Source organism: Meriones unguiculatus, chromosome 1 (assembly GCF_030254825.1).
Source record: "Meriones unguiculatus strain TT.TT164.6M chromosome 1, Bangor_MerUng_6.1, whole genome shotgun sequence".
Classification (NCBI taxonomy): domain Eukaryota; kingdom Metazoa; phylum Chordata; class Mammalia; order Rodentia; family Muridae; genus Meriones; species Meriones unguiculatus.
This window is the reverse complement of record NC_083349.1, coordinates 109,557,989-109,666,833: the sequence shown is the minus strand read 5'-3', so window position 1 is coordinate 109,666,833 and position 108,845 is coordinate 109,557,989. Positions and strand designations below refer to the sequence as shown.

Below are 108,845 nucleotides of genomic sequence, written 5' to 3'. Positions count from 1 at the left end.
TCTCCAGTTCAATGAGCAAGGGCCAATGAAACCCGCTGATGACGCAGGGCACCCAGGTAGGCTCTCCAGGTCCTGACTGGTGCAGCTGTCTTTAGATGGTGGCTGTCCTACCTGAAAACAAAAATTTCAGTCTCAATAACCATGACTTGGCCTTGCATGGGTACTGGTAAAAGCAGCACTTAAGCCCGTGGTCAAGCCTGGTCAGTAAAGAGTACAACGGCTCATTTCTGCTAAAGAATGATGCAGGGCTGTTTCATATGCAGTTTCCAGGAACCGTCTGCTTTCAGCGTTTTCAGTGTTGCCCTGGCCTTTTCTCCCGGACTCCAACATAACTCCTGTTAATGTCTAGGGTGGGCAGCTTACTGGTGGTCCCTTTGAAACTGTTAAAAAGGATATGATCTCTTCATACACTCACTATCTCAGGAAGCAATATAGGTACCACTTGGAAGGTGTAGGCATAAAGATCAGGAAGTCCTCTTTTCTCCCTTTTTAAGAACATTTAATGTGTGAGTGCTGTGTTTGCATTGCATATGTGCCTACCTGCTGGCAGAGGAGGGTATCAGATTCCAGTATAGATGGTTGTGAGCCGCCATGAGGTTGCTGGGGATTGAACTCTGAGTTCAATTCCATTTACTTATCTGCTGAGCCATCTCTCCAGCCCCTAGCCTCATCTTTCTAGGAAGTTTAGGGTAGCCTGGGCTACATAAGACCCAGTGTCAAAAAGTAATTGCTGGATATTGACTCATGCCTTTAATCCTAGCAAGGCAGAGGCTGTTGGGTCTCTGAATTTGAGGTCAACCTGTTCTATGTAGCAAGTTTCAAGCTTACATGTGAGACCCTGCCCCAATTTCTTTTTTTTTTTTTTTTTTTTTTTTTTAATTTGTTTGTTTAAGGTGCTGAATTAATAGAAAGGCAAGTACAATGGGAGACAGTTCTGGATAGGTTGTCTCAGGAAGTATGTATATTGAGTCTTAACATATTGACCTGCTGGTGCACAGAGGTGGACGTTGTGAAAGAACATGGTCTTGGCTTTTATGAGAAGTCTAACCAGATGGAGTGATAGGCAGTGGGGAATTACAGTGGTGAGAGCAGTCTGAGAGATGTCCAGGCCTGTCATGGTGGCTCACGTCCTGGCAGCTGGGATGCTGAGGTAGGAGGATCTTTTAAGTTAGAGGTCAGCCTGGGGTGCATAGCAAGACTCTTACGAAATAACCATCCACTCCACCCCACAACAACCAGAAAACCTACCTGGTTTGGATAAGGAATGTGGATTGCGATTGTGCAGGTCAGAGGCAGTCAAATGGAACCAGTCAAATGATGGCAGAGGTTCCTGGATTGGTGAGGCTGAAGAGGGTCTTGTGGCCCTGCTTAGTGTGGGAGCCTCCGGGCTGTCATCCAGTGTTATTGTTTGCTATGGTTTTTGTCTAAGTCCTGTTGTGGCAGAAAGTGAAGCTGTGAGTTTTGTTTGTTGTTGTTTTGTTTTGTTTTAATGGGTCTCTGAAGCCAACCACAGAAACGTGGCAGTGGCTCAGACAGTAGTACTAGTAACGGATCCAAAAGGTAAAGGGGTGTGGCTTATGCCAGGTTCTTAGGTGGACTCAGGGCATTTGTAACTGACTAGTGGTCCAGCATGACGGGTAGGGGAGTGAGGGGAGCAAGCAAAAGCATACTTTGCCGGGGATAATGTGAGGGGTGAGGTTTCTAGCCAAGGCCCAAAGGGAGGCCATGTGTTCTGTTGGATGCAATTTCAGTTAACTCTAGAAGGGAAGTAGTGTAGATTCAGGAGCTCTCACCACGAAGATCTTGGGGACCATTGAGCAACCATGTGCTAATGTCCTCATTGCTTTATATCATTCATTGATACCTGTGAGCCATGGATGAGTATAGCAGTCAGTGACATTTCCTTGGCTTTATGAGACAGGTTTTCTCTGTGTAGCCTTGGCTGTCCTGGACTTGCTCTGTAGACCAGGCTGGCCTTGAACTCAAAGAGATCCACCTTCCTCTGCCTCCGGAAGTGTTGACATTACAGGTGTGTGCCACTATGCCCGACTCAGTGAAATTTCTACAAGGCCCTGAAATGGTGACATTTGTAGGGTTTTGATGATCTGACTTGCTATATATAGAATTTTTCCTTCGTGCAATTGCCGTTCTCGTTAGATCTGAAAATAGAGTAGTCAATTTGATTAAACGCTCCAGTGAGGTCTTGGACTCACGAGGTAGCCACGTATGATCTTCAGTTCTTCTGCCTCCTGGGTACAGTGATTACAGGCGTGCAACTCCTGGTCTATTTCTGCAGTGTTGGAGATACACCAGAGCCGCATGCGTGCATGCAAGACAGTCCCCCAACAGCTGAGCTGCATCACAGCCCTCTTCTGACCCTTGTTGTTCAGTGCTAAATGAAGAGTGCATTCGCATTAGACATAGACATGCAGGTGGCAAAGTTAAGGTCGCTTTGAGAGGTGACAGGACTCGGAGGAGTGGGCCTGAAGTGTCACTGAAGCCTCATGAAGCCACGGTGTGATTTGTGACCCACAAATAATCTGGGACTTGGAGATTTTTTTATTTATTTTGAGATTTTTTTGTTTATGTGTATGGGTGTTTTGTTTTTGTGTATGTCTGTGCACCATATATGTGCAGTGCCTGAGGAAGCCGGAGGAGGCATTGGAACCTCTGGGACTGGAGTTTTCAGGTAGTGATTCCCCACTATGTGGGTGCTGGGAATTGAACCCAGGTCCTCCAGAAGAGCAGCCAGTGCTTTTAACTACTGAGCCAGCTCCCTTCCTTTTTTTTTTTTTTTTTTTTTTTTTTTTTTTAACAGCCTCACAGTTTAGTTCTGGCTGGCTTGAAATCTGCAGAGAGCTGCCTGCCTTGCCTCTGCCTCCTGGAGGCTAGGATTGAAGGCACGTGTCATCACACCTGCCTGGGCTGGGAAGATGGTAGGCAGCTTGGACTGGAACTGTGTTGTGGTAGCCAAATAGAGAATGTGTCCTGCAGGAGAGTACTGGGGTGGGTGGGGGAGCGGGGACGGACAGACATTCACTCACCTAAGTGCAGTCAGCCATGTTTCCCTCTCAGGGGTGTCTAAAGGAACACTCAGGAAATGAACATTCTGTGAGAGCTGCTTTCAGGAAAACCTTAGGAATCACTTCCAATGTAAACCATCATATGTTCACGTAGAATAGTATGTAGGTGTTTTTTTTTTTTTTTTATTTAGAGACAGTGTTTCAGGCCTGGAAACCCCATGTGGCTCAGGCTGGCCTTGAACTTGCAGCCTTCTGCCTCTGCTTCCCGAGTAAGCTGCCAGGCTTACAAGTGTATGCCACCATGCCTGACTGCTCATGTGTGATCACTCAGCTTTGAGCTTCCGTACATTAACGCAGAGCTCTCTCCACCTGTCTCATTCACTGTTCTGTTGCTGTGAGGAAACACTATGACCAAGGCAGCTTAGAGAAAACATGCAATTGGGGGTTTGCGTACAGTTCAGAGAGTTTGACCATTATCCTCACGGTAGGGAGCGTGGTGAGAGGCAGGCAGGTGTGGCGCTTGAGCGATGACAGAGCTCACACCCTGATCTGCAAGCGGGGCCTGGCAAGGACTTTTGAAATTAAAAGCCCACCCACCTCCTCCGACAAGGCCACACCTCCTAATCCCTCCCAAACAGTTCCATTAACTGCAGCCCAGGCAGGCAAACATATGAGCCTACAGGGACCATCTCACTCAAACCACCACGCCTCCCATTCCCACACTCGACTTGTAACACCTAACCCGAGCTCAAAACATGAAGAGACCTTGAGATAATTCAGTGGTAGAATGTACTTAAAGCCCTGGGTTCAATCTCCAGCATTTGCAAAACGGAGACACGGTTTCACCCCAGGAAACAAAACAGCGCCCGCAACCACAGTCGCAAGCCCTATGCTACAGTGGCGGCAGAGGCATTTGACAACTGTTGGGCAAGGTGGCTGGGAAAGCGAGGGTATCGGCTGCCAAGCCTGAGGACCTGGAGCGCCTACAGTGGGACGAGGGAACTGACTCCTGCAGGCTGTGCCCTGACCTCCACTTGGGTGTTGTGACACATTTGCACACACATAATTGAAGTAAATGTAACTTTAAAAATTGATCTTCAAAAAACCCGAGGTTGGCAAAGTTCCCACAAAGTCCCAAACACAAGCCGAGCCAAACCGCTGTCTGAGAGCTGCAAGTGTGCAGGAGAAAGCGGGGCCTTCCTCCCCCACCGCCGGATCTAGGAGTTTCACAGCTGCCTGAGGGCCCCCGGGCTCCCCAGCTGAGGGGAGGGCAGAGGCCGCAACGGGGCCTTGGCACAGCCTAACGAGACACACTAAATGAAACGAGCGGAGACCACCTCTATCTCCAATTGGATTTTTGTCCGCCCTTCTTCCAAGAACGGATTGGTCAGACAGCAAAGGGGAAATAGGAGAACGGGTACGCCAGAAGATCTTCAGGGGCAGGAGGATGCCACGGGAGAGATGCTTCCCCCTAAGTCCCCAGCAGGCTTTGGGGTACCTGAGAAGCTGCAGGTGTCACAGCCCTCTCTTCTCTCACACACTTGTACCAGTCAAGAGGATGGTTCTGGCTTAAAGGCTCTCAGCAGGGGTGGGAGTGGGGCTGAGACAGGCGCTTGCAGAGCGAGACCGCAGACCTAGGGGCTGGAATGTCACACCCCTCTGCCTGCAGCTACTAAGGCCATCTGTGGAGGCCCCTGGAGGGAGCTCCCAGTCAGGACATAGCCCCAGGCGTGGGCGCCTACAACGGTCTCCCAGGAACTCCCTGCCAGTAACCTGGGGTTTCTCACTGCGTTTTGCTGGAAGCCCGTGGAGAGGGTCGAGTTCATTGAGACCAGCTGGCTTCTGATTGGTTCAATGTGGGCACACAGCTAAGGTGAGACTCGTCAGTATGGGCAAACGCTGTCAAAAGCGGGAGGTGCAACAGCAGAGGTCGGGGGTCAGGGTGGGAGGGTTAGAGGGCGCGCTGCTTGCCCTACCCTGGGATTATGCGCGGGGACCACACCTGTTTTTGTGTTTCCCTTTTATTAATGTATGTGAATCTCTGCGTGCGCATCGCACGTGCACGCCTGCAGAGCCGATGAGAGAGCGTCAGGTTACAGGAGAGAGCTGCAGCTACAGGAGGGCTATGCGCCACTGTGTGGGTGCCGGGAACCGAGCTCCGGTCCTCCGCAGAGCAACAAGCGCTCCTAACTCCCAAGCCATCTCTTCGGCCCTCGCCTTGTTCTTGTAATGCAATACTGGTGTCGAGCCCACGGTTTTCATTCGAGGAAGGCAAGCAGTTTCCCGACTGAACTACGCCCCCTGCACATACACATAAATGCTTCTTAAAAAAAATTGTTACTACATTTGTGTTTATGAATGCTAATAAATACTTTTAAAGAAACCTGTTGTTACATTTATTTGTGTGTGTGTTCTCTCACGATGCGGGGGTCAGAGGATGACTTGCAGGAGTCAGTTCTGTCTTTCCACCTTGTGGGTCCTCAGTCTGGGTGGAAACGCTCCCTTATCACTGATCCAGCTCACCAGCCCAGCAGTGAGCCAACCCCCGGAGAGCACAGGTGTGGTCTGGTTCCAGATGCCACCCTGCGGGAGATCTGAGGATACAGGGACAGACTGAATTACAGCAATCCCAATCCAGGCTGGCGGGCTTCCGGGGACTTTTGACACAGCCTCTCCAACGACTGCGTTGCACGGAGGAGAGAAAGGAAAGGTGAGCAAATGAAATCGTAATGCGTTTAGAAAAGGAAATGATTATCCCAGAAGTGAGGGTGGGGCTGTTAGCAGAGACTCGCAAGTGGTCGTGGGTCCCTGGCGCAGCCGGTTCTGTCTGGCAAAAATGCTCCTCCCAGGGTGTCTGCCTTGCCACCGTGTATTTTCTATATTTACGTCTTAATTTTTTTGGAGACAGGGTCTTGATAAGTATCCCTGGCTAGCTCAATCTCTCCAGAGTTGGAATTACAGACACGTGTTACCATGGCTTACACATGTAATCATGTAGTCATATCTAGAAATGGTGGCCCATGAGGCAGGAGGATGAACACAAGCTGGAGGCCAACTCGGTCCACAGTGAGTTCCTGTCGAGCCAGGGCTACAGAGACCCTGTTTCAAACAAAAGGAAACTACCCGAAGTAAAAGGTGTGTGGGTGTGTGTGTGTGCGTGCATGCACGCTCGAGTGGTGTGTTTGTGTGTGTGGTCACACTGGGAAACTCTAGGAACATAGAAATTGGTCTGTTTTGGTGCATCGTCACTGTTGATAGCCCCAGATACCAGGCCTCAAGGATGGCTGCTGCCCCTCAGAGCTGTGCTAGAGGTGGGCCCTATGTAGCCTACACTTTTTCTTGCTGTGGGTTCTGGTTCACAGTCCCGTGGTTATGTTGGTTAATGAAATCCAAATTATGTGCCTGGGTCCAGGAAAGCAGGGAGGGTGTGTGTCTTGACTTCCAGGTAATAGAACAGGAACTGTAACCCTAAGAGGGATGATTTGAGGGACACAGTGACAACGCTCCTCAGACCTGATTGTATATCAGTCTGCTGGATGATGTCTTAAAAACCCAGCCCTGGGGGACAGGCGTAATGGCGGAGCGGGTTTCACAAGCCTGGTGACTTGTTTGGTCCTTTGAAGCCATGGTGGAAGAGCAGTTGGCTCCTGAAAGCTGTCCTCTGACCTCTGCACACACTGGCAGGAGTGTGTGTCATGCCCCTTGTGGTGGTTTGCGCGAGGATGACCCTATAGGATCATATATTTGAATATTTGGTCCCCAGCTGGCAGGGCTTTGGGGAGAGGCCTGGGAGAAGGAGGCGTGTAACTGGGACATCCTTTGAGGTTTCAAAAGCCTATACTATTCCAGTCAGCTTTCTACGTCATGCTTGTGGATCAAAATGGGAGCTCCCAGCTGCTGCTCTGAAGCCACGCCTGCTTGTCTGCTCTGCGCTTTCCTCCCTGCCCCGCCCCCATGATTCATGGACTCTAACCCTCTGAGAATGTAATTCCCAGATGATCATGACCTTGGTCATGATGTTTTAGTGCAGCCACAGAGGAGTAACTAAGACACTCCCTTATAAATTAAGGTCACTGTAAAGCCCATCCCTGACGGGATTCGGCTTGGTAGAGGGCTTGGCTAGCATGCTCAGTGCCCTGCACTCAGTCCCCGGACCCCAGAAGCCGAGGGTGAAGGCGAATGCCTGCACTCCCTGCTCAAGACCATCCTTGGCTACAGAACCAGTTCAAGGACAGCCTGGGCTAGGTGAGACCCCGTCTCAGGACCAGCCACACAGCAATGCGCACACAGTCAAACCAAGGTTATACCCAGCCCATCGGAAGCCGAATGCTGGCTTGAGCTCAAGGGCCAGGAGTTTGTTATTGTGATTCTTCCTTTGTGATTCCCCTAGGCAGCCAAGTTCTTGAGTTGGCAGCTGTAACCTTGCTAAGTGTGTCCTTCAAATTACCTGCCTTGGCCCTCCTGGGAGCTTGTCAGAAATGTACTTTTGCAGACTGGAGAAATGGCTCGGAGGTTAAGAGCACTGCCTGCTCTTCCAGGGTTCCTGAGTTCAATTCCCAGCAACCACATGTGGCTCCCAATCATCCATCATGGGATCTGGCGCCCTCTTCTGTCATGAAGGTACACATGCAGGCAGAACATATTTACTAGATTGATAGATCTAAAAAAAAAAAAAAAAGGAAATGTGCTCTTGCCTTTGAGTCTCTGCCCTGTCCCAGCTCTCTGGAGCCTATTCCCATTCTGGAGAATGCCATTTCTTCTTCAATAAACTTTTTATCTCTATCTCAGAAGGAGAAAAGAAAGAAAGGAAAAGAAAGAGAGAAAAAAGCACAACCTTAGGGCTAGGGCTATGGTGGAATGATTGCTCTTAGCATCCCCCCCTTCCTTCCTAAAAGGGGGGTGGGGTGGCAAAATACAGAGGCTCAGTACAACTAGAACCCATGTTTAAACTACAGCCCAAGTGAACACAGCCTGTCCTGTGGTTTGGGAAGGGCTGGCCCGAGCTGTTTCTCCATAGCACCCCACCATCAGAGAACAGGGAGCCTGGCACTCCCTTCTACCTCTCACTGAGGAAAGCATGTTTGGCCCTCATGTCATAGTCCTGCGTACTTCCTCGGTTTCAGTCAACTGTCCTTTGTAAGATTTGTGTCCTTCCTGGGTTCAGCTCCCAGCACCCACATGGCAGCTCACAACCATCTATTATGAGTTCTGGTGCCCTCTTCTGGCATGCAGGCAGAAAACTGTATAAATAATAAATAAATCTTGGACTGGAGTGATGGCTCAGAGGTTAAGAACACTCACTGTTCTTCCAAAGGTCCTGAGTTCAATTCCCAGCAACCACATGGTGGCTCATAACCATCTACAGTAAGATCTGGTGTGCAGGCAGAATGTTGTATAAATAATAAATAAATCTTTAAAAAAATAAATCTTTAAAAAAAAGACAATCTTTCCCCATAACTTTGCGAGTTGTGTCAAGTTGACAATAAAATCTAGCACAGCTCATATAGCCGAGGGCGACCTTGAATGCCTTTATCCCTCCTCCTCCGACACGTGCCTGGTGAAATCCCAGGCACACCACCTTGCCTGGCTTAATTTATTTTATTTCATTTTTTCACGACAGGGTTTCTCTGTGTAGCCTTGGCTGTCCTGGACTTGTTTTGTAGACCAGGCTGGCCTCGAACTCACAGAGATCCGCCTGCCTCTGACTCCCTGAGGGCTGGGATCAACACCACTCCTGGCTTTCTGGCTTTATTTTTAACGTTTTGCTTTGAGATAAAGTCTTTCTGTGCTGCCCAGCTTGGCCTTAGACGCTTAAGCTCCAATAATCCTCTCACCTCAGCCTCCCAAACAGCCAGGACTGTAAGCATGAATCACTGCACCCAGCTTGTATCTTTTTTTAATGGTAACTCAACTATAACTCTGAAAGAACTATAAAATCCAAGCCCATGTCTGCCGGTCACTGGATAATTTAGCTGACTCCTGTAGATCTTCAGTTTCTTGTATCTAATGGAGCCAGTGAGATGGCTTGGTGTGTCGGGACACTTGCTGAGCCTTGTGAGCTGAGCTTGTTTCCTGGGATCACAGGTTAGAGGGAATTAACTGACTCCTGAAATTTGTCCTCTGACTTTGGCATTCATGTGTTTGTATGTATACATACACTCAAGATAGATGTAAAATAAAGCTAGAAAGTCCACCCAGACTCAGTCTAATAGAAATATTCTTCAATTCTTAGGAATTCCTAATACCCCTCTCATAACACTCCAACTTTTCTCAATTAGCAGGTGCCTGTCAGTGTGTTTTGGGGGGCAGGGGCTGGACGGGGACTACAAAATTAACTATAGAGCCACTATGCCACCTGGCGACCATTTTGGGAACTGCATTCCCAATTGCCTTAAACTCGGTTGAGGACTTCCGGCCCTTGTGCCAAGTTGAGCACGCAATTCTACCAACTGAGCCAGACCCCCTTCCGCCCCCCAAATGCTGGGACTTCAGGCATGCCCCACGACCCCCACCCCAGTCAGTTATTCATGATAGCACAGAAGAGTAAGAATAACTAACAGAGGAAGAGAACGTAAGGGCGCGAGTAGTGGTGAAGTCCTAGAAAAGCAGGCGGGATGGTACCCAGGTGAAGTGGATAAAGACGCCTGCACCACGCCCGACAACCTGAATTCCATCCCTGAGACTCACGTGGTGGAAGGAGAGGCCCTCTACACGCAAGCCATAGCATGCGTGTTCACGCATGGAGACACAATAAACAGATGTAACTTTAAAAGAGAAAGACGAAGCAAAGATGAATTCAGAGGTTAAATGTTGAGTAGCTAGGGCGGGGCCTGGCGGGGGACGCATTCAGTGCCACCACGCCAGAGGCAGAGGCAGGTGGAGCTCTGAGTTCTGGGAACATGGCTCAGGTGGCAAAGTGCTTGTTATTCAAGCACAAGGACCTGAGTTTGGTCTCTAGCAGCCCTGTGGAAGTCATGTGCGGTGGTCAGCTTCTGCCAGAGGGCCTGTCTCAAAAAAGAAGATGGGACCTATTTCTTAGCCAAGGCTAGGGCTCAGTGGTAGAGTGTCTGTCTAGCATGCTCTTGGCTCTGTAGTCAACGCCCAGTCTTGAAATTTTAAAAAGTCACTAAGATACAACAATTTTAAAATAAGGCCTCCAGAGAGCAATCAAAGAAGACACGTCGCTGACCTCTGACTTTCGGGCGTGAGTGTACTGCCCACGAGTACAGGCGCACAATGTCCGCACAAGACGCTGAAGCAAGGAAGGCATGCTGGGTAGCTGTGACCTTGACACACATCGGTGTCAGCTGGAAAGAGGGACCCTCCATCAGAATGGCCGGTGGGGCATTTTCTCGATTAACGATTAACAGCAGAGGCTCCAGGAAGGTGGCGCTACCCCTGGGCAGAGGTCTTGGGCTCCGTAAGGAAACTGAACGATTCAGGGGAAGCAATCAAGTGAGCCGCGTTCTCGAGGTTCCCGCTTCAGTCACGGCCTAGACTCCCATCAGTGACCGGAACTTGTAAACGAAATAAGCCCTTCCCTCTCCGGGTTGTTTTTGGTCAGTGTTCTATCCCTGCTACAGAGAGCAAACTAGAATGAAAGGCAAGCCTGGGGAATCTACCTTGACGCACACATCTGTTTCACACGGGGAACACATTCACAACCTCCCACTCTTCCCGACCCCATCATCATCGCTGCTATTTCCTTACTGTAAGCGCATCATCTAAGTTCTCCCTGTCTGGTAACCTGGTAACGGCTGGCTGCCGGTAGCTTGCCTCTCCGCTGGGAATGGCTTCGGGAGCCCCTCTTCCAACCACACGGGAAGGTACCGTCGGCAGCGGCCGAGCGGCTGCTGTGAGTTCATGGTACAGTAGCCATGCCATGCACAGAAGACGGTATTTTGAGGCACTCCTCTCTTCCTCTGGCTCGAACGCTCTGTCCCATCTCTTGTGACAGTCCCTGAGCTTTGTGGGGAGTGAGTGACCGGCTGGTGCAGATGTCCCATTTGTGGCTGAACACGCAACAGTCACTTATTTTCCTGTCCTAAGTCCCTGTGCTGTAGTCTTCTGCAAAGAAAAGAGCTTCTCCAATCAAGACTGAGAATAGCACTAAACTTCGGGTATAGACACGAGTATTTTGAAGGCAGCTGACAACATGTCCAGTTAGCAAAACAACAGTTAGGTCCCTCTGGTCTATCATCTCCCCAGCTATAGGCTTCTGACCAGGTTTGCAGCCGTTTTTTGTTTGTTTGAAACAAGGTTTCAGTGTAGCCCAGGCTATCCTTGACCTCTTGACTTTCTTGCCTCTGCTGCCTCTGGCATTACATGTGTGTGCCACCGTGCCCTGTCCAAATGGAGGAAGACAAACACAAAGATCTTCTCACTTTCTTCTTCCTTTTCCTCTTTTCTCTTCTTCTTCTGTTTTTTGTTTGTTTGTTTGTTTGTTTGTTCGTTTGTTTTTGTTTTTGTTTTTCAAGACAGGGATTCTCTGTGTAGTCCTTGGCTTTCTTGGAACTTGCTCTGTGGACCAGACTGGCCTCAAATTTGCCTCTGCCTCTGGAGTGCCGGGATTAAAGGCGTGCACCCTAACCGCCAGGTTTACAAAAATATTCTTATGTCAGGCAATAGCCAGCAGTTTCACAGTGGTCCTGAGCTACGTTTTGGTGTACACACGAGGCTAGAACTGTGACACAAAAGGCAAGGCCAATGTGTGACGAAGGCATTCCCACCAGCTGGTTGGTCAGTACGAAGCTGAGTAGGAAGGAAAGCTCCTCCAGTTCCGGAAGCTTCTAGGCTAGATTAGAGCAGGGTATTCAGGGTTGGTAGCTGCTGTTTCCTTGCTGCCCTTGCTGCCGGGTCCTCCTGCTTGGTGGTTGAAGACACTGTGACAACTGCAGAGTAGGCAGAGAGAATGAATTTGTGGCTGATCCGTACGTGCTGTGGGTTTTGTTTTGTTTACATGGAGAACAAGTCCATACCCCCTTCCTACTTCCGCTCCTGAGTTAAAGGACTCACCAGGGCGTCAGCACTTTGAGTTCATTGCCGTCTTTACCCCGTCAAGTCAGGAAAGTGAGCTGCCATGTGGGTGCTGGGAACCAAACTGGGGTCCTCTGAAAGAGTAGCGATATATTGATACTTTTCCTTGCTGGGCCCTAGTGTATGGATAGTTTTAAGTTTAATCCTTTTTTTTTTTTTTAAACATGGAGTCTCGCGTATCCCAAGCTTCTCTCTCATTTTCTGTGTACTCCAAGGCCTTGAACTTGTGATTCTCTGCCTCTGACGCCCAGCTGCTGGCTTTACAGGTCTGTGTCAGCACACACAGAGTTACGAGGTGCTAGGGACCGAACTCAGAGCCTCCTGTGTGCTAGGTAGGCGTTCTGTCAACTGCTACATCCCTAGCTCCTGTTTTATCTATTTCTTTACATTTTGGTTTCAAATGAGTGTTTCTTAGGTGTGTAGCGAGAAAAAGCAAAAGAACAAATAGCAAGTAGTGGTCAGAGAGAAGCACAACAAGATGACAAAACACTATTACTAGCACACTTTTCTGTGTTAAAAAGGGCAACTCTGGGGTGATGCATGACTTTAATCCCAGCACCAGGAAGGCAGAAGCAGGCAGATCTCTGAGTTCAAGGCCAGCCTGGCATACAGAGTGAGTTCTGGGACAGCCAAGGCTACAGAGAAAACCTCTTGTCTCAAAAAACAAAACAACGAAGTTCAACTCTGCAATTACTCTGTATCTATCATATACATATAATATATATATATATATATATATATATATATATATATAATATGTACATGGGGGTTTTGCCTTCAGTTATCTGTGCACCACATCTGTGCCTGATGCCGCCACGGCCAGAAGAGGGCATTAGATCCCCTGGAGCCGGAGTTACAGACAGTTGTGAGCCGCCATGTGGGTGCCAGGAATAGAACCCAGGTCCTCTGGAAGAGCAGCCAGTGCTCTTAACAAGGTGCCATCTCTTTAGCCCCCTAACTTCACTTTTTTTTTCTTTTCTGAATTCAGCTTTTGGTATCACATTATCTCAAGGAGTCATCACCCAGCACAAAGCCAGTTAGATCCTCACTCATGTGTTCTAGCCGTTTGATATTTTACATGGTGGTGGCAAGTGGTCCGTTTTATCAGCTTCCGAGGTGGTGTCCGTTGCGCATCCAGGTGTGTTTATTTTGATATACGTGTCTCCAGCACTGCCTGTCTTGCTGTAGAATCCTCTTGCTGTAGAACGCCCTGTCTCTACCGAGTTGCCTCTGCTCCTTTGTCAAAGATCCGTTACCTTGTTGGCGTCTGTCAAGACCAACAAAGGCAATCTGTTGGGCCCTTCACCAATTCATTGGCTTGATTCATGTAAGATAAGCAAGGACCTCGGTGTTTTTTTTAGGGAGATTTGCTGTTAGGGAGGCCCGAAGGACCCCAAGCCCACCTGAAGGATCTGTGCAGGCAAGCGTCCTTCTGAAATGCTGGGGAAGAACAACCACTAGCGTGCAGTATTTCACTGGGAAATAACTGAGAAATTGTTAAGATCATGAAACTTCTGACAAGAGCAAAGCATTTGTGAGAAAGATGTTTGCAGGTGTCTCGGGAGCCAGGAAGAGGTCAAGCACTGACACACAAGCCTGATGATGTGGCTTCCATCTGTTAAGCTGTCCCAAGATGGAGTCACCTAAGACACTGAGATGAATGACCTGTGTGGGACCTTGCTCCTTCAGGGAGGGGGAAACTGAATGTTCTGTACTCCCAGAAAACTTGCCAGCTCCTCATTTCAGCACAACAGCTAGGACACAAGCCTACTGCTATTCTAACTGCCAGCGGCCCCTCCCCCTGTAAACTTTTGCTCACTGCAGTCCTTAACACCCTCCTGTCACTATTCTGCCCAACTAAAGTTACCCGATAAAGCCCCACACTCCCCCCTTTGGTGCTGTTCTCTCTTCTTGGAGACTGCGAGTTCCTGCTTTAAGTAAAAGCTTTATCTGTGTGCAGCACTGGGCTCTGGTGGGCTCATTCTCTCGTTAACCCTTGAGCTACCTCTGAAAACTTGGAAGGAGAGAACCAGCCCCTAAAAGTCGTCCTCTGATCCTCACGTGTGTGCTGTGGCATGCAAGCACACACACACGGATAGAATCTGGGCGTGATAATACATGCTTGTAATTCTGGCCGTTGAGAATCTGAGGCTGCACTTTTTTTGAGTGTGAGCTATGCAGGGAGGTAATGCCTTTAAACAGAGAGTGACTTCAGGACTCAGTTAAAGTATCCCTTAAAGGCCCAGTTCCAGCACTCAGGGAGGCAGAGGCAGGTGGATTCGCTGAGTTTGAGGCCAGCCTGGTCTACATCCAGGATAGCCAAGGCTGCAGGGAGCAGAGAAACCCTGTCTTGACAAACCAAAACCAACCAAACAAAAACAAACAAGTAAAAAACGTTTAGTCAACTATGGTCTTACTACATATTTCTGGCTGTCCTTGAACTTGATGTGTAGACCAGGCTGGCCTCAGACACACAGATCTGACTGCCTCTGTCTCCTGAGTGCTGGGATCAAGGGCGTGCATTGTGCGGCCACACCAGTTTACAGTTCCTTTCTTACTCCCCCCCCCCCCCGACAGTTTTCTGTGTAGCCTTGGCTGTCCTGCACTTTGTACACCAGGCTGGTCTTGAACTCACAGCGATCTGCCTGCCTCTGCCTCCCTGAGTGCTGGGATTGCAGGCGTGAGCTACCTTTCCTTTTTTGAAGCCTGACTTTAGGGCTGAAGATTGTGCTTAGATAGTAGGATGGTTGCTTAGAAACTGCGAAGACCTGGGTTTAATGCCCAGCACCACAAAAAAAAATGGGCATGATGTTGCATACTTAGAATCCTTTCTAAGGAGATGGAGGTAGAAGGATCAGGATTCTGAGACAATTCTTGCTACATCCTGGGCTATGTGAGACCCTTTCTCAATAATTCAAGGCAATCCTCAGCTACCTGACAAGCTCCTGGTCAGCCTGGGCTACATAGTGTCACGCTGAGTGGTATATTACTGATCTAGCATAGGCAAGGCCTTGCAGTTAAACCACACACACACATACACACACACCACTCCTATGTCCTTGGCTCTGCTCACTGAAAAGGCCTAGGAATGGCAAGGAATGGCAAGCCCCAAGTGATGAGCCTCTTAGAACCCAGGGTGTGGATTCAAAATGACTCTTCCTACTTCAAAGGACTAAGTGTCACCATAGCAATGGCTGATGCCAGACTCCAGGCGGGAAAATATAAGGTGTAGTTAGAATTTCTGAGAACTCTGCGCTCTGAGGAATGCATTTACGAGAATGCCACCACAGATATGATACCTGATTGCCAAACATCCAGCGTTTGCCGCTCAGGAGACCGTACGGCCCTCCACACCTGCTGTCCGGGGTCTGGGTTGTGCTTGTTGGCCTGGCCTTTATAAACTGTCATATGGTGTTGTGTGACAAAACTTTTGTGGGGAGACAAACACACACACACACACACACACACACACACACACACACACACTACTCACTTCAGGGAGCCCATGACAGACCAAACTACAGATGCCCCAAAATTCTAGTGTGGTGAAAACTGAGTTTTACTGAGGTCACTTACAGGAGCAGAAATGATTTGAAGACAGCTGCATCACCAAAGCCCACCGCAGCACAGGTGACAGCTCACAAGGCTGGGAACATGGCTGCACACTGCACAGCCAGAAGGCAGCTCAGCAGGTGGGAGCAGGTCCTCCCTGGGTGACTCAGGCTAAACCTCTCCGAGGCGGCTCAGCTGGTCTCTGCTTCTTCTGGGGCAGTTGATCTGCTTGGAGAGTCAGTCTTCTTTGCAGCTGGGCTTTGGGGAGGAGCCTAGCGAATCTGGTCAGTTTCAGGAACTTCCTGAAGCTATTTTAGTTGTTCACATTCTTGTTTAAGCAGCTTCCCTGCAGGACAGAATGTTTCGATCTGGAGGAAACTGTTACACAACATACAGTCACACTATTCAAGAGAGACCTTTTTTAAATATTTATATATTTACTATCTATACAATAGTCTGTCTGCACGCCAGCAGAGGGCGCCAGATCTCATTATAGATGGTTGGGAGCCACCGTGTGGTTGCTGGAAATTGAACTCAGACCTCTGAAAGATCAACCAGTGCTCTTAACCACTGAGCCATCTCTCCAGACCAAGAGAGACCTTTTTAATTTACTTTTTAATTCACTGATCACTTTCATTGCTCCATCCTTCATCTGCTCCCCCCCCAAATTTTTTTAGTAAAGAATTTAACAAATTTTAGTTTTAAAAATTACATTAATTGGCTCTGGAAGCATTCCCAGCACACATTTGGTGTTTCTATTTGGTGTTTCCTGGGAAGTGGGGTTGGGAGGGTGCTTTCAACTGCCTTAACAGGCATTCCGAAGGATTAAGGGATAAGGTGGTGACTGGGTCCAGGCGGTTAAGGGCACCAGGCAGCTGGGCACAGGAAGTTGTGGAGAGGCTTTGCTTCCTTACAGTGTGATCCCATGAGCCCTAGATCCCAGCTGCTTGGGGAACTGAGGCAGAAGGACTGGAAGTTCAAGGCCAGCCTGAGCCTTGTCCGAAGACCAGAAGTGAAAGAAGGGCTGGGGATACACCCCAGTGGTGGAACACTTGCTTGGCGCGTGGCAGGTCCTACTTATAGAAAAGGAAAGGGGGGCGGGAGTGTTTCTGCGCCTGACACTGCGGCTCAGGGCTGTATTGCCCTTCACACTCTTGGAGGTTAAGGCAGGAGGCAATGAGGCCAATCTAGACTACACCCACACACACAGACCCTGGTCCCAAACAAACAAAAAACAGAAAAGGGACTATCAGCTGCCATTTCCTTTGGGTTTCAGACCAAAGGTCAGGCGCCTCAGACAAAAGGGTTTGTGTCCACCTACAGAGGTCTCTTGAGGGCACAAAGGCCAAGACTAAATAGAGTCCATGGAGTGTCTTAAGGACCAAGGAAGGTCCTTCTGGCAGGGCCCTCCGCCACGACCGGCCTGCACCTGCAGGGGGCGCCGCAGACTCACCAAGGCGAAGCGAGCCTCAGGCCGGGTGCGAGGCTCACGCCGGGCGCAGCATCTGGGAAAGGCTCCTCTAAAGGAACTCGTGAGCAGCAGCCAGGAGGGGATGAAAGTTGATGGCGAGAGCAGAAAAAAGGGGTGGGGAGAATTTAAAAAACGAGTCCTGCCACTGACCCCATCGCTCGGGTTCTTGAATCTGTTTCCCCATCTACCGAGGGGACGGTGGGGGTCGGAGGGGCGCGGTGCGGGCGTTCGCAAAGCGCTCTTGCCAAGGTTTCGGGACAGCCTAGGCTCAAACCCCAAGTGCCACCCGCCCTCTCTGCTCCTCCCCGGCCTGAGCGTCTCCGCCTCCAGGCAGCCGTCAGCTCGGCGCAGCCGAGGTGGGTACCCGGCGGTCCTGGAGGCGGACTCCGCGAGGCCTTGGCACGAGGGGACGCCTGGGGCACAGGGCCGGAGCCCCATCCGCCCCCGTCCTCCTCCCCGCCCCCGCCCCCGCCCCGAGGTCGCCGGCCGTCACCTGGGCGCTCCGTGGGGCCCGGGGCGGGCGGGAGGGGCGCGGGGCGGGGACGGGGGCGGGGGCCGGCGCCCCGTGGGAGGAGGCCGGCCACGTGACTCCCGCGGCCCGGCGGGGCTGGCCTGGCGGGGAGCGTCGCCGCGGAGCCCCAGCCGCGCGGGCACTGGCCGTCGGGGTCCCGGGACGGCGGGCCCCCGCCGAGCGCCCATGCCATGGAGAAGCTGGCGGCCGGGCTGGCGGGGCTGCGCTGGAGCATGGGCGCTTTCCCGCTCGACCTCATCGTCAGCCGCTGCCGCCTGCCCACGCTCGCCTGCCTCGGGCCAGGTAGCGGGGGTCCGGGGAGGGGGCGCGGGGCGGGGGCCGCGGACGGCTGGAGCTGGCGGGGCTGCGGGGCGCGCTCGGTCGCCGCCCTCCCCGCCCCCGGGGATGGGGAGCTTTGCTGGGGTGCCCGGAGCGCGGGGACCGCTCTCGGCCCCCCCACCCCCACAACCCCAGACCCACGCAGGGTTAGGAACTGGCGGCCAGGCCGGGACAAAGTTTCCAGTCCCCTCCGGAGCCCCGAGCGCTGCTGAGTCTGTGGGCCGCTCCGCCGGCGCACCCCACTTTTCCCGGCGTCGGCGGGCGCTTGCCCCGGCCGCACCTCCTTGATCCCTTTGTCTGCAGCTTCTCCCCTTCATCCCCCTGCAGCTCTCGGACCTCAGTGGGTCTTTTCCCTCTCACCACCAGCTAGTCCCTGTTTTGGGGGACTTCTCCTGAACTGTCTTTTCTCTCTCTCTCTCTTTTTTGGCACCCTGAGGTCCTCTGGCAGTGGACAGGCTACTCTCCGGAGAGGCCTGGGTGAGCGAGCCCTGCCACCCGCCGCCACCACCCCCACCAGGCCCCAGGCCCTCTTCCACCTCTGGTCCCTTTTCCCCACCAGGCCCTCGGGGCTCCAGTGATGGGACCGTACATGGGAAGCCCGAGGGCTGCACAGGGCGAGCGGACTGTGGTGCTGGGGAAGGGAGAGCGGTTTGGCTGGGGGAGGGGCGCGAGCCGGGGCTGGCAGCCAGGCCGGGGGTTTTGTGTGTGAGAAGAATAGGGGTTTGGCCCGCGTTGGCACACTCGCTTCCCTGAATGCTAATGGCACTCCTGGGCTCTCTTCTGGGACTGGCAGCTCCTCTCTGACCCGCAACAGCAGGAACGGGGCGCAGTGAGCCCCAGGCGGGCCGAGGCAGGCCCTGTGGGACGTGGGTGTTCATCCGGGCCCGTTAGGCAGGAATCCCCCGCGGTCCCGCTCTTGTGGCACCTCACCCGCCCCTCGGCGTGTGATCCCGAGACTGTGTGTGCAGCTGGACTGTGTCTGCTTGTGAATAGGAAATTCTGCCCTAGGTTCTTCCTGCTCACTTCCCACGCAGCTCTTTGACACCCTTTCTTTGAGTTCTTTTCTGTGCTCTTCTGTGTGGCTGGGCCTCCTCTGCGGTCCCTGACACCTGGGCGTCCCATTATCATCCTTAGTTTCCTGTCTTCCACTGGGCTGCTGCTGGCTTTTGGGGGAGGGCCAAACAAAGATTACGGACTTGTGAGCTGAATGAATGAGCATTCAGCGGTGTGGGATGGCCTGGCTGTCCGTGACAGTGTGGCTGCGCCTGGGTCACCGGTAGCGTATGGACGTGCGCTTGAAACTGCGTCCCTGGAGGTCCCCTCGCGATATGCCATTCAGGAGGGGTCCCTCAATGGGATCTCGAGACTGCGTCGTGCTGTCTGGGTGACAGGCGTTTGTCCTGGCGACCCCCCCCCCCCCGTTGGTGTGTCTACCTGTGTGGCTTTGGGCTGTGTGGGTGGGGCTCGTTAGCTTAGCTCTAGAGAGAGCTTGTCCTCTCCTCCAGGAGCTTGGAGGAGGAAGGTTCAGGCAAACCTCTCCCGTGCACACTCATACTCATGCCCAGAATGGGAGATCCTCCCAGAAGGCCCTGGATAACCCCACCCGTTCATACACACCACACGACTGAAGTGCTTTCTGAACACCCCCCCGCCCCCCCCCGTCCCCCGCGCTGTTAAGAAAACCATTTCCAATTTGTTTGGCTGGTAGAAAAATTGGAAGGTGTGTGTGTGTTGTATGTGGTGGTGTGTGTATGAGTGTGTGGGGTGTATATAGTGGTGTGTAGTGGGGGGGTATGTGTGAGGGGGCTGGGAAGGAGACGTCCCCACCCCCACTGCGCCCACCAGCTGCATCCAGGATACGCCCCAGCAGTCTCCTGGAAGCTGGGCTGCCCCTCCTGCTCCCCTGGAAACCGTTGCTGGGGATGGAGCCTCTTGGGCTCAGACCCCTCCCGGCTCTGCACCTCTGCCCCACTGCTGCTCTCCTCAGCCCAGGCTCCCTCCCCCTCCCCCGGTCCACTTTGCTAAATCCAGTGCATGTCCTACCCCAACTTTAAGAAATGGCTTCTCTGAGGTGGGGTTCGGGTGTGTGTGGGGGGTCCCCTCCCCCATCCTTTGAGGTCCCATGAATGTGAGACTATGGCAGTGGGTGGAGAGGAAAGGCGTCTCCCAGAGTTCCAGGAGTAGGCTCTGTAAGCCCTGCCACTCTGAGCTGACAGTGACTGTGGGAACTCTCAGAGCCGGGGACCCACAGGGACAGATCCCTTCTAGTTCCTTCCTTGCCTGGCCTGGACACTGACTTGGCAGGATCCCCCTGTGCGAATGTGCCTGGTCCTGAGGCCCAACTCTTGTCAAGAGCAAAGTCTCTCTTACTCCACGCCAGCCTGATCCCTCCTCCATGGTCCTCTGTGCCCTCAGCTCAGGGCCTCCAACTTGCTTCCTCCAGGTCTCCCGAGGCCTGAGCGTGCCTGGAGGGCAGAGGCTGGCTGGCCCTCATCCGCTGGGAGTCCCCCGCCCCAGCCTGAGCCCCAGGACAGCACTCCAGCGGAATGATGAATGTGAGGCTGCGGTGCTCCGGTTGCTGTGTCCCCACAGGGAGTCAGAGCTCTGCTGCTCAGGCCTGACTCACAACCCATCAGGCCACAGCTGACAGCCCGCTGGCCCTTCTGGTGCTGCTGGCCAGTACAGGGATCACAGGGCACGAGGCAGGGACTTGCTGAGGAAGGGGTTGGGTCACCCAGTCTCTTCTTTCTTCTGACTCTCTCTCCCCTTTCTTTCCTCCCCTCACAGGAGAGTATGCGGAGGGTGTCAGTGAGCGCGATATCCTGCTGATCCACTCTTGCCGCCAGTGGACGACAGTGACAGCCCACACCCTGGAGGAGGGCCACTATGTCATTGGGCCCAAGATTGACATCCCTCTGCAGTACCCAGGTGTGCCCAGCTGGAGCCAGGGGCTCAGGATCTCTGAGTGTGGGGAAGCAGGAGGGCTGTAGGGGCAATGTTTATGGAAAGCCGCTGACGATCACTTTCCCTTGGAGCTTTAGGGATGAGCTAGGCCAGGCAAGACTAGTCCGGAGATAGCTAGAGGTCGTGATTAATGTTAGGGCTTAGGACTCTCAGTATTGTGTGTGGAGACCTGTTTCTGAAGAAGTAGCAACTCAGGTTTACAGAGTTTTGATTCTTATTTTATATTTTGGAGACAGGTTCTTGCCATGTAGCTCATGCTGGCTTTGAACTCATGTTTAGCCTCCTGCCTCAGGCTCCTAAGTACTCTGATTATAAGCATGAGCCATTATGCTAGGTCATATTTTATTTAAAAATTTAAAGTCATGATTAAAAATGTCCCCCCCCCCCCCTTAAGACAGGTCGTGGTAGTTCATGCCTTTAATCACAGCACTTGGGAGGCAGAGGCAGGCAGACCTCTGTGAGTTCGAGGCCAGCCTGGTCTATAGAGTGAGTTCCAGGACAGCCAAGGCTACAAAGAGAAACCCTATCTCAAAAAACCCAAACCAAGCAGGGTGGTGCACGCCTGTGATCCCAGCACTCAGGGAAGCACAGTCAGGTAAATCTCTGTGTGTTCAAGGCCAGCCTGGGCTACAAAGCAAGTCCAGGACAACTAAGGCTTCACAGAGAAACCCTGTCTCAAAAAACAAAACCAACCAACCAAACAAACAAAAAGATAGGGTCTCACTGTATAGATCAGGCTGGACTTGAACTCAGAGATCTGTCTGCCTCTGCCTCTCAAGTGCTAGCACTACAGGTGGGCCCCCATAACAGCTGGCAAAATATACACATGCCGTTAAGCAACTAGAAGTCAGACTTCATCCCTAACTGGAGAGTTTCAAAGCTGCACCCTGAGCTGCCTTTGACTCTACTCCCAAAGAGAAGGCCTGCTAGGATCTGCTCAGTACCAGACAGTCCAGGCCAAGGAGTGCTCAGGCCAACTGTGGCTGCCTGTCAGCTTGGACACTTTCTCCCCAGTTCAATGCTGAACTCACTGTCTTCACTGATGGGCATTATAAAAAATGCTGACATATTAGAGTTCTAAAGACTTGGCTGATTATGTGTTATTATTTGCTCTTATGTGTTCTGTATTATTTATGTTTTATTTGTTGGCAGTACTGGCCTCGTTCATGCTAGGTGAATGCTCTAAACCCCGGCCCCTCCCTCTCTTTTTATTTTTTTAATTGGATTTTTATACAGTCATTGTGTGTGTGAGTGTGTGTGACCTAAACACAGCTCTTCTGCTCGGCTGCGAGCACCTTTGACAAGGAGCCTTCTCAGCCATCCTCATTATTTTGAAGCATGGTCTTGCCTAGGTTTACTCTGTTGTCCAGGCAGATCTTTAACTTGGGCTCCTTCTACCTCAGCCTCCTGAGTGGCTGGGGTTACAGGCCTGCACCATGCCACCCAGAGGCCCCCAACTCTTTGTGTTTAATGTAAGGTTTTGTTTGAAGAAAGGATCCACTACCAAAAGAAAGTATAGGGCTTTGATTTTGCAGGTAGGGAGACCAAGGGCCCCAGGAGGGCAGAGACCTGTTGTGGGCCACAGGGCCACTCAGTGAACCTGGGCATCCTAAGCACTGGGCTCTGTACTGCATTATGCCAGCACTACAGGGCTCTTGTCCCCAAAGGACGAGCCCGGTGCCATCCCCAGAAACGTCTCCATGCAAGCCCAGGGCAATGATAGCTAGTACATTCCAGATCCTGGGCCTGTCCTCATTTTGTCCGCACAGTTGCCTCCTTTTAAGAGCTAGAGAGCAAGGCTCCAGCCCTGCTTTTCATTGCTGTGCAGTTCTGTCCCTGCTCCCAGCCCGGAGCCAGGAATGCTCACACTCCTTCCCTGGCCTTACCACTGCTCTGTCTTAGCCTGGGCCCCCTTGAGTCTGTGCATCAAGGCTTAAAACCTTGTTCCAGGTTTGAGCTCCTTCGAACACACTTGCAGGGCTGGCTTGTCTTCCCACACTCCAGGGAGCAGCGGGCCCCAATGTCTCGCTGACTTGGGTTTCTATCCTGGCCGCAGGCTTTTGGTGTCTGCTCAAGCTAGAAATCCCCCCGTACCTGAGAATCTAGCATTGGCGCAGTTAGAGATCTCAACCTTCTTCAGCTAAAAAGAAAGAAATAAAAATTTAAAAATAGCGGTTTGGGAAAGCCTTCACACTGGCACCCTTTTAGTTTGTATCTTTACAACTAAAGTCACAGAGTCCCCAGAAAACTATGAATGGAGGCAGGAGAGCCCTCAAGCCTTTACCCCCTCCATTCACCCCTTCCTCAGTGAGCCTGAGAGGTGGGGACAGGACGGCGGGGTAACAGCTGGCCGGCAGGGCCTGCGGCCCCAGCTCCCTCTTCCGCTGGGGGCCTCGCTCCCTTCGCGGGAGTGGAGGTGGGGGCTGGGCCTCCGAGGAGGCTCGGAGCGCAGGCTCCACGCTGAGCCCTCCCAATGAATTAATAATGGCACTGGCCGGGCCGGCTGCGGCCAGCGGGGGAGGGGCGGGGCTGGGGGTGCTGCCGCTGCTCCTCCCGGTCTCCAGGCTGCGGGAGTCAGGGTGACTTGGTGTCTTGAGACATCTGGGCCAGGGCTGCCTTAGGGTCCGGACACCCTCCCCAGCCCCCGGCTCTTTCCAGAGCCGTGGCCTGGGTCCTCGGAGCCCTTGTCAGGTGCGCCTCGCGGTATGCATCCATATTACATATGAAACGCCAAAGTCCAGATAGTGAGGGATTTCACGTGCCGGTTGGTGGCAGAGCTGAAACCCAGCCACGTCCTACTAGGAGGTCTGCTCGCTCCCACCTAACAGCCCCGGGGACGCGCCGGGCCCTGCGCGGAGGAGGCGGGAGCCACCGAGTCCCCACTGAGTGCTCGCTACGGGTCGGGTTTTGAGAGGCAGCTGCAGGGTTCTTCTGGCTGGAAAGGACGATCACTCCAGTGCCGGGGTGCGACAGTGCCAGTCCCCAGATCCTGTAGTAGACCCTGCCACTAACGCCGACGTTGGGGGAAGCAGGAGAGGAAGCTGCAGGGCGGAGAAGGCTTCTAGAGGCCAAAGCTCCACTCCCGGGAGGTCTCCCTTCCTTCCTCCCCGGCTGAAATGACCCGGCTGGGCGGCCGAGAGGGGCGGGGCTGGATACCATGGTTACATCGATCTTTCCTGCCACATCCTCCCAGGATCCAACCCTGATGGGGCTCCAAATCTCGCCACGGGGGGCAGCAGGCTTTTCTCCACGTCTGGCTGCTCGTGGCTGAGGGCTGGGGGTTCGTGTGTGAGCATGGAGGAGGAGACTGAAGGGGGTTGGAGGGTGTCTTGCTCCTTGCCTCTGGCCCCCTCTTCATTTTATCCCTGATGCCTTGGGCTGTGGTCCTTCTCTCTAGTGTCTGGGAGGTTGGGGCTGGACCAGGACCCTCATCCCAGTTTGCTGTAGGGCACCTCCCCTATCCTCCCTTCTCTTCCTTAGTTCCCGGTCTCTCCGTGGTGCCCGGATGTTGGTGGTTCAGTCCCTGCCCTTGGCCAGGGTCTCTTCAGGTCAGGCACCAGGGGTCTCGTAGTCTTTCTCTGCCCCTGGATGGACTTTGGGAGGGCCCTTCACTGTGTTTATACTAGTGTGGGCTTCTGGGCGTGAGGTCATGGGTCCCCAAAGGGTTAAGACCCTCTTTTCCACTTAGGCGCTTCAGTCTGTTGCTCTGTTGTCCCCACACATACAAGTGGCGCTACGCTATGGAGCCCCACCTGAGGCCCCTTTGGTGGTCTTTGAGGATCTGCCTCCATCATGCTCCATCACCCTCCTCTTGGTTCCCAGTGTGGAACAGGCAGCCACCCCTCAGTCCTTTCCTTCCTCACTAACCTCGAGTCACTGGGCTCTGAGGAGCCATCCTTCCAAGTATCCCAAGGGTCTGCTCCTCCAGAGGGCTTCGTTCATTCTCTTTCCTGTTTGTGTGTGTGTGTGTGAATGTGTGTCTGTGTGTACAGACATGCATGTATATGTGATACTCGTGCAAACGTATATGTCAGAATGTGTGTGTATGCACACTTGTGCAGAGGCCAAGATTGGCGTCAGGTGTCTTCCTTGGTTGCTCTTCGCTTTATACACAGAGGCGGCAGGGTCTCTTCCTGAACCGGGGGTCCCTCCCTTCTGCTGGTCAGGCTCCTCGGCTTGCTCTGAGGATTGCCTATCCCACTTCCCTTGAGCTGGGGTTACAGACATTCTCCCATGCCCACCTAGCTTTCCATGTGGGTGCTGGGGACCCAAACTCCGATCCTCATGTTTGCACAACAGACACTTTACCTGCTGGGTCAAGTCCCCAGTAGGCACCCCCCCCCCCCGATTTCTTACAGAAAAAAACATCCATTCTGTAAAGCCCCTTTCATTTGAGAGGTGCATTTTGGCAATCCTCCCCCCCCCCCACTCGCCACCACACACACACACACACACACACACACACACACTGTGCTGGGCAGGTCTCTCTCTCTCTCTCTCTCTCACACACACACACACTGAGCTGGGCAGGTCTCTCTTGTGCCTCAGGACTTGTCACATGCTGTCATCGCTGGGTCCTCACTGTCTCTACTCTGCCTGAATTTCTTGATAGCAGACTGTTTACAGACCTGTCCGTTCTGAGTGTGGTAGTGACTGACGCAACGCTGGGGGCGCCATGAATGTGAGAGAACTGTGGTGAGGGATGCGGCAGAACTGGGGAAACTGTCCTCTCTCCATCGTCTTCTCTCACAGTCCTCACCTCTTCGGGGTCTCCTGTGTGAAGGCAGGGTGGCTCTCAGCCTACGTTTAAGCTCAGGCAGGTAGGCACAGAAGTGGGTGTGGCTTCTGCCCGCCTGGATCCCAGAGGGACTGGATGGTTTAGGATAGCAGATAGGCAGGGGGCTGGGTGTTCCGAGGACTCGGACTGGGCCCCCAGCACGCAGCTTCCCCCAGCAGCCTGTGTGCCCTGTGCAGGCAAATTCAAGCTCCTGGAGCAGGCTCGGGATGTGCGGGAGCCCGTGAGATACTTCAGCAGCGTGGAGGAGGTGGCCAGTGTCTTTCCTGACCGAATCTTTGTGATGGAAGCCATCACCTTCAGTGTCAAGGTCAGTCCTCCTGGCACAGGGTAGGACCTTCCCAAGCACCCCTTCCCCTAGGTTAGAGTGCTGCTCATTGCGTCCAGGAGGGAGAGTGGCTTCCGAACGTTCTTTGATACAGTCAGGCCACGCCAGAAAAGCCAGCTGTGGACCAAAGGACTTCCTAGGAAAGGTGGTGAAGAAGGGAGGGTGTGTGGAGAGGTCGCGCGACCGGGTGAGAATATGCAGGGTGGCCTTCTCATCCACCAGTTACTTTCTCTTCACAGTAGTCGTGGGTGGGTGAGGCATTGTTGCCACGCAGATAAATGGTCAAGACTGCTTAATGAAATCCGCCACGATTGAGCACTGTCAAAGTACATCTCCAAGCTCATAGTATCGTATGAGGTAACTGAGGACCTAAGGACAACCTTAAAGTCCCTTAGATTCTCTCCAGCCCCAGTCCAGTGCTCTTGCCCTGACGTCAGCGGCAGCCGGGAAGGCAAAGACAGGAGGCCCAACGGAGCTTGGAGCTGGTGTGTGACTTTCCTTGGGACCCTGGCTCCGTTCTCACCTTGTCTCTGGGACTCCCCAGGTGGTGTCGGGCGAGTTCAGCGAGGACAGCGAGGTGTACAACTTCACGCTGCACGCGGGCGACGAGCTCACGCTCATGGGCCAGGCCGAGATTCTGTGCGCCAAGACCACCAAGGAGCGCTCGCGCTTCACCACGCTCCTGCGCAAGCTGGGCCGCGCGGGGGCCCTGGCGGGAATGGGCGGCCCCGGGAGCGTGGGGACCGCGGCGGGCGGCAGCGGGGCCGCCAGGCCGGTCAAAGGCAAGATGCCCTGCCTCATCTGCATGAACCACCGCACCAACGAGAGCCTGAGCCTGCCCTTCCAGTGCCAGGGCCGCTTCAGCACGCGCAGCCCGCTGGAGCTGCAGATGCAGGAGGGCGAGCACACGGTGCGCGCCATCATCGAGCGCGTGCGGCTGCCGGTGAACGTGCTCGTGCCCAGCCGGCCGCCACGCAACCCCTACGACCTGCACCCGGTGCGGGAGGGCCACTGCTACAAGCTGGTCAGCATCATCTCCAAGACGGTGGTGCTAGGGCTGGCACTGCGCCGCGAGGGCCCGGCGCCGCTGCACTTCCTGCTGCTCACCGACACGCCGCGCTTCGCCCTGCCGCAGGGCCTGCTGGCCGGGGACCCGCGCGTCGAGCGCCTGGTGCGCGACAGCGCCTCCTACTGCCGCGAGCGCTTCGACCCTGACGAGTACTCCACCGCCGTGCGCGAGGCGCCCGCCGAGTTGGCCGACGACTGCGCCAGCCCGCGCCGCGCGCGCCTCTGCCTGCCCGCGCCGCGCGCCCTCGCGCCCGGCCGCGCGCCCGGCCCGGCGGCTCGCCTGGGGCCGGCCCTGCCCGCGCTGGGCGACGGCGACCAGGAGTACGTGAGCCCGGACTGGGCGGGCGCGTCCGAGCCCGCGGCCCCGTGCGCCGAGATCCCCTATGAGGAGCTGTGGCTGCACCAGGCCCCCGACGGCCACCCCGACGCCCGCGCGCGGCCGCTCCCGGGCCCGGACCTCATCTCCTTCGGGACCGTGGGCCCCCCACGTCATGAGCCGGAGGCGCCGCCGCCTCCTGTGCCCCCCAAGTCCGAGGCGGTGAGTGGACTCTGCTTGGTCCTTGCGAGAACTCGGGACAGCTTTTAGAGGGCCGCAGAGGCCTCGTGCCCCGGGGGTGTGGCAGGATGGCCAGAGCCAAGGGGGAAGGAGAGACGGGAAAAAGCCCAGAACACACACAGGCTCTAGAGAGTGAGGGTGAACTGCAAACAGGGTAACCCAGCAGCTCCACAGAGCCCTCCATGACGGGGAAAGTGCGGAGGTGCGGTAAATGTAGGAAATGGCGAGCGATTTCCAGCAACCCCTGGGCTCCTTGGGAGTTAGGACCATATTAGAGGCTCTGGGATGGGCTGCACTGGGACCAGTTCCCCGCGTGTTTTGTCCACAGGACATTTCCTTATCAATCGCACTCGTTCCTAACACACTCTTCGGGGAATTTTGTAAGGAAGGGATCCCGGTTAGCAGCACATTCACTTGCAGTGAATTTAGGACGGAATACGGGGTGGTGGGGGCAAGCGTGAGGGCAAAGTCGGTTGGGAATGGACGAGGGGTATCTAGACAGGGCAGATACGCCATTCTGGGTGGGTCAAGGTGTCAGGCCCAGGCCCACCCGCGCGGGAAGTGAGGTGGGGAGGCCCAGCTGCCGGTGAGGCAGTCACGGCCTCCTGTCCGCAGGTGAAGGAAGAGTGCCGCCTGCTTCACGCCCCTCCCGTGCCTCCGCGGGGTGGTGGCAGCTGCAGCAGGCTCGGGGGCAGCCCCCCAGTGCCGCCCCGCTTCCCCAAGCTGCAGTCTGTCCCCTCGCCCAGCTCCAGTCTCTCCTACTATTCCTCTGGCCTGCAGGACGGGTGAGTCGCTACTTCGGCCCCTGGCTTTGCTCAGATGCGTGGGGTTAGGGAGCGGGTGGTCACCCCTTGCACTGCGGTTCTGCTGTAGGAGAGCAACGTTTTCCTTTTCTTTTCCTTTCCTCTCTCCTCCACCTCCTCCTTCCTTCCTTTTCCTCCTCCTCATCTTCCTCCTCCTCCCCCCTCTCTTCTGATTTACTGATGTTATTGTATGGGTGTTTTGCCTGCACGTTTCCATAAAGGTCAGAAGAGGGCACCAGAGCCCCTGGACCTGGAGTTACGGATGGTTGTGAGTCACCAAGTGGATGTTGGGAACTGAACCTAAGGCCTCAGCAAAAGCAATTAAGTGCTCTTAACCACTGAGACCTGTCTTTAGCCACGAGATCTCTCTTTTCCAGTTGTGCTTTCTCAGTTTAATTTCTCCTGCGTGTTCTGGCGTGACTTGGGGACTTAGGGATGGCTTCCTGCTGAGGGCTGTGGGGTCCTGTGACTCGCTTTCCTCGCTCCCTGCTTTTTGCGGACATCCTGAGTGTCTGTCTCTGCTTACAGGGCAGGATCCCGAAGTGGCAGCGGCTCCCCATCACCGGATGCTTACTCCCTCTATTGCTACCCGTGCACCTGGGGAGACTGCAAAGCCATGGAATCCTCTCCCCGCCCACCCCCGGGACCCTTGCCTTCTACCACCACCCAGCCCAGTCAGGCCTCCAGAGCCCTAGCAGAGCCCCTGAGCGGTCGAACCACCTCCCTCCTGGGGACCGACACCCCAGTGGTTAAGAATTACCATAGCTGCCCGCCTCTGTTCAAGCCCCCCCAGCCCCAGAAGCGCTTTGCTCCCTTTGGTGCCCTTAACCCCTTCTCTGGGCCTGCCCACCCTTCAGGTGCTCCAGCGACCTCGTCCTCCGGGTCCACGTCCACCTCGGGTGCCCTGGCTACCTCCAGCCCCACTCACTCCCCAAGCTCAGGCCCACAGGGCCAGGGTTACTCAGCTGCTCTGTCTACTTCCTTGTCATCCTCTGAGTGGCAGGAGCCAGCGCTGGAGCCCCTGGACCCATTTGAGCTGGGGCAGGCCAGTCCTCCTGAGCCGGAGCTGCTGCGCTGTCAGGAGCCCAGAGCTGCGGGGGCGCCTGGGTCTGGACCCTGCCTTTCACCGTTTGGTCCTCCCAAGGCCTTTGAGCCCGAAGGTTTGGTGCTGAGGCAGGTTCCTGCCTCATTGTCACCAGCTGCCTTGCAGGGGCCTGAGGCAGGAGGAACCCTGCTCTTTCTCACCCAAGGGTGCCTGGAAGGGCCTCCTGGCAGTCCCCGGGAGGGAGCCACGGGTGCTGGTGTCCGGGATGCCGCCTCCTGGCAGCCACCAGCAGACTTGTCTGCACTCTCCCTGGAAGAGGTGTCTCGTAGTCTGCGCTTCATTGGGCTCTCGGAGGACGTGGTGAGCTTCTTTGCCCGAGAACGCATTGACGGAAGCATCTTTGTGCAGCTCAGTGAAGACATCTTGGCCGATGACTTTCATCTCACCAAGCTTCAGGTCAAGAAGATCATGCAGTTCATCAAAGGCTGGAGACCCAAGATCTGAACTGTCCTGCCAGCTGCTGCCCAGCCTGAACTTGGGTGTGGAGGCCCTTGGGGTTAACGTGGGTCTGCCAGAAACACAGCACTCCCAAACGCGGGTCCTTCCTGCAGAGAAAATCTGGGCCAAGATAGAGGCTGCTCTGTTGCACTGAGTGTTCCAGGGAGACACTGGGAACTGTGGCCCCTTGGGGCCCGCCCTGCCCTGTCTTTGCCCTTGTGAAGAATACTTGCCCTGGTGAGGCTTTTGCTGCCATTCCCACAGCAGGGTAAAGGTGGTGCGTGCGTGTTTGCGCGTGTGTGCGAGTGTGTGTGTGTGTGTGTGTGTGTGTGTGTGTGGCTTTGTGCTGATTGGGTGCCTTTCTCTAGCCCTGCAGCCTTTCATAGACACTGCACACTTCTCAGCCCTGTATGTTCAGGTTAGACGCAAGGGAGGATAGCTCATAATTTAAGCACAGTTTCCCCAAAGTGGCCTCTTCTTTCACACTCTGTGGGCTTTGCAGCTGCTCCAGAGTGAGGGGTCTGACTTCTGTGAGGTACCCCTTACCCTGGTGAGCAATGTCCAGCACTGAGTCCCTGTTGTGACGTCATCACAAACAGACATCCTGCCGTGTTTTTCCACAGGGCGGCCTGAGGACCTGGTCCCTGGGGGATAGTAGCTAGCTGTAAGTCAGCTGGTTTTTAAAACAAGTAGTGGTCAGCTGCCCCCACCCACCAGTCTCCTGCTGTCAGCCTTGGCTCTGCTGGACCCTTGGTGTCCTCGTGTGCGACACTGGTACAGGACAGTGTAGTTGGTAAAGGGAGGCAGGTGGCTCAGGAAGGCTCCTTGCTCCTGAGCTCAGCCCTGTGCTTATCAACGTGGTTTGGAGCAGATCTTTGTGGCCTTCAGCCTCAAGTATGATCTGTTTGACAGCCTGGCTAATGTAAAGCCCCACCCCCAATCTTCCCCAGCACAGCTAACAGGAACCACACTCCTTGTGTCTTCTGGTGTTGGGGTCCCAGAGGTAGCAGTTTTCCTGTCTGCCTTCCCTGGCCTCCCTAGATATTTATTTTTCATGTTTCCCTTATGAATAGTTAAGCCCTGCACAGACCTGTGCCAGTCAGACGGGAACATGGAAACTGATGCCGTGCTGCTTTCTTCTCGGTTGTTTAATGAGTCCTCAAGGACCAGGGGAATAAAGGCTAGACCACAGTAGTGGAAGTGTAGGACCTGGGTGTTGGCTGATTCTTTCTGGTGGAGGGCCATGATGACCAAGGGCATGCCTCTGGGCAGGGGAGGCCTTTGGGATAGTATGTATAGGCTACTCTTACACCCCAGCATACACATGGCAGCAGTCCTCACTGTGGTCTGCAAAACCTACCCTCCTACAGGAATCTTTTTTTTCTTCGGGAGGGTTTCTTAACCTCATAGAGATCCCCCTGCTTCTGCCCTGGGATTGTGCAGAAGGGTTATGCCACCACTGGGCTGCTCAAGTAATTTATCAGAGCCCACTCTCCTGCTTGGAGGAAAGACCCAGAGGGCAAAGCTCAATGCCATCTAGGGCTGGGTATAACTGCAGTTTGGCCAGCTCCTGAGAACACCCTCAGCTGCACAGTAGAGGCCTGGGCGTGGCCTGTATGCATGCGATTGGTCCTTTGCCTCCTGGCCATCTGACAATGCAGCTGAGATGACCAGCTTTAGGGTCGCTCTTCCCAGCAATGAGCTGCAACTGTTCAGTGGAACCAGAGGTAAGCTTGTAGTCTGCCAGCCCCAATGGGAACACTTACAAGCGGGACAGAGGCAGGAGTCAGTAGCCTGTGGGGTTAGGAGGCAAAGCGATGGGACCTGAACTAGGATTCCATGCCCACTCAGTGACTCAGTGGGACCCAGATAGGAGTCCAGCACTGTCTATACAACTAGGGCCTGTTTGTCCCAGAATCAGTGTGAGAACTTCGCCACCAAGGGGAAGGGATGGTACAAAGTGAAGCCGTAGAAGTGAGGTGGGACTGATCTGCAGGCATACGGTTCCAAAGCACCAGGCAAGTGTTATATCCTTTGCATAACTCCCACAAACATCTTGAGATGCCAGGCATGAGGCATGCCAAGGAAAAAAATGCATACAATGGCACAGTGAGGAAGTGAGTTTGGGGAAAGAAGTGTCTTTCGCATCCTGGTACACCATGCCCCTTCTGTTCCACTGCTCTTGCTGACCAGGGCTGTGCCATTGGCAGCTCAGCCAAGGCACTTAGGCAGTCAAGCTTAAGGGCACGGGCACAGAAAGTCTGTTTTCTGGCAGTACAATCCCCCTCTTAAGCAGCTGCCTCGACATCTCCCAACACAGTTATGCTCCACAGCACGACTTTATTGCTAAGGCGGGTGCTTACACAGCAGGGCAGACAGAAGAAAACAGACCAAGCAGACAGAGGCCGACAGTCTGGATTTTATTGTTAGCCTGTGTTTGGCTGGGTGCAAAAATGCCCTCACCACTGCCAGGGACCCCCGGCCTCCCGGGAGGCACAGGCAGCAGATGCTCTGGTTTGTTCTTAGCTGCAGGGCTTGCAAAAGGAGCTCAGGGGGCCACCCTCCAGCATTAAGGACGAACACTTAATTCACAGTCAGATGTCACAGGAGGAAGAGCAGGTCAGGGCTGAAGGCACTATGATGGAGGAGCAAACCCAAGGCTACACTGGTCTTTCTCCTGTTTCCTGATAATCTAGACAGCACGGCTGAGAAGCTCTGCCGGGTCTGGGTTAGTGCATGGATGGAGCGGATGGGAGGGTCTGTCACTGGTAGAACTTCTTGCTGGGGCTGTTAGCATGGTCAAGGAGCAGCTGGCACGGGGTAAACTGTATTCCATAGGCAGACTCATACTTCCGGAGCCGGTCCACAACCTTCTGAGCACCGTAGAGATCCACAAAGCGGAAGGGCCCTGAGCAGAAGAGACAGCACTTTAGTGACAGAGACGGTGACATCACAAGGATGAAGGGAGGCAACTTCCCAGCCTGCGCACCGACCTCCGAGACAAGGGGGAAAGCCAAGCCCAAAGACTGCTCCGATGTCTCCCTCTGCAGGTGTGGCCAGGATCCCTTCCTGTAGGCACAGGACTGCCTCATTCACGAACCTTGTTATCACACGGTACTGGATGTCTTCGTCAGAGGAGCTGAGGAAGAAGAGGGTGGGAAGGAAAATAGCTGGAGAGAATGGGAGGAGCTGGAGTGCAGCCCCTGGGAGGTGGGTGAATTCTAGGGAGGCCAGGGAGATGGTGCAGCCTTTCTCTTGATAAAAGGGTGGTTCTTCAACTGATGTGAGACCCGGCCCGCAATACAGGGCCTGGCACAGGAGAGATGAGCACCACTGCCTTAAGGATCAGCAGCAGTGCCATTTTCCCAAGAGGAGCAAGGGGCAAGGAGGGTGCAGGGGCCTTCACTCTCCATTTCCCGCCTTCACAGGCAAGGCTGGAGCAGCCAGGCTTTCCCCAGGCTTGGCCCACTCTCCCCTAAGTACCTGCAACTGGGGTTATGTGCAGGGATTTGACCTGCACAGTGTTTTTCCAGCTTTGGGTCATAAGGAGACTAGAAAAGGGGCCGAGGAGCTTTGAGCTACGAGAGAAACATCATTTTCGTGCAAATAGTCACTCAAATCAACTTACACCTCAGGCTTGGCAGGCAGCTTCAGGCTTGCCAGGATACTGTCCATTTCGGAGTTCAAGCTCTTATTCTTTGACCCCTCCTGATAGATGTAAAAGCCCTTCCCAGACTTGCGACCTGAGAAGAAAGAGACTGCATTAGTGGTTGCCCTTCACCCTAGCTGAGGACTGTCTGCCTCTGCTGGATGCTGTGAACTTCTAGCACTCTGCCGCACTAAGCGCCTGCATCCAGCCGATGAACCATTTAACGCTTGTCAGATGACTGGCAGAGGAGAGAGAAAGCTCTAGTGTGTGGAAATCTGAAGCTGAATAAGATGGCCACCCTGCCCCCATCCCTGAACTTTAATGTACAAACAGAAGGTCCAGGCCCTAAATGTGATTTTACTGCAGCCTTGATCGTATGGATTAAGTGGAAGGGCTGAGCTTCTGCCCACAGGACCAAGCCTGGAAACAGCACTTGTTCCTGAAGTGTCAGACCTTGGCTGGAGGAATATGTGGATCTATCTGGCATCTGCCAAAGTCCCAGAAGCCTTGATTCTGCCTTTCCCCTAATCCACACACCAGCCTAAGAGATTCCCTATGTCCAGGGGTCTGTGGTTAGGAGACATTCTCCTCTGTCTGCTCTCAGGTACCTGCTCAGAGCTCTGTACCTAGCACTCAACTCACGTGTCCTGTGGGTACTCACCCAAGAAGCCCTTGGAGACCATCTGATTCAGCAGCTCTACGCTGCCACCTCCAAACCGCTCCCCGAAGGCTTTGCCTAGATCTTCTGACACGTGCTGTGCTACATCCACACCTACTTCATCTGCCAGGGTGGCAGCACCCACAGGAAAGCCGAAGCCTGTGGTCAAGGCATCCAGTTTCTTAGGGTCCACCCCTTCCTGAACAGGAAGTAAAACATGCATCTCAGAGCACAACCATCTCAGAGTCCCCCAACAGAAGGGCTGCCTGTAATAACCCAGACACAGCCTTGTGCAAACCCCACTTCTTTTCCTGTGCATCCCTGGACAGGTCCGGAACCAGTACTTCACCCAGCGGAGCACAAGCAGAAGCCAAGAAGCTGTCCCACGGGACTCTAAGAAAGCTTAGCGACCACAGGTCACTCAGCCCTTCCTGCTTGTGATCCTGAATCTCAGGACTAAGTAGACGTCATGGCCACCAGGACTGAGAGTTCAGTCCGGCATCCTGGGTGGAGGCGAGTCCCCAGTGAAGAGGATCCTCTAGCCATGGAGGGGGGTGTGGCAGAAGCAGATACAGTGGCAGTCAGGCATGCAGGCTCTGGTCTGGGAGGTCCTCGGCCAGGGATGCAGAAGCAGTGCACCTGAGCATCCGGGGAGGGGAGCTAACAGAGCCGAGGTGACACTCTGCCGACTGGGCAGTCTCAGGCCAGGACTTCCTGTTTCAGTGTGGGAGGGAGGCAAGAAAAGGCCTCTAGGGAAAAGCAGTAGTATATTCTGGGGCAGCCTGTCCCTCGTCTAGACATCTTTTGTTTTTTTAAGATTTATTTATTATGTACACAGTGTTCTGCCTGCACACCAGAAGAGGGCACCACATCTTGTTACAGATGGTTGCGAGCCACCATGTGGTTGCAGGGAATTGAACTTTGGACCTTTGGAAAAGCAATCAGTGTTCTTAACCTTTGAGCCATCTCTCCAGCCCTTGTCGGGACATATTTAGCTTGGAGAACAGAGAGAAAGATCTGACAAGGCCTCAGTCATTCCATGAAACAATACCCACCTGGAGGATTCGAATGACTTCAGACATCATGGGAGCAAGACACCGGGTGGTGTAGAAGCCAGGTCCATCCTGCCAAGGGAGAGGAAGGGAGCTCAAGGCCTTGCTTTGCTTGAGCAGCCCATGTCCACACCACGTCCCTTTCCCAGACATCATTTCTCAATTTCAGTTGATTACACTCTCAGCAGAATGCTCAATGTCACGCTGGAACCACATGTGACGACCTGACAGAGCCCAGACACTCCTCGACTTACCCTACCTCAGCAGGACAGCCAATACTACTGTCCATTTTGGAGACAACCTAGTGGACAGCGTTCTTAAAGCTGGTATTTCCTCTGAGAGTAGTTACAGACAGCTTTGTAGAACTTTCCCCGGTTGGCCACTGCTTCAGTGCCTCACCTTAACCACAATGATGACTTTGCCCTGCCTGAGACCCACAGCTACGGCAGAGGCTGTGGTGTCCATGGAGGTTTTGTCGGTCGTGATGATTTCGAGAAGCTGCATCTTGTCCACGGGAGAGAAGTAGTGCATGCCGATCACCTGGTGAGAGCCATGACCAACAGATTACCCGTGCTGAGGGGAGAGCCCCATCCCTCCCTTGCTCACTAGGGAAACAGTGGAGAGAAAGGTCTGTGGCCAGGAGCTCTGCTGATACAGGCGGAGGTTTGGGTCTGTGGTCTCATCACCAGCTGCCACCTTTCCCGTATCCTTCTCCTGCTATCCCTGGGGGCCCACATCACATCACATCCACTTGGCCCTGCTGTGTGCTACTGGGAAAGTAGGATATTCAGCAGCCACACACTGAGGAGGAAGAAACCAGCGTGTGTCATGTGGACTCACAGACTTAGCATTAGCAACTTTAGCTGTTTAGAGAGTTTTAAAAATTTTTTAATTTCCAGTTTCTCTCTGGCTGCTCAGTATCTTCCGTTTCTCTTTGTATGACTGCATTCTGCTTTAATCTGCTTAAGCAATGGTAACTTTCTAGGCAGCATTCCAAATTCAGTGACAGCACTTCTAAACCCAGTCCTTTCATGTGCTGGGTGGAAGGTCCAGGGAGAGGCGATAGGTCTGATCCCCTGTTCCTCGGTCTGCAGCTGGAGACTAACCCGCCTCGGCAGTTAGCACGCTGCACTACGGCTGAACTACACACTGTGTCTCGGTTCAGGGCCTATCCTGTGACACCTAATTCTAAGTTAAGAAAGTTTAGGAGTCTAAACTTGAAAAATAGCCGTGTGAGGGATGCACACCAGCTACCACAGTGTTTCTAGCCATTACCCACCTATTCCTACACCTGTAGAGCATGCCATTCAGAGTCTGTGCCCATCTCTGGGGAACCACCCCATCCATTTCATAATCTATACTGCTCTTCTCAGCGAATGAGTCTGAAGCAGTCTGTGCAGTTTACCTTCTCGGGTCTTTTGCTGACAGAAGCGATTCGATTGATTGGGAGAGCAGACGTGTTGCTGGCAAAGATGCAGTGTTCTGGAATCACCTGCAAGGGGAAAAAGGCACTGACAAATCTGTCAGGTAGGCCTAGAGATGCCAGTTCACAGCACAGCCAGGTGGTATCAGGCCCAGCTGACTGTCTGATCCCTACTTGCTCACACCACAGACATAATTCACAGACATTATGAGCCACCTAAAAGCTTTTGTGTTGTCCTTGTTTTCTCTGTAACTGAGCTGTCCTCCAGTGATGGCCTGGTCTGCCCTAAAGGCTACATCTGCCCTAAAGGCACTTGAGTAAACAGGCACCTTAGCTAGATGTCAGAGGGCTGACCTGAACTAAGCATCACTCAGGGTGAGGCACGGGTGTCGACTCCTCTCGTTATCTGGGTGTGCTCACAGGTCTGGAAGATGACAACATCCCTAGCCCCAGTCACTTTTAATGAGCCAGAAAATGTACACTTTCTTCATTTTAATAGTGTCACCAAGGAGCAGTGTCCACTGTAATCATGCCTGCGGCACACAAATACTATTGATTGTTGGCTTTATCAGCTGTCTCTGCACTGTCCCTAACAGAATGCTCAGCATTCTGTCTATGCTCTCAACTTACTCAAGTTTTCTGACACTTGGGTGAAAAATACGGAAGGTAGCTGGGTGCACTGGTGCATGACTGTAATCCCAGCACTCAGGGAGGCAGAGGCAGGCAGACCTCTGTGAGTTCGATGCCAGCCTGGTCTAGAGCAAGTTCCAGGATAGTCAGCGATACACAGAGAAACCCTGTCTAGAAAAACCATCCAAACAAACAAACAACCAACCAAACAAAAAGTACAGAAGATATCTCTGTTAAATTTGTACAAATTTGGCACAGCAGAATGCAAATACTAGATAAGAATTAAGGTTGAAGATACATTTAATACACTGAAAAGTTGAGTAGAAAGTGTTAAATACAACAGAGATAACGGTGAATCATTAAGATTAAATTAAAAAGAAAGAGCAAAGACCTGTACAGGCATTTGATGGACAAAACCTAGCTTGTGGTAAAAATCCTATGATTTTAAGCAACTACAGTGGAATGTGAGCTGACAGTGTGGTGTGACTGAGAGTGAACACTGCCTCAGCCATTAGCATGGTATCAAGGCTGGGAGGAAAGTCCTCGTGGGGCTATGGATGTGGGTAGAGTGCTTGCCTCGCTCTGGGCGGGGTCCCCAGTACCACATGAACTGGGCACAGTGCTGCTCTCTGTAACCTAGCACTTGGGAAGTAGAGGCAGCAGGGTCTGAAATTCAGGGTCATCCTTGACTACACAGTGAGTTCAAGGTCATCCTCAGTTAGGTAATATATTTACTCTCGGAAGAGCAAATCCTCATCTCCAGTACTCTACCTGCTCCTTGGCTATGCGTGCCTTTCTTCCCATGCAGAGGGAGTTAATTTCCCATGCTCTAAATCAGGGCTGGCCATGACGTGGTGTTTAGCAACAGAAATGCGGCTGCTGGTCTTGGGCCTGCTGCACCTTGCTCCTGGAGGACCTTGCGGAGAAGGTGCAGCCCCGGGAGAAGGGAGGCTCTGAGGCTCTGAAGCCAATGGTGCTTAGGGCACTGTCTCAGCACTCTGCCACACTGCTGAACTGTGAAAAGTGGCATTGTGCAGGAAGAGCTGTTTCTCGACAATGCACATTAAGATGGAAGAGTGACGGAGACAGGGGACAGGGAAACATCCACAAACTGTCTCGGGAAGAATGTCAGAAATGGGTTTAGTCCCGTAGTGGGTAAGAGATGACTACTTTAAACTGAACCATCAGTAGACTCAGCTTGGAATTTTCTTAAAAACCAGCAAAAGGCAGGTGAGAGGACAGGCATGATGTTGTGCTGAAGGCTCTCTGCCTCAAGCTTTGGACTTTCTTCTTTTTTAAAGATTTATTTATGTACTAGTGACCTGTCTGCATGTACACCTGCATGCCAGAAGAGGGCACCGATCCCATTATGAATACTGTGAGACACCACGTAGGTCACTTTGGTAATACTGCCTGCTTCACCACAGCTCACAGCCACAGCCACCAGTGTTGCCAACTCAGTACATTTTCTTCCCACTCTAGGTTAGCTGTAGTCTTTCTCATACTTGGATGACAGCCATAATGCTTTTCTAGACTTTTCTTTCCACCGCCCACATGAAGGACATGTTTTGTGCATGTCATCCTATGTTAGGAATAGACTTTTACGGGTACGGTGGCACACTCCTTTAACCCCAGAACTCAGGGAGGCAGAGGCGGGTGGACCTTTGTGAGTTTGAGGCCAGCCTGGTCTACAGAGCAAATCCAGGACAGCCATGGCTACACAGAGAAACCCTGTCTCAAAAAGCCTAGAAAAAAGAATGTGCTTTTAGGGCACTCAAGGGCAGGACCAAGGGAGCGCAACCACAGATAAGCAGCCAGGAGAAAACTTCCTTAGTTCCCTCCGCTACCTAGACCTGAAGATACCCAGTTATGGCTCACAGACAACAACAACAAAATCCCAAGACACCTGACTGTACTCCATGACTCTATTTGATTTCTGGTAACCTCTCCACTTCCACTTGAAGACGGCTAAAGAGCCCTGTGCTTAGTAGCATAAGGTACTTAATTTCTTACCTTAGGACTTAGACTTGAGCTTTCTGATATACATACATAGCATTTATGGACTCACATAAAAACTCACATTTAAGGCCAGTAAGATTGCTCAGTGGGTGAAGGCACTGGCTGCCAGGCGGCAGCCTGAATTTGATCCCTGGGGCCATACAGTGGAAGGAGAGAAACGATCCCTGCAGGTTATCCTCTGCCCTCCACACGTGCTCCCTGGCATGTGTCTCCCCCCCCAGTAAGACCCCCCCATGCAGTGTCCTCCAGGATCATAGTACAGCCCTTACTTACGCCTTCCACTTCCTTTAACACTTTGTGCTTAACATTGAGGTCCTCAAAAACAGCTTCAATCACCATGTCAGCCTTCTCGAAACCATTGTAATCAAGCTGCCCAATCAAGTTGCTGAAGATGAAATCCCTCTCGAATGACGTTAGAGCTTTCTTCTTCACTTTGTCATTCAGTCTAGGAAGAAGACAAACTTAGAGTGGAAGAGCAGGGGACAAGAGGCCAGACAACTGCCGTGTGGCTTCAGCCACTTCGTGAGGTTATGTCATCAACCCCCATTTTGAGGGGGCTGAGTTCAGAGGCACTTGGGGTTACATGGCTAGTGAGGGAGGTTCTTTGCATTTGAAGACAAGCTGGACATAGGCTTTCTACCACAAGATGCCTCTACACTAATGAGCAAAAACTATATTCCTCATAAAACAGTTCAAATTGCCAGCAAGAGTAGAGCCAACAAATAACTCAAGGATGAGAATGGCAAAGACATGTCACTATGTACCAGGCAGCAGATGTGACCTCTTACCTATGTACCTTTTAAGTTGTCCTCTAATCACAATCTAGAGGACAGAGGCTGACACCGTTCCTCTCTCCCCATGGGTGCGGTGGCTGGAACCCAGGGCCTTGCATGCACTCTTACACTGAGTTACATCTCCAGCCCAGGATTACTTTTCAGATTGTCAATCCACATCCCTCAGCACACAGGCAGCACATTGAACTTTTTCTTTTCCCAGAGAGAACCACAAAGGATTCTTGACACTCGGTCAACTGAACCTTTTTTATTGCCAAGGAGTAAGAGACTGCTTGAGGTTCATTTTGAAATATTTTGAAAAAATATTTTTCAGAATAAACAACAAAAATTTTCCTCTGAATGAGCTGAAAACCCATTCACTAACTCCCTTAAGTAAAAGAAAAACTAATCTCGAGCAGTATCCAGGGGCTAGAGAAATGGCTGAGCAGTTAAGAGCACTGGCTACTCTTCTAAGGGACCTGGGTTCAATTCCCAGCACCCACATGGCAGCTCACAACTGTCTGTAACTCCAGTTCCAGGGGATCCAACAGATACACATGCAGGAAAGACACCAATGCACATAAAATAAAAAATAAAAACATTGAAAAAAAGCTATCCAATGAAAGCCTTAAAAGCATGCGCCTCCTCCCGACAGCTGGGCAGCAGTCAGCCACAGCAACTGTCCACGTGCCCACACCAGCGGCTGGTTCTGACGCCTAGTGAGACTATTTCTGGGAAGGGAAAGGAAACACACCCCAAGTCAGCGATGCGGTGAGTGGCGCTCACCAGGCCTCAGATGGAAAAGGAAGTATCTAGAGGAGGTGGGTGAGCAGAGGTCAGGGATGAGGCCACCCTACGGGAGCAGCACTTCATTCTGCTGACTGCATGAGATGCTGGGAGGGGAGCCTGGGTGTTGAGGCGGGACAGCGCTGCCATATACACCTGCTGTGTCCCCCCGCCCCCAACTTCTACTTCGTCTCCTTTTATTTTGTAATCTGGCAACAGAGTCAGACTGCCGGGTCCTGGCCAGAGCTGTGGTAGCGGTACATACGCTCCTCTGCAGAGGAGGGGGGGACAGCGTGCTCAAGCCACACAATCCACTCAGGAAACACAACGCCCTCACTCAGCAGAAAGTCCCAAGCAGGATGGTCTGTTGCAGCCAGCTCATTCATCATGTTTGTGCATTACCCCGGGCTGAAAACACCATTTCCTCTCAGCAAAACTGGTGGTATACATTGAGAAGGGACTGGGTGGGGCAGAAGAACAGCCATCCCTTGTTTTTATTCTAAAACACTTGTTTAGCCTTTATGTATACTTTTTGTATATGGGTGTTGTGCCTGCAGACATGTAGAGTCTGCAGGCGGCAGGCATTGTAGGCTCACCAGGCGAGGGCTCTACTGAGTCGCTCTTATAAGAGAGAGGGCTGAAGAGCTCTCGTGCCAGCCCTGCCTTCACCGACTGTTGTCAGCATGTGCTCACTCACACCTGCCCTCAGCCCTTGGAAGAGCGGTGCAGGTTCTGTAATCTGGTCCACTAGAGCAGCGACATGTAAACCCGGGAATTACTAGTTTTATGCCAAAGGATAAAATAAATGACATTTAAATATCTACTAATAGGGAAATGCTCAAAGACCAATGGCCTATGATATTACAAGAAAAAAAGAGTTGAAAGATGAACCAAACCAAACCAAAACCAAAAGCCAGCCCCCCTGCCCAGAAACCGTTTACCTCCTGGCAGAAACGGAGCAAGCTTACCCTTTGAACACTTGCTGCTGTCCTCGTCCTAGCCCAGTCACTGTGGTGTCTTTCAATAGAGTTTTCATTCCCTTATCCACAGACACCTGGGCAATGCCGGCCCCCATCAGCCCTGCACCAAGGATGGCTAGGTGCCTGGAGGGACAGGATCAAACAGTTGTGGTGACCACCTCAGGCGGTATTGGCTGGGAACACTAGCCCAGACACCAGCCAATAAACCGCATACACCAAGCACAAGTGTAAGAGCTTTTGATGATTTCTATCTACAATACAGTTTTTAAGTTTATTTATGTATGAGCACTCTGACTGCATGTACACACACCTGCAGGGCTGTGAGCCGCCATGTGGCTGCCGGGAATTGAACTCAGGACCTCTGGAAGAGCAGACAGGGCTCTTAACCGCTGAGCCATCTCTCCAGCTCATACTATGTTTTTTATTTTTAAAGATTAATGTAAAACTCACTGGGTGCAAGGAATCGTCTTTCCGTGAAGGCAAAACTAACTCAACTTTCAGCTGTGCCTGAAGCATGGGAAGCCAAGTATAATCTTGCAGAGTTATGTCCAAAAACTAGATGGGTTTGATAACTTCTACATCTTTCTGTCATTCTTTCTCCCCAAATCTACTGCCCTAGCCATAGTACTTCAGTCTCCTTACTTCTGGGCTTTCTTCTTTTGTGACAGGTCTTATGTAGCTGAAGCTGGCCTTGAACTCACCATGAACTTTTCATTCTCATGAGTGCGGAGCTAACAGCTTCGCATCACCATACCTGATTTACGTGGTGCTGGCAACTGAACTCAGAGCTCCTGTTTGCTCAGACAAGCATTTACACCTGAGCTGAGTCACAGGTGTAGCAGAGTGTGCCTTGGGTCTGTGAAGGGAGACCTAAACCAGACCGCTAGGGCACCGGTATGAGATGAGGAAGCTTCACTTAAAGGGCCTAGACAAAACTCAGGATCTGAAGACAAGAATGGACTTGGAATGAAGGCGTGCTGTGGCAGGAGAGGGTAGCTAGTTCTGTGCGTCCTCAGCACCTACACACTTGCTGCAAAGCAAATTCTCAGGCTTTCTAGGCAGGGCAGCTTACTCAACGTTCTTCTGTGGTGTTCCAAATTTATTTTTTTTGCAGAGGACCTGGCCATTATAAAGTCCCATCAGGGCCTTCGATTCTTTGGTCATGGCAAGCTCTCCAAATTTCTGAAAGGTAAAAGGAAACAAGGAAAGGTGGAATTTCAGGGTCCTGGTGATGGCTCTCCTTCAGTTCATTTGCTCTGCAGAGCAGAAGAAACACCCAAAGCCTGGGTTCCACAGAGGCTGCAGCGGGCTTCCACCTGCTGTGGTGTCTCCTTCACTGCCCCTCTGGAGCCTCGCCATTGCTTTGTAGGAGGTTTGGGTTTGTTTTGCTTTTTAAATCTAATTAATTTTTGAGACAGGGTTTCTCTGTGTAGCTCTGGCTATCCTGAAACTCTCTCTGTAGACCAGGCAGGCTTCAAACTTAGAGATCTGCCTGCCTCCACACCACAACTGGCTCTGAAGGAGGTTTTGATGTGGCTGAGATTCCCGACTCTTACAGCAGGAGTGGTAGCCTTTGCCAGTGGTCTAGAGTCTCAGGCCCAGATGGACTTTTCTCCATTGCCTCCAATAACCAGCTACAGTGGAAGACTGAGAAGAGCTCCAGATGTTAGGGCCGCACTGCCTACGGCAGAACTTGAGCAGAACTTGAGTAGAGAGTTCCAGCGATTCCAGCTCTCTTTCCACTGCAGCTGGAGGTCCAGCAGCATTCCTGCTGCTACTTTAAAAGTAGCCTGACATGAAGGATGAGTCCCAGTTTAGTGGTTCCCAGCATAAAAGTTGGAACCTCGGTTTGATTGGCTGGGTTTGCACCCTGGTCTTGCCATTTCCCTACTGTTAAGCTTTCTTCACTCTTCAAATGGGAAAGTGGATGCCTAGTTCACAGTACTGTTATGGGGATTAATGAGAACATTAGAAAAAGGACTAGACTCTCCATGCTGGCTATTATCAACACTGCTAGCACACACTGGTAAAATTATAGGGTTACAAACAGCACTGCAAAGAAAGAGTCTCTCTAATAACATTGTTTATACACCCAACAATGTGAAATAAGGTCCCACAGAATTAATGTACACTTATTCTGGATACAGCATGCTCTATTTGGCTATCAAAATATTTGGATTTCAAATTATGGGTAAAGACCCATCAGCTCATGAGTTCAATGAGCTGTGATAAGTGGTTTTACATAAAAAGTGTTTTATATGTATTACATCAAATGTTAAGTATATCCACTCCCTGGAATTCACGCAAACACTGGTCTTAGGACCTTAGGAGAGCCACACATTCGCAAGTTCTTCACATAAAATGATAGAGTATGTATATATATTCTGTACTTCAAATTGACTCTGAATTAACTATAATACCTAATACAAGGCAAATATTATATACACTTAGTTGCTCTATATATAATACTAGCAAGTTCTTCAGCAACTGCATGAAACTTAAATTACCTATTCCACCCCCTTACATTTGGCATACCATTAACTTTGAGAAAAGGGAAAGGACTAAGAAGGGGCAGCATGTGCTTCCTTGTCTGTTCTGGGTGCAAGACCCTCTTTCTTTATTTTCTAATTCATGGGAGATGCTGCATCTCCAAGCCTTGGTAAGCAATACAGATATGTAAATTAGTGTTTGCCTTTCCCTTTTTCTCTGCAGTAGTGGGGCTGGCCCAAGGGCCATGTACATGCTATAGGCAATCGCTCTACACGGACCTCCATCCCCAGCCCTCCAAGGTGTGTATTTTGTCACAACAGAATCAGCCCAAATGCAGACTAAAGGTATGCCAGTGACTGTTTCTAGAGGGCCTGGTTGCTCGTGTTCTCATTACATCTCATTACCGAGCAGTTTCCAGCCCTGTAGACATCATGCCATTCTCAAACCACTCAATCACTGAGAACACTAAGAAGAGTGACTGGAAGAAAAAATGTACTGGGTTTTATATACAGTGCGCTTTACACAGAGTATGCTTCATGGATAGCCACTCTCAGCTTTAAACAGAGCGCTGGGTCTTTAGTTTTCTACAATCAAACTGGAGAAAAATCATTTTACCTGTGATTCAGCAAGATACCCAGCATCACTTCCTTGCTCAAGTCCAGCCTTCACAACCTGAAAACCACAAATGCACTTGTTCAGTGTTGGGACATAATGGCTAAATGTAAAGCAATGCTGAATGAAGTAGCCAGTCTTATGAGGCTTCAAACACTAGGTCACACATGCAGCTTTCCAAGGACAGAAACTAAAGCCTGGCTGCTCTAGACTGACCAACTGTCCACTCAGGCTGCTGCTGAACCTAGGAGGAAAGGAAACTTAAGCTGTTCTTCCAGCTGCTTTCTGAGGACAGCGCTCTCGGCTTGCTTCTCTGATGTGTGTATCTTATTAGTCACATTAACGAGGAACTATATGCAGCTCAACTTCACATCTGGGGTGGGCACTATGCCATGTATAGCGGTAAACAGAAAAGACAAAGAAAGGACCCCAAACCTAACCACCATAATCCATACGTATGACAGGAAACAAAACAAACCCCAAGTCAATCAGAAAATAAATTATCTGCATTCCTAACCCTGACTTCCTGTAACCTCATCATCTTTCTCCTTGGCAAGCTTCTTCTTTTTTTTCTTCTTCAAGACAGGGTTTCTCTGTGTAGCCTTGTCTGTCATGGACTCACTTTTGTAGACCACACTGGCCTCGAACTCATAGAGATCCACCCGCCTATGCCTCCTGAGTGCTGAGATTAAAGGCCTGTGCCACTACTGCCTGGCTCAGAGTCTTATTCAGACTTTAAACCTCTATTATCAAGACAGCTTGCTGATAGCTCTATTTTGTCTCTTTTCATTCTCTTTGACCCACTACCATGAAAATGACTAAAAGCACAGTAAAGTAAAATTGGTTAGTTTATTATTGCTAACTTTCTAAAATCTAACTTTAGCCTGCTTTGCCACAGACTGTTACCTTTAACAGTGAGTCTCACTGTTAAACAGCCTCACTCTCCAGTTTCCATAGCTTTGCCCATCCTGCCTGGCCTGACTCTCCCTTCACCCACTCTGTGCTCCCCTTTCAGGTCACATCCCACAAGCCTCTACCTTAACTAGATGGTTGTTCCTTCCTCTGCGCATTGATTACCTGACATTAACTTTTTGCTGCTTTAAATCTTTTATGGCTATCTAACTCATCGTAAAAATTTAATTTTTCCAGCCCAGACTGTTAAGATGAGTGCAGATGTCTGCGTCATGTTTTAATTAATTTTTTTTTTTTTTAAACAATGCTGGGGACTGAATCTAGAGGCTTACATAAGCCAGACAAAGGTTCTACCTGGGCTACATCCCTTGCCCATGTTTCATATTTTAATCTCATTCTTCTACTCAAAATATACTTTGTAATGGATCCATTCTCCAGTTTTTTTGGTTGTTTTGTTTGTTTGAGACACAGGTTCTCTATGTAGCCCTGGCTGTCCAATTCGCTATCACATCAGGCTTGCCTTCAACTCAGAGATCTGCCTGCCTCTGCCTCCCAGAGTTTGAGGATTCTGTGTACTACCACACCTGGCTTTTTAAATTTATTTTTAATTCAATTTAATTTATTTTAAGACAGGGTCTCAAGCCAAGTGTGGTGGTGTGCGCCTTTAATCCCAGCACTCAGGAAACAGAGGCAGGAAGATTTCTCTAAGTTCAATGCCAGCTTTGTCTACAAAGAGAGTTCCAGGCCAGCCAAGGCTATACAGAAAAACTCTGTCTCAGGAAACAAACAGACAAACAAAGACCGGGTCTCTATGTAGCCTTGCCTTTTCCAGTTTTGCTTATATGTTCTTGAATTTCCCAGTCTGAAAAGTTCTAAGTTTCAAAGTCTTTAAAGTGTTTTAAATTTTAATTAAAAACCTTTTAATTATCTCCTTTCATCTTTTCATGCTCTCCCTGTATCATTAGGCCTTCATAATAATTATAGCAATGGAAATGTCTTTTTAAAAAAGTATTATTAGCTGGGCACAATGGTGGAGGCCTTTAATCCCAGCACTCAGGAGGCAGAGGCAGGTGGATCTCTGTGAGTTCAAGGCCAGCCTGGTCTACAGAGCGAGTTCCAGGACAGCAGGGCTACACAGAGAGCACCCCCTTCCTCCGAAACAAAAAGGATTTAACAGTGGCTGGGCATAGTGGTGCATGTCTTTATATCCTAACGCTTGGGACACAGGCAAATCTTTTGAGTTTCAGGCCAGCCTTATCTTTGGAGCAAGTGGAAGACCAGAGTTACACAGTAAGGCTCTTTCTCAAAAAGCAAGCAAGCAAGCAAGCAAGCAAGCAAGCAAACAGACAAACAGACAAACAAAAAGTACTGATATACATTGGTCAGAATCACAAATCAGAGTCTTGCTCCAAAGGAAGAAATATGAAAAAGGCGGGTGTACAGGGCAAGACTCACATCGATTATTTTCAAAGGTGCAGGATAAAGGCCTTTGGTCTGCTTTTTCACTTTTTCTTCCACTGTTTTGTAAACCTGTTGTCTGACAAATGGAATAGTCATGGCATATGACGTCAGCTCTGTAAGAAAAAATATGGATATTTACTGAAATGAACCTGGTCTTCCTTTTTCATTTGTTCTACAGACTCTACAGCAATACAGTAATTCTAGCCATCTGAAGGAACAACAGCTAAAGATCAACTTCTGCACAGAGCTGCCTTAACATGCTCTAATTACTTGGTACATGTTAAGGTCTGGTCTGGGGACTTGCAGCTTTATTACACTATTATAATCTACTCTTGTATTAATGTTTAAATTTTTCCAAATAAAAAGCCTTTAAACAATGGCTTTAGTTGTAGTAAAGGTTAAGGATTTGACCATGAGGCACAGTTGTGGACTTTAAGAATGCCTTCATAAAGCACACATAGTACATTCTCTCTCCCTCTCTGCTTTCTGAGACAGGGTTTCTCTGTGTAGCCCTGGCTGTCCTGGAACTCACAGAGATCTGCCTGCCTCTGATTCCCAAGTGCTGGGATCAAAGGCGTGTGCCATTGCGCAGCATCTCTCTTTCTTTCTGAGGCAGGGCCTCACATAGCCCTGGTCAGGCTCATTCTGAATTGCAGGTAAGCTCTGGGGCAGGAGAGGGCCTGCTGTGTGTGTTAACAAGAACACTCACTGTCTATCAGGCCTTTGCTGTGCTTTGTGGAGACCTTCCGGTCAGCCAGGCCTTTGGCAAAAGTGACCGCAACTTCTTCCAGGTATTCAATCGTCCTTTCCTCTGGAGATTTTACTCCTGGTCCTGAAAAACAACAACAATAACAACATAAATGTAAGGACTGGAATGTAAACCAAGCTTGGACCAACCCTAGGTAGACAAAACCCTGGCAGGGAGGCTTCCTCACAGCCCCCCTTTCACACTAGAGTGGTAAATTCTAGACAGTTGTGAACAAAGGTGCAGCAATGGGCTCTAAGTGGACGAAGGTCTCAAAACACTGTCAGTCTGCCTTCTACTTCTATAGGATGTAGTAGGTCTTGTGTGGTCTGTGTTCCTAGGGCAAAAGCAGAAGAAAAACCAAACAAACAACTAGATAAGCTGTATAATTATTTGTAAAGGTACTGCAGAAACCTGAGGACTAGGGTTCTAGAGAGAGCCTATCTTAGGCAACAGTTGTTCTCTTTGTTCTTCGGCATGTCATAGCTTTGGGGCATGGACTGCCTCCTAGACTTGGCTCAAGCCAAAGGAAGCTACCACGAGAAAAGTAAAGCCATCAGACTTTTGGGGTCACATATAACAGATTAGAAGGAAGAACACATAGCCAGTTTCCTGATGGAAGACTGTTAAGAGTCCCCAGTCAGGTCCAGCGGCTCAAGGGCTCAAGGGTTCAGAAAGGGGTAGATTCCCTGTGACCTGATATTTAGTCCACACAGTACCGTACACACAAGGGGCCTGCAACGATATGTGCTGTACAATCATGTCAACCTGAAACAAGCTAAAGTCCGTTAAGAAAACGCCTCCATAAAATGAGGCTGTAGGCAGGTCTGTAGGGCATTTTCTTAATTAGTGATTGATAGGAAGGCCTAGTCTACTGTGCATGGGGCTGTCACTGGGCTGGTGGTCCTGATTCTATAAGAAATCAGGCTGAGGAAGCCATGGGGAGCAAGCCAGTGAGCAGCACTCCTCCGAGGCCTCTGCATCAGCTCCTGCCTCCAGGTTCCTGCCCTTGCTCACTACTTCTGAGAATGAACTGTGAGTCAAATAAACTCCTTCCTCCCCAAGTTGCTTTTGGTCATAGTGTTTCATCCAGCAATAGTCACCCTAACTAAGACAGCAACTAACTTCCTGTTTATGGCATCTACCAGCTTGTGATCCTGTTGAGGCAGGAGTTAGGAATTAGCTCAGTGAAGTGTATGATTAGCATGTATGACATACTATATGTAAATGTTAACTTAAAATGGGCCACAGACTGATGTTCAAGAGATAAAACCAGAATACTTTCTGAAGAAGGCACAGGGGAAAAATCTGTACGTTTTAAATCAGAAAGGAATTCTCAGATCCCAAGTCAATAGCATGAGCCACAAAAATCCCCAAAATACCAAAACAAAAATAACCTTCAAGGTGCAGAGAGAGAGAGATGGCCCAGCTGGTAGGAATGTTTGCTACACAAGCCTTGTGACCTGAATTTGACCCACAGAAACCATTCAAAGATTGAAGGAGAGAATGAACTCCATAAAATTATCCTCTGGCCTCCACATATGTGCCATAGCACGTTGTACACATGTGTAGATATGCACACAGACATAAACTAATGATGATATTAACAATAATAATGAGCAACTTGATACACTGGACTTCCTTAAATTAAAAATATTTAACCTTAGAGAGTGAAAAGAGAAGCACTGAGTGGGAGAAAATACCCCCAAGTCACATACTTGACAGAAGACTTGTATTCCAAAAGAGGGAGAACTCTAAAACTCACACAAAATGATTTGAACAGACATTTATCCCAGAAAATATACAGGAAACAAATTAACATGAAAGACACCCACATTTCAGACTAAAACCATGGTTGGAAACTGGAAGTCTTCCGCTGCTGGCAGAATGGAAACGGTAACTACAGGTGGTTGGTCTCTTAGGAGATGACCACATACATGGCACACGAGCTGTCACTCCACTCTCCAGCGTTTACTCAACAGAAAGGAAAGCCATGTCCGCAGACAGGCTTGTGCGTCTGTGTTCACAGCAGCTTCATTCACAATGGTCTCAAACTAGAAACAACTCAAACATTCCCCCCTTGGTGAATGGATACCCAAACTACGGCATATATACAGTAAAATAGCACTCAATAGGAAGGGTGAACCCGGGGCAGAGAGACGGCCCAGCAGATAAAGGCACACTGTCACCAAGCCCGATGACTTGAGTTTAACCCCCAGAACCCACAAAGTGGAGGAAGAGAACTGACTCCTACATGCTATCCTCTGACATGCATGCTGTGGTATGTGCACACTCATACACATGTAACACATGCAACAAATAAAGATAATTTTTAGAAGGAAGGAGCATATTACATATATACATAATAACAATGATGTATTTAAAAAGCAAGCTAAATGAAGAATAGAAAGTTACATATTAGAAATGTCTTAACTATGGTAGTATTTCTATAACTGTGTATTTGTTAAAACTCAACTTTTTATTAAAACTGGATAATTACAAACGTATCTTTTTAAAAAAACTATCTTAAAGTTGGATGTACAAGCCTTTTTGTCATCTTTTACATTTTATGTGTATTCATGCGTGTGTGTTTGTGTGTGTGCATGTCTGCACTCATATGCATGCCACTGTGAAAATGATTTAGTATTAGCTCTTAGAAAATGTCACTCTTTGCTGGTCAGTTGGTGGTGCACATCTTTAATCCCAGCACTTGGGAGGCAGAGGCAGGAGGATCTCTAAGTTCTGAGTTCAAGACTAACTTGCTCCACAGAGCAAGTTCCAGGATGTCAGAACTACAAAGAGAACACTGTCTCAACTCCCACGCTCCCAGTGGTGGGGAGGGAGTAAGAAAATGTCACTCCTCAAAGATTAATTCTTTCTTGAGGGTTTTGAGTTTTATCCTAAACTAACATTGAAGAAATCAAATCCTTCAGAAAATAAGCAATTCTGTAAGACCCAATTCTGAGTCATGTTAACACTTACCCAAGGGTTCCACCAACTGGTCAACCAGTCCCATTTTCTTGGCTTTGTCTGCACGAATGTTTTTCCCAGTCAGCATCATGTCAAATGCAGCAGGCACACCCACCTAAGATGCAAGCAAGAACCAGAGCACAGGGGAAAAGTGAGGGTGGAAGTCAGTCACAAATTGTCAAGAGAGCAAACACTGGAAGAAAAGTGGGGCTGGTGAGGTGCTCAGTGGGTAAGCGTGATTGCTGTCAAGCTTGACAATCCAAGTTTGCTTTGCTTTGGTTTTTCGAGACAGGGTTTTGCTGTGTAGCCTTGGCTGTCCTGGATTCGCTTTGTAGATTAGGTTGGCCTCGAACTCACAGTGATCTGCCTGTCTCTGTGTCCCAGAGCTCTGTGATTAAAGGTGTGCACCACCATGCCTGGATATGACAACCCAAATTTAATACCTGGACTCTCATGAGAGAAGGAGAGAACTGACTTCTTGAAGATGCCCTCTACCTTCCTCATGTATACTGTGGACATGTGTGCATGCACACCCAATATAAGCAAATAAATGTAATATGTTTTTTCTAAAATAGGAGAAAAGTCAAACCAGTTTTACATTCTTTTATCAGTAAATTAAATTTTATATAGCAATACTTTTGAGATGAAGAAAAAAAATCTTATGGTGTCTTTTAAACTCAATAGCATAAGGAATTGAAGAGGTGGGGAATTCATTTCATGTGAACTCAAATTGTAGACTCGTGTCATTCTCAACTGTTTTCCATCATTTATATGGTAATTAAAACTTTAGAGCTGAGGATATAGTTCAGTGGTAGAATGTTTGCTTAATGTGCATAAGACCATGGGTTCAATTCTCAGCATCCCTACGCCTTAAAAATTACAACATTGGAACCTCAGTGCAGACTCTGAGATGAAAAACATGATATTTTTACAAAGGATTTAGAAAGAAGTTTGAGTTTAACAAAAATGCAGCTCAACTGATACAGTATTCTAGAAAACTGACTTCTAGCTAGCTGTATGGTTTGTTCTATAATCCCAGATCTTAGAAGGCTGAGGCAAGAGAATCATGCAGGGCCTGTCTGAGCTGCAGAGAAGACTCTGACTCAGAACAAAACAACAGAAATTCAAAACAAAATCAGCAAAAACAGCTAGCCTTTAATCCCAGCACTCAGGAGCAAGAAGATCTCTATGAGTTCTAGGCCAGCCTGGTCTACATAGGGAGCTCCAAGACAGTCAAGCCTACATAGAGAGATTCTGGCTTAAAAATAAACAAATAAGGACTAGAGAGCTGGCTCAGAGGTTAAGAGTACCGGCTGCTCTTCCAAAGGTCCTGAGTTTAATTCCCAGAAACCATACGGTGGCTCATAACCATCTATAATGAGATCTGGAGTTTTCTGGTGTGCAGGTGTACATGCAGACAGAACACTATATATGTAATAAATAAATCTTAAAAACAAACAAACAATCCAAGCAACAAAAAAACCAACCAACCAAAATAAATAAATAAATAAAAAGAAAAGAACTTCTAGCAACGTAAGTAAAGAAATTCAACAAAACTTTTTGTGTTGAGACATCTTCTAGACAATTCTTATAAAGAAATGTGTATTATTTGGATTACTAACTAGGTATGTGTTATGTCAGCACTCAAAAGGGTGAGGCAAGGGAATGGGCATGAGTTTGAGGCCAAGGCTATAGGATGAGATTTGTAAAAGCAAAATCAAAACCACAGGGAACAAAGCCTTCCTTTCACCACTCTCACTTGTGTAAACGCCTTGGCACAGCTGCTCTACTGAGCCCTTTTCCCTAAGGCATCTACAGTGCTAGAAGCTATGAGGGTCGATGCCTCTGGTTTGATAGAAAATTTCTCTGCAGCATCCAGAGATGACTCTCCTTAGAAATTCAAAAGCTGGGCTGGAGAGATGGCTCAGTGGTAAGGAGTACTGTCTGCTCTTCCAAAGGACCTGGGTTCAATTCCCAGCACCCACATGGCAGCTCACAACTGTCTGTAACTTCACAGATCTGACATCTTTACACTAATGTATATAAAATAAAAGTAAATAAATCATTTTAAAAAAGAAATTCAAAAGCTTGCTGGGACTTTTTTTGGTCCTCTGAATACAGCCAGGAGATGGTTCAAATCAGAGAAGGATGGGAAAGTTCTGTCTCTTACATACCATGAACTATGACCCATGGTTAAAAAAAACCATTAAAGAGATACTGTGTAGAAGAGGAACAAATTAATGTTCTGGAAAAGCCAGACAGTAGCTTATCATTTTCACCCATCATCAGACACTTACAAAGACTCTGATCAACAATTCTACAGGACTGAAAAAAAAAACAAAACAAAACAAATCAAATCAAAACAAAAAACCAATCTCTCAATGACCCTCTATATTCCTAACTTACTTGGTTTCTGAATTCTACAGTGAGTCTATATTTTGTACTTTGTACAAGATGGAATACATCTAAAGGGATACATATGTACAGCAGTCTCAAGTTCACGGTGTTGGGGGGTCTTAAAACTCACCATTTTGGGCAGTCTCTGGGTACCTCCGGCTCCTGGTAAGATCCCCAGCAACACCTCAGGGACACCTAATACTGTTTTTCTGTCTTTTGTTGCTATTCTGTATTGGCATGCCAGTGCAAGCTTCAAACAGATTAAAAAAAAAAAAAATTAGAATGTTAGAAAATGTAACTAACATTTTGGCACCTAGGTTGGCAGGTCTAAAGATTATTTATAAAGCAGGAATGTACCACAAAATAAGCCATGATTCCTTAGGCTGACATTTGACACTCTATAGTTTACCTTTTCTACCTATTTTTATAACTTAGTAACCCTTTTTTTTTTTAGGTTGCCATTCTCCTTAAAAGTAATGACAGCAATGGAGTTTACCATTAAAAAAATAAATAAATATCAAGCCAGGAATGTACTCTTATAGTTGGTTACACAAGAGTCTGAGACAGCAGGATTACCTGAGCCTGTGAGTTTGAGACCAGCCTGGGCAACAGAGCAAGACCCTTGTCTCAAAACTGAAAGCAATAACTAACAATACTCCTCAAGTTTTCGCCAGAAACAATGAGCCACGCAACTAGACCCAGGTGCCCGTGAGGCTGAGGCAAGAGTTGAGGTGTTCTATACCCTAAGGAGATGATCCCTTCCAATCAATCAGGTCTACCTGCAGTTTCCTAACAGGCCTTGCTTACGGCTGCTTTTGAGTACAACTACACTAAGTACGGGATGCTTCCAAAACCATTTTCTGGTTAATCAAATTCTTTTGGGGACCAGGCTCAGGTTTCCTTCATTAACATATGTAAAAATCCAGCAAACAGCCCAGCATGTGACAAATGCTCAATAAATGCTTCTTTTTCTCTTTTTTTTTAAATACAGTGTAATCTAATAAGAATCTCTTTTCTCAGCCAGGCAGTGGTGGTGCATGCCTTTAATCCCAGTACTTGGGAGGCTGAGGCAGGCAGATTTCCAAGTTCGAGGCCAGCCTGGTCTATAGAGTGAGCTCCTGTTTCAAACAAAAACAGAAACAAAAATAACCCCAACAACAAACAAATCAAAAAAACAAAACTCTACAATCTTAGTTCAAAGATTGAAAACTCTTCAAACTCAAACTCACCATCTTTACTACTCACAAGAAACTCTCTGTCTTTGTTTCTCTTTCACACACACACACATATTATGTTTTTAAGTCTCAAGCAGACTTAACATGAGCATACGTCATACTTCTGAACCTCTGCCCTGTGAACCTGAACCAGGTATTCGGTTGTGAGAAAGCCTTCCCAGCGCGCTCAAAGCTCAGCCGTAAATGGAAACAGCACTTCTTGGCTCACTTGTTCTGTGTCACTTGCTGTTTCTCACGGATTAAGAATTAAACCCATTTGGGCATTTGACAGCCCAAAACCAAGACACTCCTACTCAGAACATTTTCCTGGGGGTGAAACAGTGGCCTCAAGGTGTACAGTGGCATACCCCACCAGTGAGTGGGACGGAGTCTGTGCAGCTCCGGACACTTCCTTACCTCAAGTCCTCCTCCCAAGCAGGATCCACTGATGGCGGCCACAACAGGCTTTGAGGACCTTTCAAGTTTCTCAAACATTCTCTGTCCTTCCTGTGATATCCGTGTTGCTTCTTGGGAGGTTGCACAAGTCGCTAGCATGCTGAGGTAGCGGCACAAAAGGGCAAACAGAAGGAGAGGAGATGACGGTGTATCCTACTCTGTGTAATACCTCAACCACCATATGCTTATCTCAGCATATACCGATATTTGGCAATGGGTCTTCAAACATGGAATGGAACATGCTAAACAATTTATTTTGCTCCTATAGCAAACCACTGACCACAAAGCTCTGACAAGAGCATCAGCTGGTAAATATTTTCACCATCAGAGCAGACAGTTCTAAGGTTATGCTCTCAATCTAGTTAACCTTTTTAAGCCATTCTGTAGTCTTTACCTACCCATTTTCCTACTGACTCGCAGCTTGTTTTAAATGCTTCATTATTTCTATCTACACAGGCCTAGCTGCTCTTAGGAATAAAGACGAACCCTATCTTTAGTATATACACCTGGATGAGAGTGTGTGGCAGGAACATATGTGTTGCCCCGCCCCCACCCCTTGTGTGTGTATATCTGCAAGTCTGCTCACCTATGCAGGCACATGTGGAGGCCAACATTAGGTGACTTCTTCACTTCTTATTTTTTGAGACAAAGTTATCCATCAAACTCACCATGTGCAGCTTTTTACATGGATGCTGGGATTCAAGCTGGGGTCCTTGGCCGAGCAGCAGCTATTTTACCCACTGAGCTATCTCCACAGCCTCTGTACTTTCCATTTAACTGAGTACTGTCAAACTGCACTCAAAATAGCTACACCAATTGGGATTTCCACCAAATTTTTAAATGTTTGTTATCTCATAGATGAAAACTAGGCACTTGTTCTTGGTTAACTTAAGACTGTGTTTAGTCATCTAGGATTTAAGCAAGAATCCCTATATTTCATCAGCTTTACTATATCCTGGAAAATAACTTCACAAATAAACTTTGGGAGAATTTACTTCTATCTTATTTTAGAAAAGGTATTATTTAAAAATACGTAATTAATCAAGAAAAACTTACTTGATATCAGCACCTGCGACAAAGCAGCCGGGCTTTGCTGAAATAAGGACAGCACTTCTGATTTGGTCATTGGCCCAGACTTCATTCATGACTTCTATGAACTCTGATTGTACTTCTTTATTCAGTGTATTTACCTACAAGAGAAATAGCTACCTCTAAGGGTTTCAAGGGGAAACAGCACACATACACTATCACTGCAAGCACGTTTATGCAGCAGATGTTGTCAGAAGGAAAGGAAGAAACCAGAACCAAAGCACAGACAGACCAATACCCCTGAAACCCAAAAGCTCTCCGTCCAGGTAGCTTTAGCTAACTGTCGGCACCTCTTCCTCTAACGGTGGGTCGCAGGAGCTGGAAAGATGCTCGGTGGGTTAAGTGTGCTTGCCATGCAAGCCCAACAACCTGAGTTTGAGCCTAAAAACCCAAGTAAAGGTGGGAGGAAAGACTCAGCTCCACTCTCACTCCCAAATACACCACACGGCTCCTGTTTTTGTTGTTGTTTTGTTTTTTCCTTTTCTTTTCTGAGAAAGGGTTTCTTTGTGTAGACCAGGCTGTGCTGGACTCCAGAGCTCCACCTGCCTCTGCCTCCCTGAGTGCTGGCATTACAGGGGTGTGCTACTGTACCCGGCTGAGGACGCTTACTTCTAATCCTAGTACTCAAGAGGCAGAGGAAGAGGGCGGCTACAAGTCTGAGGCTGGCCTCGTGTACACAGAAAGCTCCAGGCCAGCCAGGATATACACAGTGAGACCCTGCCTCAAAAAAAAAACAAACAAACAAAACAAACAAAAACAAAACAAAAAAAAGTGAATGTGGGGTCACATTCCTAAGAGTTTGGATCATTTGCAGGGTACAAGAAAATGTATAAATATATATGGGCCTGGGGGAAAAATATTGATATAATATTTTAAAAAAAAGGAATCAAAATTAGACATAGTATGATCTTTACTTCACAGTTAGGAAATTTGAATCATTGGTTAGTCAGTATTAAGATTAATTCTAGTGAAGGGATTGGCTCTATTTTCATTAAATTATGGTAGTTGTCGACTGCTTCATCCAGGTCCTTCTATTTCTTACAGGGTTTTATATAGCCCAGGCTAGCCTTGAACTCTGTAGCTGAGGATGACCTAGAGTTCTTCCAATCTGTGCCTCTTAGGTCCTTGGCTTCATTCTCCTATTTCGTATAGGCCTCTGGCCATAAGACTTTTCTTTCCACCAACCTGAGATGGGGGAAAGAATGAACTCCTGTAATAAACCGCTCTTGGCAAAAGGCTATGATTCTGCTGCCTGCCCTGTTGAATTTGCCAAGATCCAGGTTCCATGTGCACATAGCCTGATTTCTAGCATGTGGACTGTACGAGTCATTCAGATCCCCAGGGCGCTCAAGAGCCAAGCGTCCTCACTCGTCCCAGCCAACTGTGAGTGATGACTATGTGAGGCAGGTAACGAGGGGGAGTAAGGCTTGTTAACAGCATATTCTCTCACACTCATTCTCTACAATATAGAAGGGTTATATTTATATTTCTTTGATATGAACTGACACCTGCAGTCAACAAGAAGCAATGTGTTTCTGAGATGGGCTATCACTAAGTAGCCCTGGCAGGTCTGGGAGTCACAGAGATCCACCTGCTTCTGCTTCTCCGGTGCTGAGGTTGAAGGTGAATACCACCAAAAAGGACTTTTTTTTTTTTCCCCGAAGAAGGTCTCACTGTAGAGTTCTAACTGACCTGGAATTTGCTCTATGGACCAGGTAGCCTAGAATTCAGAGACCTGCCTGCCTCTGTCTCCAAGTGCTGGGATTAAAGGTGTGCACCACCAACCCTGTTACCAAGAAGGATACTCAAACAAGGACGTCCATCTGTAACTAAGAGATTTTAAAAAGTCATGTGACAGGTCTACTTCTGGACAGGTAGATTTCATTTCTATTTAGGATAGGATGCATAACTGTGGTTGGCAGAAATTAAAGAAAGTTCAGGTACCTTTGAATTGGGTGAGTTAATCCGAATAACCGCCACATCCCCTTTGACTCCATAATTAATATGGGTTCTGGCTAAAAAAAGAAAAGACAATTTGTTTCTAAACATGCTTATTATAAACTACATCTGCAAAGTGATGTTAGGATCATATACATACAAGTACCATTATATGGACTGAGCAGTTACATTTAGGGATACACCTACATTCACACACACACACACACACACACACACACCTCCCATTCACTTTCCTCCCTCAACCCCTCTCATTAACTCCCCTTGCTCTTTCAAATTCATGGCCTTTTTTCTTTTGTGTTTATATATATGCATCTATAATATATACTTATATTCAGGGATACATATATACATACATATTGAATGTATGTGTGTACATATATGTTTATATACATATATGCACACATGTATATATTTAGGGATATTTAGGGATGTGTATGTATATATACACACAGAGAGATATATTAATGCATATTTACAATAACAAAGAAAAAGAGGCCATGAATTTGAGAGAGAGCAAGAGGGGCATATGGAAAGTGTTGGAAGGAGGAAAATGAGTAGAAAATATGATGTAATTATATTATCATTTAAAAAAATTATAAAAGCAATGTTAAGTACATAAACAAGAATGCAAACTTACCCAGCAAAGCAGAAGATGCTGTAAAGCTGCGGCAAGTACAGCCTGCAAGAAAAGAGTGTTTCATAATTACTCTGTGAAGTAGCATTTCTTTAATATCTGTTAAATTGGAAAAACTGGAATTTATGCCAACAAAACCCCGAATCAGAACAATGTTTTCTAGGTCATTATTGTGGCTACTCCTTTACCTTTTTCTTTTTAATTATTAGGTCAAATGATTATCCAGACAGACGATCCCCTCCCCCAGAACAAAAGAGCAGGACACATCTCTAGAATGTGTGAACATGTTAGCTTATATAGCAAACAAGGACTATGACTGCAAATGGAATTAAGATTGACCTTAATATGGGGAGAGTATCATGGATTATCTAAATGGGTTTAGTGTAGTCACAAAGAAAATCAGAGACATGTGACCATGACCAGGCTCCAGGTTGCTAAAGGAAGATGAGCACAAGCAGAGACAATGGGCTGACTCTAAAAACTAAAAAAGGCAAGGCAACGGGTGTTCTCCAGGGGCTTCAGAAAGAACAGAGCCCTGCAACACCTCTGTGAGCCTAGTGATGCCCATTATGGTAGTTCCCTTGTTAGCTCCCCCTGCCCATTCTTGGGATTACACCCAGGTCTATCCTATGCTAGGCAAATACTCTACCACTGAGCTATGTATCCTCAGCCCAAAACCTACTATGAACCTCTGACCTCTATAACTGTGCACAGGGGAGGCAGAAGCAGGTGGATGTCTGTGATTTCCAAGCCAGCATGCCCCCACTCCCCAAAAAAAACCAAACCCAACAAGACAGTACTTTTGTTTTCTGAAAGGACAGAGTTTGGTTCCCAGCACCCACGCTGGCTAAAGACTCGAGAAGGCCCAGCTTCAGAGGCTCTGATGCCCTCTTCTGCCTCCATGGCCCCCACACACATGTGGTATATATTGATATTCACACCCAAACATAAATAAAAATAAACTTAAAAAAGAAAAGGTGCGGTGGTGCATACGCTGAATCCCAGCACTGAGAAAACAGAGGAAGGAGGAGTGTGATGCCAGCCTGCTCTGCAGAGAGTTCCACGCCATTTACTGCTATATCGTGAGACCTTGTCTCAAACCAAACCAAACCAACAAAATGTCAAATCAAGGGGCAACCAGTAGCTATAAAGGAAACATTCCATGTCACATTTTGCTGGCTTAAGCATTCCTAACTAAATAATCTCTATACAGCACTCCACCAATAATATTCCCAATCTTTGGATAACAAAACCCACACACTGTCCACTGTCACTTATTAGTTGGTGCTCATCGTCTAACTTGTTAAGGTTCTTCAGTGTGAACATGAGAAGAGCACATCACATGGCCGCAGCCATCTTGGTTCTAATTGCCATTTTGTTTACTGGATGTCTCTGGGGAGCAGCCCCAATCCTACAGGAAACACCATTGAGGTAATAGCAGAACTGGTGTGGCAGCCCTCCCCTGCAACGCTAGCATTTGGGGGACCAGGAGTTCAATCTGCTTTTGTTGTTGTTGTTTTCTTCTCTTTTATTTTATTTTATTTGACATAGGGTTTCATTGTGTAACACCGGCTAGGCTGGAACTTGCTATGTGACCCAGTATGATCTTGAATTCATTATTTCCCCACCTTAACCTCCCAAGTGTTGAGAGTTTTGTTTTGTTTGATGAGACAGGGTGCCACTATAAGGTCCTGGCTGGCCTAGAAGAACTTGTTATGTAGATGAGGCTGACCTTGAACTCACAGATATTCATCTGCCCACTGACATTAATGGTATGCCTTACTTGTTTAGTGTTGAGGGTTACTGAACCCAAAGACACATGGTAGAGAAGCCAGCTACCCTTGAATTACATCTAGTCCCCAAGACTATCTCTTAACTGATACTGGGTATTTCAACAGTTTTTAAGGAAGGCCAGCTGTACTCCCGCTGGCTGTGCACAACTCTGTCTAGCTGAATATATAATTCCCATCCTCCTTAGAGTGTGTGAAGTCCACTTGTCTTAATGCTAAGGATTCTTCCATTCAGAGTTCCTATTAAATGAAGATTTGAAAATAGCTCAGTGGTAGACTGCCTAGCATGCAGAAAGACTAGGTTTAATATCCAGTTCTGAAAAACAAACTGTAAAGTGTAAATTCTAGTGGGAAAGAAGAATGGGGTAGGCAATCCAACTAGAAAACAGTAAAGAATATCAGAATGGGCTGACTAGGAGTATAAGTAGGGAGGGATGAGGTACAAAGGCAAAAAAGTCGTAGACAGAACACAAACGATACAAATTGAGTGACAGGATACAAATGCTGAAGCAAATAAAAAAGCAAATCTCCTCCCACCAAAAAAAACAAAAAACAAAAACAAAACAAACTCCAAACCAAATCAAACCAACCAAACAAACAAACAAAAAACCCAAACCCAAACAACAACAAAACCCCCCAAACCAAAAACAACCTTTGAGTTGAGGTACTGCTGGGTAGTAGCCCAGGCTATCTAGAACTTGTGATCCTCCTGCCTCAGTGGGATGCTGGGATCACAGGTACTTGTCAATCCTCAGAGCAGAGTTACTAGCTTTGAAATAAAATATTTGTTCTTTAAAGGTGGCTGATGCAAAGCTGGCTGTGGTGGCACACCTCAGGGGGCAGAGGCCAGACAGATCTATTTCGTGATCAATTAATTTAGTCTCAATTAATTGTAATCGTAATAAAGAAGTTGGTTCTCATTAGCCTATTCTTTAAGCCATTTTAATTCATGCCAACTAACCTCTCTTTGAGGTAAACATGCTCCCACACACTTACACAAAACCTCCTCTAAACCAACAGAGACAAAAAGCAAAGATAAAGAACAGTAAAATGCTCAAACATAAAAAAAAAAATTCCTAACCACAGTCAATTTAATCAAGCCAAAGTACAAGGTAACTTTGCTTTTGGAATCCAGCCTTACCCACTGCCTGACAGCAAAGCTTACCATACAGCTGCTGTGTGAACTTTAGCCTACATTTTCTGTGCCAGCAAAAGCAAAACCTTTGCCCTACTTTTTAATCATCTACATATGTAACTCAAGAAAACAGCTACAAGATCACACAAGACTTCAGTCAGTGGAAAAGCTGGATTGTGCTGCACAACTTTGAAAAATGTTACTTTAGTTTATAGCAAGTTATGGCTTTTTCAAAATTCAACCTTGGGCCCAAGGTATGGATGAGAATTGAGAGTCAGATTTAAAAATACCACAATACCTACTAACTGCTGTTCATTTCCTGTAAAATTCTTTTGCCACTTATATACTTAGGAATTAGGATATTAGATATTAAGGTCAATTTGTGATTTTTTTGATAGTCATGTTAGAATGACAGTACTGTACAGCAGGAATGGTCTAAAACTTCAACAACTGAAGGTTTACTCTTTGCCCCGGAAATGACAGTTTCACTGTTTGGCAATGGCTGCACATACTCTCAGGGTCAGGGTCAAGGACTGACCTACTCAGTCTAGACTAAATGGTAAGTCAGGTGCGCAGCTAATTTTAAAATAGATTTTCCTAAATATGCTTTCAAAATGTATAAGCTGCTATTAATAAGCTGTAGCTATAAAAGACTACATTTTCTTAATGAAAACATAATACAATTTATATACTTGTATGTTTCTATGTAGAAGTATGGGATAATTTGGCTGTTAGCTTTTTACAACCTATGTAAAATGGATAGACTACTTTAAAAATTTTCAGCTATGTACAATTATTGCTTCTAAGGCCTGAAAAATTAATAACATTTATTGAGAATGTATTCCCATAATAAATTGTTATATAGCTAATGTAGCTTCTTTAGACTTAACACACAATTGACTCCATTTTACCACGAGAAAAAGATATTGAAATTAATTCCCAAGGTCACCAGAAGGTAAAAGCCAGATTCAACCCAGAAGCCAGAGTCCATATTTAATGCTTTAATTGCTCCATCATACTACTGCTCCTGCCAAAGGGAAAAAAAAAAATCACTCATTCATTTTACAGACAAGAAAAGAGAGCCCATGTAGATTAAAGAACGTGGCCAAAGTCACAGAGCTAGCCAACTTGTGACCTGACTGCCACTCCAGTGCCACAGCAGCTGCCAATCCACAGAAATAACTCACAACAAATAGAGGAGCATATGTGATTTTTTTCTAAAACTGTTATAAATGTGGAAAAAGAAAAATATAAATTGCAAGGAAACACAACCAAGTGCAGACATTCCTTTTTTTTTTTTTTAAAGACAGGGTCTCACTAAATAGCCCTGACTGGCCTGGAACTCACTGTGTAGGCCAGACAGGCCACAAACTGAAAGATCACCCAATAGTAAAGGTGGGCATCACCAAGGCCTGCCCCATTTCACTTATTTTGGTAATGTGGTGTAGTTTTGGCGTGTGTACTCATAATCAACCTGTGGACATTAAAAAAAAAGTATTAAAAGACTCAAGCACTTAATTAAATGTGGAGAGGGTTAAGAAAAGTAAATTCTACATGTAGACTTTTTTTTTTGTGAGGAAAATTAAAGTGAATTCATATTACAAACTAAAGTAACTGGTATCAAGTGGAATATGCAATAAATTAAAGTTACATTTGCCCTTCCTGATTTGGGACCTCTGGGAAAAGGACTTTTTTTCTAAACCAACACCCCTTTTAACCCTTTCACTAACAGTTTGAAGAGGAATACAGCACATACAGCCTGCCTGAGAATCGTCAGAATGAAGATTAGAAATAGTTTTTTAAAACGATCAAACATTTCGTTCCTCAAAAATCAAGTTTTTCTGGTATTTTAAATATATTTTTTCGCTTAAATTGGAGAGCCACCGGTTTCAACCTTCTGTACATTCCCACCAGCATTACTGGAAGCGCGAGAGCACTGCCAAAAATGATTCTGACGGGAAAAATTAGGGAGTGGCAGTGATCTGTAAGGCTGTCAATGCCACCCAGAAGCTTGATAGATATCTTTTATGGTGTCCAAGGTGCTGTAGGGCCTCAGAATGTAACAGAACGGGTGCTAGTCCTCCCGACCTGGCAGGGTCAGGGCCAACGCGATCATTAGGGAAGAAAAGAGGGGCGTGAGCGCAGCGCTACCGCAGAGAAACCTGCGCAAAGTGCCAGACCGAGCGGAAACGACTCCGGAAAGTGAGGAAGAGCTTGACACCGCCGGAGTAGGGCGGGAGGGAGTGACAGGCCCTCAGCAAGGACACAGGAAGTGGGGGTCCCAGGACAGTAACCCCCGTTTCAACAGGTCCTGGGAAAGGGGTGGCCGGGAGACAGCGAGAGGCAAACGCTGCACCCCGCCGCCCCAGTTCCTGCAGGCACTCCGAGGCTCTCCGGGACCGTCATCCAGGCTCACCTCTGGAGCGGAGGATCCTGAAGGCAGAAAAGCGACTGAGACTGCCAATCGCCCGGGACGCCACCATCTTGAGCAGAGAGGACGAAAGTAGAAAGCTCTTCTAGTTGGGGGGGAGAGCGAGCCGAGGACTTTTCTTTCTCAGATTGTCCGGCAGGGTGCCCGACGGACTGCCTTACTAAAACACGGACTCTGAATTGCCGCCGGTCCTTTTACCCTTCCTCTTGCTCTCGACTAATAGGCACGAAAGGATGATTTCTCTGAATAAAGGACCTAGGACTTCCGAGGAGGGGGCGGAGAGTCTGGTTTTCTGGTCAGGCGCGTGGCGGGCAGCCCGCAGGTCCCGCGGAGGCAGTGGGCGGGGCGAGGGGTCCTTGCGGAACTCGAGCCTCGGGTGAGGGCGGGCCTTTCCCACTCTGGACTTGACCTTGTTGGAAGCGGCAGCTTTCGCGGACTCTGAGGTGCGGCAGCGCGCTTTTCGGCTTTCTTCTGACCTCCCCGCAGGCAGGTCCCACTTTCCTCGCGTGCCCGCGGCCGCTTCCCTTCCCTGTGAGGGTCGAGGTCTCGAGAGCGGCCGGGCTGGTCCAGGCCCCCGTGTCAACCGCTTCAGGGCGGGCGGTGGGTCGCGTTCTCGGGTAGCTCGCAGCGGCGGTGTCACCTGTCCCCACTTACCACTTCAGGTTTACGAAACTGTTGGCGTGTGTGTGCAACGCTGGGCGGTGTCCGAGCCGCGCCGTCTCCCCTGCTTTACCTGTCTAGGCCGGCCGGCGGCTGTTGAGCTTGAGAGCGCGTCATTGAGTGCGGGCCTCGGGTGTGGAGGGAGCCGAGACAGCCCTTCAACCTGCTTGGTGATTTGGCGTTTTCTAAGCCAGAGGGGGACCCAGCGAGCATCTGCCTGGGCATAGCACACCCCGCTCCATCGGTGGAGTAGCCACCCCGGTGAATTGACAGGGCGTTAATTGGTAGCCACAGGGGGTAGAACCGAGGCTGACGTCTGTCTGCTTTTCGTCAGGAGCTCAGCTCGTCCCTTCATCAGGCTGTGGGTTGTTCGTTTTGTTTCTGGAAAGATGGGCTCGAGTCCTGAAACAAACCGATTGCTTTCAGAAGAAAGTGAAGCCAGCTTCCGGCGCGCTGCACCATTTTTTTTTAACTACCCACTGTCCCCACTCTCGCTGACCTGACAGGCTTAGGGAAATTACATAAAATTTCTTCTTGAGGCAAGCCCAGGATTCAAACAGATACGCACCCGCCAGTTAGCCGATTATTCTGCGAGACAGAAAACGAGAAATGGCAGAAACGATTATAGAAAGAAAGGAGCGTTCTCTTTTAAAGCTCAAGTCATACTAAGCCTTCCACCGCCCACAACAACAACACTTTAACCTGACACTGGACGACCGGTTTGGAGTAAATTGCAAAAGGGAGCCTTTCTGCCCATGTAATGCTTTCTACTGCATCTACTGCATTCATATACTTTTGTTTTTTCCGTAAAGGGCCACACTGGAAATAGCTTCAGTTTTGTGAGCCCACTCTGTGCTCTGTAATATATTCTTTGTTTTGTGTTGCTTGCAGCTCTTTATAATTTTTTTGCTGGAACCCACAACAACTCAACCACTGACACATACACTTTTGCAGCTCTTTGGGCCTGGGAATATATCTCAGTGTTAGAGAGCTTGCTTAGGATGTATCCTGTCTTCGCTGTTAGCGCTTCAAACGTGGGGGGGAAAAGAGAGAGAGAGAGAAATCATGTAAAAGAAAAACCCTTTTATTGAGGCTTTTGGGTTATATTTTGCTAATGTTTGATTTAAAGCACTTCTTTTGGTCTCCTACATTCTCAGCGAAATTATGAGTTCCATCAGGTAAAAAGTATTTTTTTATTTACTTTTTGGTCATTAGCACTTTAGTGCAAAGTCTTAGAGGAGAACTAAGTATATTTATGTCACACCCACTAATAATAGCAAACACATAAAATAAGTGGTACTAGATATCCGGCAACATGTACCTGTATCTAGGTGTGTATTTAATTTTCTCAACAACTCTAAAATTGCCTACATTTTACTGACGGTCTAGAAACAGAAAAGTTAAGGACTTGGGCCTTGGAGTCTGTGCTTAACTTTGATGTAATAACTGTTAAGTCATCCCATCTTTCTTTTTTATTCCTTACATGCCCTTCTTCTTCTGCCCAGGTGGCCCTTTGCTACCTAAGCCTACACTACCCAGGTATTCCCATGTTTTGAATACTTTTTTGTTAAAATTTCTATATTTCTGAAGCTTTATAAATGATAACAAAGGCCAGCCTTCCAATATGATAGTATATAGACAGGGTCTTTCTATTATGTGGCTCTGGCTGTCTTGGAACCGGCTAATTCAGGCTAGCATTAAACTTACCGAGATCTGCCTGCCTGTGCCTCTTAAGTGCGTGGATTAAAGGCATGAACTACCATGGTATGTACTGCCTAGAGTATATCACCTTGCTGTGTAGTTTTATAATAAGTCTTTAGTTTTTGCATTTTTATTTAATATGTATTATGGGTGTCTTTTCATGTCAGTCCATACATGTATATCTTTCATTTTCTCCCAAGCTTCTGAATATTCATGATATATTTATGATACAATTTAGCTATTTCTATTGATCTGCGTTTATGTTAGTTTCAACCATAATGAGCATTTCGAGTATTCCTATAGAAACCAATTAGAAAAATAAAAGAAAGAAACCAATTAGAGGCTTTATTGGACTCAGGGTTTCACAATTTGGAGCCAGGTAATATAGAGCATGTCTGTAATCCTAACACCCAGGATGATAGCCAACAGGTTCAAGGCCTGGGTTACATAGTAAGTACCAGTCCAACCAAGGCTACACACTTAGGCCCTGTCTAAAAAAAAAAACTAAAAATAAGAAAAAAAAAATTGGAGCTTTGCCTGGTGGTGCACGCCTGTAATCCTAGCACTCAGGAGGCAGAGACAGGCAGATATACAAAGTGAGTCTAGGACAGCCAAGGCTACATAGAGAAATTTCAACTCGAAAAACCAAAAAAAGAAAAGAAAAGAAAAAATTGACTGTTTATTGTTCGACTGGTAGCACATGCTTGTAATCCCAGCACCTAGAAGGCTGTTTAATTTGTAAAGGGTATTAGTTTTAGGCAAGCCTACGATATAATCAAATCTTGTCTCAAAATAAAATTTAAAGTTACAGTTTGTATTTTAATAAAAGAACTAGAAAAAAGCTTTAGCAGTTTATTCTTATACCATATGGTGTATTGGAAAGCTGATTTAGTTAGAGCTGTTCTTATCACAGCTTTATATTAACCATATATTTAGTTTTCATTGTCTGATAATCCCAGAATTCTGACTTGCTTTATTTTATTTATGTATTTATGACAGGGGCTCACTATGTACTCCAGCCCCATGGCTTTTATATAACCCCTGCTCCTTGCTGAAAATGGTTTTTAGCCCCTGGCTTGCTTTAAACACTTTTTTTTAAAGATAATTTTCAGGGCTGGAGAAGGGCTCAGTGGTTAACAGCCCTTGCTGCACTTGCAAGAGATTCAGGCTTGGTGCTCAGGACCGGTTTTGGCAGCTCACGCCTACCTGTAACTTCATCTCCATGGGCTTGAACACCCTCTTCTAACCTTCGTGGGCACCCAGACACATGTGGTGTACACTCACAGATATACAAAGACATATGTGAGAAATAAAGGTATTTAAAGATTTTTTGTTACTGTGAATATTTTAATTTGATTGATGCTGGGGATCAAACTCAGGGTACATGATAGAAAAATGCCCTGCCAGCATTTGAATTTCTTACACGAACTGCTTATTTGCTCACTTTTGCTTCTGCTCTGCATATCAGGCAGGAACCTGTTCAGTTATAAGTACTAGGTGCCAATAATAGAAAATTCAAGTAAATTTGGGGATTTATTAGGTTCTGGACCATCAGTGGGTGAGTTTCAGCTAGCATCTGACCAGGGCTGCTGTTTTTAGTTTAATAAAATTTTCAGTTCTGTCTTCTTTTGGTGTCAGCTTTGTGTTTAGGTAGCATTGTTAATGTTTACAAAGCTACAGCCATGACAGAAGTAACGATTTGTGTCTTGGAACAGCATAACTCTAAAACTTAAGTATTTGATTACCATCTGTTTATCAGTACCCATGGTCCAGGCCAGCTTGTGGTAGGCCTTGGTCACCTGAACGTTTAGTTTCTGTAGCAATTAAGATTACTCTGCTTGGTAATTGACCTGGATTCAATCCCATGTAAACCTCACTAACAACTGCATAGTGGAGAAATGCAAGCTAGAGCAAAACAGAGATTCCATTAATTTGAAACAGACTCTATGGATTGTATTAACCCTTTTTGCTGTATATGTTACAGATATTTTCTCTAAATATATTTTGGTTTTGTGTTTTTTGAGATAGCGTTTCTCTGTGTAGGTCTATCTATCCTGGAACTTGGTAGACCAGGCTGGCTGACGTGCGTGCATGCAGGAGAGAGAGAGAGAGAGAGAGAGAGAGAGAGAGAGAGAGAGTCTCTGATCTTTTTGTTTTGAGTAAGACAGGGTCTCACTGTGTAGCTCTAGCTGGCTTAGGACTTACTGTGTAGACCAGGCTGACCTCAAAATCATAGAGATCTGCCTGCCTCTGCCTCCCAGTGCTGGGATTAAAGGCATGTGCCATCTTGCTCCACTCTGGGTTTTGTTTTTTTGTTTTGTTTTTGTTTTTTGTTTTTTGTTTTGTTTTGTTTTTTAATGGTTTTAGATATACTGGCCTTTTTTTTTTTTTTTAACTTATGGGGTGGATAATGGACTTTATTTTTCCAAGTGATTAGTCATTTCCCAGCAAGTTTATTGATCAGGCCATCTTTCCTCCATTAAACACTATATTTACATATTACAAGTTTTTATATCTTTAGGTATGCTTGTCATAAGATGTCATACAATTTCTGAGGGTCAAGAATCTGGGCCTGCTTGGCTGGATTGCTCTGACTGGGATTTCTTAGGAGGTTGTTGTCAGCATGTTGGGCAGGCTTTAGTCATCTGTGCCCGAGGATCAGCTCCCACTCACTCACATGGCCGTTGGCAGGCCTCGTCAGAAATCCAGTGACTTGGCAGCGGGCTTCTCTCGGAGTGATCTGAGAGACTAAGACAGAAGCTGCAGTATTATTTTTCATAGCTTGATTTCAGAAGTAGTGCCATCACTTCTGACGTAGAGCAGTACAGTGCGGAAGGCAGTCACACCAAGAGTAAAAACCAAAAAGAAATACTGAGGTCAGCTTGGGGGCTGGCTGCTATAGTCATCATTTGTAAATCTCAAGGTTCTTACTTGCTTTTAAAGTAAAAGTACGTTTAAAAATTAAGAAATTGGGTCAGTGAGGTGGCTTCATTGGTCAAAGTGCCTACCACCAAGCCAGAGGTCATGGAACCCCTTGGAAGGAGAGCTCTAACTCTCACAGGTTGTCCTGTGACCTCCAACATGTGTGTTGTAGTACATACATGCTTACCACCCTCAGCTAACATTATCATTATTATTATTAACACTTATTTGGGAGGGAGGCCCATGCCACTCATGTGGAGTTCAGGAGCTATCGTGTAGGAGCTTGCTGTGGTCCTGGAACTTGTGTGCAGCTCGGGGCCTGGAACCCTGTCTAGGGGCAGTGAGGGAATGAAGGACAAACACTGAAGAAATGACAGACTTGTAGAGAAAAGCTGGGGTCTGATGGTGTGCACACCCTGAATCTGAATCATCTACTACCACTAGAACTTGTATCCTCATCCTACAGGGTTATGTACAGCACATGGGTTGGCTTTTCTGGGTGGGAGGTGTCTACAGGTAAACAATCTCAGGTTGTAAACAGGAGGAGGAGAAAGCTGCAGCTGCTGCTTTTTGTACACACTAGTCCCTCCATTACTTTAGGACCCCTCCCCACCAAGCTTTGTCACCCCTCTGAGATTCCCTGGGATTCCCTGAGATTCTCTGAGATTGCCATTCCTACAGGGCTAAGGCATTGGAATCCTTGACATGACTGTCTGTCCATGCCAATAATCTATATTCATCTTTGGACTTCACTTACTCAGGGCTTCCTCTGTTCCCTGTAGGAGTTGGTTCTCTCCTTCCATTTCCAGTCCTGAGGATCAAACTCAGGTCTTTGTGCTTAGTGGCAAGCATCTTTACCTGCTGAACCATCTCAGCAGCCCCTAACAATATTTAAATTTTTTTCTTTTTAGTTTTCTTTTTGTGTTTTGCCTGCATGTGTGTATGTGCTTCACTTGTGTGCTTGGTGCCCATGGAAGTCGGAGGGATTCAGCTCCTAGAATTGGAGTTATGGTTGGTTGTGAGCCACCATGTAGGTTTTGCTAACCAAACCCAGGTTCTCTGTGAAAGCAACAATTGCTCTTAACAGATGAGCCATCTCTCTAGCTCTACCCTAACAATTATTCAATTCTTTCTTTCTTTCTTCCTTTCTCTTTTTTCTTTCTCTCTCTCTCTCTGTCTCTTTCTTTCTTTCTTCCTTTCTTTTTTTTTTTTTTTTTTTGTGATGGGGTGTCACTATATAGGCCTGGCTGACATGGAACTCACCATGCAGACCAGAGTACCCTGGACCTTACAGAAATCTGCCTCCTGAGTGCCAGGATTAAAGACATGTGCCACCACGCCTTGCCTAACAGTTGTTTTTACCATTGTAAATGTTTTTACCATTTACTCCTAGGGGAATTTTATGGTGATTTAAAGAAATACACGTTTTTGCTCTTTTAATGGGTGATAGCATACAATACACACAAAAATTTATTTTATGTGTATGGGTGTTTTGCCTGCATGTTTGTCTGTGCCACATTATGTATCTGGTGCCTGTAGAGGCCAGAAGAGAGTGTTGGCTGTCCTAGGAGTAAAATTACAGACTGTTGTAAGATGCCTTGTGGGTGTTGGGAATTAAACCTGGGTTCTCTGGAAAAGCAGAAAATGTTCTTAACCTTTGAGCCATCTCTCCAGCTTCTATTTTCTTATCTTGTATGGCTGTACAATATAGTATTTCACTGGTTGCTATAGCATAACTTACTTAACCAATTACCTATTTGATGTTATTTTAGTCTTTTTCTGTTACAGTGACAATGCAGTCATAAGCATAATATTTGGCATATAAATTCATGGAAGTGGAATTGTTAGATCAAAAGTTAGGTGAACATATAGTGTTTCAAGATAATGCCAAATTACTCTGCATTAAGTTTAAACTTCTTCATGCTTTTGGTGCAATGAGTATTTGTATATTTCTGCCCATACAGTATAGATCAATTGGGGGGGGTTGTTAATTTAACAGATAATTATATCTGTGGTTTTAATCTGAATCCTCTTATGATTGGCGTTAAAGAAAAGTCTATGTGGGGGGGCATTGTGTACATGCAAGTTAATGTTGGGTCCCTTTACTTTTTGAGGATCTCTGAATATGAACTTCATTGATCAGGCCAGCAAGCTTCAGGGAACCTGCAGTTTTTGCCCTGCCCCAAGGTTGGGGTTATAGGAATGTATCAATTGTGGCTTTTTATTATGGATTCTGGAGATCTGAACTAAATTCTTTGTGCTTGTGCAGTAGGCACTTTACTGACCAAGCCATCATCCCAACCTCCTTTTTCTTATATTTTTCATCCAGCTGGATGTGGTGGCGCATGTTTTTTTTTTTTTTTTAATGATTTTATTTTACTTACATTTGTGTGTTACCTCCATGTATGTCTCTGTGTGAAGGCATCAGACTCCCTGGAACTGGAATTACAGACAGTTGTGAGCTGCCATGTGGGTGCTGAGATTTGAACCAGGGTCCATTTGGAAGAACAACTACAGAGCCACCTCTCCAACCCCGGTTTTGCACATCCTTAATCCCAGCACTCAGGAAGGCAGAGGCAGGTGGATCTCTGTGAGTTCAAGGCCAGCCTGGCCTATAAAGCAAGTCCAGGACAGCCAAGGCTACACAGAGAAACCATATCTTGTAAAACAAAACAAGATTTTAAAAAGGAGCCCTTTGTATTTCCTTTCTTATAAGCAGTCTGTTCATGTCTTGTGCTCATTTATTTGCTGTTTTCTTCATAATGATTTGTAAAAACTCAGTTAGGACTTTAACCTTTTTTCACTAAGTTGGTGATGTTAATATATTTGAAATATTACAAATTTCTAATTTAAAAAGTAATTTAGATATAATACTATGCTTGGAAAAAGTTGGAAGTATAGTACTACAGAAAGTTTTCTAAGGGGCTAGAGAAATGTCTGTGTTAAGAGCATTGCCTATTCTTCAAGAAGTTCCAGGTTAGATTTCTAGCACCTTCATGGCGGTTAACAACCTGCTATAAACGCAGTCCGGAGAACATGACTCCCTTTTCTGGACTCTGGGAAGTATACACATGTAGTGCACAGACAAACAGATAAAACACATGTAAAAAGTTAAAAATGTTTATAGTAGCAGTTTTCAAGTTGCTGACTTGATACCATTTCATTGTCACTGAATATTTTAATGTGTATCCTATTTAAATACCAGCATCATAAAGCCTTCTATATATTCAGAACACAACCTTCAAACTCAGGAGGATAGTACTGGTGATTTCATAGACATGCTGTGAGGTGTTTCTGATGTTTAGGTTGAATGAGAAGGGCACAGACTCCAGAGCTAGACTGCCTGGGTTCAGGGTCAAGTTCTGCCACTTTCTGGTAATGGATCTTTAAGCAAGTCACTCAGCCTGGTTTACTTTCCTAATCTCTTGAAAGGATATAGTATTCATTGAGGAATAGATGGTTACTGCTTAGAATAGTTGTTTGCACAATGGGAAAACCATGTCAATATAGTTATTATAATGCTACTAGAGAAGAATAGTTGATAATGGCATTTTATGGTTCACAGACTGTACACTACAGATTGCTGAGGTAACCAAAGACATACTTTGTTCTTTTCTTTGTAGATTTCAGAATGACTACCATCTTGGCTTCCACTTTTAAAAACCTTTCTACTACATCACAATGGGCTCTTAGATTTTGTAAGTTCACTTTTTCTTTCTTTTGTAAGATAAGATTTATAAGCGTCCTGCATAGGTATTAAATGATATGCACCTTGTTGCATATAAATGATATGCATTTGTTTTTCAGCTGTAAGACCTCTGAGCTGTTCTTCTCAACTACGATCTGCCCCAGGTACAGTAATTTAAAATAGACATTTCTCCATTAAATGTTAGAATCTTTATTTGTGAATTCTGAGTAAAACCCAAACTAGTTTGTTAATTCTTCCCCTTTTATGATCAACATAAGTATCATTATTCCTTCAAATAAAAAATATGTGTGGCCAATCAGTAATATTACTTTGAGCTTAAGATGTTAAGAGAAAGCTGCTTCCTGGTCTTTAGGGCTTATAGAGAGTCATAAAAGTCCCATAAACTTTGCTGGGTCAGTTTATATAGCCCTTGGCTGTCAGTCCTGGAAATGATTAGCTTATAAATTGTCTAGAAACTATTGTGGAGCCCAAAGTTAACTTTTGAAATTTGTAATTAGTAGTAGGCTTCTCTTCTTAAGTATCTTATATACAAGAGGACCTGTTACTGAAATAGAGGTGAATGGGGAACTAGGAAATGAATATTTTAGCCATCATGAAATGAGAAGAGTAGGGAAACTCATTCATTTGATGGGTTAAATAGGTCCTCCGTAAACCCAAATGAATTAGGCTTCTTCACTTGAAAATACGTATCTTCACTGATTGGTACAAAAATTCCCTGACAGATTGTCAACATTTTTTTCATCTTACCTGGACTTCATATTGACCTGTTTCTGATTTTAGATTTATTATAGAGTATATATTATTATATGTAACATTATATATAATTATATGATATATAACTTGTGAAATGGCTTCTTAGAAAATGTACCATCTAGATCAGGATGTGTACTCCATTTCAACTCTACATCTTTTTGGGCAGTGTGGCCTTGAAATGATCTTTTTTAGTTTTTTCTCTAAAAAAAGAAATATGATGTCAGCCTTACAAAGGTGTGAACGTATTTCTAAGTTCTTTAAGCACTGGGAAGTGTAGCTTAGTGACAGTTTCTGTCTAGCATATTCAAAGCCGTCACCCTGTATGGGGGGAAAAGAAGGACAAAAATCACAACAAATTTAGGGCTGAAGATGCAGGTCATTGTGGTAGAGCACTTGCCTAGTACAGTTTGTTCAGCCCACCATCACCACAGCAACAATGACAGCATCAACCAAATAAGCTCTTTTTTTTGTTTGTTTGTTTATTTTGTTTTGCTTTTCCAGATAGGGTTTGTCTGTGTAGCCTTGGCTGTCCTGACTTTCTTTGTAGACCAGGCTGGCCTCAAACTCACAGAGATCCACCTACCTCTGCCTCCCCAAGTACTGGGATCACAGGTGTGCACCATCATGCCCGGCTCCAAGTAAGCTCTTAAATTAAAGTCAGAAGCCAGGCACAGTGGTGCGTGCCTGTAATCCCAGCACTCTTGGAGGCAGAGGCAGGTGGATCTCTGAGTTTGAGGCCAGCCTGGTCTACAAAGCAAGTTCAGGGCAGCCAAGGCTACACAGAGAAACCCTGGCTCAAAAAAACCAAAATCAAACCAACCAAACAAAAAAACTAAAGTTAGTTTTTAGTGGTGGTATTAGTTTTCCATAGAATCTTTAGAGATCTGCTGCCTAATATCAACTAGAGAAATACATTTCTATAGCCTCTGGATTGTAATCAGAATATAAATTTTTATTAACTCTACAAAGAAAAATTCCTTTCTGACTTCTGTCATCGTTCCCCTAATTTAAATGTTCACTTAGGCACACACATAGACCTGACCCTTGTCAAGTAGCAGAAAGTTGTTCTGATGGCAACAGAAAAGGCATTTTTTTCAGGCATTTAGACTATTCTCTAATGTCTTGTAGCCTTTTTTTTTGTGTGTGTGTGTGTGTTTGTTGGTTTTTTTTTCCTCCCTAACTATGTTGTAAGCTCTGAAGTCCATGAGACTTAAGCCTTTTTTGTGTCTCTTGTGCCAAACAGTATTCTATAAGTGGTTTGTGTTAACACTAGGATGATAACGACACAAAAGATACCTGATAAGCAAAGGAATGTGACCAGCAGATTTTGGGTAGGAAAAGGGCATGTGCCTACAAGCAGGTTTTAGGTTGCAATAGTGTTATATCTTTATAATTCCTCTTAACTTGTTTTGAGTATTACTGCTTGACAGGGTTGTTTGAAGAAATGTGATCAAATGCTTGATTACAGGATGTATTGGTGTTCTCCATCATCTCATGAACTGTGTCTGGTAGAAATTTTGACTGATTTGATGATTATGTCTTCGTTTTCTTTGTCTGTATGCCTTTCTCACACACAAATAGCAGTTATGTAAAGTATGGCACATCTTTTAATCTTTGATTTTAATTGTGTACAGAGTATAGAGTACATATGAGTTAATATTTGAATCCTAGATTTTCAAGTTCTATAGTCTGTCTTGCAGACCAGGACTGTAAACCATAGTATTTTATTCTCAGTTGAGATTCTTAGAGCTCATCGCCATTTTTTATCTTTAATTTATATATATTTGGAATATATATAAAGGAGCTGTATTATTTGTGTTTGAGGAATTTTTGTTGTGGCTAGTAGCCAGTATGCACATGAAACAATGAGAATTCTTTCAGTGACTGTTATATAATGCAATAACTACTATTTTTAATAGTTCTTTGAACTTTATCTTAAAGCTGTCCAGATCAAGTCAAAAAAGACTTTAGCAAAACCCAATATAAAGAATATTGTGGTTGTGGAAGGTGTCCGCATTCCATTTCTGCTGTCAGGCACTTCGTAAGTATGGAATGATCATGTCAGTTGTTTGTTTCTCTTTTAAGGTACTGTTTGAAGTAGGTAATAATGTCATTAGTTGAACACCCAATGGAAAGTACCTGTATAACACCAGTATAGAACATGTTAAATCAGTGGTGATAGATGATGGCAAGATGTTCTGTTTCTTCTATAAACTAGCTTGCCATGATATTAGCCTGAAACAGCCCTAACTCAAAGTCCAGTGTAGATCCAGACAGCATCTTTCCCATAGGGCTATCTTTTTCTTTTCTGGAACATTGTTTCTGTAGGCACAGTTGAGTGCTGAGGATGGGCCCCTGAGAATTCTGAAGCTCAGAAAATGAAGCTGCTTTGGTCTTCTGAAAATGATGAGACTTAGAGTTGACACAGCCGGTCCAAATGCTCAACCTCAAGTATTTTAGACTACTCTGAAAATTTTAAACAGCTGTTTTTCACCAGTCGTGGGTGCGCACGCCTTTAATGCCAGCACTTGGGAGGCAGAGGCAGGTGGATCTTTGAGTTCAAGGCCAGCCTGGTCTACGAAGCCTGGTCCAGACAGCTAGGGCTACACAGAGAAACCTTGTTTCAAAACAAACAAACCAACCAAAAAATAAAAAGCTGTTTTTTTCTTGGGCTTTTCTATCTCCTAAATGAGATTCAGTCTATACACAAGCTTGTAATAGACTCTGTTAATTAAGTTGAAGCAATTAGTTCTGTTCTGCTTATGCTTTGGACAGCAGTCGCTAACATTTAAAACTTACTGGGGAATACTAGGCTCCAGATTAAAAACATGAGACCTTTCTTTATGTATTCAAATGAAACATTTGCGATCTTGAAGATACATTACTTTTAAAGGCAGAGCATGGGGCTGGAGAGATGGCTCAGCAGTGCTCAGCAGCACTGCTCAGCAGCACTGCTCTTCCTGAGGACCTGGTGAGCTGAGCACCATGCCCAGCTCACAACTGTCTGTAAGTCGTGCCAGGGGATATAACACTTTCACATAGACATATATGCGGGCAAAACAGCAGTGCGCATAAAATAAAGTAAATAAGTAAATAAAATTTAAAAATGCAAGGCATAAAAGAGCCAGTGGGTAAAGGTACTTACTACCAAACCTAATGACACAAGTGCAGTCTCTAGAAAGCAGGTAAAGAACTGACTCCTACAAGTTGCCCTATGACCTCCCCAAGTGTACAAACACACACAAAACCAAATAATTGAAAAAATAAAAAAAGGACTTGAGGTGTAGAGCATTGTAAGTAATATGGAAGAGGAGAGCAGGAGGACTAGACTTAGTGACTCATTTCTAACCCACTGTTTGCAAGAGGGGAAAGTAGTAGCTAATAGTGAGGAAAACTGATCGGTTCATCTGAACCAAATGCTCAACTTAACAGCATCAGTCATAAGTCATCTTATTGCCACACACCCAGTAGGAAGCAATGAGAAGAGTACCTTGCCTCCAAACTTGGGTGTCAAAAGTGTCAAAGCCATCAACGTGGAGAGAGTGGGAAATTCTGACAGTTTAGAGCAGGCTAAGCCAGAATAACATCTAGATGCCATGTGGCACTGTGGGTGAGACACTGGAGCAGGAAGAGGATGCTTGTAGAAAACATGTTGAGAGCCATACAGTCAGTGGTTTAGCGAATAGTACCTAGAAGATGCTGAGTAGAGGTGTCAGGAACTCCACTCTGTCTTTTCTGCTCTTTGGTAAATCTCAGATTACTTCAAAGGTAAAACTTAAAACAAAACAAGGTTAAAATGTGCCCCTTGTATCCTTTTGGGAATTAAACAATTGAAAAAAAAAAGAGTGTACTTTAAAAATGTAGTGCCTGAGCTAGGCAGTGGAGGCACAGGTCTTTAATCTCAGCACTCAGGAGGCAGAGGCAGGTGGATCTTTGAGTTTGGGGCCAGCTGGTTTACAGAGTGAGTTTCAGGACAGCCAGGGATACACAGAGAAATCCTCTCTTGAAAAAACTAACCAATCAACCAAGTTAGTTTTCCTTCCTTCCTTCCTTCCTTCCTTCCTTCCTTCCTTCCTTCCTTCCTTCCTCTTCTTTTCTTTCACTTCCTCTTCCTCCTCCTCCCCTTTCTCCTCTACCTTCTTGTCTTCCTTTTTTTTTTTTGATACATATATCTTAAACTCATTTTTAAAATTATTTCAGTTTATTTGCTTTACATCCCAAGGGTGCCCCACCTCCTCCACCCCACATTGCTACTGCTGCCGCCGCCGCCTCTTTTTTTTTTTGGTTGTTCTAGAACTCACTCTGTAGGACAGGCTGGCCTCGAACTCACATATCCACTTGACTCTTCCTCCTGAGCACTGGGATTAAAGGTGTGCACTACCTCCTGCAAAAGGAGGTTAGTTTTAGGTAGTATTTGACATACGCTGTACCAACTGATAAAGTATAGGGTATAATTTTTAATATTTATGTTTTGGGTTGGTTTTGTTTGTTTGGTGTTTTGAGACAGATTCTCCTACTGTAGCTGGCCTGGCCTTGAATTCTCTCTCTGGCCTCTGCTCCCAGGTGTTGGTGCCTTGAGCACCATGCCCAAACATATATGTTGTCAGGCACTCATCAGGTTCTGTAGGAGTTTAGGGCTTGTCAGACTTTTTTAAGATGACAGATAGCAGAGTCACTATTTCTTCATTTGAACTGATAGACTGACTTGGGTAAGATTAATTCCATTTTCAGCAGTATATGTTAGATAATCTGTATGCATTTAAAGATTTTTACAAAAAATTTATTGAAATTCTAGGCTTAAACCAAAAGGTTTAACTTATTTGTTTTCTTTTCTCAGGTACAAAGACCTAATGCCACATGATTTGGCAAGAGCTGCACTTTCGTAAGTAAATGGAGTTGCCTGTTCTTTCATTTAAAATATTTTTTTTTTCTAGGTTTTGCATTTGAACTAAATGTTCTGTAGAATTTTTATATCTAGGCTATGTTAAACTTTATATGGCAAGAAACAATATTAACTAGCTCTTTACAAGGTTTTATTTTTTGTTTGTTTGTTTGTTTTTGAGACAGGGTTTCACCATATATTTCTCACTGACCTGAAACTTACTATAGACCAGGCTAGCCTTAACTCAGGGATTCACTTACCACTGCCTGCCAACTGCTGGAATTAAAGATGTGTGTCAATAAGAGTACATTTTATTTTAACCATATATGTTAAATTTTAGCAGCTTGGAATGGAAAGCATCTTTATTTTGTAAGCTTAGCATGTAACATCTTAACATGAGTATATTTTTGGTGGTTGTGTGGATGGTGTTTATTATAGTATTCTCAGCCTGGCCTGGAACTCATTATGTAGGCCAAATGGGCTTCAAATTCACCTCAATCTACCTGCTTCATCTACATAGACAGAAGCAACTATATATATATATATATATATATATATATATATATATATATATGATAAAAATTAAAAAAAAAGAAACTTGAAGGTTCATGTGTAAACCAAGTAAATTTAAATTAGATGTAATGAAATGAGATTGAGATGGATGAATAATTGGTGTGTCATAAAATGTATGGGTGTGTCCCCATCAGAATGGCTAAGAGCAAGAACTCAAGTGATAATACATGTGGACAGGATGTGGAAAAATGGGAACCCTCCTCCACTGCTGGTGGGAATGTAAATTTGTACAACCACTTTGGAAATCAATCTGGCGCTTTCTCAAGATCCAGCTGTATCACTCCTAGGCATATATCCAAAATATGCTCAAGTACATAATAAGGACATTTGCTCAACCATGTTTGTAGCAGCTTTATTCGTAAGAGCCAGAACCTGGAAACAACTTAGATGTCTCTCAGTTGGGGAATGGATTCAGAAAATGTGATACATTTACACAATGGAATACTACTTAGCAATTAAAAACAAGGAGATCATGAAATATACAGGCAAATGGTGGGACCTAGAAAAGATCATCCTGAGTAAGCTATTCCAGAAGCAGAAAGACACACATGGTATATACTCACTTGTAAGTAGATATTAGACATGATATAGGATAATCATGCTAAAATCTGTACACCTAAAAAAGCTAAGCAAAAAGGAGGACCCTGGGCAAGATGTTTAATCTTCATTCAGAAAGGCAAATAGGATAGACATTGGAATAAGGTGAAAATAAGGAACAAGACAGGAGCCTACCACAGAGGGCCTCTGAAAGACTCTACCCAGCAGGGTATTAAAACAGATGCTGAGACTCATAGCCAAACTTTGGACAGAGTGCAGGGAATCTTAGGAAAGAAGAGGGAGATAGACCTGGAAGGGTCTGGAGCTTCACGAGTTGAGCAACGGAACCAAAAAGTCTAGGCCTACGGGTCTTTTCTGAGACTGATACTCCAACCAAGGACCATTCATGTAGATAACCTGGACCCCCTGCACAGAGGTAGCCTGTGGCAGCTCAGTATCCAAATGGGTTCCCTAATAAGGGGAGCAGGGGCCATCTCTTACATGAACTCAGTGGCTGACTCTTTGATCACCTCCCCCTGAGGAGGGAGCAGCCTGACAAAGCCACGGAGGAAGACTATGAAAGAGTCCTGATGAGACCTGATAGGCTAGGGTCAGATGGAAGGGGAGGAGAACCTCCCTTATCAGTGGACTGGGGAAGGGGCATGGAAGGAGATGAGGGAGGGAGGGTGGAGTTGGGAAGGGACGAGGGGGACTATAGCTGGGATACAAAGTGAATAAATTATAATAAATAAAAAATTATAAATAAACAAAATTTAAAAAAGAAAAAAATGTATGGGTGTGTCTATGTAAGACCGTGTCACTAAATTTCCAATGAGGTTCTGCTTTAGTGTCTCCAAGCAGCCAAAAGTTTTTTTCTAGTAGGAAATGCTTTTGTTTAACCTTTCTGCTTGTTGTCACTCATTTCTTCTTCCTGCCAGTAGCAAATGGCAGTAGCATTGTTTCTCTGGACTTGGAAGAAGGAAAAGTAGTAGCCTTATAATGGAGAAAACTGTAAATCTATTTACTCTCCCTAGTTACACAATAACCATTTCCATTCCCAAATCTCTATGTAGTTATGCTTCTGAAGCTTCTCTTTAGGGACCTTGTGATCATAAATACAACATTGTTTTCTTGGGCCTCTCTTTATGCCCTACATTTGACACTGTGAACTGTGCTTGGACCTGTCTCCCTGTTGAGTTCTTGTATTGAAGCATTCTGATTTCCTTCCATCTTTGCTGCTTTATCCTGCTTCCTTCCCCTCCCCTATTCTCCTTTTCCTTCCTCTTCCCTCTTCTCTTTATTTCAGTGATGGGGTTGTTAACTCAAAGGCCTTGCATGTACTAGGCAAATGTTCTCCTATCAGTGAGCTACATCTTCAGCTCCATACAGATTTTATATAACTCACTTTTGAGTTTTGATAAATGTGTACTCATGTCCAATTTTGATGAGGTTCCTTAAACTCTTATCTCTATAATGAAAAATGGTATTTATTTTATTTTGTGTATGTGTTTTAGACAGAGTTTTGCTATGTATTTTCTGTGTTTATCCTCAAACTTAACAGCAATCCTCTTGCCTTAGCGTCATGAGTGCTGGGATTATAGGCATGTATCAGTATGCTTGTTCCAAGGCAAGGGCAACTGAAAATACCAAGTCTGCATTTGCGATATGCTCATTCCTACTTGCGAGTTACTGCTTCTTGTTTATATTATGGTCAGAATTAAAATATATGTATATTATTCAAATTATACCTTTATATTAATATTTAAAATGTAGCATTTCCACAATTATACTTGATCTTTTATATCCATCTCTCTTCTCTTTGTACTGATTTCTGGTGATATTAGCTAACATTATTATTATTTCAAATCATTTTGTAATTTTTAGTTTATTATTTGTTTTTTGCTTGCTTGGAAAGTACATGCCGCAGTGAGCATGTAGAGGTCAGAGGACAACTTTTCGAAGTTCTCTCCTTCTCCCTTTATCAAGGTCAGGTCATCCAGCTTCTGTACCAAGTGCTGTACCCACTGAGCCTTCTTGCTGGCTCCAAGTTTATTTTTTATTTGTTTGTTTGTTGTTTATTGAGCCAGACCTTGCTGTGTATCTCTACTTGGCCTCTAACTTGATTTGTAGATCACAGTGGCTACCGACTCGCAGAGATCCGCCCTCTTTTGCCCCCTGCGGTCTAGGATTAAAGACATGCACTAACACCTCTACTCCCCACCCTGCCATAGCTGAGGACTGCACCCAGGGTTTCGTGCTTCCTAGGCAAGTGCTCTCTATCACTGAGCTAACTCCACTTGCCCAAGTTAGTTTTGATTGTTCTTTTCCAATGTCTCATTACCAAGTGACCAACAAACAAACAAAAAACAAAAAAAAAACCCTGAAAAACAAAACAAAAACACAAAACAAATATTGACTTTTCATATTACTCTTCACTCATTTCCTCTTTGATAAGCTGTTAAATGTTTGTGTTTGGCCTTTCAAAGAGAAAGACTTATCTTTGTATTTTTGTGGTGATTAGGACTAAACCAAGGACCTTGTATGTATTAGCTGAGTGTTCTCTCTCTTACCTATACCTCCAACCCAGAGCTTCCTGTTTAAAAATGCAGTGTTTTATGTGATGTTCTCTGAAGTACCTTTATGTATGAACTGTTTCTTTTCTTTGGATTTCTGCTTTTAGGGGTTTGTTGCATCGGACCAATATTCCAAAGGATGTTGTTGATTATATCATCTTTGGTACAGTTATTCAGGAAGTAAAGACAAGCAATGTGGCTAGAGAGGTAAGTAAAACAAAATTTATATTGTTTAAATAGGTTGATACAGCTGGGCAAAGTGGCTGATACTTGTGTTTTATTCTTGGGAGGCTGAGCCAGGAGGATTGCTGTGGAGTCCAAGTCCTGCTGTAGTGGGACTTTTTATCCAAAATAACAGCAGCAGAGCTGGGCTTCCTGGCACACTTGGTGTCTGCCCTCAGAAGGCAGAAGCAGGCAGATCTGTGAGTTTTAGGGCATTAGGAGCTAGATAGTGAGAACTCTGTCCCCCCCCCAAAAAAAAATTGCAAAAAGTCTATTTGAATTTGAATTAATCATTTATTCATTGATTTCTTTGTGTGTGTGTGTGTGTGTGTGTGTGTGTGTGTGTGGTTCCAGAGATCGTACCCAAGGCCTTGCATATGCTGGGCAAGTGCTCTACCACATCCCAGCCTAGAGTGTACCACTTTAAAGTCATAAAACTCAAGACACAGTAACTAAGCATGTATTTGACATCAAGTCAGATGATGTATATTATTATTATATATTATTACATGTATGCATTTTGCTATAAGTCAGGTAAGTTATTTGAGTGCGTTTATGAAATGTTAGTTTATTTGTCTCTTGTGTTAGAGAAACAGTATAGCAATGTGTCTGATGCTACTCTTTGTAATGTTAGCTATCATGGCTTCCAATTAAACTTTGACATTTTGTAGCCAGTTTTATAACTTGGTTTTTGTAGTTGGAGTTAGCCTTGCCTATAATTTGCTACCTTTGACTAGATGACACGTAGGCAGGGTTTTTTTCTTTTTTTTTTTTTATGTAACTATTTCATAGCAGTTTACCTTTAGCCTAGTTGGCACACACCCATGCACTGTTTATTGGGCAATGGAGATAATGACAGCCTTGGAACTAGTGTGAATATCCCACAGGCATCTGACAGTGAGTAGTTGAAACACGTCCTCTGGGCTTTGTTTCAATTATTTGGATAGCGTTGGCTTTCAAGCATATTATCTTATTTCTTCTCTGTGCTTCTGTGTTCATTATAGTTGTGAGGACAATAACTTCTATTGTCAGCCAAGATAGAAGGGCAGGTGTGCAGATCAAGAGCATTTGTTCTCGCACTTTTCCCAGGGAGCAAATGTTAGAACAGCTGAAGTGGCAGCTCTGCACAAGCCCACAAAGTGAGCAGCCGCTGCTGCTGAGGGACAGAGGAAACTGAGAGCAGGGTGAGGCATGTGTTCTCCTGCAGTGCTTGCTTTTCCTCCCTGTCTGCACAGTTTAAACATACCTAATAAGATTCCAGGGGGTTGGTATAAAAAAGACAAAAGTTTATGGGATAAAATACATGGGTGAATCTTGGAAGAAATACTTATCTTGTTCAACTATAGAATGATTGAATAAATTATAATTCAACAGAACGATGGCGTATTATTAGTCCATTAAAAACTGTGTTATAAAATTTATTAAAAAAAAGAGTTTCATGCTACATAAAACCATCAAGTTGCTCATAATGTTTGCAATTTCAGTATTATGAATATGATAATATCAATCATGTACTCCATATATATATATATATTTTTTTTTGAGACATTGTCTCATTTTACGAAGTACTGGCTAGCCTAGAACTCAGAAGATAGACCAGGCTGGTCTCAAGCTTACAGAGATACATCTGCCTCTGCCTTCAGAGTACTAAAATTAAAGGCATGTTAAGGAGAAAGGTAGAGGTGATGGGACCATTATGAAAATAAGTAGAACTTAATATAACTAAACCCAGCTAAAGCATTTTATTAGGACCCTTCTAATATATTTTTTAAAGATTTATTTCTTATGTGTACATTAACTGCCTGCATGCACGAAGAAGGTGCCAGATCTCTTTATAGGGACTTACAAGCCACCATGTGGGTGCTAGGAATTGAACTTGGGACCTTTGGAAGAGCAGCTAGTGTTCTTATCCTCTGAGCCATCTCTCCAGCCCACAAGGACCTGTGCTAATATTAATATGAAATCCTAAAAGGCTTTGTGGTCCTACCAAATCTGACTTTGCTAAAAGACTTCAATGTACTTCTCCTTCAACTAACTTCTTTCTCCTTGGTGCCTTGAAAGTGATTCAATCTTTAAATAGAAGAATGTGGACAGGGGTCACCGGCTACCAGTTCTATTTAAGGCATCATTAGTCGGCATTAGTCCTGTGCGTCAGCTGGGGCCAAGGGTAACGTGCTTCAGTGGCCCTCGTGGCCCTCGTGAGGATTGAGCTGTTCTGACCTGAGTGCCCTTACCCTTGTCCCACTGTTGAGTCTTTTCTTTTTCCCCCAACACCTGCTGCTCATTTCCTTTCCAATTGGTTCAGGTTGAGTTGACATGTAGTTGCCTGGAAGTGGTTTTTAACACAGTCCTTTAGGCAGTTAGTATCAGGCCTCCCTGGAGACACCAGAATAAGGTCATACCGGTGTATCTAAAAGTAACGGCGTGGGCCTGGAGAGACAGCTCAGTGATTAAGAGCACTGGCAGCTCTTCCAGAAGACTGGGGTTCAATTCCCAGCCCTCACATGGCAGCTCACAACTGTCTATAACTCCAGTTTCAAGGGATCTGACACCTTCACACAGACATACATGCAGAAGAAACACCAATGTACATACAATTAACGGGGGAAAAAAAGAGGAACAGCTTTCTGCTCCTACAGATGGCAAGAAATATCACACACAGTGTAAGTATAAAGGCAAAGGTCAGCTAAGAGAGATGAAGCCTCTTTAACCTGGAATTTTCAACATTCATTTCACCAGACTCTTGGGACAATTTTTATTCTGATGATAATTAAATAGTTTAAAAAAAAAAAAGACTACTAAAAATAATTCCTTGTGAAGGAGTTTTACATTTCATAATAAGGGAGGAGTTGGAAACTTTTTCCCACTAAAGTAAAGCTTTAGTATTAAAGGAATTTTTTTCTAAGTGTACCTACATTTCTTACATTAGCAAAAATGGAATGTTTTGGCAACATAAATTTTTCCAACAAATAGTGTAAAAACAAGCATAGATCTCCTCATTTCATGTTTGGTTTTGTGTCATGAAATTAAGAGGCCACTTTCTTTTCTTTTTCTTTTTTCTTTATTTCTTTCTTTTTTTTTGGTGTGTGTGTGTGTGTTTGTTTGTTTGTTTTTTTGAGACAGTTTTTCTCTGTGTAGCCTGGTTGTCCTAGAACTTGCTCTGTAGACCAGGCTGGCCTCGAACTCACAGAGATCCACCTGCCTCTTAGGAACACTTTCATTAGATTAATTAGGAGACCCTAAAATTTTCTCAGAGCTCTTAAAGCTACATTGATTGGAGTCACTTTCTGTATTATTGTTCTGTATAGTTTCTCTTGTAGTTGTAAACTGGCCTGACCCTTATTCATCAAAGGTTCTCGTGTGAGTCAGGCAGTTCTCCAAAGTTTCTTTTATTGACTGGAACGTCTCCATGTTTGGCAAGTTTTCCAAGTTTACTTTGCCTCTAGGTCAGTAGTGTGGCTTTTTAAGAGAGCTGAGTATAGAGCAGACAGGGACCTGCATTATAACTCTGTATAACCATTTATACAGAGATCCCACTCTGTATAAATGGTTATGGTTTTGTTTTGATTTTAATGGTCAATTCTATAGAAACATTTCATGCTTTTGCTCTGCTGCTAGGATTTATAGCTTCATTAATACATGAAAATCCCACCCCATGGTGTAGTTTCATCACTCTTTCAATTATATATTAATTTTAGTAAGATAAAATTACATTATATCTTTGGAGGCTTTGAAGCACTGTTAATAATTAAATGAGGTTGAAGAATACTATAGCTTTGTATACCACCCTTGAGATGGCTACCAAGCTGCTGGATTTGATAGTCCTCAGACTGCATACCTGAATACTGGGGCAGCTACAGCAAGAGGAATACAAGTTCATGGCCTGCCTAGGCTACAGAATGAATTCAAGGCCACCTTGTGAAATCCTGTTTTGAAATAAAAAGTAAAAAGGGCTAGGGATATATCTCAGTGGTAAGAGATATGGTTGAGCATGTGTAAGGTTTTAGGTTCAATCCCTGGTACTACAGAAAGAAAAAAAGAAATGAAAACAAAAAGAGGGCTGGTAAGATGACTTGGCTGTAAGGGATGTGCTACCAAGCCTGATGACCTGAGTTCAATCTCTTGAACTCACATGATAAAAGGATGTCCTGATACCCATGTGCCTCACACATACACATAAATAGATCAATATAATAACAATCTTTAAAGAGAAAAGAAACTTGTTCCCAGGAATTTAAGACACTACCTTTCAATGTCTAGAAGAGAAACTAGTAAGTCATTTTGTGATGGGCTTAATTTTATTTTCAGCATTGCTTTGTAGAATATTAAAATAAAGCCTTTCATAACTCACCAGGCAGAGTAATGCTCAGAGCCTCACTCCCATGTGTACTTTCTTTCCTTCACTATTCCCTGCAGGCTGCCCTTGGAGCTGGCTTCTCTGACAAGACTCCTGCTCACACTGTCACCATGGCTTGTATCTCTTCAAACCAAGCCATGACCACAGGTATGTGGAAATGGAATCCAAAGTTGCTTGCTAATTTTATTCCTTTTAACTATTCTTAAGAAAAGTAAATGTTCAGTACAGAGCTCTTCATTTGTGCTTTTATAAAGATGTAATTATATAAAAGTTAGGGATTTTCCAGAGTGTTTTTCATACCTTGTAGAGTCAGTCGCATTCTTCTTCAGTCCTGGGCTAGCTGTTACTGGGACTGTCAGTGGTAGGATGTGCATATCTTACCCTTCTTAGGATGTTTTCCCATGAGGACAGCGTCCTGCAACCTCAAGCCTCACCATAGCTGTCAAGCCCTGTTCCAGATGGTCTAAGTCTTTGGGTGGGAAGATGGCTTAGCTGGAAAGCACTTGGTGAACAAGCGTGAATGACCAGAGTTTGGATGGATCCCTAGCAACTACTAAATGTCATGTAGGGGGCTAAAGAGATGGCTCAGTGGTAAAGAGCACTGACTGCTCTTCCAGAAGACCTGGGTTCAATTCCCAGCACCCACATGACAACTCACAACTGTCTATAACTCTAAGAGCAGACACTCTCACAGACATACATGCAGGCTAAATACCAGTGCACATAAAATAAAAATATATAAATTTTTAAAAAAGGTCCTCTAGGAGTCTGGGAGATGGCTCAGAGGTTAAGAGCACTGGCTGTTCTTCCAAAGGTCCTGAGTTCAATTCTCAGCACCCACATGGTGGTTCATAACCATCTATAATGATATCTGGTGCCCTTTTCTGACCTCCTGGCTCACATGCAGGCAGAATTCTGCATAAATAAATAAATAAATAAATAAATAAATAAATAGTTTAAAAAAATGTCCTATAGGTGTGGTGGCTTGTTTGTAATCCCAGAATTTAGAAGGCAGAGACAGGATCCCCAAAGCAAGCTGGCTGGCTGTATACACACACACACAGTCCTCCCCATGTGTGCCCTAATACATGAGAGCACACATTCACACATGCAAAAATACCTTCTTCTTCTTCTTTTTTTTTTTTTTTTTTACTTCACTTTGTACCCACATTCTTGGCAATCTATATGGCATTTCAACTTCTTACTAAGAAGTTTCCTAAAATGGAAGGGTATTAAATAGCTACTGCTATTTAATGAAAAGACAGGAAACTTGACAGGCTTAGTACTTAATTCTATTATAATAATATCAATATTATTTATTTATTATTTATTATATTAGAATACTTATTCTAATATAATAATATCAAATTGAGCAGGTCAGTTCATGAGTGATTAATGATGCCAGAGGCTATGGTTGGGGGCTTTTCTACTGAGCAGCATGTGACTGACTCCTGATTAAAGCAACAGAATCACATGCCAGTTGCAGGGAAACTCACATCTGAGAAGTGAAAATTAATATTCTCTGTGTTGGGGCTGGGGAGCAAACCTTTCTGAAAACTTAATCTGGGAGCATACAAAATATGGAAGATGTTTAGGTTTAGAATATTATTTGAGTTGGGCTAGAGAAATGGCTCAGCACTGGCTGCTCTTCCAGAAGACCTGGGTGTGATTCCCAGCACTCATATCGTAATTCACAACTATTAATTCCAGTTCCAGGAGATCTGAAGCCCTCTTGGCCTCTGTGGGCACTAGGAACAAATGGGTATACATACAGATATGCAGGCAAAATGCTTATACACACAGATAAAATAAAAGAATGTCACTTGAGTTGATTTAGAAATTGCTGTTCTTGTGTATTGGATGAAAAGTTTCTCAGGAATGTTGATGTGTTTTTAGATTTTTAAAAACATTTTCTTTTACTTGCCTATTATGTGCAAACTCTTGGTTCAATCTCCAGAAATGCAAAAATTATAATGGTAATAGTCCCATTGAAAAATTAAAAACTAGCCATTCATGGTAGCACATGCCTTTAATCTCTGCACCCAGGAGCCAGAGGCAGGCAGATCTTTGTGAGTTCAAGGCTAGCTTGGTCTACAGTGATTTCCAGGATAGCCAGGGGTACTCAGTGAGACCCTGTATCCAAAGAAAGAGAGACAAGAAGGAAAGGAAAGAAAGAAACTGATTACTGTTATACAAAACTGATAACTGTTAACAAATATTTTTTTTCAAGTATTTCTTTTGCATGTATGCATATCATGATACATGTGTGCAGGTCAAAGGATAACTTATGGAAGTTGGTTCTCTCCTGCCGAATTTGCTCTAGGGATGGAGCTGAGGTCCTCAGCTTTGGCTGCAAGTGCCTTCACCTGTTGAACCTTCTCACTGACCCCATTTTCTAGAGCGTTTTAATCAAGAAGCTTAGACTTCAGTGGTTTGTTATTCCTACAGAGTTGTTCATGCCTGTATACTTTGTACCCCATAGCTGTTGGTTTGATAGCTTCTGGCCAGTGTGATGTCGTTGTGGCTGGTGGTGTTGAGTTAATGTCTGACGTCCCTATTCGTCATTCAAGAAAAATGAGGAAAATGATGCTTGATCTCAATAAAGCCAAGACTCTGGGCCAGCGCCTGTCCTTACTCTCTAAATTCAGATTGAATTTTCTATCCCCTGAGGTAAGACTTGTAAATTTAATGTAAATAAAGATGAGTTTCCAGAGCATCCTGAGGCACTAGATTACAGCACATATTCTAATGATTGTATATTCTCTTGATTACAGGGCAGGGTATTTCATCAGGATGGGGGTGAGAGTAGTTACAAAAATTGAATTTGTAACCTGGGCATGGTGGCACATACATTTAATCCCAGCACTCCAGAGGCAGAGACAAGTGGATCTGTATGAGTTCAAGGCCAGCCTGATAAACATGATGAGACCCTGTCTCTAAAAATGTGTTAGTGCACCCTCTTTAGAAATGTTTTCTCAGGCTACGTGATAGTGTCTCACGCTTGGCATAGGTGGTGCATGCCTTTAATCTCAGCGCCCAGAAGGCAGAGGCAGGTGGATCTCTGTGAGTTTGAGGCCAGCCTGGTCTATAAATCAAGTCCAGGACAGGTAGGGCTTGTCCCTGTCTTGAAAAAAAAAAAAAAAATTGCTCACAAAGAGATTTCTGCATTTCTTTTATTCCTTCTTTGGTGTTTTGTTTTTTGAGTCAGGGACTTAAAATCAAAATACCCCTGCTTCAACCTCCTGAGTTCCTCTGTCCAGCCAGTGAATAGATTTCAGCTTTTCTAAGTAGCACTGAGCAGTCCTATGCATCATCTCATGCCTCTGAAGAGTAAAACTGTTCTCTCTGTCTCTTTCACTAGCTCCCTGCAGTGGCTGAGTTCTCCACTAATGAGACCATGGGCCACTCTGCAGACCGACTGGCTGCTGCCTTTGCTGTTTCTCGAATGGAGCAGGATGAATATGCCCTGCGTTCTCATAGTCTGGCCAAGAAGGCACAAGATGAAGGACACCTTTCTGATATTGTACCCTTCAAAGTACCAGGTAAATGGGGATACTTACTGGGGTGTTGCAAATTGATTCAGTTACTCCAAAAAATTTTTTAAAGATGTTTTTAAAAAGGATTTATTTATTTTATGTTTCTCTGTGTGTGCCTTAGTGCATCATGTGCATGCAGGTATCCACAGAGGCCAGAGAGGGAGCCCTGGAACTGAGGTAGGAGGTGACTGTGAGTCAACTGATTTAGGTGCTGGGAACCAAATCTGGATCCTCGCAAGAGCCATCTCTTCAACTCTAAGATTAAAACCCTTAAGTGATAATTTTTTAAAGACAGGGTTTTACTATCCGGGCCCTGGCTGGCCTTGAGCCCCTCGAGGGGCCTGCCCTGCCTCCCTGGTGCTATGATTAATTTACTTTTCACTAAGTATAATGATTGTTTCCAAACTACTTAGCTTTTATTCTTTTTCTTTCTTTTATTATTTTTGTCTTTTCAAGACAGGACATTTCTCTGTGTAGCCTTGGCTGTCCTAGAACTCTCTCTGTAGACCAGGTTGGCCTTGAATTCACAGAGATCTGCCTGCCTCTGCCTCCTGAGTGCTGCTGCCCAGTTTAACTTTTATTCTTTTTTTATTTTTTATTTTTTTTAGTTTTTGTTTTGTTTTCCTTTGTGCTTTTGAGACAGGGTTTCTCTGTGTGGCCTTGGCTGTCCTGGATTTGCCTTATAGATCAGGCTGGCTTCAAACTCAGTGATCCACCTTCCTCTGCCTCCTTGAGTGCTGGGATTAAAAGTGTGCGCCACTGCACCTGCTGGCTTTTATTCTTAAACATGGACTCAGTTTATATTTATGTTGTAATACAGGTAAATATAAAACAGTTTTTGTTGTTTTTTTAAAACAAGGTCTCAGATAGACCTAAATTATGGCCTCATATTATGGCTGGCCTTGATCCTCACATTCTCTGCCTCTACCTCCCAAGTAGGATTGAAAGCATGTGTCATGCCTGTCTTTCTTAAGTTTTTATAAGTGCTTTCTTTCAGATACTCCTGGTCTCTCTCTCTGTTCTCTTGCCCTGCCTCTCTGTCTCTGTCTCTCTTTTTCTGTGTGTGTGTATGTTCATTGTTCGTCAGTGGAGGTCAGAGGATAATTTAACGAGGATCAGTTTTCTTCTTCAGCCATGTGGGTCTTAGGGATCAAACTCAGTTATCAGGCTTGGTGGCAAGTGCCTTCGCCTGCTGAGTCATCTCATTGGCCTTGTAGGGTGTTGCTAACTGACCTCTAACTGACCTCGTACTTGGGGCAATCCTTTTGCCTTAACCTCCCAAGTGTTTGGATTACAGGTTGAGTCACAATGCCTGGGTCAAGCCTACTTAAAATTCCTGATTCATATGACTTCTATGTTAAAATAGCTAAGTTTGAGTGGGTGTTTCAAGAAAATAGGATGTTGGGGTTTTGTTTTTTGTTTTTTTGAGACAGGACTTTGCTGTTTCATCTTGGCTGGCCTGATAGATGATCTGTAGCCTAGGGTGTCCTCAAACCCACAATGATCTTCCTGCCTCAGCCTCCAAAGTACTAGATACGCCTGGTGTGGTGTCTTTTTATACTTGTATATGCATATGCAACTACATAAATGAAACAAAATAAAATTTGATTATGTCTTGGTAACTGTAAAAGGCTTTCTTTTAACGATGAGGATATATGCAATTCAGTAGTGTAGTGCTTGCTCAGGATAGCTAAGGTCCTCGGGGGGAGGGCTTTGATCCCCAGCACTGGAAGGAATAAAAAGGCTCTCTTCAGAGTTGACAGGTAAGATTTACATTCATTTGTTCTTAAACTTGTACTAAAGTGCATGTAGGTCCCCTGGAGCTGAAGTAATGGCACAACATAGGTGCTGGGTACTGAACTTGGGTCCTCAGAAAGAACAGCAAGTATTAAACTCTGAGCCATCTTTCCAGCCCTCATTCTTATAATTAAAGCCCATCGCTATAGAGAAGTTATATAATGCTTACAGTTTCTTAAAGTTAAAAAATTCATGTTCTTCTAGGAAAGGACACAGTTACCAAAGATAATGGGATTCGTCCTTCCTCACTGGAGCAAATGGCCAAACTAAAACCTGCATTCATCAAACCCTATGGCACAGTGACAGCTGCAAATTCTTCTTTCCTGGTAATTGTCAATGCTGTTTGTGTTTATTAGTGGCTTTCCCACAGTCTCAATAGGGGAGTCTGCAACAAATGTGCTTGTATGTTATTGGAGGCTTAAAATAAAGCTATTCAGCCAAGACTACTTAGAGAAATCCTATCTCAAAACACTAATAATAGTAGTAAAGCTGTTCACTATGAAGTAACAGTCCTCCTGCCTGAGCCTCCCTAGTGCTGGGGTTACAGCCATGTGCCATGTTCAAACATCAAGTTTAAAATAATAGTTTTAAGGTCTTAGATGTCTCACCATCCTGGTAGAAAAGCTGCTCTTTTTATGCACTTGGCCATTCATCAAACTTGAATTGCTTATGCTAGGCACTGGAGATGGGAAGATAATTATGATAGAGTAAGAAGTACTATGGTGCTATAGATTAGCCACTGAGGAGATCAGAGAGGCCTCGCAAAAGAGCTAGCAAGTGAATCTTTATTTACGTTTTTAAAAATTTTGATGTGTATGGGTGTTTGTCTGTGCATCCTGTGTATGCATAGAGGCCAGAAGAGACACTGGCTCCTCTGGACTGGACTTCCAGATTCTTCTTAGCTACTATGTGGGTACTGGGAACTGAACCTGGGTCCTCTGGAGAGCACCGAGCTGTCACTCCAGTCCTCAGTGCTTCTTTGACAGTGTAACTGATCAGTTCCTATCACACACCCAGCAGTGAACATACTATTAATGTAGTATCCATGAAGCACTTTTTTTTGTCACCTGTGTTCCCGGACTTTATGGCCACCATATTGGTAGCTACATTCTCTTTTCAGTATTGCTGAGCTTAAAAAAAAAAAAAAAAGATATAATATTTTGTGACAGAACTTGTTTTGATTTTTGCATACTTTACGGGGTGGCTTCATTTTCTTTGGAATTGTGGAGGGCATTCTTTCATTTTTAATATAATGGTAAAGGGCTTTTTAAAAACAAAACGCCAGAGGTACCTCTTTGTCCTGTAACTTCATTATTATTATTATTATTATTTGTTATTACTTTTTTTGGGGGGAGGAGTTCGAGACAGGGTTTCTCTGTGTAGCTTTGGGTGTCCTGGACTCACTTTGTAGACCAGGCTGGTCTCAAACTCATAGAGATCCACCTCCCTCTGCCTCCCCTGAGTGCTGGAATTACAGGAGTGTGTCACTGTGCCCAGTGAACTTCTTGATTATTATTTGGGATAAAAACATGTGTTCAAAGTGTTCTAAAACCATGGTTTTGATAGTCTCATTTGCCTGCCTGTGTCTTAATGTTTTGCCTTTAGAATAAAATCTCAAAGCTGTGGGCAAGAGGCACCTAAGAACACAGAAAATATAAAATAATTTTTTTTAACAGAATTTTTTTAAATGCCTACTTTATTATAGTAAGAATACATATAATTAGGAAGATGTATGGGAAGAGCTTTATCTAGGAAGAGCCATGTGAAATGTTACGTGTTCTGATTATTCATCACACATGAATAATGCTAGCAGCAGAGTTAAGGATAAATATGTCTTCCTCTTAATTGAAACTCATTTGGCTTATACATGTGTATATATACATAAGCACATATGTACATATGCATAAATATGCAAAGCCAGTCCTGATGAGACCTGATAGACTAGGGTCAGATGGAAGGGGAGGTCCTCCTCCCCTATCAGTGGACTGGGGTAGGGGCATAGAAGAGGGAGGAATGGTAAAATTGGGAGGAGGTGGGGGAGGGGCTACAGCTGGGATACAAAGTGAATAAACTAATTAATAAAAATTAAAAAAGAAAATAGAAAGGAGACTCAGGAAACATGATAAAGTGTAAACTTGTGACATACTGAGCATTAAATGCAGTTAGGTTGATTATTATTTCAGTGCAAGATCTTTTAATAATACTCTCAATAAATAATAAATACCATAATTATAATCTGAATGCAGTCATATGTAAAGATAGCCACATTCAACATATGGTATCTATGAAAAATAAATCTTCCAGTGTGCCTTGATAAATTATGATACCTTATGAACAGCCCTGCAGTCTTTGTCCTCCCAAAGTGCCTCTGTGTGTATGCTTGATCGTGATTTAATGGTGGATACAGTAAAGCGAGTTTGTTACATAGACTCTATATAGTTTTGTTAGTGGACTCTGGAACAGCCACTGCTGAGAGACCTCCAGATGACAGCATTGTTTTGTTACCATTTCAGACTGATGGCGCTTCTGCAATGCTAATCATGTCAGAGGACAGAGCTCTGGCCATGGGCTATAAGCCAAAGGCATATTTGAGGTAAAGTAAATATTCTGGTGAATTGCCTGTGACATCTTAATTTTGTTAACTGGAGCTAACCTCTCTGTTTTTGTTTTTGTTTTTTTTTTTTTTGCCTAGGGATTTTATGTATGTGTCCCAGGATCCAAAAGATCAGCTTTTACTCGGGTAGGTAGCAGGGTAAATTTCAATAAAAAGTGTTTGAATTTTTTATTACAGTTACTGTGTTGTGTGGTGTGTGTGTATGTGTGGAGGGGTGTGTGTCAGAGGATAATTTACAGCACTTGATTTCTCCTTCTACCGTGGGGGTCCCGGGCATCAATTGCACACATTTTTTGAAGGTATGTTAAGCCCTAGTTGTGATTTTATTTTCATATTGCTACCCACTGTGTTTTACAATCAGTCAATACCCACCCCACTCTGTGTGTGTGTGTGTGTGTGTGTGTGTGTGTGTGTGTGTGTGTGTGTGTTTGGGAATGTGAACCCAAGGCCTCATTTATACTCGACAAGCACTCCCAACACTGAGCTTTATCCCTAACCCACAGCATCTTTCATAAATTCCTGTTTATATGTCCTTTCTTCATTGCTTTTCATTACAACCTTGAAACTAGCTAAGCCCTTCCCCTGCCTTGCTCCTTTGAATTCTTTTCCTTTTCTCTTTAGTTTTAACTTAGCTTACACCACTTGCCTGTTTATTATCTTATTTTTCCAGTTCTTCAATATAGTGAGGATGAAGTGTGTGTCTTTTTGTATCCCCAACACTAAATTAGCATTTGTATAGTAGAACCAATGAATAAGTATAAAACTCAACTTAGAGTATGCTAAGAAATGCTTAAGTTAAAATGGGAAGTTACTACTTGTTTGTTTTCTTTTTCAGACCGACATATGCTACTCCAAAAGTTCTAGAAAAGGCAGGATTAACCATGAATGATATTGATGCTTTTGAATTTCATGAAGCCTTCTCAGTAAGTCATTTCTAAGACCTATCTGAAATGAGTATAGCCATTAAAAGTGAAGTGCAGCTGGGCATGGTGGAGTTTGCCTTTAATCCCAGCACTCAGAGAGGCAGAGGCAGCCAGATCACTGTGGGTTCTAGGCCAGGCTGGTCTACAACGTGAGTCCAGGACAGCTGTAGCTACACAGAGAAACCCTGTCTCAAAAAACTAAAAGAGAGGGAGAGAGGGAGGGAACGAGGAAGAGAGAGAATATAACTTTGGAAGCTGTTTCTTTGAGGCCCCATTAAAGAAGTGTTAAATTATTTCTGTAGGACATTTTCACTGAGAACTGATGAAAAGATTTGCTTAAAGCCACACAAAGTTATGTCTTAGATAAAACCCAACAGAGCATTAATAACAAAGTCTTGAATTATTTTTCCTCCTAGGGTCAGATTTTGGCTAACTTTAAAGCCATGGATTCTGATTGGTTTGCACAAAACTACATGGGTAGGAAAACCAAGGTAAGTTTCTGATAAATAATATGCTTGAATTTTCTAGTGTATTAATATTTTAAATTTAGTTACCAGCTAATAATATAAAGAGAAGCTGGATATGGTAGTGCATGCCTTTGGTCCCAGCACTTGGGAAGCAGAAGCAGGTAGATTGCTGTGAATCAGAGGCCAGCCTGGTCTATAAGGTGAGTTCCAGTACAACCAGGGCCACACAAAGAAACCCTGTCTTTGAATGAATGAATGAAGAAATGGAAAGCTTATTCTTTCTTTTTCTTTTTTTCTTTTTGGCAGTAGCGGAGGTTAGACCTCGGTCCTCATGTATGCAGGGCAAGTACTCTTCTACTGAGCTACAGTCCAAACTATTTTTTTTTCTTTTGGATATTTGAGACAGGGTTTCTTTGTGTAGCCTTGGCTGTCCTTGACTCCCTCTGTAGACCAGGCTTGCCTCAAACTCACAGAGATCCACCCGTCTCTGCCTCCCCGAGTGCTGGATTAAAGGCTTGTGCCACCATACCCAGCTCCCAGCTTATTTCTTAAAAACGATTCCAGGAAATTGTTCAGTGCAAACTCTTTATATGTTGAGTAACCCTTTGTGTGTCTTCTGTTCATCTCATTTAGATGTCATACATTGATTGTAAGGTAGTTAGTATTAGTTTCTTCCTCCTCCTCCGCTTCCTCCTTCTTTTCTTCTTATTTTACACTTGTCTTAAAGACCCTTCCACTCAAAGTCCCTCCTTTCTACTTAATCTCTGTCAGCTGGTTTCTTGTGCTGCCTCTTGACGTAGGGTTAACTTTATTAAATCCTGTGTATAGAAAGCTCTAGGATTAAAGGTGTATGCTAGGCCTGAACCACAGCAAACAAAAGACAGCTTTTTAGACTTCACAGTCTCAGGGTTCACAATGGGATCAAATATCCTGCAACAGCATGACTATAGTTCTTAAGTAAAACCATCTTTAAATTGGTCTTTGTTTTTGTGGGAGACAGGTTGGATCACCTCCTCTGGAGAAGTTTAATATCTGGGGCGGATCACTGTCACTGGGACACCCTTTTGGAGCCACTGGCTGTCGGTTGGTCATGGCAGCTGCCAACAGACTGAGGAAGAATGGAGGCCAGTATGCGTTAGTGGCTGCCTGTGCAGCTGGAGGACAGGTATGTCACAGCAGCAGCAGCAGGATTCCCGTGTCCCGAGAATGTTTACTTAAAGTATTCATGAAGCACTGTTTCTGATGCCAGACAACAGAAAACAGTTTTCTTTTGGGAGATGGGAAGACCTATGATTCTAGTTCTGATATTTCATTGAAGGGAAAAAACTCTTTAAATCCAAGCTGTTATTATTTTAAAAATTTACATTTCTTGTTTACAGAATTAATATATGCTCATTTTGGAAACTGTAAAATATAAAAAATACATAGAAAATATCATAACTTTGTCAGGTACTAGCATTAGAAGCATCATAATGTAGTTTCTTTTTAAATGATAAACATTTATTCATTTAACTAATAATCAGGACACCTTATCTATAAAGTCCAAGGTAAATAGTCTCTGCAGGTGTTAACTCGGTGATAAAGTGCTTGTCTCAGTGTTTGAAGTCCTGTGTTCAGTCCTCAGCACCACAAGGACTTACTCTGTAGGAAGCTAACTTATCTACTTCCTACTCTGTAGGAAGCTAACTTATCTGTAGATATGTGGCTTTCTTCAGCTAGGGAATTTATTACTCTGATAAATAATTTCCTGTCTGCCTCACTCACGTTATAGACTCAGCATTCTACATACTATAACATTTCACTGGGAATAAACTGCAAACGGAAGATTAACTATAAGCTTTTTTTTTTTTTAAGACAGATTTTTCTGTTAGCCCAGGCTGTCCTGGAACTTGTTTTGTTGACCAGGTTGGCCTGCAGAGATCCACCTTGTCTGCCTCCTGAGTGCTGGGATTAAAGGCCACCATGTGCATCACCATACAGTTTGGTTTTTTTTTAAATCTGATATAAACAGATTTTATTTTCTTGCATATTTTAGACACCATTACTAACCAAGACAAATAAACTATAAAAAGCATAAAATCCTGTCTATAGCCTTACCACCCTGAATATACTTGATCTCTCAAGTGATACACAGCTTTTCTTTAAAGACTTTGAGTAAAGAAAGGTAATTTATTTTATTTAGAAGTTGAAACATTGTTGCTCCATGGTCTGAAACTTTTTGATTGTACTAGGATTAAACTCAGGACTCCACACATACCAGCAGAAAATATATCTGCTGGGGGATACAGTCCTCTAACTCAGAGATGTCCTATCATTTGTGTGATCCGTGGACAGCTTCCTTAGATGAGAGCTGTTTCTTACCTCTGCCTGCTCCCTCAAGGACAGTGACTGAGCAGCATGTGGTCTACACAGAGTCCCTTTCATTCAGGTGCAATTGTTATCTCTGTTGTATAGAGTGTAAATAAAATTAGATGAGTTTGTGGATGAATGAAGAATATTCAGTGTCTTCTAGAAGTTTTCTGTTTGTTTTTTTTTTGAGACAGGGTTTCTCTGTGTAGCCTTGGCTGTCCTGGCCTTGAATTCAGTGATCTGCCTGCCTCTGCCTCCCTGAATGGTAGGATTACAGGTGTGTGCCACTGTACCCAACTTCTTCTAGAAGTTTTAAATTTGCCACTTAATTTGCTCATCGAGCCAGTTGGGTGACACCAATTAGGAAATTAGAGAGCAAAAATTATGGTGAATCTAGAGCAGTATTTTTCTTTTTTTCTAATTTATTTTTATGTGCATTGGTGTTTTGCTTGCATGTATGTTTATGTGAGGGTGTCAGAAACCCTGGAACTGGAGTTACGACAGTTATGAGTTGCCGTGTGTGTGCTGGGAACTGAGCCAGGTCCTCTGAAAGAGGAGCCGGTGCTCTTAGCTGCTGAGCCATCTTTTAGCCCTGGAGCAGTGTGTTTCATCTTTGGCATTGCTATTGTTTTGGGCCAGTTAATTCTTTGGGCTGTAAACTGTAGGATGTTTTAGCGTAGCCTCCACCCACAGAGATTCCAATAGCAACAAATTCTTCCCCAACCCTGCCCTGGCCTATATGTATGCACACAGCTGAAACAAATAGAAGTATGTCCAGATATTACCAGATGTCTTCTGGAGAGAGTAGGAGGCATTTCCCCAAGCTGAGATCTTGCTGGAACCTGAAAATAATGCATTTTAAGTACAGCTGGAGGAGTGGAGAGTTTTCTGCCTCCTATGGTCCTTTAGATAACACTTGGGTCAGTCAAACCTTCCCATTCCTGCTCTTTTGTTTGTTTGTATTATCAAAGTTAACTGATTATTTTGAACTAATGTATGTATATATTAGTTCTAGATAAAGATCTTGTATCAGAGCTTTAAATTTATGTAAGTTTCCTTTTTTATTTAATATGTATACAGTGTTCTGGCTGCATGCCAGAAGAGGGCACCAGATGGTTAGGAGCCATCATGTGGTTGCTGGGAATTGAACTCAGGACCTTTAGAAGAGCAGCCAGTACTCTTAACCTCTGAGCCATCTCTCCAGCTCCAAATAATAGTTTCTTAATACATATTTGTGGGAATTGAATTGAAGCTAAAAACTGGACATTTTACTAGGTAGTGTTCAGGTTTGATGGCAGTCCAGCAGTTAGGATGACTGTGTTTATCAGATAGGATTTAGACCCAAGAAAAATCCTAAATGTTTATGTAAGGCTTAAACTTGGGTCAAAACTAGTACCCAGAGCTGTGCCAGGTGTTGGATAAGGGGCATTGTTCTTCTACCCTTATGTATGCTCAGTTCGTCTCTCTCTCTTTTTTTATTGTAGCTTTTGACTTTTTTTTATTCTCACATATACATCCCAACTGCAGTTTCCCCTCCTTTCCCTTCCCCCGTCTCTCCCCACACTTTTCCTCTCCCCGATTCATTCCCCTTCTGCCTCCCCTTAGAAAAGCGTAGGGGACATCAACCAAACACGGCATAACAAACTACAATAAGACCAGGCATGTAACATCACCTTGAGTTCACCTTTCCGAGAATAGTGAAGAGGCAAGCCAAGGCTTCAGGATTGTTACACCTGTTTTCAAATCTTAACAGTAGCTTGGTGATTTGACCGAATCACTTAGCCTTTCAAACCCTATTTGGGTTGAGGATGTGTCCCAGTGGTAGAGTGCTTGCCTAGCATGGCTGCAGCCCTGAGTTTACTCCGCAGCACCGCAGAAGCTACAATAAAGACAACCATTTATTGCATTTACTAGGACTCATACTCTATATTAGACTGAGTCTAGTGTACATGTATATCCGTGTGTGTGTGTGTGTGTGTTTGTGTTTGTGTGTGTAGCTAGTTGTATGTATATAGGTAGATGTATGTCTGTATAATGTGTTCTCTCTGGCTTAGCGTTTATAAAAGCATTACTCTGACTGAACTTTGTCTTTGCAGGGTCATGCTATGATCGTGGAAGCTTACCCCAAATGACGGTCCTAGAGGAGGCGGCTGATCTCGTGCAGTACTTGCACTGGGCAATGCCATTTCAATGCACTTCCAAGTGACACCTGCAGTTCCTAGCTCTTCTTAGGATCTTTGTGGCCTTCTGACGTATTTTTTGATCAAGCCTTGCCAGTGTTCGAGCTTTTTGATAATCACAGCTTCTGCTCTCTAGGTTCCAGACTCTCACAGATGTGTATGCAGTCCTTGTTATCTCTTGTCACAAAGACTAATGGCTGGAGCAGCTTGGAGAGAGGTTAGCTGAGTTTAGACTCATCATTGTAACATTTGAAGATTCTCCTTGTTCCTGTCTGTGTCATAGAGATAATTATTTTTTCTAACATACAAACCGATGTGCCTAAATTAACTTACTATAGAAAAAATAATCTAAACATCTCTGAAAACTGAAATGCTTAGAGACATATATCATGGTGGTTGACCTTAATAAAGTAGAAATGTATTAGAAGACTGTTGTAGCCTTTTAATAGTGGAAGAAGGGCAGCTTTTGCCTTTACTCATTTAGAACTTGTAACTATTTCAGTCAGTTGTGAAACCAGGAATGTAAGACCCGGCCTGATGATAGTGTGCTTTCCCCATTGTTTAATTGAAGAAAATTGGTTTTATTGGAGACATTCCTGTTGTCAGGGTTGATGTAACATGTAAAAACATTTTATTTTGGCTGTTATAAACATTTTCAAAGTTTTGACAACTATGCTGTACACAGGTATACTGTTCTAAAAAGGTCATAGCTTCAGATACAGACATTTGATTGAATGTTGCTCAAATGCATGGAAGTTGCTGTCAGGAACACCCTAGGTGAATCGGGCACTTAGGCAGGATCAATGTGTTGATCTCTGAAGAAGATATAAGAGTCACACTGTCATTTCCCATAGTTTTCTTGATAAATCAAAACATATGTGTGTTTGGGATTTTTCTGTGTGCTGCTGGGAATTAAAGTCAGAGCCTAATGAATACTAGGTAAGTGCTCTACTATGAAGATGAGCTTCGTCTCCAGCCCATAATATGTATGTTAAGTTTCTTCTAAGTCCAAACTTTGTGTTTTAGTATTTAGTGAACTTTTCCCCAAAGGCAGTGTTTTAAATTCATTTGCAAAAATGATAGCACTTAGTCTTTGGTCAACAAGAAAAGAAAACACAGCTGAGTGGTGGTGTACGCCTTTAATCCCAGCACTTACAAGCAGAGGCAGACGGATCTCTGTGAGTTTGAGGCCAGCCTGCTCTACAGAGCAAGTTCTAGGACAGGCTTGGCTACACAGAGAAACCCTGTCTTTAAAAAACAAAAAAGCAAACAAACAAGCAAAAAACAACAACAAACCCATGCTGGGCCTGGTAGCATACCCTTTAATCTTAGCACTGAGGAGGCAGAAACTGGCACAACTCTTGAGTCCAAGGCCAACCTAGTCCAGGCTGGCCATGCTTACATAGACTCTACTTTAAGAAATAAAATATCCACTTCCAGGTGCGCATGCCTTTAATCCCAGCACTTGGGAGACAGAGGCAGGTGGATCTCTGAGTTCGAGGCCAGCCTGGTCTATAAAGTGAGTTCCAGGACAATCAGGGCTACATAGAGAAACCCTGCTCTAGAAAACAACAACAACAAAAATCTGGGGTAAGGTTTACTGGAAGAGTGCTTGCCTCTTATGTCTGTGTCCCTGGGTTAGCTCCTCAGCTAGGCAAGAAAGAGGCAACCAAAAATAAAACCTGCATAGATAGGGTCACATGGCATTGGATTTAGTAATGATTTCTTGGATATGATACCAAAGTATGAGCAACAAGAAAAAATTGGTTGGGGTTTCCCTGGGTCACAAGAGTGAAACGGAGGACTGGAATGGAGGCAGTTGCAGATCGTGTATCTTCTAAGGGATATGTAGGATAAAGAATTCAGCTGGGGGGCGGGTGCTGCATGCAGTACTTAGGAGGCAGAAGCAGCCAGATCTCTACAACTTTGAGGCCAGGCCTGGTCTACAGAGTGAGTTCCAGGACAGCCAAGGCTACAGAGAAACACTGCCTCATCTTTCTGAGTACTAAGATGTCATCTAAGGAAGTTTTAAATTGTCATTTGGGGTTCTGCTTTGGTAGTCAACTGTTTGACCTGATAGTTCTCTATACAAAAGGGAGAAAATTCAGTGGAGTCCAGTGCAAGTCTAGATGTTGACAAAAAGTCTAAGAACCTCTTCTCTTTCACAATGCATTCCCTTTAAGGACGGCACCATTGCCAGTAATCATTCCTGTCATCTCATTCCAACATTCTCTGGGTCCCTCCAACCAGTGATTCCTCTTCATTGAAAAGTACCTAGCCGGGCAGTGGTGGTGCACACCTTTAATCCCAGCACTTGGGAGGCAGACGCCAGGGTTACACAGAGAAACCATGTCTCAAGAACAAAACAACAACAAACCAAAAACCAGACCAAAACAGAAAGTCCCAAATAAGCTAGTGACAGATTACATAATGAATTCCAGGTCGGTCAAGGCTATATAATGAGTCCCTCCTTCAAAAAACCAATAATAAAAATATAAACAAAGTGACAGAGTACCTTGGAGCCATTGTTTGGTCTTTCTACTTTTTAGGGTTTATTTCTATAATCCAAAATCTGGTAGTGTGATGCTGCTTTGGAACTCTGCTTGCTTAGCTCTGTAGCCTAAACACTCCCCCGTGTTACTGATCACACAGCAGCCCTGCATATGGACTTACCCTAGCCACTCTTAGCAGATGCCACTTTCAGGAGGTGTGTGTACTGACGCTGGAGTGTGGCCTTTGGACATTTATCTGCTCACTTGCCCACTTACTTTTTAAGCCATCTTAGAAATGGAACTGCTCTGAGATATGTTTTATTTGTTTCTGGAGACTTCTCTTATGGACTTTTTTTTTTTTTTTTTTAATGGTGAGAGCCAAATGAAGGCTTTGTTGTTTCATGTACTTGTTCTAATGTGCGTTTTTTTTTTTTGCCAGTTTTTTTGTTTGTTTGTTTGTTTTTTTCCAGCAGAGCATGTATTGAGTATGTGTGATTCCTTGGGAAGGAAAAGGAAATCCCCTGTTGATCAAAGCACACTCAAGAAGGGAGCCTCCTTGGTATCTAAAGGCAAAGTGTACAGTGGAATTTCCATCTCTAAATTTTTTGTTACATTTATTTGTGTGTATGTGGCTGTGGTGGGTGTGGGCGTGTGCATGCCATGACACTCAGATGAAGGTCAGAGAGCAACTTTTGGGAGCCAGTTTTCTCCTTCCCCCATTTGTGGCTTCTGATGGTCAAACTCGGGTTGTCAGGCTTGCGTGGCAAGCAATTTAATTTGCAGAGCTATCTCACTGGCCCTCCAGTTTCATTTTGACAGTAAATGGTTCTATCCCATTTTATAAAAATAACCGTATATCTTGTAAAATTAGAAATACTGACTTATCAGAAATTTTTCATTTATTTTATATAATGCTTTCTTAAAATCCAGTCAGTCCCTTGTACTATTAATTTGGCCAGTCTTACTACCTTGCCTTCTTAATACCTAATCTGTCTTGGCTTTAGCTTAATCCTGTCACTTTCAAATGCCATTCAGATATGCCTCTGTTTCCATACATATTTCCCTGAAACATAGGTTTGTATTGATTTTTGTAAGTTAGAGAAAGAAGTACTTCAGCTTTTCCTAAACCTTAAGAAGATGCAAACAATGAGCTGGAGAAGATGCTCTGATCAAGAGCTCTGGCTGCTCTTCAGCGCTCTAAGTTTGATTCCTCGCTCTCCCATGGTGGCTCAAAACCATTGGTAACTCCAGTTCAGGAATCTAATGCCCTCTTTTGGCCTTTTAGGCACTGCATGTATGAGGTGCCTGTCTATACATGCAGGCAAAATGCCATAACATAGAAAATGAAAAAAAGAACAAGGAAAGACATTATAGAACATTGTTTTTGTTTGTTTGGTTTGGTTTTTGAGGCAGGGTTTCTCTGTGTAGCCTTGGCTGTCCTGGAGCTTGCATTCTAGTCCAGGCTGGCCTCAAACTGGGAGACCTGCCTGCTTCTGGGATTAAAAACTCATACCACCATGCCTGGCTACGGACATTGTTGCTTTTTTGGTATAAACTTACAGCTAAGTCGGAGACATTTTGGCTTGCACATCTTGGATAAGACCGCAAGAAAACTGATTGTTCATATTCTCTTATGTGATAGTTGTAAAGTTGCCATCCATTTGGCTGTGAAACACACAGGTCCATGTGTGATCAACTTTTTTTTTTAAAGATATATTTAGTATTATATATACAGTGTGGCCAGCTGCATGCCACAAGAAGGCACCTTATCTCATTACAAATGGTTGTGAGCCACCATGTGGTTGCTGGGATTTGAACTCAGGACCTTTGGAAGAGCAGCCAGTGCTGTTAACCTCTGAGATCTCTCCAGCCCCCATATGGTCAACTTTTTAGTATGGGTATATAAGTAAATGTAAAATTGGAAATTTACTGTAAAGCACTTCCCAAAGTCTGACCTTTTACAACAGTACTTTTATAGTTAGTAATACAAGATGATCAGGTGCCTCCCTTTTCAGCCTGAACAAAAGTACTTTTATTTTACCTAAGAGACTACTGTCAAAAGTTTCTCTGTTGCTTAATTTTTAGTCACTGTTTAATAGTTGGACTCACTGCGGATTTTTTTTATGCCATGTATGTGCCACTTCATAGATTAGTAAATGACCTCTTTTGCTGTATTTTAAAAGCAGTGTAAATTAGTAAGAACTTTTTAACTAAATACTGTCCCCAAAGAAACAAAAATTCTGCCCTTCATCTTCAGTGTCTGGAAGGAACAGTCCTGTCAATCAGTCATTCTTTCTTCATAACTATAAAAAAGAAAGAGCAAAGAAATCACTCAGGAGTGACATTAAGAACATTTTCCTTGAGTTCATAACACACTGTTCAGTACAGTGTGTGTGTTTACGTGCATTGTTTTCCTTTTGTTTGGACAAGCTCTCACTATGTACCTAGATTGGGGTTGAACTCTTGACCCTCCTGCCTCAGATTCCCAAGACCTAGGCTTACAACTATACACTCGGCACCTAGCTGGGGCAAGGGTCTTTCCAGGTCATGTAAAAGTTGGTATCATGGAAAGGGAATCCCTGGAGTGAACTGGATCTGTAATTGGTGATGCTTTGCCTCTGCACTGCCACTCACTCAGGGATGGCCACACCCATAAGGTATGGCTTTGCTGGGGAGCTGCTTGGCAAGACATTGGCTAGAAAGGTTTGTCAAATGTCTGTAATCCAAGCACTTGGAGCCTGAGGCAGGGAGTTCAAGGCCAGCCTTGGTAACCCAGCAAGGGATTCTTTCTCAAAAAGTTAAGGACTGGGCACCAGGATATACCAGCTTCTGGATTTAACCCCCATTATTGCTGGGGAGGGGAAACTTGGTCTGGAGGCCCTTGCCACAGCCTCTTTCACCTCCACTGCTCACTCCACTCCCGAGAAAACTGTTTCTCACCTGGCACGTTCACTTCTTTCTCTGCAGTGTTCTGAGTTGTAGGTTTCATTTGTGGCCTAGGGAGAGGTAGAAAGGCCCAGCTGGGGTGATCATCATTATAGCCCACCCACCTGTGAAAAGGGTGTGCCCATTTTAACATTCTCACTTGCCTGTAGGAGAGCTTTGGTATCATCTACATAGGTCCCACAGGCCCCCACTCTTATCGTTTCCCTCCAAGTGTTAACATGGGGCAGAGTATTAGATGCATTGGGAAGAGTGTCACCAGGCCTCCGGGTGGTCATCAGGAACCCCCAAACCCCATTCTGACTATGCAGGCTGGTACCCCTACCCTCCATGACGGGAAAAACTGAGCCTGAAACCTGCTTGCTGTAAAAACCCCTAGCTCTCCTCTCCTAGCCAGGCCCATCTCTCTCGGGGGAAGGGAGTGGGCTGGCTGGAGAATGGCCGGCCAAATCTCACAGACAGCTGAGGCTTGAAGTAACTCACCAGGGAGATGGCAGAGCTGGAGGACTGGGTACCTCGGAAGCGTCTGTGCAAGGCCTCTAGTACCTAAAGGAAAGGTAAACAGCCTGCTGTGTTGAGCACACTTAGGCCTCTAGGTCAGACATGTGGGAACTAGCTGGGCACTCACCTTTTTGTCTGTGAGGCAGCCGAAAACTAAGATGAAGACACCCTGAGGAGATAGGGATGGGGAGATTGTTAGTGTCAGGGAAAGCTCACATCTTGCTTCCTCTCCTCATCTTCCTTCTCAGATCTTTTCTCTAACACATGTCCAAGCTACCTCCTCAGATTCTACACACATTGGCACCATTTGGTATTGTGTGTGCACCTGTGTGTGAATGTGCCCGGGTACGTGCTACTGTGTACATGTGGAGGTCAGAGGACGATGTCAGGGAGTCAGTCCCATACTTCCACACCTGGAGTCCAGGGATCAACTCAGACTCACAAAAGGCACCTTTACCTGCTGAGCCATCTTACCGGCCCTCAAATGCCTTTCTTAGACTCAGTTAATGCTGGGCACTGATGATCTCCAGACTTTGACATAATCAGAAGAAAACCAAGCTCAGAGAAGTTACGTAATTTGCCCAGGGCCATCCAGTGAGGCAGTGAAGGAACTGGGATCTATGTTCAATCCTAAGATTGGTGAGCCTGGCAGTGGGAAGTGACTTAGATCATCTAAAAGAACAACTGGTGCAGCCACCCCACCCTTGCCACCTACCTGGAGGCTGTTGAGAACGGTGAAGATGTAGTGAGAGACCATGGAGTCTTGATCAAACAGAAAGGCCACACCCAGTCCCCAAGTGAGGCCAAAGATGGGTGTGAGAATAAGCAGGGCTTTAAGCACGCCCAGGAGGGCTTGGCGCTTTTCCATTGGGGGCCCCTCTGACAGCGAAGGTCTCAGCAGCTTCAGCACAGCTATCACCAGGACCAGCCCATTTACACCAACGATGGCCAGCACTGGCTCGCTGAAGGTGTACAGCATGACTCCATCTCCATTCAGCAAGCATGTCCCCTCCCTCAGGTATTTCCTTTGAGGCAAATAGAGGCCCAGGGTGACACCAGCAAGCCCCAGTGGGCACAGGTAGCCCAGGATCACCATGAGTGAGACAACTAGGTGCTTGGACAGCTGATGGAAGACAAAAAGCAGCTGGTGGGCCAGCACCAGGGCCTGGGCCAGCATCCAGAAGAAGGTGGCCAGGTAGAAAAAGTGGCACAGAAAAACATCGACCAGGCAGAGCAAGCTGTGGTGCCCGGCAGGAAGGAACGGGCTTCCCAGGAAGCAAGTGTCTGCAATCAGCAAGCAGATCACCACGTTAAACAGGGCGGTGTGGCGGAAGAAGGCGACTTTGTTCCGAACCACCACTCTCCATACCAGCCTGTAAATAGCCAGGCACATGAGCAGTGCCAAGATGGAAGCCCCAGTACCCACCTGGCTCAGCAGGTCCAGGATGGGATTTTCTGGGACATGTTGGGACATGAGGATGGAAAAGGCAGTGAGATGCTGGCAAATGCACCGAGTGGTGCTGGCATTGGCTGCATGTACCTGGCACCCTTTATCTGACCAGCCTCCCTGACCCTGGAAGACACTGTGGTCCCAGAAGACACAGTGCAGGGTTCCATTCATGTCTTCAAAGTCCATGATAACCTCTGCCTGTGTGAAGGCCTGGCCACCTGCTGTGATGGAGACCACAAGGATCAGCCCAGGAGTGGTATATGGGGTGTTCCACAGCCCTTGTGTAGAGTTGGAGGGCAGGCGGCCGTCCAGTTTTTGCAGTGCTAGGCTAGCAATACTGATGTTAGTTCCATTATGGACCAACGGGGCCAGTGAATGCCACGGAATCTGTGCCTGCCGGAGGGGCCCCACAGAGAAGGACATTTGGTAGCCAGGAGGAGAGGTGTGTGT

General features: G+C 45.7%; 4 protein-coding genes across 9 annotated transcripts in view; 2 read left to right on the top strand and 2 right to left on the bottom strand.

The window, feature by feature from the left end:
- Positions 1-17,665: 17,665 nt before the first annotated feature.
- Garem2 (GRB2 associated regulator of MAPK1 subtype 2) lies at positions 17,666-31,197 on the top strand. 3 transcript variants are annotated; one of them, XM_060365112.1, is made up of 7 exons: positions 20,362-20,487; positions 20,720-20,860; positions 24,377-24,444; positions 25,871-26,001; positions 26,564-27,625; positions 28,259-28,428; positions 28,975-31,197. In XM_060365112.1, exons 3-7 carry the CDS (start codon positions 24,402-24,404, stop codon positions 29,993-29,995), a joined length of 2,427 nt encoding a protein of 808 aa, XP_060221095.1. In that variant the 5' UTR covers positions 20,362-20,487; positions 20,720-20,860; positions 24,377-24,401; the 3' UTR covers positions 29,996-31,197. The 3 variants fall into 3 exon arrangements, with proteins under 3 accessions (XP_021491069.1, XP_060221094.1, XP_060221095.1); XM_021635394.2 differs by lacking the exons at positions 20,362-20,487; positions 24,377-24,444 and adding an exon at positions 17,666-17,896; XM_060365111.1 differs by lacking the exons at positions 20,362-20,487; positions 24,377-24,444 and adding an exon at positions 17,666-17,896 and having other exon boundaries at positions 25,853-26,001.
- Positions 31,198-32,388: 1,191 nt separating this feature from the next.
- Hadha (hydroxyacyl-CoA dehydrogenase trifunctional multienzyme complex subunit alpha) lies at positions 32,389-64,443 on the bottom strand. Its single transcript, XM_021635389.2, has 20 exons — positions 64,240-64,443; positions 58,902-58,943; positions 58,250-58,320; positions 56,273-56,406; positions 55,178-55,316; positions 53,677-53,796; positions 51,162-51,264; positions 48,144-48,266; positions 47,429-47,547; positions 45,065-45,121; positions 43,032-43,141; positions 41,948-42,082; positions 39,694-39,865; positions 36,754-36,840; positions 35,748-35,888; positions 35,352-35,420; positions 34,300-34,495; positions 33,618-33,732; positions 32,983-33,128; positions 32,389-32,897 (listed from the first exon to the last, which is right to left on the bottom strand). Exons 1-20 carry the CDS (start codon positions 64,304-64,306, stop codon positions 32,752-32,754), a joined length of 2,292 nt encoding a protein of 763 aa, XP_021491064.1. The 5' UTR covers positions 64,307-64,443; the 3' UTR covers positions 32,389-32,751.
- Positions 64,444-64,578: 135 nt separating this feature from the next.
- Positions 64,579-101,436, top strand: Hadhb (hydroxyacyl-CoA dehydrogenase trifunctional multienzyme complex subunit beta). 4 transcript variants are annotated; one of them, XM_021635390.2, is made up of 16 exons: positions 64,579-64,697; positions 73,161-73,235; positions 73,345-73,389; positions 75,941-76,040; positions 78,837-78,881; positions 82,672-82,771; positions 87,203-87,290; positions 89,626-89,813; positions 90,505-90,685; positions 92,681-92,802; positions 94,990-95,069; positions 95,169-95,216; positions 95,926-96,013; positions 96,430-96,504; positions 97,481-97,645; positions 100,926-101,436. In XM_021635390.2, the coding sequence occupies exons 2-16, from the start codon at positions 73,169-73,171 to the stop codon at positions 100,959-100,961; spliced, it is 1,428 nt and encodes a 475-aa protein (XP_021491065.1). In that variant the 5' UTR covers positions 64,579-64,697; positions 73,161-73,168; the 3' UTR covers positions 100,962-101,436. The 4 variants fall into 4 exon arrangements, with proteins under 4 accessions (XP_021491065.1, XP_021491068.1, XP_060221117.1 ...); XM_021635393.2 differs by having other exon boundaries at positions 64,607-64,740; XM_060365134.1 differs by lacking the exon at positions 64,579-64,697 and adding an exon at positions 66,435-66,453.
- Positions 101,437-105,779: 4,343 nt separating this feature from the next.
- The window catches only part of Adgrf3 (adhesion G protein-coupled receptor F3), an 11,091-nt gene continuing 8,025 nt past the window's right edge, over positions 105,780-108,845 (bottom strand). Inside the window, exons 10-14 of the mRNA XM_021635380.1 lie at positions 107,661-108,845; positions 107,073-107,114; positions 106,928-106,990; positions 106,442-106,497; positions 105,780-105,804 (exon numbers count right to left, since the gene is read on the bottom strand). The exon at positions 107,661-108,845 is cut by the window's right edge and continues 192 nt beyond it. Coding sequence (XP_021491055.1) covers positions 105,780-105,804; positions 106,442-106,497; positions 106,928-106,990; positions 107,073-107,114; positions 107,661-108,845 — 1,371 coding nt within the window. The remainder of the gene's footprint in view (positions 105,805-106,441; positions 106,498-106,927; positions 106,991-107,072; positions 107,115-107,660) is intronic.

Bases quoted from the DNA above. Each gene is read 5' to 3' on its own strand.
- Garem2 (XM_060365111.1), top strand. From the start codon at position 17,785: ATGGAGAAGCTGGCGGCCGGGCTGGCGGGGCTGCGCTGGAGCATGGGC. The intron at 26,002-26,563 runs GTCAGTCCTCCT...GGGACTCCCCAG, and splicing joins CCATCACCTTCAGTGTCAAG to GTGGTGTCGGGCGAGTTCAG. The intron at 27,626-28,258 runs GTGAGTGGACTC...TCCTGTCCGCAG, and splicing joins TGCCCCCCAAGTCCGAGGCG to GTGAAGGAAGAGTGCCGCCT.
- Hadha (XM_021635389.2), bottom strand. From the start codon at position 64,306: ATGGTGGCGTCCCGGGCGATTGGCAGTCTCAGTCGCTTTTCTGCCTTC. The intron at 43,142-45,064 runs GTAAAATGATTT...TTTACCTTTCAG, and splicing joins GGTATCTTGCTGAATCACAG to AAATTTGGAGAGCTTGCCAT. The intron at 35,421-35,747 runs GTGAGGCACTGA...CTCCCTTGGCAG, and splicing joins AAGTCATCATTGTGGTTAAG to GATGGACCTGGCTTCTACAC.
- Hadhb (XM_021635390.2), top strand. From the start codon at position 73,169: ATGACTACCATCTTGGCTTCCACTTTTAAAAACCTTTCTACTACATCA. The intron at 92,803-94,989 runs GTAATTGTCAAT...TTACCATTTCAG, and splicing joins CTGCAAATTCTTCTTTCCTG to ACTGATGGCGCTTCTGCAAT. The intron at 96,505-97,480 runs GTAAGTTTCTGA...TGTGGGAGACAG, and splicing joins ACATGGGTAGGAAAACCAAG to GTTGGATCACCTCCTCTGGA.